Here is a 136216-nt window from a genome sequence, read left to right as displayed (position 1 = left end):
TGTGTGTGTGTGTGTGTGTGTGTGTGTGTGTGTGTGTGTGTGTATATATAAAAACTAATAGTAAATTTAAAAATATGTAAATTTTATTGGTTATTGATATTGTGAAAGTGTTAAGTTAAATAATACACACCTACTACTTCGTATTAATATTTTTAAAACCCTCTAAAACCAATTATTAATAGTTTTCAACTATGAAAATACCTTATTATAAAATATCTAGCTTTGCTACTTTGCTAATCGCTAAATATTAGATTTTATTAATATTTTTAAATTCACATAAATTTCTAATATTAAAAATAAACTCAATACTATATTATTTTTTTGTTAATATAACTTAATTAATATTCTATTTATATAAAATTCCAAGATTATTCTTTAGGAGTCCTTTTTAATACTTTTCTATATCTAACTCATTTATTTACCAGATCGCAATAGGCTATCATAAATACATTTTTAAACTATATAAAGTAATCATTTGTCAATTCTGTCAAAATTAAGTCATACGATATATAACAGCAGTTGACGATTGACAAGTAAATAAGTATAATACATGTACTTTAACATATTGTTTTATCGATATTAAATGAAGATATTATTTTTATTCGAACATATTATGATATATTGTATATCAGTTACTATAAATCAGTTAACCAGTATTTGTCAAAAATCATTCAGATATTTTTTCCATTTCAATAATATCAACTTAAATACAATTAGTATGTTTAGGCGATGAAACACTCATAAATAACGTATGAAAATTAATAGTAGAAATCTAAGGTGGCTTGTAAATCATACTTTTTTATTTTAAACTTAAATCCATCATAAATTTTTCTCCTTTTAATTAGAATTCATAATTTATAAATTAAAGGTTTCAATAATTATCCATTTGCAATAACAATAAAGTTATAACGCTTTAAATATTTTTATATGTAGTATTCTTTTATAATTAGTCCCCATGTTCATTTTATAATTTGAACACACGGGTAACCAATAAATCAAAAAATGTATACTTTTAAGTTCATTCTACCTACCTTATTAACGTCAAATTGTAGTTTTCTATAGATAATTTTACTTATTCGTTTTATATTATTTTCATTTATATATAATATATCTTATATTTATTTTGGTTTTGTGTATTTTATTTATCTTACATGAAAAATTTGAAAGTATTTTTCAATTATAGTCGTATGATTTTTAATTCATAACATATAATTCATTATTTATTTTCTAATACGATTCTAGCATTCATATTTTTTTTATTTTCATTAAAAATCCAATAATTTTATTAAGCCGTTTTTTCTCTAACCAATTTCAAATATAAATGAATAAAAAAATTATAATTTGATGTATTTGATTGATTTTAATCATGAAGATCGTGTTATGTTTGTTAAATTAAACAATGTTCTACGTTCCACATACTTTACCTTTTAATTGTTGAACAAGTTAATCTATACGACATATACATATTTCAACTCCCATTTTGCATTAAAAAAAAAAAGAGAAAGACTTAATCCTTTAATCCCTAATCTCGTTAAAAATTATAAAATATAAAATATCATTTAGAAAAAAAACTCAATATGTGTTTTATACAGTTAACAAAAAAAATAAAAATAAAATAAAATATAGCATCAATATTATATATAGAAAATAATTCTAAATTTTTTGCTTTTTTTTATCATGTATGATAGAAGTTTTAAAACATGTTAAAATTTGCCTCCTTATATGATTTAATCTAATAAATCCTAACATATTTTTTGTTAAATTTATTTATAGGTACTTATTTATTTGTTGAATAGCAAAACTTATGACTTTTAAACTACAATAGATTTTTATTTTATTGTCATAACACAATAGTTAATTGTGCTATATCTGTTTATTTTTTATATTTAACAATTCAATATTTAAATTGGATAAATTATTACTATAAAAATATCGCTAATTTTTTGTTAATAATAGACTTTAACTATAACATATTATACTTAACAGACTAATGATACTATGTAACCTAACCATTGAACATAAATTCTAGAAATTATTATCAACATTATTAATTATATGATAGATACATAAGATACATTATCATAGTTAGATTTATATTTTATTTTATTTTATGTCCTATTAAAACTGTTATTTCACTTTTTTAAGTAAACTACTTAAGTTTTTTTTTCATTAAAATGTTAATTCCACAACATCTAATTAAAATGCGTATAAATGTTACAAATCACAAACAAACTAAAAATATCTTTCAAGTGAGCTACTGGAGTATCTACCTAGTTAGTTAAGCTTCTGGATAAGGTTTTTTTTTTTAAATAACATTTGTAAGCAGAATAAGCAGATCATAGTTCATAATAAAAGCAATATTTTAATCAAAAGTTTTTATTTTGTAGTTTGTACATTATAAATATTAATTATATTGTAAAATACAAACTGTTAAAAATATATTTTGAAATAGTTTTAAAATATATTATATTACATTATTCGTATATTTTATTTTTAGTTCACATTTGACATTAGGTACTCCTTATTGATATATATTATAGAATAAACTATTTCATTTCAAATAAATCTAGTTATACATTACGGTTACTAAAATATCAGTACTTATATTCATTTTTGTTTTTATTTTTAGCATATTTTCTTAAAAGCTTTTACATGAATATAATTTCGTAAAATAATAAATTTTCATAATATTCAATTAATTAAATTTAATTCTGACATTAGAAAATTTCATTTACAATTAATAATATTTACTTATGTATAATGTACATTATATCTTAATTAAAGCTTTTATATTGAACAACATCTTAAATTTACAAAAATGATAATAACGTTTAATATCATATTTTAATATTTTATACTTTATTGCAATTATTTTATACTTAATATTTAATTATTTGACAATATTCACTTTAAAACAATGGAAATTTAAAAATAAATCACGTTCAACTTTTAAAACATTAATTAAGTTAATAATTTAAAAATACATACTTATTTATGACCTTCGTATGAAAACATTTACATAACATATTGTAAATTTTAAATAGAATAGTAAAATTAACAAAATAATTATAATTATTTTATACTTTATATTTTATATTTTAATAATAAAGTAGGTACCTACACAAATTAAATACGTGAAATAATAAATATTACCTAAAAAATATAAGTAGGCAATAAATAGCTTAAAAACATAGATATGTAATAAAAATTAGAAATAATTAAGATAATTTGAATAATAAATAAATAATAAATCATTTTAATTTTAATCTTCAAAATTCGCTTACAACAGTTGAAAATCAATACTTAAAATTTTAGATACATATTTTTATTTTTTAATATTCTAATAAACATTTATTATTTTATTATCGTTAACTCATATTGTGGCTTATGAATATTTTTTAGTGTTTTTGTTATTCTTATTAAAATAGTAAATTACATTGCAATTTATTATTAAATAAAAAATATACAAACAAATTGTTTAGTTTCAAGAGATAATTATAATTGTAACTTGATGTGTACTACTTATGTTTAATATTTTCAAAAGTTGTCTTTAATAAAAGCTATTCAATGAATTTGATACTCATTCCGTATTCTTAAATTTCAATTACAATGTGTCGTTTTTTATTATTAAATGTATTTCTTCTTCAAGTATTAACTATATTAAATATTTAATTTCATGATTACAAATTTTCAAAGCACATTTATTTTAAAAATGTACGACTTAATATTATGTTAAATTCACGTTTTTTTATTTTTATATTGCCTTTAATTTATTAAGAATTTATATTTATAATGTTTTATATTAAGAATAAAAAAACCTTTTTAAACATTATCATTTGAAATTTTACTAAATGTAATTCAAATTTCAAATGTTTTCATATAGTAACAAAATCACTAAGTATTAGGTTTTAAAATGTTATTCAATTTTACAATGGTAAACATTTGAATATACAAATAATTAATTTTGGTTTTAACCATAGTTTTCTATAAAAAATAAAGTTACATAAAATGCTGAATTTACATACAGTTATAGTTTTAGTTGACCATCAAAATAATTTACAGCAACTTTGTAACAAAATTTAAAAATTAATATCAAATCTTTAATATGTTAATTAATTATATATTAAGAATTAAATATCGTTATAATAATTTTTTTTTTACAATTTATAACATTTAAAATAAAATAAAATTAACACTTACTATAATATCTATCTTTAACAATAAGTTGATTTGATTGGTTCTTATTAAAAATATTTTTCTTTTTGTGTTTTAAAAGTTTAAGGTTTTAGACGTTAAATATATTATCAATACAATATTTTTAAACATGAAAATAATACACCTACAATATTATTTAAAATTTAAATTGTATTAAATAAAGTTGGAATCATGATTATAATAATATCATGGATATATACTAAAATGAGAGGGAAGATTTATTTTTTTAAATTATTTTATGATCATACCTCTCAGAAAAAAAATATACGCACACGATTTTGTTGCTTTTCTGTCGTAACCGTACTTTCACGATCAATCATCTAACCAATTTTCGACTGAAAGAAATTCCACCAACGTTCTTTACAATGTTATTTTTTTATTATTTATATCAAAACGAACAGACAAATTTAAATTATTTTGGTTATAATATAAATATAATATAATATTCACATATTAAAAAAATGTTATAAATTTATTCATAAAAAAAAACCCCAGGAGTAAATAATGTAACACACATTTGGTTTTATAATAGTAATTTTGTTTATTTAAATACGATAAAATTATTGTATTTATTTAAAAAAGCAGTGCATTGAGAAAACCGGGAAAATATCCAAATGATAAAAGATCTTGATTAAATGTATAATACATGATTATTTTTCCGAATTTCAAACATTTTTAATCATATAAGATTAATTTTTTTTTATTCAAATAAATTAAATGAAATTCAACTGTATAATTTTGGAGTTCAAGAAGAATAAAAAATTGTAATTTTCATAAATTACGTTGATTGTACAATTTTTATAAGCAATCATTTTGTCATTAATAGTCTGAAGAAGTCTCTTAATAGCACTATTTCAAAAGAAAGTAATTTAGGATAATTGCCAAGTATTTAATTTCCTATTAAATTAATACCTAGTTGGACATTATTTAAAAAGAAACGATATTATCGAATCGTGTAGCGAAGATTGTTCAGTTTATTTAAGGAATTGCATTATTAGAAAGTTCAACAATATTGTATATTGTAATAGGTATAGGTTGAATAATTGTTTTTCTTTTATTATTTATAAAACAATTGTAAAATCAATAATTTCATGATCAGCAATTTATTTAGTTACAATATCTCAAATTAAATTTTAAGTATAAAATATTAATTTTTTTTTTAAAAGTTAGAAATTATCAAATTTTAAATTTTAAGTGAAACGAAAATTATATATTGGTTTTAAAGTGAGTTTTTCATAATATTATTAATATTAACTAGTAATATTGTTTTCAGTAAATACTTGTTCATCTACAAACAGCTCTAAAAAAATATCATGTGATTATCGATTAATAACCTAATCTAGTGAGCTTTTTGAGAATAAACTATTTTAATTTCTTTAAATAGTTTATAAAGGCATGATTAAAAATACTAATAAAGCAACAACTAGAAATTGTTTGAAAACATTTTATCATGACATGTAGTTTAAACTGATTTATTGCTTTATGAATATTACACTATATATTTTATTATTGATTATTCTACATTCAACAATTATTATCTCAAACTATTGGAAAACGGTTATATCTCTATAATCTTTAACAACAATAATATTATTTAAGTCGGTTATCATTATAAAGTTTTTTTTTTATTATTTGTGATTTAATATCAAACACTTGGTAAAGTAATTAATACTTTTTTTTTATAAAAGAATATCTTGGTTTTTTTTTATTCAGTGAACTGCGTTAGAGAAATTTTAAATCAGTATCTTAGATGTATTTAAATGTGTACGTGTCTTTTCGATCAAAATATTTAGCACTCCAAATATTTTAAAGGAGTATTTTCCTTTATAATAATAATTCTATATTGACACCTACAGTACCTATTGTTCTTATAACTTTTGAGTTTATTTTAAAGATTGTTATCGTTATTTAGATTGTAAGAGCAAATTATGTTTTATTCAGTTTTTATACAAGAATTATAAATAATAACTGCCAAATAAATTATAATCTTCTAAATCAAATGCACTTTAATATTAAATTGTCTCACAGAAAACACATGGTTAATATAACAGCATACAGTCTAATTTTGAAAATAGCTAAATTAGACCTATAATATGAATTCTCAACCAATAAAATCGACCGCAAATTTAATCAAATACTATTACAAAGCATGAAGGAACCTATAGGGACTAGTGTGAATTCAATCTATGAGAGATACTATAAAAACTCATAATGAGGGTGAAGATCCAAAATATACGAGTAGATACTATAGATACCTATATTCCTTTATCTATAATTTATGGTTTTACTAATTTACTGAAAATACAAATAATCAGAAAGTATTAAAATAATGTTTAAAATATTATCTATAATAATACTAAAAATAAAATTTCAGCTATATATTTTTTTTTGTAAATATTATTTAAACAATTTTAAGCTCTTATATTTCTTATTCTTGTCAGTTATTATTAAGTTTTGAGTTTCTAATATCCTAATATTTTCAATCATTCACATGAAGCTTATAGGGATAATATAGAATACCTATAAAATAACACTTTTCACTAATCCTTAATGAAATTTATGGAACATATTATACAAAATACATTTTAAAACAAGATATATTTTCTAGTAGTTTTAACGTATTAATTTTGATAGTAATATTAATACCCAAGGGTATACTCAAGTATTATGATTCAAAACTAGCTCAATTAAAGTAATCAAATTAACCGTTATAAATACTCAATAAGAAAACATTTTTGTTATTTTACTACAGAACTCATAGATCTATTTTATATTACATTTTAATATCTGACGAATTTACTTAACTTCGAAATAGGTACATTTTTTTCTATATAGGTACAGTTGTAACTTTTCTCTCTCAAATACTGTATTTTTTTTTTTAATGTTGAATGGAAACTCTACAGTTTATCTAATTGTAACGGGATTTAAGGAATTATCAGTATAAAGAGCTTATGTGGGTACAGGATGTCAATATATCATATCGAAATGTGTAGAGGTTGAATTTATACATGTCACCACCATTGTCAGAACTCGGTAAATCAAACGTAAATGTTAAATCCTCTGACGACAAAAAATAAATGTCTATTTGGAAATATTGTCACCAATTTTATCTTTCTCCTCATAAAGTCTTAGTATAATGTATTAACTTGCTAAATTCACATTATCAAATAGTAGGTATAATGCATTTTAGTAAACACTTTTACATTTAAGGATAAAAATAGTAATATCACATAATGACCATAATTGTATAAAATAATAATTTAGTTATTTATTTATCACTTAAAAAAATATATTCAATTAATTTTAAAAAAAAACAAACAAACAACATTTATCTCAATATAAACTATAATCACGCATTTTAACTCTTAAATTAAACAATTGAAATTGAATCTAATTGTTTCTTAGAAAGATAAAAATTTTCCATATTTCTCTATTATATTTCATAATAATCGGAAAAAAATAAAAAAATAAATTTATAAAAGATTAAATATTTTCGAAAAAATCAAATTTTTAAATGAATTAACCAAATATAGAGATTTGAAATTTTCACCAAATACTTAAACTAGCATTTCCTAAACGTAATATAATTTTCAATTTTTTTTTACTATTTACGTAATATTGTTTATGAACATTTGAAATTTGAATTTTTTTTTTACTTATATACCAATCTATGATAAAATATTTGATTTTAAATCAAAAAGTTTGAAGATTAAGGACAAAATACTCAATAACTTCATCAGATAATCTAAAAAATACATCAAAAATATGAATAGGGACATTATGCTTATTTATTATATAATATATGTGATAAAAATAAAAAAGTAAAAATTAATTCGTCAAACTATATTACTAATAGTAATACAAATAAATTGTAAAATGCCCTTCGAAATAGAGGTTGATCAACTGGGGTGGTAGCTTAGTTCCTTTCGCCTAGAATTGCTTTTTCGTATATAGTAATTTATAGGTATCATCGAATTAAAATGAAACGCATCTATAATAGTTTTCTACTCATTGGCGAAAAATACTTGAAACCTACAACACAGCAATACAAGTTTTCCGATTTAGTTAATGATTTAACGAAACAATAATAAAATTAATAAAAACTATAGTAGTTTAGTTTTTTTTTTGAAAAATAATTATTTATTTTGACATTTATCAAAAATAATAAATACTCAACTTACATAAAAGAAGTAAAGATATTAATTTAATGTGACATATTATTATTGCGTGAAAGGACTAAGGATACGCAAATAAAAGATACAAGATTTAAATGTATAACCATCAAGTAAGATTATACCGAATACTCGTATATTAAATGTAATACATTATACTTAGTTTAAAAAATGAAAATAAAATTATTATGATAGTAAAAAATAACCCTTGACAGATATTAAAATATGGAAATTAGCATTATGAAAGTGACAAATAATTATTATTGCCTAATAAATATCATGTATCATAAACATAAACATATAAATACCGTCATGTTTCAAAAAGTGTTGCTTTGTATTATTTCAAGTTAATTAAACCATTTTATTAGACAGAATTTCATACAAAATTCACTATTAAAACAAATTATATTATTATAATTATAATAGAAAATAATTACTCCAGAACGCAAAAATTTTAATGATTTTAAAATTAGATACCGATTAGAATAAGATAAAATTAATAGCCCAAGAAATATTTTATAAGTATGTAATATTACACCATGTATGACTATTAATCATACTGATGACAGTAAAAATATAATCAATTCAAAATCTTCGTCGACGAAATATTATATCTATATGATTTGCGGAAAATGACAAACGCAAATTCGACTTGAATATATGTGTTACCGATGTCGAACAAATGATAGGTAACAAATAAAATACTGATTAGTGATTACCCACTTATAATATTGGTTTATTGGAGGTCAAATGGCCTACTACCATGTACGAATAACATAAACGACTCTGTTATAATATTATATTTGTCTACAGCAACAAACAAAATATGCAAAACGTATAGTTTTATAAATTATAGGTACACTATACGAGCAATGATTGTATTTCACTTATTTAACACAATACATTACGGAATTTAAGAATTTTTATGAAATTTATTAAAAAAAATTTTTTTTTTTTTTTTGTAGAAAAAAAAATGTCTACGTATCGAACAATGTTGACTAGCGTACTTGTGCTACTAGTTGTAGCCAGCGTGTGCGAGTGCCGAATAAACAACCTCCCCACGCGGTGTATGCCAGGGCTGCTGGAGGACGCACCGCCAAAGGTGCGAGAAGCATGTTTAACTTTGTCCACTATCCGTACACTTTCAAACGCCATCGAAACATTTATCCAAGACAAACAGTATCCAGTACCTATGCCTTGTGAGTAATTTTTCAAAGTGTATATATTCAAAACAATATATTTATATTTATATATATATAATAAATATGTACTTCACCATAAATGCAGTGATAACTAATAATAGTATATAATAAGTATAAGACTTATAGACATATAAAACAATCAAATATTAAGTAGTAAAGTATGTACCTAGGTTAAAAAACAATTAAAATATAAATAACTACAATTATTGTCAGTAATCGACAACCATAAGACTAAAAAGTATATAGGAAATGCACATTTTTTTGTGTTTTTTAAATTAGAATTTGCACAATCTGTAAATATTTTATTTTACAATCAACATAAATTATGTTTAAAGGTTAATAAAATAAGATAAAATAAATTATCCACATTTTATAGAGTAGAGACTAAGGACTTCAGAGAATACCTCTAATGGTGGAACTTTGTGGCACATTTTTTTAAATTTTATAAAATAATAATTATAATATTGCGAGTTCAACATGCGTAATTTAAAAACGCCACCAGATATTGTAAATAGCATTTTGTTTTTACTTGTTCTTTATTAAAAAAGTCTTATTTTCATTTATTGTTTTACATAGTTATTATGTATTACAACGTTAAATTATACATTTATATACATTATCTCACTTTTCAAAATAAACAATTCATGTATGGTACACTTAATATTATATAAACGTGAATAATTTTAAAACTAAACCGTAAAAAACCATGAGCGTCTTATAAACATATTATTGTTGTTTTATAAGATAAATAATTATTTTTCTATCTACAAGAGAGTTTACCTGATCTCTAAAAATATCCTTATCAAATTTACAATATCTATGTATATATATATAAATAATTTTACATCGACGGAAAAACTTCTCTTGGCAAATACCTTAATAGCCAACAATTCGAAAATTATCAGAAATCAAAATAAAAGATTTAATTTTATATGATTTTATATATATCCATAATATATTTATTTAGAAACATTTATGAGTTTATGATATAGATCTGATAAAAAAAAAAAAAAGAGTTATCTTAATATAATATGTTTTATAATTTTATACTTACATATGACAACATATCAATCAAACATAAATAGTATTTAAACATTAAATTTATTATTTTATAATAAAAAATACAGCAATTAGCAACCTATAAATAAGAACTATGCACAAACTAAAAATTTTCTATAAGTAACACGCATCAATAGATATATAACGCAGAAAAATAAATATATAAATTAATATCTCGTTTCTATATTATAATTAAGGCAAAATGCTAATTAAATTTTTGAAAAAATGTTGTAAAATAAATTATATTTATATATTATGCACATAAATAGCTAACAGATAAGTACAGCTTCTATAGCCTTTCATCTTATTTTTAATAATTTTAATTTAATTGAGAATTCATAGATTTCTAATTAAAAATATCTAAATAAAGATTTACATTACATTTCATTGAGCATTTACGGATTAATAAATAATGGTTTTAATTATATTTAAAATTTATCCAAATTATTTAAATATGCATGAAAGTGCTATAAAATATTTTAATTTAATTTGTTTACTAGAATTTTCATCTAAAATTAATATTTTATTAACTATTAGTATAGCTTAAAATCATTTGTATATTATATTTATATAGAAATGTTATCATACATATTACGTACATTGTTAACAATAATACTCAGGTGATTTTTTTTTTCACAGACACCAGAATGTCCGATGGATTGGTTGATACAGCAATGCAAAATGATAAACGTCAAGATCTGGACCACGTATTCCTTAGATTCGGTCGTAGAAGACGTTAAATGCAATACCTTTTTAAAATATACTTAAGATAACTTCCTTCTTCTTCTCTTAGATCCTAAACAACTTTATTATATTTGTGTGTCATATACTCATATTATATAATAAAAAATTATATAGTTATTGCAAATGAAAAAACGTAGACTACTATCTACATCACAAAAAAAGAAAACTATACTTTAAGGTTAACATTTCGATCATTTGTTTGTATTTATATTTTATTTATTACTCGCGTAAATTGTTTTGATTTACATAGCATACCCAGCAATGTAGAATTTTAGTACCTATATCGATAAGATCAAAATTATTGTGAACACATTTTTTAAGACTTAATTTATTTTTATTTTTAATGTATTATTTGTTTACCTACCTCGTTAGGATTGAATATCTGCTCATGTTTACTTAAAATAACATACTAGTCTGCTGTATTTTATTTATTTGTTTATTTATTTTAGTAAGAAAACATCTTAAAATGTTATATATATATTATTACTCTATAATTAATAATATTAATAGACCATATTTGGTACACTATTTAGATTGAATTACTGTTAACCATAATTATTATTACGATTATTATTATTATAAACTATACAAATATATTTAAATATAAATATAAATCAATAAAATTACTTAAAAAAAACTACACAAAATTACGTTTTTTTCTGCATTGTATTTTTTTTTCATTCCGTTAAAGTATAAAATTGTAAACATTCAATGTTTTACGCAAGCAAATACAAATCATCCTATTTTCCTTCATAAAATACTGTTCATGACAGATGGATTGAACTATTGTCTTGTAGACAATCCTAAAGAATAATTTTAATGTATATTGACTTTGGATATGAATACATTTTTATGATTAAAACATATTATTTGTGTTGTAGGTATTACTTTATAAAATATTTTAGAAGAATCAGAACAACAATAATTTCAAAATAGGTAATTTAAATTTAGAAGAATACAGTTTAATTATAATTATCAAATAGTATAAACATTTGAAAAAGAAATTATTATTTGTAGTTTATTTTAATAGAATAATTTTTTAATTGGATGAATATAAATGTAAATTTATAAAACAAATAAATCCAAACTTATAACGTAGGAATTATCCGCATCGAATCGCTCCGTTAACTTGAAGGTGGCCGTATATATCGGCTCCCAATCAACGAATTTGTCTTTCCCATTTAAAGTCCAAGAACTAGCTACAGTGAGAGGAAATTTCTCTGTAAGCATGGTTAAAAATGTTGTAGGTGTTAATAAAATAAAAAATTGTGTTAATTTTTAAAAAATAGTGTTGACTTAAAAAAAAGTTTAAAAATTAAAAAACTTGTGTTTTGAACTTGAATGAAACTTTTTTATATACTCCGCTCTATTCATTTTTCCTTGTTTAAATTGATATATACATTTCTGAAAAACACTACAATTAATGTTATGCTGAGTTTTAGTTTTTTTCCTAATATTCGTGTTGCAGAACTTAATATATGTGTCAGCCAATAAATGTTTCAAAATTTCCATGAAATTGAAAATTTTCGGATGAGCAGACGTTAACTCGGCGTTAAATTTTGCGTAGAAAGATTCACAGCAGTTCGTGGAGCGATCGCCTGTACTTGTCATATCATCCCACATTTCCGGAGGGACGGAATACGGCCACTTAATCGACGACAAGGAGTAACGACCCGGAGCCGATACGGACTCATTAACGTTTATCGGAAGCCAATACGGTATCGTCCGTTACATACTAATGCTTATTAAAATATTTCACAGCAATTTATAATATGATTAAAGTAATTAATCGCCAGTGTTTCACTTAAATAATCAAAAATATTCTACAACTTGTTTTGAAAAACTACATCGGTTAAATATTATATTTTCTTTACCCGAGTAACGTATATCTGTAACATATTAACATATATATAATACACATACATAATACATATTTACTCAATAATCAAAGATAAATACAGAGATTTTTTTTTTGTATAATAGGAAAGATTTTAGCTAGTTACTATTTTTATCTCAATGATTATGGCTAGGTAAGGCGTTACGTGTGTGTTTCTAAAATTCCCAGATAGTCACCCATCCTGGAACTAGTATCGGAACATAAATAGATATATTTATGCATATTGAGCGCAGATTTATTTAGTGACATAGGTATGTTAAAATTCTTTTTGAGTGAGTTAATGGTATAAATTAACATACCCTAAAACGAATAATTGAAATCTCTTTTATAATATTATAATTTAAAATCGACGTTAAACTAAAAAAATAATAACGATACTTATTTACAAGGAGATGAAGTATAATCCATCAACCAACCGTCCACCATCCTCATATCATGTCGATATAGATACAGATTTAAAAGAGGACTAAAGAATTAATAAAAGGTAGCATTCTACATTATCTATTTTACCTATAATTTAAATAGAATTCCTTAGTATTGGTAATAAATTTTATAATAATGATCATTAAAATTTCAATAAAAACATAATGCAATTGTAAACAGCTAAAAATTTTCTAAATAATTCCAAAAAATAGCATATTTAACTAAAATAAAATAAATTAATTATTTTAAAAATAGAGTTTTTAATGTAAAGATATTATAATATAGTTATAGTATCTACGTCATATTTTATTATAATATAGTTATATCGAAAACATTTAAACATCATCGAGAATTAGGGTGAAAAAATATTATAGGTATATATTCTGTAGTAAAAGCAGTAAATGGTTTTTCAATTCAATAGTACATATTGTATTGAACGTTTCACAACGTTAATCAATCCAAAATAATTGATTTTGTTATCATTTGTATACAGGTTTTTCGAGTTTACTGAATTCGTCGTGACATTATACCAAAAAATATAGTAGTATCCATAGGTGGTTGCATTGATACAAAATTGATTTGAAATATATTTTATTTTTAACTAATAAGTAAATATACTTCTGAAATTTAGATTATAAGTTATGGTAAACAACAGTATTATGCCCTATAAAATTATAAATAATACCTATTATTACAGTGATATCGACATAAAAAATGAAAGCTTAATTTTTATTTTTTATTTTGAAAATTCAGAATTTTGTATCTTTAGTTTATATTATATTAAATTGGCCTATAGTTAAACTAAAAGTTAATAATATTATCTATATTTATATATGTTGAACTTATTACGATACATAAGTATTTTTAAATTGTAAAATTTCACATATTAGGTACTCATTATTTATAAAATTATAACTTACACATTAATTAAAATATTGTTAAAACATAAATAACGTTACAAAAATTAAATTTGATAATGAGTTAGGTAATTTATTTTGATATTAATTATTAAAATTATCGTTAAAATATGTTGGCTAACACAACTTTGCTTCCTATGTTGTGCTTGTGCATGTGTTAAAGAAAGAAAATAAATAGTATGTTAACATACTCTATTTTAAATAAAATATAGCTAGATATCTACTTTAATAATGTTCAATTTTACAGGTACTTTGTTCAGTTTATTTTATACCCATCTATACACTCGTGTCATTACTTTTTGAAAAATTAAGTAAGCGTCTTATTTCATAAGTATATTAAGTAAATAGGTACCTTTGTATAGATATTAATAATTTTAATCTATAAAATTGTAATTTTTTTGTTTTATTATTGTTGGTATAGATATTAAAAGGAAAACGCACATGCGTAGCATACAATAATGCACCTAATTAGTAATAATTCTGGGCTGCCCTTACTGAGCGACTTCCGCGTTCATGCCTCCTGATTTCTTCCCTAAAATCTACTTATAGTACATATAGTATATTTTATACAGATTGTGAATTTTTGTATTTTATATAATTAAAAGAAAAAATAATGATAACTATTATCATGTAAAACCGATTTAAATACGAAGAGTGATATTTAAATGACATGTTGTAAAAAAAAAAATATATATATATATAAAATAATAATAATTAATAATGTATGTCACATTAAAATATGTAGAAGACCATAATATTCTTCTAGTAAATCTAATCCAAATTCATTTATTATGCGTTATAGCTTATAAGTGATTTTGATAATCTATAATATTCTCTAATACTAGGATTTATTAAACAATGAACATTTTTCCGGTTTTTTAAAAATAATTCATGTTATGTCTAAATGTATATAATATATTGCATAATATATTTTTGCTTCCAAAATTCGGCGTAGCGAATGTTTACATTATTCTCTACTACGCTCAAAAAACAATTTACCCCACGCTCGCGAACGTTTACTCTGGGTTTTTTTTTTAAACTGGCACGTAAATCAGTTAGCTTTCCAAATCTATATATTATAATGTATTCAATAGTTCGATAAAATTATTATTTTATTATCTTATCAGAACAAAGTTTTAAGTGAAATATTGTAAATATATTTTCTTCTTCGGAAAAATATCTTTAGCCCTCTTAGCGCTCGTGTGCTAAACTGCAAACCACAATTATCGAAAACTTTGTCTAGAGGCGCAATCTAAAACAAATTTCAAATACAACTACGTATTAATCCATTATGGTACCACGATGATACATAAAACATATTTTTTCTAGTATAGTATTAAATAATTTATTTACCTAAATGTAGGTAAGTATGCATCGCTAACCTAACCTATACGCGTTTATGTCGTATACCTTCCATAAAATAAAGAGTTGGTACTTACCTTATGACGTGTAATATTATAAAAACTTTACGATATTACATTGCATAAGTAATAAGTATATTTACTAAAATAAATATGAATGAAATTACCTGGTAAAAAAGAAAATATTTGTTTACTACACATATTGTTTTATACTTAGTTTACCTGTTTTTATTCTTGTATTATTACAATATTGTTTAAAAAATATATATAATGGTAATTTCATGTAACTTTCTACGGAATTGTTGCATATAAATATAAAATATGTTGTTAGAATATTTTTTTAAAACTAAAAAAATACCAACCTAGTATCCATTTAACTTGTTTATGCAGAAATTACATCGATTTTCAATACATTAAAGATAAACAGGGTATATAATACTAACCACACTTTTTTTTTAAAACCGTATAAATTCTCGTGAGTTATCCTGTTTATCGGTATCTATATGATAATTTTTTATTAAAATTTTGAACATTATTATTTTTATTAATTAATTATCAAAGATAAAAAAGAAGAAGAATTGTTGAAAATGTATATTATTAAATATCAATAATTCTTTTACTAGTTCTACCTACTTACTAAAATCAAAAACACGCAAATAATAAAAAATTAATAAATATATATTGATAACTCAATAATATATTTCATGTAAAAAACCCAAATACTATAAAAAATCACAGTATTTTTTTTACTTCATAATCTGTAACTGGTGAAGTAGTAATTATACCTACTCATATATTATTTAATTGATTAATTTGTATACAAGTAACGGTTTTGAAAGCTTAAAATTTAAAAACTATAATTTCTACATCAACAATATTCAATTATATTTACATTATTCATCATATTTAACATGTATCTTTACAAAAATAAAAGTATTTGACTAGGTACCCCCCAATAGCATCTGGTGGATACAATTTATTTAAATTTATGTTTTATTATTGTCTACCCAAGTATTTTATATTGTTAACCACATATCAATTCTCGATTTATTCCTTTAGCCTCTACAGTATTGTAAACAAAGAGAATTAATTAAAAATGAAATAAATTTAAAGTACTGTAATATTCTCACACTTACAAATAATAAGTGCTCTATTTCGATAAACATACTTAGAACTGACGGTTTAATAATATTTATTTGGCCAGCGATAATAATTGCCACAGGTTGACTACCACTCATGCACGTGCATAATATTTATACATAGACGTTTTATTTATATTATTTCAACATTCGACCATATATATCTAAGCGTCAAAGTATTGTCTCAGGAAAATGATTATCATCTCAAATAGATGGTATCAATTGTACAACATGCAATATTTGGAGGCTTACATTTTAGAAAATATAGGAATAGGTATTAAAAAATTTTAAAAAATTAAAATAGTGTCTACCATTATTTGAATAATACATATTCGTTTAATATATTTACATATATTTTATTATTAAATTTTTATTAGACATACAAACAACTAAACAATACTATTATATTCCACCAAATATTGTGAAATTTAAAATACTATTTAATACAATTTAAAATGTTATCACCGAACATGTAAATTCCCTAACCGTTTCACTGTAATTATACAGATAAAATGCTTGGAAATTTGAATGGTTAGGTTACACATTAGTTATTTATTTGTTTAATAAGTGATAATTTACTTTTATACTTGTAAGTGGCGTAATTGTAAGCCCCTCCTAGATAATACAAATATATAGGGGTTTTACCGTGGTAATTAAATTATTTCCTCCCTAGATTTTTTCCAAGTTACACCACTGCTTATTGAAATAAGTATATAATATTAATATTCATAAAATTTAAAATTACGAAGGTTTAAAATTTATAATACATTTAGTTTATCGTAAATTCATGAAATCTTAGCATGATCAATCGACCAAAATAGTTATAAGTAGGTACTCACATCTTGGTTTAATTATCTTAATGTAGATATTTAATATTTTAACTCTGTTTAAAAAAGAAAATTCAAGACGCATAATTATTAATCCACCTTTAATAATAATTGACATAACACAATTATTAATTTGTGTTCCAGTCTGACACTAGTCACACTACTAGTAAGCTATGATTGAACTATATTGTAAGAAATGATTTACATCGGTAAATAAATCATCAAACTTTAAAATGTCTTCATTCACAATACTTTGTACAAATGTAGCATACAATTTAAAGGTATACTTACCATAATAATGAATTAGGTAGGAATTATTTTTCATGTTGTATCCATCAGATATTAAATATTTATTAATTATGATTCACTGTGTACAGAAAACTTCCTATGTAGGATGACGTAGGTACTACTAATACGTCTGAGCCAGATCGAGAACGGATAACGGTTATCATTGTGATATTATTTGAAAACTTGTAGCTAAACACAAGACTTTTTTCTCGATCACTATTGTAGAGCACAATTATTAAGAAAGTACGAATTTAAATTAGTGCGCGTAAAGATCAAGATAAAATAAATGGCAAAAGTTCATTAGGATTGAAAAATGACTAAATCAATATTTTACAGGAAACCAAACTTCTAATAAAAATGCATCTTTCCGGGAATCTACTTTATATAAAATATAAAATTCAGAACCAATCAAAATGGGTTTCCTTCACGCAATAGTTATTGTTATTCAAAGCGAAAGAGTCGATGAGCAGAACTACAATAATTGCCAATTATTCAAAATACATCATACCTATACACTAGAATTGAATTTTTTTGTTTTTTCTTGTTACATATTTATTACTATGGATTTTAAAGACTCAATTTTACATTTTTTTTTATGTTCCGGTATTGTTGATTCCTGTTAATATATTTCTCAAAAGTTATTGTTCACAAACTCGTCTTTAATAAAAATTATGGGTAATTTTACTGAAACTGATGATTTCTCTAAAAAAATAATCAAACCCAAAGGTATTTTCGTAACTGTTTTTGATTTTCATGGTCTAAAATTTAAATAACCCTAAAACTTTAAACTCTGAAAATATTAACATTAATTTATTGTAGTACCTAGTATTGTTTTTTTTTCTTAGCAACAAGCACAAAAGATAAAAAAAATAGTTAATAAAAACAATGATAATTGAATAAATAGTTTATATATTACATGTATTTAAGCTTCGATTAATTCATACAATATAATATTAATTGTAACACTTATTTTAACAATTGTCAAATATTCAATAATCATAATAAAAAGCGTATTACATAATATTTATTATTCTGCTATAACTTCAATTGTTATAAAATCAATATTTATTATTTCATAATTTAATTAAATAAGTTATTGATTCGTTTTAAATAATATTGTCTATATTTATTAAAATACCTACTTGCAATTTAAAATAATTACTATTGTACTAATATATACTAATTAATTTGGCTTTACGATATTATTTTGTTTTCTAACAATGATTACAAATTAATAAACACAAATTTTGAAATACAAAAAAATTAATTATATCATTTATCAGACGAAACTAAAAATTATTTACCGAAATATATTGTTGATTGGAAAATAGCATGCTACCAAAGTGAAAGATATTAATTAATATTACCTATTAATTTTTATAAATAATACAAAGAGTGGTTTATAATTATACCTAACTCAAATAACTAGTTTATTGCTACTTATATAATTTTAAAACTGATCAGAGCGATAAATGTATTGATTTTAAAATGATTTGAATATATGTTTGTGTATAAATGTGTTTTTTTAGTCTTTAGACATTTTATAGCAAAAAAATGTTTCTATCTTCAAAAACTGTGGTTTTTGGTAGAAAATTGAAGTTAGTTGTACTACTGTTTAATTTAAAAATAAATAATTATAGAAACTAGATATTTTTCTAAATATTTATGTACGTATTTTCTAGATGTTTTAAAATTTACAGAATATTTGACTTTTTTGATATTATTTGAAGGCATTTTAAAATTTTGATTTAATTCAATTTACGATTTACCTTGAAAAAATAAACTTAACTCTCAAAAATATAATACAAGGTGTTTCTAAATTCTTATTATCATTAGAATTCATCGAAAATTCATATTATGCAAAATATTTTGACATCGTGGAAATTCAAATTTTGATAAAATTTAATAAATATAAAATAAAAATAAAAATTTTAGTTAGTTTATTGAAATTAAAAACATATTATTTGTAGGGATTTAAAATTGTTTTATAATTGTATGTAACATACGTCATGTACCATATTATAATAAATTATCTATTAAGATCGAAGAGAGAAGTAGAATGCTCAAAATAATTTTTTGTTTACCATAATTAATCATTGAATTCAAATTTTACACATCTGTTATATTAACGTACTATATTACAGATATTCTTAGAAATCTACTTATACAAGTACACAAAAAACAAACTTTCTCTTTTTTTTTTCGTTTCAAATAAATAATAAATTATGATCACACAACGTCCTGAATAGGCTATTTAATTACATCACTATCGTATTTTTAGTTGGGCACCCGTAGGTTTTTGCCATGCCCGGTTCACTATCGTATACTGCATAATACAAATATTTTTTATTTATTTGATGATACCGGCTGTGTATTTTACTAAAATAATCTAATGTATACTAATTGTACCAACTTTTCTAATAATCGAAAAAAATTTAAATATTCTGTTGACAATTAAATCTCTAAATTATTTTTTATTTAATTAAAAAAAATTTAAAAATTAATTAATTAATTAAAAAAAAAAAAAACCGAAACCAAATTGATCATTTAATAGCTGGTATATATAAATATTTCAGTTTTTACAATTTTTTTTAGTTAATTTCTCTCAATTACTCAATTATTAAAAAAAGTATTTAACTAAAAAAAATTTGAACAATTTTATTGTAAAAAAAAAAAAAATAATGGGTTTTCCATATTATTATTTTCCCAAAATACTATCTATGCATATCAAATGATGAGCAAATTAATATTATAAAAGTTTTAAAAAACCATATCATTTTAAAACCAATACTTATATCAATCTTTTCAGAAACTAAAACTATGGGTAACATCAAGATAAATAAATATTTTTTAAAAGTAGAGTATGGACCATAATTTAAGGTACATAACTCGATCCTTTTTTTAAACATATAATAAAATTGATTCAACATTAATAATTAAAATTATTTAGAGTGATATATAAAATAAATTACCAACATTATTACACATGTATCCATGTATCATATGTATATTGTATATCAAAACATCTATTCAATATTCAGATATTACTCAACTCATTCATTCTTAATTTTGCTTGATACCTAATAATACTTTTTATATAAGTCAAAATAATTTTAAGATTTAAATACATCAAAAAAATTAATATATACTTTACCTTATCCAAGAAATATTTTATAGTTTTAATATTCTTAAAATATGTTAAAAGAATATTTACAAAAATAATAATGGAAAATGAAGTATATATCAACAAATAATAAGTTATTACTATACAAGAGATTCTTTTTATTATTTCAAAAAGCTACAGTATTTTTTTTTAACATTTCTCTAAACTGGCAATACAAATGTAATTGACTAAAAATCAATTTTAAAAATATTAAGAGGTTTTTATTTAAGCAAATATCTCTTTTAAATTATTATTGCTAACTATATAAACATAAAGATGTTTAATAATTATTTGAAACAGATCTTTGTTAATTGAAAATATTTATAATACATAAAAATACATATACAAGTACACGGCCCTAATCTATTAACTAATAAATAATAACTAATCCTCATTAAAGTATGATACTTCAACAACATCACCTCCAACATTCAGAAGACACTGCCCCTAAAATTAAAATGTGTTAATAAGTACTATAAATTTGTTTTTTTTCTAGTAAAATTAGTAATAATAAAGTAATTCTAAAATATTAAGTTATAGTTATGTAAAAACCCAACAATAAGATTCTCCTTTTTTAGAAATAAGTACTTGAAACTGATATTGTAAAGTATTGGGTACATTATTCATATACAACTTACTTGATTTTTATGAGGATTATTAAGTAAAATACATTCATTCATAAAGTAAGCGACCATTGCATTTCCACCAAGTGCAGTTACATGAGCACGTACTATCGCCATTACTTCGGCAACAAAACAATGAACAAAACCACTTAGACCACCACTCTAAATTATAAATAAATTAGTTATAACAAATTAAATGACTTAATAGTGTATCTTTTCACCTCTCTAATGCATGTGCTTTCACGTATGAAAAAAAAATTTAAATTTCCTAAATATCGTTCGATCTTGGCACCAGGTATATAAGTCATTGGTGTAATGTCTACACCATATCTATCTTTTGGAGCAGCCTATAATTGTATTACATGTATAATTTATATTAAATTTAAATGTATAAAACTAATCAAAAAATAAATAGATTAGTGTATTATACACATTTTAAAACATCATAACTTACGTGTGTAGACAGTCTATTTGGACGAGGTGCTCGTTCAAATTTTCTTACTTTTTTTTCCCCATGACCTAATGAAACATCTTCTTCTAACTTAAATATAAGTTCTTCTATGCAAAACAATTGATAACATTAAAGTATAACTATAACTAACTGTATTATAAATGCTTTAATTAATTGCGAACATACCAGTTTTTTGCTCAAAATCTTTTAAAGGTAATTGTCTTCGTTTTAAAATTTGTTTGGCAGTTGTTTTATCAGATTCGCCAAGACCTAATGCCATACCTAAAATTAATATTCAATAAATATTTAATTAATATTTGATTTTTCTAATAGCGCTATTTTTAACTTCATTTTTTTTAAATATAATAGCCCAAAGAATTTAAATAAACCTAAGAACCTATTATCTAAGAACAACTTTTAATACAAAATGTTTTTCCTTCCTACTGATATGGTTGACATATTAGTCATTCCATGTATATACTGTTTAATTAAATCAAGCCACAATGTCTTTGGTTGGAAAAAAGAAAAGGAATAAATGGTCTCAAAAAAAAAAAAAAAAAAAAAAAAAAAAAAAAAAAAAAAAAAAAAAAAAAAATGAATATCAAAACCACCATTAAAATTAAAATTTATAATATAAGTGATAATAACAATGCAATTTATATTAATTAAGACAAATTATAAATCAACTAATACCAGAAAACTCCTAAAACTTTGATTATGATAGATATTATTTGCTATTCAATGACAAAATAAAGATAACTAACCAACAATTGATATTTGCAATTCATCTGGTTCTGGAATATCAATCTTAAATGATAGTTTTCCCAATCCACATGGCGTCATCCTCCTCAATTTGAAAAATAGTCCCTAAAAATTATAAATGTACATTATACAAATATTTTTCTATTGCTTTGCACAGTAAATATGGATTACTTGAAGCATTCGTTGAAGTTGTTTGTCAAAATTGCCATTGGTATAATGTGCTTTAGATCTCCAAACTTGAGTAAACATTTGGAGATTACACACTGGTTCCATAGGGAAAACTTCTGAACCAGTCCCTGGAAGAACATCAGTATTGGACAGTAAAAATGAACCTGGAGGAGTTGGCTCTAACAATTGAGATACTACATCTAAATCCTCTGCATCATCCATCTAAAAATAAAATTTAACAGAATTATTATTTGATATCTTAAAAAATATGGTCAAGATAATTTATACTTCTAAAATACAAGTGTCTCTATTTCCATAACTTAAGTTTATATCAGGTAAAGTAGTTTTTCCGGTACTGCTAGAAGACATATTTTCAGATTCATCTTCCTATGAATAAAATAATAATAATTACATTCTATTTTATCATAGTATATACCAATATTACTTTTTGAATAAGATGATAGTGTTGTCTATTATTAACCACAGCATCGTTTAGTAACTTTTGAGCACGTAACACTTGTTGTTGATCTGGGTGAGCCCAAGATTTACCAGCTTTTACTAGTGGTAATGGAGGTTCAGGCAAACAAGTAATGTACATAGCAGTACCAGTAGCATGCAAAGAAACCACTCGTTCCCCAAGACAAACTTGAATCTAAACAAATTAAGAATTATTAAACTACCAAAATGATTGCAACTTATTTACTTTAAGTCCAAAAATGGCATTCATTCCTTTCACTCGTAATTTATTCAATAACTGACTATGTAGTTCATATTCAAGAAATGGTAAACCATCTGATATTTCTTTAGCATTCATCTCTCCTTTTAGTTCACGTTTATTACGACAAACAAACGTTTGCAATAGAGTTCCAGTTCCTCGAATAGTAAGTCTTTCCATAGGTTCCAATGAAGATAAAAGTATATGTGGTACTTTAAATCGTCTATATATATACAAAACTAATTAAACAAAAAAAAAATTAAAAAATATCTTAATTTAAATATCTTACTTGCATGTAGAACAATACTTCATATTCATAGAAAATGGTACACTATGCTCATTATATGGTATATGACAGATAGAACATGGTGAAGAATCCAATTTTTCATGACTATTATTTGAGTGTTTATGAGTTCTACTGTTACATGACTAAAAAAAAAAAATTGAAGTTTATTGATTCGAATAAATAATTTAAAAACATAAAATTCTCAAGAGAACATCACACCCACATTTGTTGTCTCTGTCTTACATATATACAATATAGCAAATTTGCATTCAACAGAATCCATTTTATGTTGTTAGCTTTAATATTAGAGTAAATTTACCTTTTTTTTAAGCTTTTGTTAATATTATAATTTTAAAGTGATTTATAAGCATTTTAAAGTTATAATATTTTGAAATAATAATATTGATAAAAGCCTATGAAATACCCCAGATATTATTCTTACCTTTAAACTTGATAATAGGTAAATTTACTCTAATATTAAAGCTATCAACTTAAAATTAATTCTGCTGAATACAAATTCGCAATATTATATATATAAGATGAACATACCTAGGTATGATGTCCTCTTAAGAGCACTAAAAACAAGAAAAAAAAGAAAGTAAACAATGAGTTAGGTAAACTATTCAAACAAAGCTATTCATTAGATGTTGAATGGGTCACTATTATAAGTATATCAAATTTGAATACAATGAAGTACATTTTACACAAAAAGCAATTTAAAGCAGAGACAGTCTAACAAACTAAATTTCATGATTTATTTTTTTGATATACAGTGGAACCTCGATAACTTGAACTTCTATAAATTTAATTTTCAATAACTCGAAAGAATGTCTTGGCCCCTACTTTATAACATATCATATGTATAACCTCTGTAAGTCAAATTTTCGATAACTCGAATATTTTTTTCGCCCCAACAGATTCGAGTTATCAAGGTTCCACTGTATATAGCTATTAAAGTCATTTATTTTATTTTTAATATTACGGTAGATTGAAATAATTTTTTTCAACAATATTGTATTTATTAGATTATTAGTATTTAACTATAATAATAATAATGATGATATATATTTTTACTGTACTATATCAACTTATAAAACTCCACATTTAATAACATCTTTCTGTAAATACTAAAAGACAGTAAAAATAAGTTCATAATAAAAATAGATATCTTAGAAGAAATTAAAATGTCCTTACTTATAGTAAATTTCATGATAATATAATATATGTAATAGTTCTAAGTTCTCAGAAACAATGTTTTTAAATTATAACAAAATAATTAACACAGTTATTTATTGTTTAAATAAATTATTTTGTCTAAATTTGAACTTAAATGTCTACAAAATATAATTGCTTAATAAATTTATTAGATTTAATGGTTTCAGTATAAACTGTTAATTTTTATTATTTAACTGGTATAATACAAGTGAATAATTTAAAATTCTAAACTAAGTGATAAATGTATTGATTTTATAATGAAATATTTTTGTTTTGTGAGTATGTGTACACGATAAGTAGTTGATAAAATGTTTTGATTTTCAAAAAATGGGGGTAGAAAATTGAATTTAGTTTGTACTTTAGAGAGGTCAAAAAAAAAACAAAAATTATTATAGTTAGGAAAAACAAAAATAAAATTAAGAAAAAACAAGAATTTTTATGTAAATACATTTTTGACAAAATTGAATTTGTTATTTTAATGTAAATAGAGAAAAAATAACTGTAGATACTTAAAAATTTCAAATATAATTTGTCATCTATAGATATTAGAAATGTTAGTGGTTTTTTTTTTTTTATAAATGTCAATTAAAAATAATTCACTGGATAGGAGTGGTTGAAAAATTAGTACAAAACTACTTAAAAGTTGTGTTTATTTCTCAATTAAAAATATTAAAAACTATAAACAAAAAAATTTTATCAGTGTTTAAAGTTAAAATGTTGACGAACTTTATCAAAATCACAAAAAATTGTTAACTATTTAACAATTAAAAATTCATAAAAATTTGACTTTTCAATTGTTATTTATGTTTTAAAAAAGTAATACAAAATTCCAATAAGTAATTCGTGCTTATATCATAAAATCTAAAAAATATAGATTAACAATTATTTTTCATAAATATTTTAAGTTCAAAATTGGATGAAATTACTTATTTAAATAATAAACAGTGATATATTAATTATTTTATAATAATTTGAAAACATTATTCGTGAAAAATTAAAACTTTTATACAGTGTGATCACGATTTATGGTAACACTTAATATCTCAGGTGCATGACCTTGTATTGAACTGGGGTTTTCGGGAAGTGATAGGGAGCACTTAAATACATATTTTCAGACCAGTTTCAAATTTTTAGCTCACTAGGTACGCGCATGCGCAATACAACTTACTTTTTTTTAAATGGCAACCCCAGTTTTTTTTCTGCAGATTCAGGTAGAGTATTTTTTTTTTAAGCATTTTTTGTATCAACAGTTTTTTTCTATTTTCAAAATTGACCATGTTAGAGTAAGTCAAAATTTAGATTTATGCATAATTCGTATTTAATGAAATTTTTATTTATAACCACTGGAAATAATAAAATAAGTGCAAAATAAATGTTTAATTTACTTTATCTGTTTACAAATAATAATTTAATAATACTGTTGGTCAATATGTAGAGTATGTGATAATATTTGTTTAGTAAACTCCTATAATACGATTACAATTTTAACTATTTTTGTAGTGGAATTTTGTTTTATTTTACAATAGCTCAAATAACGATAAGACAATCAGATGATGTAACTATTAAGGTATTTAGTTTGATGAAAAATATAATTTTACTTTTATTCTGTAACTAGACCTGTACTAAAGTGTGAGCGTTACCTGTGTATGTCTAGTTATTAAGTACTCTTATAAATTATACGTTTTTAAATATGAATAACGCTGAAAAAGTTGAGTTGGTTTTAATTTATGGTGAATGTCAGCGTAATGTACGCCTAGCCGCTGCGACATATGCCGAACGATACCCAGAAAGATACCATCCACCATTTAATTATGTTTTACGACTTTTACAAGGGTTAAATCAGGAAGGAAGATTTTCTGGCAGACAAATGAACCAACAAAGGCGAAGAGCAAATATGTTTGATGACGATACAGAATTACAGGTACTAGCATACATAAGAACTAATCCACGTTCGTCAATTAGGCATGTTGCTCGCGAAATTGGAGTTTCATATGGTTATGTCCAAAAAATTCTAAAAAAACACAAAATGCACCCATATAAAATAGATTTTGTCCAACATTTGCGTGCAGGAGATTCTATTCGTAGATTGGAATTTATAGCTTGGTTCAATATTAAATTATATGATAATCCTATGATTGTTAATCATATTCTTTGGAGTGATGAGTCAAAATTCACTAACAATGGCATTATGAATAAACAAAACCATCGATACTGGGATGACACAAACCCACACTGGTCACGTGAAACTAATTTTCAAACGGTCTGGGGAATTAATGTATGGTGTGGGTTAGTTGGTGGAAAGCTAATAGGACCGTTCTTTTATGATGGTACACTTAATGGCAGACGATACCTTAATTTTTTAACCAATGAACTACCAAGACTGTTGGATGATGTTTCATTAGACACACGAGAACGTATGTTTTTCCAGCAAGATGGAGCACTAGCCCACAATGCAATTATTGTTAGACGACATTTAGATCAAATATTTCCGAATCGCTGGATTGGAATTTTTGGCGTCATTCCTTGGCCTGCGCGATCCCCAGATTTAACGCCATTGAATTTCTTCTTATGGGGTTATTTGAAGACTGTGGTTTATGCAGATCCACCTGTCAATCTTCAGGACTTAAAAAACAAAATACAAGCAGCATGTGATATTTTAAGTGAAGAACAAATCAAGGCGGCAACTTCGACTGAATTTTTGAGGCGACTTGAATCATGTTTAGAACATAATGGCGAAAATTTTGAACAATTCATAAGATAAATGTATTTAATACATTTTATTTTTTATTTAATATTAATATTAGGTACTATTAAATTGTAATCGTATTATAAGAGTTTACTAAACATATTGTAAAAATAAATTATTATTTGTAAACAGATAAAGTAAATTAAACATTTATTTGGCACTTATTTTATTATTTCCAGTGGTTATAAATAAAAATTTCATTAAATACGAATTATGCATAAATCTAAATTTTGACTTACTTTTGAAAATAGAAAAAAACTGTTGATACAAAAAATGCTTAAAAAAAAAATACTCTACCTGAATCTGCAGAAAAAAACTGGGGTTGCCATTTAAAAAAAAAGTAAGTTGTATTGCGCATGCGCGTACCGAGTGAGCTAAAAATTTGAAACTGGTCTGAAAATATGTATTTAAGTGCTCCCTATCACTTCCCGAAAACCCCAGTTCAATACAAGGTCATGCACCTGAGATATTTAGTGTTACCATAAATCGTGATCACACTGTATATATATTATAATATTATTATAAATAATAACATTTTTAATTAATTTTAAAATATTATATCTTTATAGGTATTATGGAACCTGTTTTCACAGAAAGATGTTAATAAAATAAATTACTTAAATAGTTATATCAAATAAATATTATCAATTAGTAATGAGAACTGATAGACTGTTTCCGCTAAGAATCGTTTTTCGTACACACTGAACAATGATACATCAATGAATTCAAATTAAATACAATTATAATAGTGACCCACTCGTCTTACTAGACTCTTAATATACAATAAAACAACATACACTTGCCTACCTTTTTTATTTCAACAATAAGTTTTAATTTAGTAGTTATATCTTAGAATTAGAAGTAAACTTTTATGAACTCACATATGCGCTTGAGATTGAAGGTTCTGGTATATCTGCAAGAGGTACATTAGGATAAATTCCAGAAAAATATCCACCTGGATTTACTGATGGCATAAGGTTTACAACTGCAGCTGTTCCCATTGCACTCAATACACAAACATCATCACTGTAAAAAATCATAAAAATATGTTTTAATAAATATATTTGTATAATCTTGTATAGTATATATAAATACCATATTGAAGTATGTTCTGAATAACCCAAAATTACATTACAAGACAAAGCTCTTGCATGGGATCTCATTTCAAGTCTTAATTCACTCCACCAAGAGTCTCTACTTTCTGGTTCTTCCATGTTAGACATGCGCTCAAGTAGTTTAACTGATTTGGCATTTACCATACCACCTAAATAATTTTTTTTTTTTATGTCAAATTAATGTATATTTATACAGAATTATTGTTCAGTGATTTAATTTAAAACTATTCATTAACCTAAATGAACAACAAAACCAGGAGGATATTTGGTCATTGTAAGAAATGGATATTCCATTGCATCTAATGTATCTTTGCTTAAAATTGAGCGATGAAACATTGTGTGTCCGTGTGATCGATGTGAACTAACTGTTGAACTTCCACTTCCCGCCAAACTGTTACCTATAAATGTATTAATTTATTTTTAATATACGTTGTACAAAATAAATGTGTATCATATTGTAAATAATGTTATTATATATGCTTCGTGTTTTTAACAAGTTTAACCATTCGGTATTTATTTATAAAGTTATTTACTAAATTTTTTAAAACTATAATAAATAAAAAAATTTTTAGATATACTACTGCTATATTAATAAAATACATGATTATTATGTATTATACTTTAAATTTTAAGATTTGTAAAATCATTTAATTTTATATTTTTAATTCTAAATGATAACATGAATACCTACTATTAATTTTTCAATATATTTGTATTAATGTTTAAATGTATAGTCATATTTATTTTGATAAAAGAAGAATTTTAAATATTATAACTGCAGAGGATGATGTAAAAAATGATATCAATAGCATGTTTATTTTATGCATGTATGTTGTGTATAATACAATTTATTAACTCTCTATCTCCATACACTAAATAAATTCTTTGCCAACTAAGCTTTTATGAAGTTAAGAATGTATAATTCACCATAATAAAGAGCATAGAACAGATTGCAGATTATGCAGAATGTAAATTAGGATACAATGTACTGATTTACTTTTACAAATTTTTTATAAAGACACAATAACTTAATTAAGATAGAAACTATTTTTTAATAATATGTTTAATACATTATTAAATAATTAACTGAGATATAATTAGAGGAGTAGCTATTATGTATATTATTATATTTTATACTTCAAATAAAAAAGTTATTAGCCATGATAACTAACGTTAAAGATTAACAATTACTTTAAGCACATTGAATTTAACTCGGATGATAATCCTACTAAATGGTATGAAGGAAAAGAATAAGAAATAATAACGTGAAAACATTCCCTAGAAATTTTTTTTAAATACGTCACTTATAAATAGTGCATAATGTAGAAATGTGCACACAACATGTTACTTTTCTTACCTGAATACTAAAAATGTACTCATGACTGAAAAAAAATTATTTTATATATTTATTATATTTTAATTTTAATAGTTATTAGTTAGTAAGTACCTATTATATTTGAATAATAAAATAATGAAAATTTAAGAAATTTATTTGGAATTATTTTAAAAGTATAAAATATAAACAATTGTAAATTACATACTACGGTTATCAAACATCATCTACATCTCAAGACAGTTTAAATAAATAAAAATATATTTATGACAAACAAATAACTTATCATAATAGATAAAAAAAATATATTAATAATTCATTATTTTTAAAAAAACGAATAGAATATAAATCATAGTAAATTAATAGCTATAAATCTAATTTAACACTTAACATTTTAAAAACATTGACAAAAAAATTCCAAAAATCATAAGGTTTTGTAAGAAACTAAAATAATTGCTAAAAAATAAAATTGTATTCATGGTTATAACTTATAACATATCTATGGAATATACATAAACCCATAAATTACCTTTTGGTGCATTATTGATTTCTGAATCTGATGACCTTCGATGCATTGGAAAGTGTGTGACTTTGCTAGGTGACTCGGCTGTTTCATTGTTCCTGTCATCACAGTTAAAAGCATGCGAAGAACACTCGGATGCAGTTATATTATCAGAGAAAACAGGACAAACATTTTCTTCGAGTTTTATTAAGCTGGGTTCTTTGTTAATTATACATTCTACTTCAGGATTAGAAACCATTGGCAAAGGCGGCGTATTGTGTAAAATTGTACTCTGTGAATTACTAAAACTACTAGAGTTATAAGGTGACACGCTTCTGGATGCACATACATTTGTTAAACGATTATTAAGTAAACTCGGTTTAATGTTGTTTAAATGAATGATTTTAGAAATCGGAGGCGTATTGGGTCTGTCTGTATATACTATTCTTGATAATGGAGGAGTATTTTGCTTTTGAAATATAGATTCTGAATTTGTGCTCACAATATCAACTGAATCTGAACCAATGGAGTCTGAAGAGTCTGAATAATAAGTAGGGTTATCAGATATACAAGGAGATGAATCTCGAACATTAAGTTTTGATACTTCAAATCCAATAGCCATTTCTGATTCTGCTGTAGAATCAGAAATTGAATTTAATGAACTAGAGGAAGGTAAAATTAAATCAGGTATTGCTTTTTTACCCCGATCATCAGAGTGAAACAAATATTCTAAAGATAATTTAGAACAATTTGTATCAATACTAGGTTGTCTGGTTAATTTACTTTGTGAATTGTAAGGTTGTGTTTCTTCAGACTCTGAAGGTAATTCAAACGATGAATTAAAATCCAAAGTAGCTTGTGCTAAGAATGCTAAAGCTGAATTACAAGTATTATAATGTCTATCATGATCTGATGATGAACTAGCAGATTCTACTGAAGCAGAGTACATTTGTTTTTTTTTATTTTTTTGTTGAGAATTTTGGAAAGTAATAGCTTTTAAAAATCTATTTTGTCTTTTAAATTTTGATGTACGCATATCTTCTTGGTCAAATAAGCTTTTCATGCTAGACAATTCAGCAAAATCCACAGTGTTTGATTTTAGAATTTGAGGAGACATTTTACGGATAGAATAGGTTTTTTTGTTTTTGTTATTTAATGAACTAGTATGGTTAGTATTATCAGTTTGTACAAATGAGTTATGAAAATCCAAACTTCAAACAAATAAAAACAAAAATTAAAATAGTTAATAGTTTTTTGAAAATATTTACTTACAATTACCTAATACTTATTTAGTATTATACTGTATTTTTTTCAGTTACATAAATGTACTTAAAAAATATATATTTTAATATTCTAACCGGTGTCATGGTGATAAAATCTCAGATCCTGGTGCAATTATGAAAACAAAACCTCCTACTGACTATCCTGACTCAATGTATATTTCAACTAAAATTATTTGTAGGGCTGACACAATTGCATGAATTAAACACTGATTCTAAATAAATATTGATGTTTTAACATATTCTAAGATTAATCATTTAGTTAAATTGTAATTGTCAATTTATTGAGAATCAGTAATATGTCAAAATTAATATATACATACTTATTTTGCTTTGAAAATATAATTGTAAACAGAAAAGCAATCATTATATTTTATAAGTATTAAAAATATAAAAGTTTAACTATATACTTTTGTAAAAATGTAATTTATTATTTAATTTATTTAAAAAAATATAAATAAACATAATAGTACTAAAAATTAAAAGGTACACAAGATTTGAATACTAATTATTTTTTAAATCACATATAAAATAAAATAATAAATACAACTAGATAGGAATATTGTAATATTGGAAGAAAATATTTTTTAAACAACAATTTAAAAATAATGTACTTACTCAACAATTGTTGGCTGTAAATTTAAATTTATTGATGGTAATGTTAAATGTCGCACTAATGTAACTGCAGTTCCAATACCGCGAACAACAATCCCAGATTCTCCTTCTAAATCAAAATATTGATGATAGCTAAAACAAAAAAATTATTAAATTATTTTATACATTTTGTAAGATATATATTATGTTTACACAAATGTACACTATAAACATGTATTAATAGTTGGCAAGGGTGTTTATTTTTATTTTTAATTAATAATAACATTTTAAAAGAACCACATTATCTTTGTACAATAGACAATAAAACTATTGTTTTGAGTAAAAATTGGAGATAGTTGCATTTTGCAAAAATTAAATAAGGGTAAAAAACACCCATGAGTTCAGTCTAAATGTTAAAAACTAAAACAGTAATAACTATTAACATAAATTAAATAATGTTATAATCAACGTCAATGCAATAATTTAATGCACATTATTTTAACTTGGATTTGATTCACTAGTGGCAAACAACAACAGGAGATGGGAAATAAGTATCTCTCATCTCTTGTCTCAATGTAACATTAATGAGTCAAATCTAAGTTAAAATAATGAGCAATAAATAATAACATTGGTATGACATATCTATGGTGTTATTTAATCTATACAAATAATTATTAATTTTAATATTAAAATTGAATCACATAGGTGTTACTTTTTTTTAATTAACACAGAATAAAACCATTTTCAATTGTTACCCAAAATAATGAAATATTATTATGTACTGTACAAAGAAAATATATTCTTTTTAAAATTTTACAAACATTAAATAGGGAATTCTAAATATTAAACTACTTAGGTGTTGAAACATCCAACCAATTTATATTTAATGAGACTGACATTTTGAATATGCAATGTATTTTTAACATGGTACACAATAAAATAACTAACCCAATTACAGCATTTGCTCCAAGCTCTAAAACCTTTAAGCCTATACGTCTCTGTACTTCATTAGAAAGCTTTAGAAATATAGTTTGTCGTGCTTCATTAGTAGCACGAGGTGTACGAATTTTATCAAGCCACTGATATTCAGGATCATCTTCAACCACTAATTCTTCAACAAAGCCATGCACCCATTCTGTATGAGCTGTTATTCCTGCTCCAGCTGTTAAATAAAAAAAAAAATCAATTAAAAAGCATTGCACACATTTATTATTTATCAATATGTACTTACAGTAAAAGAATTGAATTCCACATGAAGATTGACGAAATCTATTAAAATCTGAAAATAGTTCTACTTTTATAATAATATGTACTTCACCTCGAATACCATGCATTGTATCAAAAACAGGAAACCATCCAGATACCACAGATCCTCCTAAAACAACACAGTATGTTTAGGAAAAATGTTGTATACACTATAGATATCAGGTATATGTATAATTTATACCTACCTGTAGTCTGACTCTGGTTTGAAATCAATGTATCTGCTAAAATTTGTTGACCTGATAATTGTACAACTGTTGGCTGTGGTAAAAGTAAAGGATTCAAATTGAAGTATACTTTTCCAATAGCATCATTAGCTGAATAAGTATCATGATCCATAATTCTAATTTGAAGAGGCTCATCTTGAAGTTCTATATCATCTAACTGATTTCATAAATGTACTTTCATGTTAATGTATTTTTTGAACTATAAATTTATAATTATTTATAACTCACTTCAAATTTATACCAGTCAGAATTCCATTGAGGATTTAATGATTTCCTACAAACATCAGTCTTGTATGTTGTACTTCCAAGCTTTACTTCAACATAAGCATCAGTAGTATCACTTGACCGATCCATGACTGGTAAATTTCGGCCAGCTAATACACGTACCTTCACTTTTCCTGGCATCTTTTAAATACTAGTAAGAACTTATAGCATATCACTAATGAACAATGGCATAATAAACAAAAAATGTTTTATTAATTAAATTAAATGTAACCTAACATTTAAAATAACCAGTAAGAAAAATTTTATCAAATTAGAAATTTTAATGAGAAGTTAATTGTTAAGAGTACCTTAATGATTTTAGTTATAAAAGGTTAAAAATTGTTGGCACCAAAGTTTTTAAATCACAAAGGTAAAAAACATTTTAATCCACTTATGAAGTTATGAAATAGATGTACATGATTATATAGTTAAGTATATAATATCCTATAAAAACTACTAGGATATTTATAAGAACTCTTTAACATGTATATTTGAAACTACTGTTAAGAATTATGAGAATGTGATAGTAGATTTTAGATGAGATATCAATAAAACACTTACAATGGATAATGTTTAGGGGTTAAAGTTTTATGAAATAGTCAATAAAATACTAAGATTTGTTATCATTGATATATTAAACATGACTAAAATGTTTGATTATTCAATTTCTAAGCTAGGAGTTATGCTACAGAGTATATTTTTTAAATTTATTCATTCAACATAACAATTAATCAAAATTATAATCTCCTAAACAGTACCTTTATTAAATAACCTGGGAATCTTTTTTTTTATTGTTGTAAAATCATAACTTTTACAATAGTCAGAAAATATTATTTCTAAAATCTTGGTAGTATACACAGTAGATTACTCTTAAAATGTAAATCAAATAATCATTACCTTCTTAAAGTTATTAACGACAAGGTTTACAGACTACAGTTGAGGTTAACTCTAGATGTAAATCAAGAATTGAAATTTTTATGTAAGTAAATTAGCCTAATACTATTGCACCTTAAAAATAACAATATTTAAAACATATAAATTTAAAAATCAAACATTAATAAATTAAACATTTTGAACCGGTTTAAACTTTAAAAAACAAACTGATAAAAGATAACAGAATAAACAGCTGTTTCTTAAAATTAAATTATTTCAATTATTCTATTCAATCAAAAACCAGTATAAAAATATTTATTAAATTACAATCACGATTCAATTTAGTATTTACTATTTAATCAATCCACAGAAATTCAAAAGATAATTGATGACAGTTATTAATTTATTATAGTATTTACTATTTCTTTTACGTGTAGACGTGTAGTTGTCACTCGTCCACTCGTCGATTCGTAATATATTACTATATTTTATAATATTTTGTTTCTAACAACCTATCATTAAGTATAAATTAAGATAATACATTTTAGTTCTTAAACTTTTGGTTTCTAGTCTAATTTATTTTTAAATTTAATATTATTTATGACTCACCGAGTTCACACTTAAAATAGTTTTCTATAATCGTATATATTTGTAATACTATCTTAAGGTTAAGACTTAAATCGTGGCTGACTGGTCTGATCTGAGTTTATTAAACTAGGTATAAATTTAAAAAATAAAATAATTCATTTTTGACATTTATATAAGTACATAAATATTTTGATATTTTAAGAACTGTATTCAATAAATATAAACTATAAATTTTTGAAGTTTCAAGTTAATGATAATTAAAAACTGTGAATTAATCTCTTCGATTCCCATCGTTTTAAGAAGTTCAATATAGGCAATTTTGAATTTTTAAGTTGGAGTTCGCAGGTTGTGCAAATATGTGTAATTTTATGCCATAAATATTTAATGCGTGACTATATATAGTTGAGAATTTGAGACGTTAATTACTGACGAATCGACGAGTGGATGAATGACAACTAGGTACTTACTACTTACTACACGTCTACATTCTACGCGTAAAAGAAATATCAAAATTCGGAGCACTCCCGCATCACACTTTTCAATAACTACCCATTAAAAAACTTTTTAATTATTTAGTTTCTCTAACTAGCTTTTTCAAATTAAATATATTAACCTACATAGCATAAATAACTAATTTTAATATTTACAAATTTTAAAATGGTCAAACTCAAACATTAAATAAATACAATATATTTTTCGATACTTATTAAAATTTACTATTGTAATCGTAAGATGGTATACGAAATACGAAATACGAATACGATTTAAAAAGTAAACATTTTGGCCTTTGGGAATACGAGGATTTTAAAACAATATGTTGAATATATTGTCGCAATGTCGTTATGTACTTCATATTTATAAAGTCATGGAATATCCCATTACTCATGATTCATGAAATAAAGTTATTAGATAGATACAACTGATACAAGTGATACAACCGGGAGAATATATATTTTACTATTTGAATCTAGTTAATTGTGTTTTGATATTTTTAATTCTTCCATAGTTACATTAATAATTAATAATTATTGTGTATTCTGTTTTCATGTTTTAACTTTCAAGCCTCATAAAGTCATAAGTCATAATTACATACTCGAGGTCACGTATTAATTTACGTTGCGTGATCTTATGTAATTTAATTATTATTCATTAAGTCATCAATATATTTGTAGAATAAAATCACATTAAATTTACTTCTTATTACCATTAAAAACGTTTTGCGAACTAAAAAATATTTTAGAACGTAGGTACTTACTGATAAAAATAATTTTTAAAGATGGTTAAAGCAGTTTGTGTCTTAAATGGTGAAAATGTTAAGGGTACAATTTTTTTCTCACAAACCGTAAGTACATGACTATAATATAGGTACTACAGTTATTTTATTATTTATTTATTTATTTTTATTTTTAGGATGAAAAATCTCCCGTCGAAATAACTGGTGAAGTAACTGGACTATCTAAAGGGCTACATGGATTTCATATACACGAATTTGGCGATAACACTAATGGTGAGTTAAATAGTATATTTGTTCAAGAATTGACTAAAGATTGTGCTAGATTTGTCCTAGATTGTGCTTAAGGAATGGGGGGGAGGAAGCAAATTCTATAGGGCATAGGCCTTAAAATGTGGATAATTTTGTGGGCATTAAATTAAGAGATGTATGTTTTTTATTATTTATTTGTCATTAAAAAAATCATGTATTCATATTGTTAATCACCACATCATTAAGTATACCTACAAATCAATTAAGATTTTCATGTTAGAGTTCTTGTAGTCTTAGAATTTTTAATCTATCAAGTTTAAACAATGGAATGTTATTAAACACAAAACAAAATCAATTAGAAATTAACAGAAAAATAAAATTATTTAAATTTTTTTTCTTTTTATCTTAAAAATACTTATTTAACAAAAGAAATCTTTACTCAATTATTGGTTTTTGATTTTTCATGTACCTATTTATGATGTTTGTATTTTTATTTTTAATATTTTGTGTAACAATTATACTATCGTTAACCTATGAATACAATTATAGTCCTACATCAGTTAAGAAAAAAAAAATACTTATTTATGTTTTTAAATAATAATTCTAATTTTCACTCATAATATTTAAAAACAATCTTAATAATTGATATAATAATATTATGTTGTTTTTTAGGTTGTATGAGCTCTGGTCCACATTTTAATCCTTTTGGAAAAACCCATGGAGCTCCTAATGATGAAGTGAGACATGTTGGTGACTTAGGTAATATTGAAGCTCCCGGTTCATCTGTGACAAAAGTAAATTTGAATGACTCATTCATATCACTTACAGGACCTCTCAACATTATAGGCCGTACTTTAGTGGTAAATATTTTTTTTAATATGTAGGTAAAGTTGTATGATAAGTATAAGAACTAGTTAAGTATTTAAATTGTTTATTGGTCCTAATAATAATTTATTTATTATAATAACGTTCTTTTTATAGGTACATGCTGACCAAGACGATTTAGGTAAAGGGGGTCATGAGTTAAGTGCTACTACAGGAAATGCTGGAGCCAGAATTGCTTGTGGAGTTATTGGAATCACTAAATAAATAATATCTATCTTTGTCTAGTATAAAATTTGTTTGATATTAAATGGATTTGTAGACTTATTATAGAAAACAGATATTTATGTATTTTTACCAATAATACATAAATAAAAATAAATAAGTATACATTTTTATTTATTATTAATAGCAATTAGATAATTTGTTATTTTTTTACTGAATTAACTTAAAAAATGGATTTCAAAAATTGTTTCTAGTAAAGATTTTGATTGTTTTTAATGTGGTTATTTGGCATTATGTTTTAGTATGGAAAGTTTGATCATTAATAAATCCTTATTATAAAAATTTAAGAAATTATTATTTATTTTATTATTTTACTAAAAATTTAGAATACCTATCAGGTGGATTAAGTGTCAAGCAGTTACTTTGAGCAGCAATTTTGGGTCAATATTTTATTTTATCTTAAGGTTTTAAATATTCCCTTTTTCTAGGAAAGTATCATATAATGATCTATAACATATCCTATACTCTGATTCTAAATATTTATCATTCCAGTACTTATAATATTATGCATATTAATTGTCATAAACCTATGTTTCAAGTTTAATGGTTCGCTTGATCCTCTGTCTCATATTAAAATGATTTGTTGCTGTAATTATAAAATACTACTATGCATTAATTTGTCTAATTCTTGATTATGGCTTGATTAATTAAAATCTACTAACTACTTATGACTTATTTAATAAAAAAAGTTCAACCTAGATTTTTTCGATTCATAAGTTTTTATTAAGTATTCCCATGCACTAATTACAGATCTTTTTAATCTTAACTCACTAATAGATTGCAGAGAAACGTTAAAACTTAAATTCAGTTATAGCTTATTAAGTGGTAATGTTACTTATCCTTACTTTTTATCTTTATTGAACTTAATAGTTCTTTTAAGCATCTCCATTATAGACTAACCATATTACACGGCATATAATCTGTTCTTAATTTCAACCTACATCACCAACTATCTATTCATAAATCAAATTTCAATGCAAACCTACTTTTTGTTTTTGCTTAAAGTATTTTTAGTTATCATTCTTTTATTCTGTAAATGTACTACCTACTTTTAAATTAAAATATTAAATTATTGTTTTGCATTTTAAAAATCTAAAATTTAATTTTACTTAATAAATATTTACAAAATATTGGTTAACTACAATTTACCATAATTTAACACAAATAAATATTATTTTCATTTATTCTAGTATGAAATGTTTAATCATTAAAATTTAATTATAAAATTATTACTAAAATTTCTTAGATAAATATATAAAAAAAAAATTGTGACAATAGTGTTAATATCTTTGACTATAAAATAGAGAGCCAGCCAAAAAATTATAGCAAATAAAACAACTATTTTCATACAAATTTAAGAAACTAAAATTTAAACTCTAGTTATTTTGATTGAAAGTGAAATGATAAATAAAATATGAAGACATAATATTATTTTTCACAAAAGAAAAAGCAAGGTAAATTAAATTATTATTTTATTTTTTTCATTAATGTATGTTATAATTTGTTTAACAGCAAGAACTAAGTTAGGTATTTAATTTGAATCCATAGTTATAGATCTATAATAAAAATAAATAAATTATTATTTACTAAATATTGAATTGGTACTTGGTATACTATTTTCTCGATTAAAACAATATAAGAGCTCAAACAATTATTGTTTAATATCTATAAATGTTTTTATTATTTTTTTTTGACAAAGTTTTTCAAAAAATACTTGAACAACCATTTTACTTATAGTTAATTTTATAGGTAAAAAAAACTTTCAAATTTAATGATTTTTACATCAATTAATTTAACAACAAAAATTCACTTCCTAATTGTTTTTTGAGAATTTATTACTTGATTTACTATTAGTAATTTTTTAATACATAAATGTGATTTAATAAATCATATCAAAGTTTATTATGTATTTGGTATTTTACTTCTTTCTACTTGTGACTAACCATAAATTAAATAAATAAACAAAAATGATTAATTGTCATACAAATATTTTATTACTTAAAAAAAAAAATGAATCAGATAATACACATTATATAAGATAATACATTTTCACTGGTAGATAACTAAACAAACAAAAATTTGTAAATGAGAAGTTAAAATAATTATAATTGATCAGTAAACGTTAATACAGTAAATAAAGAAAAAAATTGTTTATTTTTGTTTCTTTTAAACTTCCAAAATTAATTGTAAGTAGTTTTAACTTTTAAATAAGACATAAGTTTAAATAACTGCACAACTACTTTTCTCTCTGAATGGATTAGCTTTCTGCGATGAAAACCCAACCATAAGACAATCTTCCATTTCTCGTTCCCTGATATACTTTATAATGTCTTGTATAGCTTGTGAAACAGGAATACGTTTCACAGCTGCTTCTCGGCGAAGCTGTTCCGTTATCTGCCGCTGCTGTTGCAGATTGGAAATCATCATGTCCATGACTGCAGTATCGGATAGGCCTATTTTCGATGGGTGTGGTCACACTTACAAACAGAAATTAAAGTCCAATTTAAGGACTTGAAGTGACTTGAAGTGGGCAGATATTGATCAATATATAAGTAAGCAAATCAATTAAGATGTTTTGAATTACAAGAGTATTAACTGTAAACAAGATTAAGCTATACTTTATTATTTAAATAATAATTGAGATAAAATAGTTAACACTTCACAGTTCACATTCAACAGTAATCGCTAAAGCTTGTCAGTATCGGTAATCGCCTTGGAAAGATGGGAGTTGGTATAATAATATGGACTATAGAATATAAACAGATATACTGATAGTGTTGGTCGATTGAAAATGTTATCAGCAATTCATCAAAACACGGTTACGTACATAGAGCCCCGTACCATAGGTCATAATAAATTGTGGACCGTGGTATTCTGAATTTCTGATGTGATAACTTAAAATTTATTGACACATGTAAGCTTCTTAGATCTCTAAAATTTTGTGAATTCCCCTAAAAACATTTTACTACCGTATTGTCCGCATAACGCATTACACTTTTACACTTACGTAAATTCCTATTGCTGGGTAAAGGGTGGGGGCATAGGAGGCAGCTGCCTTGGGTGGCACGATTTTAAAGGCAAACAAAAGTTTTGAGATTGTCTAATGTAGATAATGGATATACTAGTTTTTACTGTTTTTAGGAACAGTTATTAATTTATTATTGAAAAATACGAATAATAATATTTCTATTTTCATTCGTATTATTTTCGAGTATAAATCGCATGTATTGATGTATACAAAACTCGGAACTGCACGTCTGCACACACTAGGTATCATATTAATATTTAAAATCGTATTTGTTGTATTCCTTATATCTACATGGCTCTATGTGTGTTGTATAATTTATTTATATATATCATAACCATCAGGTTATTAAATTCGGTGTTAATGGTTTTAAATAATTTAATTGTAGGTACACTAACAAGTAGTTTTTTTAATTTTAATTATACCTCTCGAGTCTTCGCAGTTCGCAGACATAGTAAAGAGTAAAGACTAAATTTGTCGAGTACAATGTGGACGATTTGTGCTTACTACTTAGTGCTTAGTGCTTACGTAATAAACGTTATCAAATCTATCAATGAATCCGTTGGATCTTGGATTCAAACATTCCAAACAAAAATTATTACAATTTACAATGCAATAATAATGCTTAACATTAATATTTTAGTTATATTTACTCGTTTTTTAAGCTGAATTGTTTAATTATATAAATTCTTAAGGTTTGTGTTTACTAATGCACTGTACATAGTTAGTTTAAACTGCTTGCAACCCTATTTTTGCTATGCTTTTCAGATTGCTCATTGTTTAATCGCCTATTTTTAAAATTGTATTACATAAATTATATGATTAATAGAAATTTTGCATTATATGTAGGTATACAGATACTATTGTTTAAATAGGGTTTTATGCTGGGTACTTGGTTGTTCTCATTATACAGAAAATAGTTCTTGTAGCTTTTATTGCTTAATGCTTTCCAAAAGAATTAAAATCAAGAAGATATTAAATAAAATTAATAAGGTGGCTTTGGTCACATGCTCATAGATACATTTTCAATAAAATAATTTTATTTGGTAGTGAAAGTATTAGTAAGAATAATGTTAAAACAAATTTAATTTGTATATAGTGGACAATTTTCAATTATCACTGTAAAGTTATAACTAAAATGTTTTGTGAAAATTCTTAAATTGATTTTTTCAATAAAAGTATGTACTTCAAATAGTTGTGTCTTACACTGCTTAATAATTATATTTTTATTATGATATAATTCTGCAACTTTTGCTACTAAATTCAATTCACCATCATTATTAATTGTTAAAACATCTAGCTTCAACATATTATTATATTATTGTCACAAATTTGCTTCATTCCAACTTGTTTGGATTTTGCCTATAAGCCTTAACTTATGTTTTATATTTTGTTCTATAGAATATGAATATTAAAAATAGTTAGGATTGTTTGAAATATTGTGGTATTTTTCATTATTTGACTATACAACTTTTGGGCTTATAGATGAAGAAAAATCATATTTATTATTCTAGAAGAAAAGATGAGCCTAAATCAAGTGCTTGTGTGAAACTCCTAAAGGTATTATTCATTTTTTGAATGTTAAGAGTTAATTTTATAATAAATTCATTTAATTTTAGTGTATCTGAAGTAATTAAGTCATCAACCTCACTGACTATACTTGAAACTGAAAACTATTTTCTGAAAAAACAAAATGAAGAATTGAAATTGAAACTAAATACAGTAGTCACTCGATAATTCGAAATTCAGGGGACCAAGTTAAAAATTTGGTTTATAGAGGTTTTCGATTTACCGAGTGTTTGAATAATTGAGGGAAAATAATTAGTTCGAATTAAAGAGAGGTGAAAAATTATTGTGTGTATTACATATTACATTTATTTTGATATCTATTAATTTATTATACAAAATATACATACATACATATTATTATATTTTATAATTATTAATTGGTGGCTTGGCGTGGCGCGTTGGCTACTTCCAGTTGCGGAATGCCACTGGGAGTAAGTAACGGCCACAGCTACTAGCTCTCGGATGGGTGACCATTCGGGATCATAGTGGTTAAAAACCTTGCCACACATACACGTGTTTGCTATCAACCGTATCAATCGTAAAAAATACAACCTACCGAACCAACCTTACTTAAAAAAACCCAATGGCCTTAGTAGCCGCGGGTCAACTAAATAAAAAAAAAAAAAAAATTATTAATTGATATTTATTTATTATATTTTACATATTAAAGAAATCTGTTATTTTTTTTATGATAAATTGCTGGCCAGTGGCCACAATTTGGTTCATACTGTCCATAGCGATGTCTAACTCATTGATAGCATTGAAAATTGTATCGCATCTTTTTTCGTTCATTTCAGATTACTCAAAAAATTGACGTAATCCTGACAAAAGTTTAGATTAGGTAAGTAAGGTACGATAACGTTTATCAACTACGATAATATTAAACCACCAATGTTATAACTTGTAAGTTTCATTACGATTATGTCAAATATATTGTACGTTATCTTCATATGTATGTACATTGTACATGCATATGAACTTACATATAATCGCGTTTAAGGAAATTCGAATTATAGAGGTTTATGGAATAAAAATTCAAATTGTAGAGTGTGTTCCACCGTCAAACATTTCGAATTATCGAGGGGACCGGAATACATGCATTTTCTTCTAATTATAGAGGTTTTCTCAGGGGACTTAGCGTTTAGTTCGATTTATGGAGTTTTTCGAATTATCGAGGTTCGAATTAACGAGTGACGACTGTATATTAAGCTTGTCGTTCACATTTGAAAATTTAGTTCAAAATCAGGAGTTATTAATTTCTTATACTAGCATACCATCAAAAGAAATATTTATAGCTCTTTACAATTTAGTGAAAAATGTAGAGATAAAATATCATTAAAGCTGGCGTATTGACATTTTCAGTAAAATTGATCAAATACTAATAACGTTAGTTAAATTGAGAAACAATATTCCACATTTTGATTTATCTGTAAAATTAACTGCAGTAGAACAACTGTAAGTAATGTTGTCATTACATGGTTTAATATTTTACATGGCGTACTATTTAAAAAGTTGATACAAAAAAAGTACATAATACTATATCATATAAAATTGAGATTGTTCCAACATTTTATAAAGTGAACGCAGGAATGATGTCACGGTAGCATAGGAAAAACGGGTTTGGGGAATTGTACAAATATCGTTTTACTTGTACAAAATTATACAAAAAAAGTAAACAATACTGTCAAGGTTTGATATTAAACTTCAAAAGTGGCAGTCCTGGCGTGACGGGCGTATTTGAAACCGTATTTTCTCATGATTTTTTTTTCTTTTTTTATTTCAACGTTTTTAATTTTCCTGTGAAAATATTTAGGGTTTTATATAACCTAGCCCTTTGTATGATTTCAAATTAAGACACCCTTGGGCCTACTTGGCTTATACGTTAATCTGCAACTAATCATTAGAAATGATTAATTACACAACAATAAATAAAAACTATAGTCCATAATGAATTCAATATTTTATTGATTAACTTATAGGTACCTATAAAACAAAAGAGAATATGGATAAATATAAGTAGGTAGGTATTGCTATAGCATAAATGAAAATAAACCTATATAGCATAAAAAATATATTACATATTTGAATTAGTTACTATTATGATTGTGGTGTCTAGAAGATAATTTACAAAATATGATGAGACAGGAAAACAGTTAAGGATTTGAAAAATTATAGCCAGTAAAGTAATAAAAGTAATTGTTCACATTTTATTATACAAGATATTTAATAATAATAATCATATAAAATAAAAAAGGCAACATAATTTAATATTTGGTTAGGTTACAATGATTAACAATAATGTTTGTGGATTGGCGTAGATCAATGACCTAGTAAGTAAGCTAAGTAGAAAAATTATAAAATATGCCACAAAATAAAGTAATAGAAAAAGTTTTAAATGGAATTTTCTAAGTTAAAGATTTAAAAAAATGTATAAAAACAAATTAACTAATATTTAATTGTTCACAAGCGTAACAACTACAATATAATTTATAGTAAACATAATATCTATTATTTTAACAATAAATATTAGATTGTTTTGTTTAATACATCATTAGTACACAACATTAAAATACAAACTACATAACTTTTTTAATATAAATGTCAACGAGTGAAATAACATTAAAAAAAATGAAAATGATTTTTTTAAGCATGCTCAGTAAAAAGTAAAATAAAAATGGAATATAAATTATTATAAATAATTTTATAGTTATTTTACCAAAGTCCTAAAAATGTAATGTTAAACTGGCAATTTAATTATGTTTAAAAACAACTTAAGAAACATGAGTAAAGAGATCTCTGAAACTGATACTATATAATATTATTCAACAGCCATATGGTTAGGTTACTAAAACCAGTTTTCATGAAATATAGTAAAAAAAATGTCAATAATTTATTAAGTTTAAAATGGAATAAAAGTTATAATAAGTAATATGTCTAATAGTAGTGGTTTGAGCAGTATAAAAATATAAACTTAGGGGTAAAATTATAAAAAAGGAAAAATATTATTTAGAAGCAGATTAAATTTGATACAATAGACAAATTATCAAAGAAATGTATATTTTGTTCGCTAACTTTGATCTTCTTGGTAATGTAATTTACGCAATGCAGATAATTTCATTCTTTCTTTTTCTAATGATGATTCTAACTCTAATACACGGACTTGGCACTCGATTTCTAAACGTTTGGTTTGGTGTTCATTCAGGACACCTAAGTCTAGGTCTTCTGAAAAATCAAAAAAAAAGAACAATTATATAAGTAAATTCTAGATAAAAAAATTATTTACTTTATATTAAATATAATAATCTGTTGTTTTTTTACCTGTTTGTTGAACTAATTGGGCACAAGATTTGGCAGTTGCTACCACTGTAGCAGTAGCATTAGTAACATTACGTGACGCTTGTGATAACTCAGCTAAGTTATCGCTGTTTTGTGAAGCTTTTACGCGACTGGCGACTACAAGCTGTGCTGTTCCAGCAGCCACACAATGAGAAGCCACAATTAATCTTTCTAACTTTCCTTCGCCACTTACAGCCTCATTTGCTGCATCTCTGATTAAAACATATTTAATTTTTAATCAAATAATTTTATTTATGTACAATATATTCTTAGAATATGATTAAACATAAATTTTAATTTATCAGAAGTTTTAATTTTAAACAAGTCTTCACATATTGAATTAAAAATATATTTTTAATTTTACCTGTTTATTAAGAGAAAAATAAAACAGAATTTTTGAAATTTAAAAAATAAATAAACCTAAGCATTCTAAAAATGAATAATATCTAAATAAAATTAATTACTCAATAAAAAACAATAATTAGTAATAAGAAAATGATAGTACATCGTTTAATATTTAATGATGGCTAATAATAATGAAAAATTAAGTAATTAGCATTATATTGGTACTTACAACAATCCTTTAGCACCCAACCCAATAGATTTGGCTGCAGATATTAGTCCTTCAGTCCACTGATGGTTACGCTTGTAGAATTCTTTAGCTGACCCATTAGAACCTTGATTAGCTACAATTTCAGCTTGAAGTTTACGCGATTTATGCACCAACACTCTAATAGCAGCCATGAGGGAAGTACATGAATCCAAAATTTGTTCATTGACTTCCAGTTTAATTCCAGAATGCGCAGCTCTAGACTCAGTGATCATTTCCTAATATTTTAAATGTAAGATATTATTTTAAAGAATATTTTTTATTTTAACTTTCAATGTATACTTGAATGCGTTTAGCCGCTTCTTCAATTGCTCTATCCATTATACTAAGTTCATCTTCAACCAAATCTCCTAATGATTCGTTTGCTTGTGTAGAAAATGCCATAGATTCTACATCATTCAATGTACTAATAAGACCGTTGCAACATTCGTCAATTTTTACACCAGTCTGCCAAGCTGTTAAGAGTTTTACACTATCTTTTCCTACTTGTTTGCATTTATCCAACAATTCTAGATGTTATACAAAAAAAAAAAAAAACAAAAATATATGCAAAATCTACTTTAAATAATACAGAAGAGTATGAACAAATTTACTTTGAGCATCATTTAGATCGGATTTTGTGTTTGATACAGCTTTTCCAAAAACAATATACATGGCAACATAATGGGCAAATCCTGCAACCTCATCTTTTCCTTTTTCAATGAAACCGACGAGTTTTTCTTTGATTAAAGATACGCATGCTAAATTTACCAAAAAAAAAAAAAATAAGTATTAGAAAGTAATAAAATTATAATATAGTTGCATAGCATACCCGGGGAACAAGTAGATGAAGACATAGAAGGATCATCTAACATTTCACTTGTATGCTCAATTATTTTACGACAGCATTCTAATAAAAATAAAATATTAAATAAATATTAAATAAGAATATTTAATATGACATGCACTAACCAAACCAAAGAGCATTGATAGAAAACCGTAATTCCTCAGATTCTGAAAGTTTTAATTCTAAATCAGATTTTAAATTTACGGCATCAGTCAATTTTTGCTTTATTTCACAAACTTCAGTCTTTAATAGTTCAGTTTCCATCAAAAGTTCCTAATAAAAAAATTATAAGTTAATATAAATATATGATTTGTACATTATTATTTATACATCATTTTGACGAGTAGTCGAATCCACAGTACTTTGAAGAGCTATTAATTCTTCTTCAAACTTTATTCTTTGAGGTGCCATATTAAATTCAACAGTACGCATGTTTGACAACTGCTTGTCCACGTCAGATTTCTAAAATAACCATATTTATTTAAAAATATAATATTTTTTTGAATTAAAATACATACTAATTTACATCAATAATTTACAACATTTATCTACTAAATAAATACTAATTAATATATAGATAAAATATTTTACAGCACATTTAAATTACATTTATAGCTTAAAGTATTCTGCAAAAAAAAAAAAAAAAAGTCATTTTTTTTGACACCTTGGACATCAATACTTTGTACCAAACCACTCTTTTGGATTTATCAATATATATATCTTATGAATGTTTACATTAATTAGTAGATATATTTTTTTAATTTGTAAGATATTTAAGTTTTTTTATGCTTGAAAGTTACATAATAAGAAAATAAATTATATTTTAATAGAAGGTCAACTATTAAAAGTAATAAATTAATAAAGATTAAATTAACTCAAAAACTAATATTGTTATATTATAATGTTTACATGATATTTTTAACACATTTCGTGATAAAACTATTACCCATTGGTCATTACATTAAATTTCACATAACTGTCTTTAAATATCAACATTCACTTATAATATAAGTATTTGATCAATTAATTTACATTTGTAATACTGAATAGTATATTTTATCTGATATAAATTATAATGAATAGCATAAAATTACCTCAAACATTTTATTATACTAGAGCAAATTTTAATAGTGACTATAATAGATATAATTAATATATTAGATACATTATTAATATTCATCAGAAACAAAAATATTATCCCATTATTAAATATTAATAGTTTTATTTCTAATTTTAACATTCTCATTATAACATAAATATTACCAAACAAGGAATTTCAGCTATTAAATTCAATTTTTTAAATATTGCTAATAATATGATGGTAAATATTTACAAAATAAAATAATTATTTAGAAATATGCCATCATTATTAAGTTTTTTATTTTTATCTTTTATACATATTTAATTTCATGTTTCAAATCAAAATATTTTTCTAAATACAGTCAACTCTTGATAATTCGAAATTTTCAATAGTTTAAATTAAAACTCGTTCTTTTAAAAATTTTGCAGTAATTGGAATATACTCAGTAATTCAAAATTAAATTTTGGGAAAACTGACCACTAACACATGACAATTTGAAATTTTATTCGTTCAAAGTTCGGTAATTTGAAGTATATTCACCAAATGTATTTTTAATAATATTTCCGTTGATACTTTATAATACAACCATGTAGAAATTTAGCTGATTATTTTCAATAACTATAGAATTATCACCGTAAGCATTTTATTTCTTGTCTGTTGATAATAATAATAAAATTTACATAGTATAATTATATACATAGTTTAATTTACATTTTAAAAACAATAAATAACTGTAATACCATCTAATTACCTGAAATATTCAATTATGTATGTACAGTAATAAAAAAACAAAATATTTTTCTTAACTCTCAGTTATTCAAATGTTTTTTGCTCTCTCGATATTTCAAACTACTCAGAAATTCAAAATGTTTCAAAAGTCCCACCGACTTTAAATAATCGAGTAGACTGTACTCGATTTGAAATAGAAAATTTAAATTACTAAGGTGTAGTTAATTAGTATGTTAAATTGAATGAGCAGAACAATAGCAAAGGCCCCGAATGATATATAGACCACCTATATAAATTTCAAATGCTTAATAATTCATTTAAACCCTTTTTTTGACCTTGAGATCCTCCAAAAAATAATCTAATTGAAAATATAAAATAAAAAACTCATATCTGTTCATTCAAAATATCAAAAAACTATAACTATGTAAATATAAAAATTATTTCTTTTCAATATCGTTATCTTGTTAAGATTACAAATTATGGAAAAATAAAATATTTAAAAATACATTTAGATTTTTAAATTATGAGTTTTTTACATTAAAAAATTACTTCATGATAAAATAAATTAATTTAATAAAGCACTACACCCTTGACCAACTAACCACTATCATAATATTCAGCTATAAACTAAAAATTATATTTCTATAACTCAATCAATTTGTAAAGAGAACCATAATTTGTACAACTAATCATTCAATAATTGACCTACACCTTCCCAATACCTTGCCCATCACGTAAAACACAACTATAGCTTACAATGGACAGTAACAAGGAATTGGCAGTCTGGGCAAATCTAGTCATTTTTTCTGATCCTTTCAGTGACTTATCGACGGCAGCTTTCTAAAAATTAGTTATTTAGCGCAACAAACTAAAAACATAATATTATAATGTAAACAATGATTTGATAACAAAATAATTACCTGTCTTAACAATGTAATGTGTTCTTCTCTTAATTTAGTATACACTTCTTTTAACTTGTTAAACTTTTCTTCAAGCAATTTATATTTTTCTGAAAAAGATAATTATAATTTCAAAATGATTATTAAACAAACAATCACTACCATTATGATTATCATTTATTAATTAAAATAAGCTATAACTGGAAATCATATGTGTGATTCAGTTGGTTGTCAAATTAGTATTTATTTCAGGGGTATTTCCCCCTTAACAGATAAAAAATGTATGATATTACTACACATATTTTATGTGATTTGATAGGCAAAATGAGCTATCGCCTGATTTTGATTTTTGAGTAATTTTGTGTATAATGATTGAAAATGAAATTAATTTAATATGATAATTTGTTGGATAGAAGAAAATGTAAACATATTTACTGTCATACATTTATAAAACAAATATTGGGTATGCAAATTTAAAAAAACTGACTAAATGCATACTGTGTGTACCAGTTTTAATAGGCACTAAAGAGTGTTTTATCGGTATGATTAGTATTATGAATCAAATAAGAAATTGAATGATAGAAACATTGCAACTCTGCATGACAATTAATACAGAAAGACTTTCAAAACTCAATAAAGATACTGTGAATGAAGGAATTGATTTATATACACATTAAAATCAATATCAAATTTATTTAATTTAATGTTAATTATATATTTTTAGAACTAGACCAAGAACTTTTAAGAATTTATGTATTAGTAGATATTTATCTAATAGCAATAAATTAAATTATAAACAATATTTTTACTTTTCTTCATTATTTGCTCCTATTGCACACCTCCCTTGAAAATTTACTATACTCCCCTCCCCTTGAAATAAACACTGTTGTCAAATAATTTCATAAATCACTATCATTTTTAATGTAAAATATTTTTTAGTGAACATCTAGTAGAATAACTGGATGTTTTTTTTTATGAAATTCCATAAAAATGTAGATAATACAATATTACAAAATACTGAAATGCCTATTGATGACACATAATTCTACAGAACAGTAATAATTAGGGCTCGGAATTTGATGACCTAAATTTTTTTTTTAAATGCATTCAAAAAAATTATTAAAATTACTTATATACATTAAAAAATTACCTAATAAATACCAAAAAATAACATAACACTTAAAAAAATTATGGTTTTTTTTTTTTAATAACAAATCATTATTTTTTAATTAATATTTTTTTATTTATCTGAATTAAAACAATGCTAATATTTTTGTACATTAAATATGTTTTTTTTTTTACAGACACAGGGCCTAAAATAAATCAGTATTTTTACACAAATAATTAAAGGATTGGGCTGCAAAACATGTTAGTTTTTTTCAAATATTTATTTTATTAAAATAATATAAAAGATTTATTGAATTTTATATAAGCCACATTTCTGTAAAGACAAGCCTCGTATAAACGCATTAGAAAAAAAAGATGCAAATACATCAGTTCCGGGCCCTAGTAATGATTATGACATTTTATCTTATGGTATATTATATAATAACTTACTATCCAATTCATCAAAATTGTCCATAGAATTTACTTGATGTAATAAATCATCTCTGATAAGCCTTTCTTGAGTTAATTCACTGTCTTAAGAAATTTAATTAGTAAATAAAAAGTTATTTATTTGATACAACGACTATAAGACTAGAATAAATGATTTCTTTTTAATGTATAAAAACTAATAGAGCTTCAAAAAAAGAATAATTTGTTGGCCTAACCTAACCTTGCTGTTAAAATTGTTGTATATAATTATGTCCACTTTTGAATATGTCACTTTAGGTTAAGTTAGAGAAAACTATAATTTTTTTTACATAATATGCTATAAATTATATTAATTAAACAAAACAGAAAAAAAAATCATGTTGAAAACCACTTTAACAATTTTTAATATTTTTTTAAAAGAAAATAACCTTTAGAAATTTTAAGAACTATGAATTTTGAAAATCAATATTTTATAATCTGTCCTATTAATTTATTCAATTCTATTTATTTTTATACATTTTATTGTGATTTTATATATATATATATATATTTATATTAGTCTTTACATTATAAATAATAATAATGCATTAATTTAAACTTTAAATCACTAAGTATATAATTTATCTTGTTATTTTGTATATTTATAATTTTAATCATTTCTATAAACTATCCTGAAACAATTTTAATGTTATAAAAATAATACTAATACATCTGGAAAAATGAAAATGTTTAGAAATATACTTTTATAAAATACGGAGCAAATCATTATTTTAATTGTACTAAGTAAATACCACATATGCATTTTTAATACAGTTTATTTTGCAGTGTTATTTTATGAAGTAAAATGTATCTATATTTTTTTGGAAACAATTGCCAGACTACTATAGTTTAGAGATTTTTTTGAAGCACAATTTTTTCACATAGTAAACAAATTAAGTTTTAATAATTATATTATATTTTTAACAAAATTCATACTTTTTTTGCTAATTCCATCTCTAACGTAGAAACTTGTTGTTTCAATTGAATTATTAATGACTGATGAGCGTTTATTTCTCCATGTAAATGTTGAATCATGTTATCTCTGCAATGCATATTCATAATTGTATTTATTATATCTTGTATGATAGAAACAAAAATTTTAATTGTTGCATATTATTTATTAATAAATATAAAAATAATACTGTATAATATAATAATATTATTTAAAGCAAACAAATCATTTTTAAACTAATTTAATTTGTATGAAGTCACCAATAAAATTTTAAGTAGGTACTAAAAAAATAAAATGATATACCTTTGGGTTAAAAGATCAGGTGACAAAGATCTTTGACTTGTTTCACTGCTGGTGACGCTATTCCCAATTCCTAGATCAACAAGTTCGCCAATCATACTATTATTCTCTGATGGATCTTCATCTGGCAATACAATGGCAGCTTGAGTAACATAGGTCGATAATTCAGCTTGTATCAAAAAATTTGGAGGATTCTGATATATATAATAAAATAATAATTATAATAATAATAATAATAATCAAAATTAAAGTCATTCATTATCTTAGTTATTTTACCTCTGGTAAAAGAGGTATCTGTATAAGTGTTTTAAAATACTGGAGATTAGATGACCCCAAATAAAATTGACGTAATATTGTAAATTGCCTTAGGAAACGTTTTCTATGGCCAGATAATAGATCCGGTGGTAGAGTAGCATGCATTTTAAAGAGAATTTTCACACATAAATCATATAACTGTGCAGAATCTAAAATGCAAGGCAATAAAGGAGCCAATCGACACTGACCATGGCTAGTCATTGAATTTGAACGGGACATATCCAATGAACCAAAGACTATATGAAAAAATAAATAAATACACATAATTAAAAGAATATAAATTATAAATTGCCCTAATTAAACCCACTTGCAGACTGAAGTCCCAAAATTTCATCAATATAATCAAACATTTCCACACACATTTGAAAATAATTATTAACATCATTGTCTCCAATTTTACAAAGATCTTCTTCAGATAAAACTAAATTTCCAGGAAATCCAGGATTACGTCGATGAAAATCTAATTTTGTAAGTAGTAATTGACAATACTGTTGGATGAGTTTTCCATAACCATCTTTTAAATGCACCTTCAAAAATGCATGTATAATAAAATTATAATCAATAAACTGAAATCTACTTTTTTATTTAAATATTGAAAATTTTTTTTTAAAAGTTGATGTTAAGAAAAAATTTAACTTTACCCATAATTTTCCTAAGTCCTGTAAAAGTGTTTTATGTCTTTGTGATGATGCCAAAACATTTGGATGGCCTTCCCGTAAAACTTTGTGTAACACATGGCAAAATTTCCAGGCCACAATACGGTGTTCTTGTAATGGTAATTTAGTGACACAACGCCAAAAAGTCTCAGCACTTTTTTCTTGAAATGTACCTATAATAGCATCTGAAGTAATTTATTATAAGGAAATAATTTTATGGATTCATTAAAATTAAGAAATAAAATAATATAGGTATTTTATATAATTTATTAACTATCAAGAAAAGGATACTTCTAGCATGTTTTTCTTTTACTGGATTTTCCAATGTATTAATTGCTTTACTAATGCTTGCAGCCTGAAATAATAAATATAATACATAATAATATTATAATAAGAAATTTAGTTCTCACAGTTTTTGGTAGTTTATGTTTTACATTTGAATAATTTTTTATTAAAGGTAAGCACAATATACATTCTAAATACCATTATGATGATTGCCATAATAATTAGAAATAGTTTTAATACAAATATCCACATTTAAAAAAAAGTATCTGTGAAAACTTATTTGAGTACTTACAGTAACTTATTATTCAAACTAAAGAAATAATTCATCATAATAATGTAGTAACTAATTGAAACAGATATAAAAAATAATAAAGTATAAAAAAAATAAGTAAATGTAAACTAATAAATATAAAATATGTAAATATGTATTCAAATTCTTACATGCAATTCTTCCATTATTACAATGGAAAATTGGGTACAATTTTTTGTCACACCTTTAAGCCTTAAGGAACATAAATGAAGATACAAATTATATCTACTTGATTCTTCTACTACAATAAAATTTTATCATGAGATATTTATTATTCAGTTCAATAAAAAAATAAAACAAAAATTATTGTAAAATTTATGACAATATTAGTTATAAATGTTATAATCCTTTATAATCAATATTAATTATTAATCGCCACTTAAAATATAATAATGATATATTTCAAGTGTAAAAATTTAAAATCCTTATCTCATATTGTTTAAAATATAAACATGTTTAATTGAAACAAGTGGTCATGATATAGAGCCAAGACTTTGGTTTCAAGTGTTTATTATCTATTACACTTTGCATAGGTTTATAAATATACATATATGTATATATAATATGTGTACACTAATTTTCAATAGCAAAGACAACACACCACAGAGACGAGGTAGGTTAACAAAGAGAATTCAACGTAACTTATTGATTGTCTTACTTGAATCTTTTCAAAATGTTCACGTTCCTGGTCTAGACTGGTCTTTCGATTTTGCAGTACCCTTGGCAATGATAAGGACGACATGACGCGATAGTTGATTGAATGATTCACCACTGCTGCTTCTGCTGCAACACACGGACAAACGGATAGAAGATGACGTGCCGATATTAATAAGACTGCTGCATCGGGCTTTCCGTTCGTGTGGTGTCGCTGTCGATCCGATCCCGACTTGACCACCGGAAACGCGGTAACATATTGAACGGAAGGCGACGATATAATATTATGACAAAACACAAAACGGAACGACGACGACCGGAGATATCGAAACTCGAAATACAGCGAATTCAAATCACTCGAAGACGTTTAGCCCGTTTAGGTAAATTATATTAATAATATTACGATACTTACCCAGAGAAGATTGGACGGGAAAGGGTAAACGGAGGAAAAAAACACTGGACCGACGTGCACAGAGCCACGGACACGGTGCCCCAGCAACAAACTCAATTTACTACGTTTCACTTGGATTCATTCATAATAACATTAATGCCCGCACTACTATCACTGACGACGTCTATCTGCACTCCGCACACCCATAACCCGTACTCCAACACAATTTCATTGATACGCCTCCTCTGCTACCACCACCACCGGATGTAATAATAATAAGAATAAATAGCTATTTATGTTTTGTGTCTGTAAATATTGTACGGGGAACAACAAGAGAACTGCGAGCGCCTTAGTGCAGCCAACTGATCCTGTCCCCCCGCGGTTTACGTGAGAGGGGCGACACTGCGGACATATTTACCGTCGGGCACAGACGATTACGCGGCGACCGGCTGTTGAATGTTGATGGTTGTCATCGTCGTTGCTGTTTATATTATCATTATTATCAATAACATAATATTGTTTGTTATTAGAAATAACGCGTTGGCTGTTTACGTCGGATTTCGAAAGAAGAAGTTACATTGTTTTAAGACGGACAAACGTCAACGAATGACTGAGTGATGACTGGATAGTGGATCGGTCGAGCGCCAAGTGGCACGGCAGCTGTAGGCGTGTAAATATACTAAGAACTGCGCTTCAATGCAAACAATCCCACGCCGACGAATAATTTTGTACAGCGTAATTCATCACGCGTGCTAATTCATTTTTCCTTTAATAATTCAGTCATTCAAAATCTGATTTTCTCTATTTTCAAATATACTCAAAGATTTTATTTTCAAATGATCGTGATTTTTTGCTCCATGTACTTAAGGAGTGTTTTGTAAAGATATAAACATTTATTGTTCAAATAAAAACCTCCCCTTTTTGACTGTAAATTATTTAGTGGATAGTTTTTCTGAAAGTGTATCAGGATCGAAATTTGAATTGGTGATTTTCGAATTTTTAACTTTGTGTACCATAAAAAATAGCACAAAATAAAATATTAGTTCAATTACAATTAGGTTGAAAAATAAGGATGCTATACTGCTGTCTGCTATGGCCTATGGACTGTAGGCGAATTTAAGAGGATGGGAGACCCCCTTCCCTCTTTTGACCATGTTTATAGTTTATTTATACACATTAATATCAGAATAGTTATATTTTAATCATTAAAATTAAAATTCAATGAATACGGAATAGTTAAATTATTTAAAAAATACAAACGGTAGTTTACAAATATATACCTAGTTATGCATTCTTTTACGATGACAAATTTATAAACATCGAATAATTCCACAATTCCTTCAATATATCAGGGCAAAAGATAAAATCGATAAAGATGTTTTTCTTATACATGTCAAATTGTGTAGTAATTGTCGAACATATTTTTTCAACTACAATAGAACCTTGATTATCTGAACTAATTGAGATCGCACCTAGTTTGGATACGCAAAAGTTCGGGTGTTGAAAATTAAAAAAAAACTCAATTTATAAATTTTTAAAACACAGTTAAATATTTTATATTACATATTTATTATTATTATTATTATTAATATTTTATTACATAAATTACATTATTAGAAATAGGTACATTACATACATGGAAACATATTACGTTTATTATATTTTTTGACAAAATTATCAATACGAATGCTTCAACGAGTTTTAAAATTCGGATAACAGAACGTTTGGATACACTAATTGTAGTTCAGATAATCGGGTTCTACTGTATAATAAATAGCAATAATTGTATTTTATCAATATTATTCTAGTAGTATATAGGTAGGTACATACTACTCGTCTACACTTACAGTTTATTCGTTGATTGTGTTGAGACTTGAGACACGCTGAGAAGTACGAGTATGTAATATAAAGTTATATAATATACCTATGTTTTAAATTTTTACAAAGTAAACAATAAGAAATATTATTTAATATTGTCGACTGTCATAGACAAACTAAACGTGTTAATGGTAGATCCAATAATTCAGAAGAATATTTTAAAATATCTATATACCATTTATCCATAATTTAATACACATTATAAAGTTTAAATTACATTATAGATTTGAAGAAAGGTTAAAACTTAGAACAAGTATTACCGCTTCAATTCTTAATTCTAAGTAATTTTTATCTATATAATGATGAATGATGATTCAATTTTATCAACTGCAATGACATATGAAAATGATTTTCCTTATGAAATATTCAACTGAATTACATAGGTAAGTATATATGCAAGAATCAATGAAAGGACTCAAAAATGTATCACAAACTTAAATAGAAACAATGCAAAATTGCATAGATCTTTTACCAAATATTAATTATAAATGAATAACCTTAGATTCTTGAAAGTTTTGCCAAAGGTATTAAATTTTCTAAAATATTCTAACGATTTTGAGCTATGTTCAGTATATATAGATAATTAACATTTAAAATTTTTTATCTATAAAAAAAAAATCATTGTGTCGGAAACCTTGAAAAATGATTACAAGGATACCTTTTAAAAACAAGTTGTCTGTATGTCAATCAAAAATGTCGAAAATATAATATAAGCACAGTATTTTTTTTTTTAAAAAAAGCATTTAAGTAAAAACTTTCATGAAATTCGTTAAATTTTTGAATAATTGTAAAGTATAGCTTGTAGTAAATATGATTTATTTAATTTTTTATTATTTAAAAATATTACTTGTGTATATTTGAAACTTTTAACATACCTATATTATTATATTTTATATACATACTGCAATAGCATTTTCAAAAGCAATGTTTTAGGCAAAAATTAATTAAATCTAACCTATTCCTATTCGTGTCTTACGAATACGAAAATACTTAACTTTAATAGCAGTATAAGTTACAAAAATATCATAAAATTAAAAATAGGTATATTTAATGATTTAGTAATACAGGCTGGTTGACTGTCTTTGCTTACTATCTTTTTTTGTTTATTACACTATATTATTATGCAATATGATTTATCATTTAATTCAAATTTAATATAATTATAATAGTAACTTATTTCTTAATGCAAGATTCACTTTTGTTTTTTATAAATACTATATAGCATAAGCATGACAGTTACCATTTTACTTTTTTTATTTTATAGTTAAAAGTGTTTATAATTATTTAATATAATGAAATATTTTAAAATCTTATTAATTGATAATTTATCAATCCTAAATTTTGTTTATAAGAATACACATAAAAAACTAATATATAGAACTTAAATTAGTTAAATTTGGGCTTTTTCATTAAAAGCTGAATTGACTATAGTTTCGCTACTGCGTATTTATATGTATTCGTAAATCGTGGTATTCTTGGTAATTTAAAATTAATCCAAAAAAAAAAAAAATGAAAAATTGCATTATGCATGTAGTAAATAAAAATTATCTTTATAACAAAAAGTTTAAACTAAACAAAAATTAACAATTAATGTTAAACTCCTGACTAATCCATAAGCGACCGTATCCATGTCTTCTGATTTAATTGACTCAGCATAATTAATATTCACGAATATGACCAACAGTTTTTCGTAAATTAAATTAAAATATAATATTGAAACAATAGTAAATTATGCTTATAATAATGAATACCTATACTTAACATTCCATTAAATACTGCACTATACGTTCAAATATGTGAAAAAATCCTACCATATATCAATTTCTGATTATAAATTATTTGCATCCTGCAAAAATCAATCTACTTAAAATAAAAAAATTTAAAACTCATCTCAAACCAACTATAGGTTGTGATTATTTATTTTACTTAAACCGTGACAAATATTTTTTGTGTAAACTGTAAGCGGAAAAATTGTATATTCCATTCCTCCACGGTCAATTACCAGTCTTCTTAACACACTATTTTATCGTAACTAGAATACACGATGATCAGTATTCTTACGGGCTACGGCATACGATTTTAAGGCAACAACTTACATAATGTTTCAAATTAAAATGAGTAATCGAAAACTTTGTCAATTATTAGCGTCTAGCGATATTAGCGATAATAATTTTAAATGTATTTCGTCAACCAATCAAATAATTAACTCGATTATTATATCATTTATCAGAATAAAATTATTTTTATATTATAGAAATGTTTGAATACAAAAAAAAAATATTAACATAAAATTTTGAAGTTTGATTCTAGGACAATTGGTCGTTCCAAAAAATGTTGTCGAGACTTGGGATGTATATAACAACCATAATATACGCTTAATTAATATAATTAGGTATGTGAGGTATATCAACAAAACTCTCAACATTTTAAACGTTTAAATAAAAATACTTAAGCTAAAAGTTTTATAGAGACAACATCTAATAGTATTTCCTAAAGTAAACAATTCTAGTAGGTACTAAATCTTCTCTCCGCGAAAAATGGACATCTCAAACCATCAATCCGACACTAATTTTATAAACTGAACATACTTTTCAGGGAAACTCGATTTTACAAATTACTACGATATATACATAATTTATACGCAATTTAAAATAATTAAACATTATACTAATTATTTAGTGTAGGTTTATTATTCAAAATAATATAAGATTTAAACATAATAATATTACATGTGTGGGCGTGTGGCATAAATATATTAAATATAGAAATTAGGAATACTTTAAATGTCTATAGGGTATAGTTTGATTGTATTATACTTCGTATTTTAATTTTGCATATGAAGTAATCAACGAAAATTAAAAGAAGAAAACAGTTATTACGAGTAGGCAATTTTTAGCTGAAGCAAAACCTTGACGACTACAATAATAATATTATTTTGTGCAAGTATGTACAATATACATATAGGTACATACATACCACACACTGGCCTTTCTTTCTGCTCTACTGGGCTACGACAACGGCAAATGATGCTGTGGCATGCTCCATTTTTTTTTTTTTTTTTTTTTTTTTTTGTTGACCAGCCAACTAGGTTTGTTTATATACAATTATAAAACTAGGTATTAAAACAGATAAATATAGTATACATAAATACATACAAATTATAAACTATAAGACTGTAGGATTATAGTTAAATATTAATCCAAACGAGGATAAAATGTGTGTATTTTTTTTTATATTATAAAATTATACAATCGTATAATAATTAATAACACACTCCCGTAATTATTGTTATCTGTACAGGATACTAACTGCAATAACACAGTGTTTAATGTTATTATTTATCGTGCTTTGCGTCTTTGCGAACAACCTCTCAGACCAGAATAAAAATATTATCATTGTACCGACTGAGAAAACTGAATTATATATTAAAATTTGTATGATACTATGATGTAGGCACCTATGTCTTAGTAATTAATTTTTGGTGAATAAACGCTACGGGACTGGGAGGCAGTATTGTGCAAAACAGTACCCACCCGTTTGCGGTTTTTGAACGGAAAAAAAAGGTATGTCTTTTTGTAGAACATAGTGGTATAACTATTTATCAGCAGTATGTAGTATTATAGTAATATAAGTGCAATGCAAATGCAATATTGTCTGTATTAGGGTAAAGCAACTATTATTGGTTCATGCAGTGGTAAACTAATAATTATTCTGTTATAATTAGGATATCATGTATAATGTTTTACAACTCATCACTTGGAACCGTCAAGTGGTCACTAATTGTATTTTTCAATGAACCTATTCTAAAAAAGTTTACTTTTATTTTACAGAATATTGTATTATTATTTGTATTTGAACTTTTTAATAGACCTATTTTCTAACAGAATTTTTCAAAAAACTTTATGAATAATATTTTTATGATTATTTTATGATTTATGAGCTTAAATAACAAAAATCGCGTATATTTATGTTTATATATATTATAAATGTATATCAATTACATAGTTATAGATATCTGATTTCTGAGAAAATCGAATAGTCGATGAAAATATTTGTATACATTCTACTTATATTCAAAACATTATAAGACGTTTGAAAATATATTAAACAGTGCTTGTTGTAAATTTTTCATAAGCACTAATCGTATTATACATGTTTTTTAAATATATTATAGGTGTACATATTGTGTATGCGAAGAGAAAGTGTGTGAACTATAATGTAATAAAACGTTCTTTTGATGTGTAGTTAAGTCACGAATGTAATACCACGAAAAAACCATAATAATTATAATAATAATAATAATAAATGATTAGTTTGGTATTACGATTAATGCATAATATAAAAAATGAATTTCCAACTTGCTTAAACATTATAGATCTGACAGATTGATATACACATAAAGTTTAATAATAACTCCTAATAATCCTATAGCTGATATATTATTATTATATATTATAATAATAATATATAATATAATATAATATTATAATATATTATTATTATTATTTATTATTGTTTATTTTAAATAATGACTTATGATATTTCGTGTCCGTTGTTATCAGTTAATCGTATTCGTATATATAATATAAAGTATCTACGCTCAGTTGTGTATAAGTGGAGTGCATTGGGAAACTGTCATTAAAATAATCCCAGACTGGAGTGTAATGATTCACGCTACATATTTTTATGATGTACATCAGTACATGTAATACATTGAAGTACTGACGTGTGTGCTCGTGCAAAGCAATTCGCATTTCATACATTTTAGTTTTTACACGAATTATCTATTTTATAGAGGTTTTTTTATACACTTATTTCGCTTCTTACATTATAAATTATAGTAATATTTGTACATTAGCTTAAACTTTAAATTACAAAATATAATACAATTTATTTTTAGTATTTACTATTTAGTATATTTTTATTTTTAATCGATCTTATAAACTACACTTAAATAATACGAACATATGAAGAAATAGATAAAAATTTTAGAAATTAACTTTTATAGCTTACAAAATAAATTAAATAATTAGTATTTTATAATTATTTTAATAGTACGAATTACAAAGTAAATACCATACACGTATTTTAGATAAGGTCCATCAGACGGTGTGATTTTATGACGTCACTTGAAAACGCGACGCTTTAATATTTAAACACAATAATTATAGCTAACATGCTAACAAGTAATTTATTGTTCGAAACCCAAGAGAAAAAGGAGTTATTTTTCGAATTTCTATATTTACACAAAAAAAAAAAATCAGATATTTCTAGTAATGTAGTCCTTTAAACTAATATAAACGTCTCATTTTATCTCAGCAAGAATATTCATCATATCCAGGATACAATAATAAAACTATATACCTACATCAATACATTATTCTACATTATAATGGAAACAATTAAAATATAACAGACCTAATAATAATTAAAATTGTATATTTGTTTACTATACAAAATTGCATAAAATAGATTAATTTTATACTAAGTGATATATTTTTTAAAGTAAATGCTAATTTTTTTAAAAGTATTAGCGTTATTGGCTACCAGCTCTATCAATATACTATCTAACATAAGTATTTTATCTACTGTAATTTTATATTGATTTCATGTACTATCAATAATTGAAAATTGTCTTACCTTTATAATGTAATATTTTTTATTTTATGAATTTTTATTTTTTATTAATGAATATATTATAGGTTATATACTTATATGTATTATTTCTTACAGCTCCTAGGACTGATTTAAATATAACATTTTTTTTTTTTTATTTTAGTACATTATTTTGTTACGTAACAACTACGTAAGTTATTAACAAAAAAAAATAAAAAAATATTTTAAATTAAATTTACATTTTACTAATAGTTACCGGTTGGCGGTTAATGGCTATACCTAAATTTTTAATTACATATTATTTTATATTAAGTATTTGAGTTTAGATACGAGTTCTGCTGAGGAATAAAATATGTACATACTGCAATCTAATTATTAAAAAAAAAAAAACTTATTTTAATTAATTTTTTTCTTTAAAAATTTTGTTTTATTATGAATTAAAACAATTTAAAAAATGAATCTTGCATACAGCAAAAATCCTTAAATATTATACAAAGCTGTAGCCTTGTAAGGATCACCGATTATCTATAGCAAGAGTTTTTAATTAATATATTTTTTTTTTTTGAAAAATGCAATATTGAATTTTGAGGTCATCATTTTATAAAAAGGTTGATAATTGCTGCAGTGGTATATATATATATATATATATATATATATATATATATATATATATATACAATATAGATATAGGTTTAATGTATATATGTATGCGTATATTTTTATATGTTTTAAATATTAAATTAATATAAAATCATAAAAAGTTATAAGTATATAAATTTATCAAAAATCAATTATACACACATATTTTTAAACATGCTTGTTTATAATATTATCAAAAAAAGAGGGAAATTGTATAAAAACGGCCATTTTTTATTAATTTTATTTATTTATGACAAATTGAAAAATAATAAAATATATGTTAAATAATATGAACATATTATATATCTATAGAGTATAATTTGTCAATATACATATTATGATTTAGTACTATTAAAATAGTACGGAACTCAAATTTACAATTAACTTTCTTACAAGTATTGTATTAGTCCTGTCAAATTGTATGCAATCATATGATCATATTTTTTTTAAGAGCAATCATACTATATTTTGGAGAATTTTAAAACGTTGAGAATAAATAAGTCGAAATAGTTTTAAATAATATTGATTTCTAAACTAGGACAATTTTTAACTTTGACTCAGCTAAGACTATAAAATGTAATATTACCTATAACTTATAACATTGCATAATATATATTATATACCTTTATAAGTCTTGATTTAAACTTATATAGTTATATACTTTAGGTGTTGATAGAATACTATCTCATAGATAAAATGTACATATATAGGTATATATGAAACATAATTAATAAATAGTTAATTGTAAAGTGTTTCAAAAAACGAAAGTAAAATACATAACACGAATATATTTAATATTAAAGTTTAATTACAATTTAGTCAGAAAGAGATATTGTATTTAATCTAATTTAATTTTAATTTTAATTTAATCTTCCTTCATCAGTTAGGTACTTGCTATTTACCAGGTTTATGAGTATTATTGTATCATACTCATGTAAGACAAAATATTAATGTATCCTTAATATAATCTTTTATTTTTTTAATATTAAAAAAAAATAATTGATTTGCTGTAATAGTTTTTAAAATATTTACAAACAATATTAGTAAATAAATAGGCCACATAATAACGTTATACTAAAAGAGAATAACTGTCATGTAATAATTAAATGATAATAAATCCTAAATTTTTTTTTAAGAGTCAGAAGGTACCTATAAGACTATAACTATGTCTTATATAATGTGAAAGTGTTTACCTAGCTTAACAGAGAAATCTAATACACAATTATATATTATATTCTATATTAATTAACATTAAAATTATAATATTTTGCGTAGTTAATACCTAAGCATTGTTAATTATATTAATTTTAAATCTGATATGGATCATGTAAAAATGTATAAAGGACTTTTATGCTGTTAGAAATTAAAAAGAAAAATATTGTAATTAAATAATTAAAACACAAGTTATTAATTAAATATAATTTTATTTGTTAGATACTATAAAATAAAATAAAATATTCAATGAAGTATATAACACCTACCTGAAGATTAGATAAATGTTAATATAATATTAAAAGTACCTATATAATATAATAAATGATAATATACTGTATATTATTTAAATATCTTAACACTACAGTGTATAGTACCTATATATGTCAAAATGTTTAAGATTTGATGAAATAATAATAAATTACTAACTATATGTATTTATGTAGAACTATAATTTTAGTGATCTGTAGAATATAATATACACTCGAATCGCACTACACAGATTAGATACAAGCGATTTTCAATAACGTATACATTTTCTGCATTTTCAATTGCATTGGCTTAGTAAATAATAATTAATAAATAACAATGGTTATCATTCTATTATGCAAAAGATAGTTACTGGTGTATTGCAATAAACTAATTCGAAAAACATACGATGTGAATACGAATTAATGATAAAAGATTTAAGTATAGATACTAATGGAGTAAATGTCTAACCTCGCGATTTATGATGGCGGTTACAACGGACACAAGTGACACTGTGCGGGGTCAATTAATAATACAATAATTTCTATGAAAATAATAAAAATTAATAATATTTGTGTAACTGTATTTGTTACACTACCCATAATATTATACATCGATGAATGTTGAGACTTACCTGATTGCTGTAATAAGATTGATGCGATCGAGCAGATGCTGCTGTATGCAGAATACGCGGGCAATATATCTGGGTGCGATTATAACACTTACTGCAGTGATTCACAGACTTGTGCTATGATCCATATTATAAATAATAATAATCATATGATTATTATTATTATTACAACAGCATGCTGTTTAAATTACTGCGACTGCGGACTAGTCTACACGACTGTTTTATCAACAAAATAAAAACCTAATAAATCTCTTTTCAATTAAAAATCGCGTGATTACGACTATGGGTCAGGAACATATTATATTATGTTCCTATATTTATAATATTGTATAATTAAAACTTAAGGGTTTTTTTAAACCGAGATAAATATATAAGAGTGAATTAAAAATATATTATTTGTATGTAATTATGATTATTTATTTAATTAACGAATGATTTTAATCAGTTAAACAAAACGAAATGCAAATATTAGAAAAATACTCATTTTTTTCCAGAAAACCAATCGTAAATCATGATATGTGATAAACTATGGTACATAACAACTTATCAGTAATATTCAATAAAGGCCAATATAAAAAATTACTTTGAACTATGCAATTTTTGATTTGTCGATTCATTTGAAAAGTATTGATATAGATTAATCATTATTAATGTAATTTAATTTCCGTATATAAGTGTCTATATTAATGGCAATTTTAGTTGCAAAATTTTCCATAATTTTAACGCATGTATAATAAATTTTAATATAATTATCTTTAGCCATAGAAGCTGAGAATTCAATGTATTTTTGTAATTTCATTTTGAAATCTGAATTAAAAATATATGAGATACAAATTTGATTTAAGACATATTATTATCATTCAAATATAGGTGACAGTTTTTTATGTTTTCACGTGATATTATGTAAATGTTTTAGACGTTATAAAGTGAACATAACTATATTTTTTATGTTTTGATCATAAATATTTGAGAAAAAAGTATAAATTTATGCAAATTTTATATAACATATATATATATATATATTTATTATTTGAATTTTGATTAAATATTTTGAAATGTATATTTTTTTTGTTATCGGTATATAAATACAGGTCTATTTAGTAATCCTTTCACCAAATCTAAATTACATTTTTTATTAATAGAACATAGCTAACATATTTTAATATTTAATGTACATTGTTAATTATTTTTTAGCAGTGCTACTTAATCTATAAAATATTCAAAATTTTAAATTTATTTTACATTATTTCTTACTTGATTAGGTACATATAATACATTATACAGTTTTAATGCATATTTTCCTACTTTTGAATTCATAGACTTAATTAATTCCTTATTTATATTTAATAAATAATAAGTTTTAATGCATTGAATAAACAGTTTTGAATTCATCATCAGCTGCTATTGGTTAATTTTCTCGAGTAGGCTCTCCGAAATTTTTGTTCATCATATATATAATATAGGTAAGCTTACCTATCTTATATAAGTAATGTGAACCATTTTATTCATTTTAGATCTTTTCAAACAGATGCCATATTTTCATATAATTTATTTTCCCTTCCTCAAATTAATGCTGGTTATCAAAGTTTATAGGTACAATACCTATAGGCTATAATGCTGGCAAACATACGAAACGGAAACGAATTATTAAATAACTTAACCCCTGCCATAGACTACAGTTTTTAGTACCTACATAATAATAATAAAATAAGTATAATGGTATAAGTACTATTTCAGTTTGAACTCTGAAAAATTAAAATTAGCCAAGGATGAGTATCAATTATTTGATTTTATTTCAGTAATTTACTTTTACTTATTATTATTTTACTATAATATTTTTCTGATATCTACCGATCACTTATTATATTCACCTTTGTAATTAGTAAGTTTATTGTTTTCGTGTGAATGTGTGATATGCCGACATACAATGTATATATTTTAAATATTTACGTACCAATTAGATATAAATATTGAATACCTACATGATGGTGTTTATTTTATTACTAGATTTAAATCCGTTTATTATATTTATACAACTCAATAGTTAATTCATTAATTGTATTCACGCGTATCGCCGGAAATAAGTGATAAAACCAACCCACGAGAGTACGAGACATTCAAAATCACCTCTCACAACATTGTTAAATAGTGGGTATAATAATAGTATTATTAACGGCAGCTCGATACAGTTAGTTAATATTGTCGTACCGCGGTGGTTGTAAAGGGAGACCTTTATCACAAAACAGTTATTTTCTCAGTAAATTTGGGGTTAAATAATTTAGGTTCACGATAATTTATTTACATTTTGAAAGTGGTAAATTGAGTAGGTATCGTAAAAAAAAGTAGTCGATAAATTGGGTCCATTTTTATCTTTTATTAATATATGGCATATATTTTTATTTTTATATTTAATTATATTATAAACTAGAAAGTATGTGGGACTAATCTTGATTAGTTAATTAAATTTTGATTTTACTGTAATAATAAAAATTGGTTTTTTACAATTTATACAATAATATAATAAAATATTATTATTATTATTCATTTATTCGACTTCTAAAATAGATTATTAGATATTAAAAGTATAATTTGTTTTTTCTAGGATTTATTTTACCTATTAGCTTTTTATTTCCGAGATCAATTAATTGAGAAAAGGTAAAACAGGAATCAATATACCAATACTAGTAAATTGATGTTTTTACTTTTTAAATACATTTTTTTAAGTAATCACATGATAATACATTAAAAAAAAAAAATGTTTTCAAAAATATAATTTTTATTAACCGTGAATGTAACTATACAGTGATAATAAGCAATAAATATTTCGTATGTATATACCTACAAAGTACAAGGTACAACTTTGAACTGAACTTATAAAATTGGGGATTAAAATTAGTGTTAATGAGTGGTGTTTAATGTCATAATTACATCTAGGTACCTACCTACTACCTACAATTATTGAATTGAGAATTATTGTGAAAATACGAAAACATACAATCTATAATATTTAAAACCTAATGAAAATGGAAAATTATTCTAACATTCAGGGTGATTCATCAAGATTATTATTTTTTTTCTTTAATAGCGCAGTTATTCAAATCTAATGAATAATGCTAATAAATAAAATCACAACTAAGTATTTTAAGTATTTTTATTATTCCATGCGGGTAAAGAAACTGATATAATAAACAATAGATCAAGGGCATTATTTAGGGAAGGGATCAAGGTGTATGATTGCACTCTTTACTTTTAAAATAGTACTAATTGGTTTGTGCCCCGCTGAGATAATGTTCAAAATGATATCTTCTTAAGGTTAAATATACGTTTATCTATAGGTATATTATTTTTATTAAATCCCTATGAATACACAATAATTGAATTAATATCAGATATTATACTATGTACATAAAAATACAATATTTTAGGTTTAATTATAAATTATGATAATATTCATGCCTGAATTTATTTATAAATCGTTTTAGTACCTATTGTAAAAACTTCAACGTTCAAATAAAACTCATTAATATTAAGTGTATAAAGCACCAATTGTTTTTTGATCTGAGAAATTGGCTTAGATATTAATATTTGTTTTATTAGTTAAAATAATAATAACTTAAATGTTTTGAGTCTTGGCCCTTTAGTTTTTTACAACAGATGCTTATATATTAATGGCTGCACAGTATGAACACCATCAATTAACTAATGCCAGTAGTTTTATGCTGTCTTAAACTCCTTAAAATGTAAATTACACATATTTTTAACATATTCATCTAGGTGGTTTTGAACACATAAAGTACAGGTCTAAAATGATATCCAATTATAGCTATTTTATTTTTTGTAAACATAGTAACTCTATACAAGCAAAAGAAATATTAGATTTTCATGGGCCAACAAATTTATGTTAGTCTCTTTTAAAATGCAAAATTTTAAAACTGATTTGAGATGTATATCTTTGGGAATAGAATGATAGATACTTTTAAATACTATTTTAGAATAACCAGCGCAATAAACTTGACTATGGAATATGGATCTCTTTACATACACACATACATGACCTTTTATCTATATAGATTAGTTATTAAAAATGTACATTGTATTAATAAACACACATTTTATTTAAAATGTTATGCATGACAATTATTATCAATAATTATTTTTACACAAATTGAATACAAATTTAAATATATAGTAAATAAAGAATAAATGTTAGAAACATCAAATGTTTTATATTAAATATACATTTAAAATTGCTTTACCAAGAGTTATTTGAAAGAAATCCGTTACTTCACTATAGTTTTGTGTCTACATAATATAGCATATTATAGTAAAATGTAGGTAACATAAATACATTAAATTATTATCATCTGACAAACCAAAGATATATCCTCAAATATTAATACTAATGCTATGATTTATCTCTGTTGATAATAATTATCATACAAAAAAATATGAGTACATTTAATTTAGAATAGGTACAATAAACATTAAAACAATATTGGCTGAATTTGATAAAATATACATATCTATCAGATTAAGTTAAAACAAAATATATATTTTAACAAAAAGTAATAGTTATATTTTATTTATATGTATAATGGTAGGTATACAATAGATTTTTATTAAAGTAGAAGAGAATTAAAATATTTTTTATCCTAAAATAATAACATAAAGAAGTTGACAATTATATAATAGAATTAGTCAAATAAATAATTTTGGGCTAATAGGTATATTATAATTATACATAATCATTAATCTTAACTATTTAAATACATTGTATATGTGATTTATTATCAATTATTTTTTTTAATTAACTAATTAATAATAAACATAGTATTATAGTATTCATAATCAGATATATGCATGCAAATTGTGAAAAACACTACTTATTTATACTTAAATGCATACATTTCTTAAGTACTAAGTTTTCTACAAAATAAATAACATTAATAACAATCTTAAAAATAAAATAAAAATATAATCAGAAAATCTTAAGTTGTATTATGAGTTATGTTGAAAATGATTTAGGAATCCACCAAGAGTCCATTATCATTTTCATAATACCAAATGGTACTAATGGATTCTTACTAGAGTCAAAAGCTTGCAAACAATAAAATTGCAGGTTTACTGGTAATGAACGACAGTATTTTATTGTGAAATTAGTTCTGCATGCAGTGGAGCACACCATAGGGTAAAGATTTACATTATCCAGTTTTTCAAAAGCCACACCTAAAGATTATTAATTATAATAAGTTATTTGATTAGCAGTGTAATTTAGTGGTATCACTCACCTAATGGAACTCTATTAAGGAAAAATTCCAAAGTCCCTCTGGACATGTCTAATCGAACTCCAATCAATGCATCACCCTGATCATATTTCTGACCATAGATCAAAGTTTCTCCATCATGGTGTTTGACCCCTATGAAAAAAAAAAAATGCATTATTAAAATAGCAAGAAAAAAATAAATCATAAAATAACTGAATACAACTTACCTTTATATGAATATCCCCATGATTTTTTATCTGATCCTATGAGACTGGTAAATTCGTTTTTAGAGCTTTCCAAGTCGAAATCTTTTGTACCAACACCAACTATCTACGAGTACAGACATTATTTATTAATATTATAATATTATAATTATAAGTATTTATTAGATATCCCTGATAAAAATAAAAAACTGTTTGTTATAGTATTACCATGTCGGTGGCCATCGGTGAGCCATCCACTTTGATTTCCCAATAGTAGATATGACCAGGCACAAATGGCTTATCACCACGAACTGCTCCAGTACCCCGGCTAGAGTTTGGATGGATCAAAACATTAAAAGTGTCGTCTGATATATTTGCATCAGCAGTTGATTCTAAGGTGTCCCATCCCCATTCCATGTCTGGCCAATATAATATTAATTATATCATAACAGGTTATATTGCTATACTATATAGTCTGATTTAATCAGTTTAATAAACACATTGGTGTTAAACTTACCGTCATTAGTATTTAGACGCTGGTAGTTTGCCGAATTTTTAAGATTTTGCAACAGTTTATAACTCGATAGGGCCATATTAGAAAGTGATTTCTTTTTTAATTTAAAACATTTGTCGTACAATAAATACACATTACAAGCCTGGGAAATTAATTTTAACTACTCTTAATTAAGAGTGTTAAGTTATTTCGTAGTTACTAGTTAGTACTTAGTAGTTACTACTCACTAGTTAGTAGTTATTACTTATTTCACAGTCTCAGCGCCTCACAGTCCACAGACAAGAAATTACAAAGACTGTATTCGAACAGCAGATGTTGAATGTTGATGTAATGCTATCTATATTCTATACCTTTGTATATATATATTATATTACAGTGTTTATAATATTAACTACGAATAAACACAGCCATACAGCGCAACCTGCTGTTTCTAGAACATTCTATAATTTGCACGAATTCTGTACATGTGTGTCCGCTAGATGACGCTGTCACTATACGCGCGTGAATTTGAGCTTTTCTTTCGATTTTAATAATGTCAGAGAACATCCGATTCATACTATAATAAATAATATTGCTATAATTTATTATTCTAAACTAATTGTTATAAGTTTATCACCAACGAAATTTATTCCATCAAACATATTATTCGCCGCCCAAATATGAATCGATTAAAAACAGCAAAAAAAAAAAGTAATAATTAAGAAAATAAATAAATACTGTAGATATTGATAACGCTCCATAAGACCATAAACATTATATAACTATTTTTTTGTATTGTTATTTTCATTATGCTTTTTTTACTGTTAACAATATTTATATTTGATTAATGGTAGTTACAATGCCTTTATAATAAGTTTATATGCATTATATATACATAACATTTTTCCTTAATAACGGTATCTTTAAGTAATTTTAATTGTATATTATGTAGAATAATTCATTCAAGTATGTCTAGACTCATAATTTTGAAAAGTTCTAATTTTTTTAAAATATTTGTTTCATATCATTTGATATAACTTTAAAACAACGTTTTAAAAAATAAATAATATTTTTCACAACGTTTTATTATTATCATTTTTTTAGTCTTACTTTTTGAATGATAATATAAATTTTTAATTTCATATTTCGAATATACCAGGTACCCTCAAAAATTTTGGTTCACTTTACAATTCATCTGAACTTTAATTAACTAATAAACTTTACTTAACTAAAATTTGATTGTTATATTAGATTGGTGAAATATTTTAAATATTATTTTACTTTGGAAAATGAAATAAAAAATTAATAGTCGTATTAGTCAAAAAAAAAAAAAAAAATTTAAAAAAATAATATTTTGATAGATGACATAAATTATATAAGAAAATATTTAGAAATAATGAGTGTAGACACTTAAATGAATCACTTTACTGGCTATTATATTTAAATATTTTTAAGATTTTTAATACAGTTTATACTTGTAATGATATTCACATTAGGTATTACGCTACAAAGCTTTAAAATTAAATAGCATAATAATATTATTCATCATTCATCCTAATGTTTAGTAAATAATAATCATATCCATAAACAATATTATAACAATCAAAATTATATCATTAACACTTTATTCTTAATTATACTATATTATATTACAATATCTAACAAATTACCAATAATACCCAATAAACATATGTATTTACAAACTACTATAACATATGAAATAATTACCGAACAATTAGTAATAATATAATTTTCATTTGTTTAGTACTTAAATATTATAAAAAACATGTTTTATAATACAAATGTACTTATACAAAATAAACAATAACAAATTAAAATGGAACAACAAGTAAAATATCAAGTTTATAAGTAGAACCCCCATTCTGACATTAAAGTTAGTTATGTCTCTATCAAGGATTCTGTCTCCACCGAGTAGTCTACATCCAATCACTAGCCTTTCCTCACAGAAGCTCACCATCGTTATTCTCAAAAGCAAGAGAGTATTAATTCAATAATCCAAATTGATCTTTCACTCGTTGTAAAGTTTAAATTAATGTTATAAATCTTATTCAAACTATTATTCTTATTTTATTCATCTAATGCATGTTAAATTTACATCTTAATATTATTGACATCTGGGATTTAACACCCATCACTCATTAGGTAAGAAAATATATTTATATTCTTATACTTCAGTACGTCAAATACAGAAAGAATATCATCATTAATAGTAAAAATAACACACGTAGACTCTGGTATTCCAAGGAAGGTAAATATAATTTGTATTTATAAATCTATATCTGCGATCCCGAATAAATCATAATAATATATAGGTTTTAACAAATAATAGAGTTAATAGACGAAAAGGTAAAAGAACGTCGACACTCTTAGCTTCATCGTTTATGTTTAAAGAAACCTAACTATAACATCTAAAAAGTTAGTATATTATTATAAGGTAAAGTTTCATCAATAATTTTAGCCAAGCTTATTTTTGATTCATTACACACTAAACTTTAATAAATCTTTAATAATAATCATTAATTATTATTGTATCAATATACCTTCACTTTTTATTATATTTAATTTTATAGTTTAAAATAATTGAAAACAAAAGATATTTTAGAGTATTTATTTGTGATTTTAATTGCTACTTGAATACACATTTTGATCATTTTTACTTTTAATGCACAAATCCTGAATCCAGCTAATTATAGCAAAAATATGTTGGTGAACTTTGTTTATTTGCTTACTATTGTAGAATTGATATGTATTTTATAAGGCAAGTAGCACAATACCACAACCACCGATTTCGTATATTGGTCAAAAATGTAACTTGGCATAAAATTGTATAGTTATCGTTTATAAATACGTGACTATATTATAATTATAGACTATAGTCAATATTGTACATGAATAGCCTATTCATAACGCCGTAATATAATGATGTAGTATTGAAATAATTAGGAAAATAAAACATGTGTCTTTAGCCTTTTGAGAAAGAAAAAAATGAACCGATAATGATGGTGATACAAATACGTTGGGATAAAAAAGGAAAAATTTAGTTTAAAGTGTGTACTAAAATGTTATAGTAACTATGATAATGTATACAATAATTTAAATGCATTTTTTTCATATTATCATGAAAATTAATGATACTTAGTACTTACTAATTATATGAAATCTTTGTACTACATTTATTCTCACTATCTTCTAAAATGTATATGGATTCTTGGCTCTTGTATTTTGAAAAAACAATCATCAATATAATTATAAAGTGGATTGGGATTGTACTTGACATAATATCACCCATATCGGCCATATCTATTTCAATAATACATAAGCCTTCTGGCATAGAGAATAAAAATAGAAAATGTGGTTGATCGTCTCGATTTTCATGATTTTACATCCAATTAGTATAAAAATTAATTTTTTTCCAAATCAGATCTAATTTTGAAGCGATATTGTTAATTATTTAACAACTGATAATATGTGAGTATTTTCTTAATTTTATTTTAAATATAGTTTTAAATTATTTGTGTATTAACAGATTTTGCTTAAATATAATAAAATGTAAACCATGTTTTAGTATGCCATTAGTATATTATTAAGAGAAGAATATTTTTAGTTTCCACGTTTCATTACCTTTATTCATCCTAAATTTAACTTAATATTTTAATAGGTATTAATAAAAATTATTAGGTTAAAAATTATTTATTATAATTAAATTATTTCTATAAGAATTTGATTTTGTTGATTTTACTTTTTCTATACAGTCGAACTCTCCGGTTAACACTAAAAATGAGATATATTTTCACGTTGGGTTAACCTAAATGCTAATCGTCGAGATTATATAGCTAATTTGTCCAACATGTAGATATAATAATATATTTAATATATGTATAGGTATAAATGAAAAATTCTGTGATTTAGGAAATAGTTTATAGACTTTTTATGACTACTAAACATGGATTATAATACTAAACCGAGTCTGTAATAACACGTATTATTCTTACGAAATTGTGTAACAAAATAATTGAAACAAAAAAATAACCCTAATGGCTTGTATATACTTAATAGTGAGAGCTTTACTATTATTATCTAGCTAGAATGGTACCTCGGTGTATACACGTAACTCGTAGTGTCACATATTTTGATTCGAAGATGTTTTCAAGAGCTATTATAATTTTACTCTTCATAATTGGATAATTATAGGATAAGGAATAAATTATGGATCACAATTGCGGCAATGAAGTCAAAAAAGACTATTTTATTTTATTTATTGTAATATTTCATAAATTCATGATAAACATTTACTAAATTGTTACTATTGTAAGAGTAATAATGAATTGATTTTTTTCAATCATATCACCGTGGACGATAGTCCGCATAATATACAATGCATGTTCATTTATTTTCCGCAAATTTTATTATACCAAATATTTTTATTTTACTACTTATAATAAACAATTTGGAATATTCAGACCTTTATACATATATAATATAAATAATTTGATTGAAAAATATAAAGCAGCTGGATATATATAAATATGTATGTAAAAATAGTTAAATAAATCAAAATGATTGTGTATCATTGTGTTGAATTTATTGTACACAGTTGGGAGTTGCGACAGTGAACGACTTGGGTGATTGAATAGAAAAATAAATTTGTCACGACTATGATTGTTCCGAATTTATAATGTTTTCTGTATGTTAAATACATTAAGTTCTAGTCGCTTACTTTTTTAGTAACTGAATTAATATAAATATATTACGGTCATTATTTATTTAATGCTTTCGGATTTCGCAAAAAAAAAAAAAAATAATCAACTAGTAAATCACTAAGTGAAAGACAACAAATGCTAGATAATTTTATGAATAGAAAATGGTTGGACAATAGTATAGCCTATGCCGGTGTAGTATTGTACCTATTATTCATTTAGCACAGAAAATAAAATCCAATATGATGTACGGTTTTTTGATTATCTGAATAGATTTTATGAAGATAACAATAAAGAGAAAAAATAATCAAACCGATCATAATTTTAAATTGTAATAGTAAATATTTTCAATTTTGGTTTTAAAATAGATAATATTCATTCATTTGAATAGTATGTTTTTGCATTAGACACACGTCGCGTTATTCAGATTTGCCTAAATAAAATTTCACATTATTTATTGTGTGTTTTTACATCGAGTTCATAAAATGAAAAATTGTTAAAGAGATAAAAGCTTAAAAAAATAAAACCATTTGATTAGCGTTCTAGGAAGAAAGAAGGCTTTAGAAGGGACTGATTGTTTTATTAAGTATTTCTTGTCTTAATAATAAAAATAAATATTTTAGTCATTATAAAATATCAATTAAACAAACACAATACATTACGGATAAATATTTTATAGTTATTTTGTCATTTGCCTATGCTTAGAGTAGAAGGTATACAATCATAAAGACTTAGTAGTGTTACCAAAATGACTCCCAGAGAAAGACAAATTATTAAGTTTATTTAAAATGTATTGATTTAAGTTATTTATACATGAATTCTTTAGTTTGGTAAGAGAGTAGAAATTCCAGATCTCTACCTGATGAACTAATATAATACTATTTAGTTATTTTTATGAAAAAATGCATGTTACTTATATCACAAATTATTTATTTTAAATTAATGACGACAAATATAGTTACATTGATATTATTATTAATATTACGGTTTCCATTGGCATGAATATATACATTTTTATTATAACTAATAACTACCAATATTTTATTACAATTATTATTTTTAATACTGTTGATATAAGTTATGAGTACGATTTAAAATTTAATCAACAACAAAACCGCTTTGTTGTACAGTAAAAGTATACTCTACCTTGTAATGAGTAGTATGTCATTGTAATGAATGTGTTAAATTTGAATTTAATAATTTTAGTTTTAAATTATAATATAAAAAAAATGATTTCGAGCAAAGATGACCTGTCATTTTATATTAACTTAAATATTTTGAAAAACGTTATTGTGCACATTATGCATCTTTGGTATTTTTAAATGATTTTAATAAAAACTTATGAGGAACCTTGTATTCAATATTTGAAAATTTTATTTATCGATATCTGGAGGAAAACATTTAAAAAAATAGTTTAAATATTTTGAAAATTATACCGTTTGAAAAAAATGATAATATGAAAATGTACAACAGAAATTCAACAGGAAATCCGGTTAAAATATACATAACTAGTATGATGCGCATTAAGTTCATTTTCGAAAAAAAAGTATGACAATAGTACAGGTATGATTATAAAGCTAATGTTAGCGAGGTTAAAGACATTTTCATGAATTTTCTTAGGAAAAAACGCACGCGTAATCATCACGAGTTTTTCTGTTTTTAAACACGGCGCAAAAGAAAGTAATATAATCATGATTTTTCCATAAAATTATATACACAAATACAATATATACATATTATATATATGTTAAATAGCATCACGAAGTAACAGTGTAAACACTTAGAAATGGCGGTAGACGGCAGTGAAAAAAAATACCTGCGGACGTTTAACAAATTGTTCTTCAAAAATCTTTAAACAAACATAATATATGTTTTTTAGCAAAACATTGCAATTAACCGTTAATGAATATTTTTTGGCATACACAATTGACTGCGCGCACGGTAGGTATTGTTGTCTGTATTTACACGTGTATAATAGTATTGGTTACGTTTTTTACAAAGTAATTTTTCGCAGATTGTATAACTATATGATAATATTCTTTCATTCAATGTTTGTAATTTTAAAATAAACGAATTTAAAATGATATTTGTTTAGCACATGTTACAGAGAATTTTATAATGCCTACTGTTACGAGATTTTCAAAATGGATAAAATTGCCAAATGGATGATGGATAAGAAAGCAAATCACTCTTCATATCTAGTTAGATTTTATAATAATACCTGTTATTTTAAATTAAAAATAATGGTTAAAAACTGTACGATATACAACTATTATTACGATAAAAAATAGTAAGCAATTTATTAGTTTGTGGTTGATGTAAAAACAAAAATCAAAATATATTATAATATTTATTTCGATTACGCTCGCTAAATTACCACTTCATAAACAATTTTTTATTAAAAACAAAAATTGATAGAGATAACAAACCTCTAATTAAAAAAAAATCATCCTATGTAGTTTAATATCTCAGTCACGTTTTCGTGGATTATTTACTCATGTACTTTACTATTATAATGTACTCTGGTACTTAATGTTTACTACAACTTTGATAATGTATATAATTTAAATAATAACAATAATGAAAAATATTACACATCCTGTTCAAAAAAATTAGAAATGGCACACTCATTAGTAAGAATATAAAACAAAACACGCTTTAGGCAACTTTTTGTTAGATTTATTATTTATATATATAGCATAAATTTATAAACACTATAAATACCTACGTACCTTTTTATCATTCAAGTTTAGACGCTTTTCTTCAAACATTAAACATACACACACAAACAATAAAACATGGACAATTTGTAACTTTTATATATTTGATATTATGTAAAAAATTGATTTGGCAAAGTTTTTAAATGATAGATTAATTTTTATTTTAGGTTAAACCCGATGATAATATGTATTACCGATAAATATACTTGTCGTTTTAAAAAAAACTCACATTTTGTCTGCTGAAGTAGCTTATAATTTATATGGCCGATATGTTACAAATTAAGTACATATATCATACATTATTTAAACATTAAACTTTTGTTTTATTTATTTTTTGATAATTTACATTGTTTTTAATATTTGTTTATGCACAAGTGCAAAACTAAAATATCTTTAAATAATTGTTATCCAACAGTTTTTATTATATATTTTAAATATTTAATTATTATTGTTATGTACTTATATATAATACTCAAGCCGTTGTAGTAAAAAGTAATAAAATTACTATTATATAAAGATTATTTTGTTTTATATCAATAGTGTGCACACTTTATGTTCATACTTAAATTTTCGTCACTTATCACTATTCAAGAGATATGATTGATTTGTAGGTATAATCTATGCACTTCTCATATTATGGAGTTGTATTAAGTTTTCACATATTGTGAATTGTGATGATACAATATATTTCAATTCATAAGTTGGTTCTAACATAACTATTAGGTTTTTCGGTTAATTGCGAAGTACCAATTTCTAATAATATTTATTAACTATACTTATAATTTTATAACCTAATAGAGTAAGAAACGCATGCAGCGTTTTTGAGTGTCATTATTTAGTTAGCCACTACACTGGTATTTAAACTTTGCCATGTATTATATAGGTATAATTTTAGTTAAATGCATATCTATTGTATATACGTTAGCCATATATCATATATTATATATTACATAATTCAGACATATGTTGCAGCTAAATAAATACGCGGTGTACTTGATGTATTTAAATTATCGTTTTTTTTATTATTATTTTTTTTTTTTTTAAAGAAAAAGAATAAAAGTACAACTAAATTGTGGTTTAACTGGTTTAAGTCGTTAAGAAAATTGCAGGTGCTCAACAGCAATATTATAATATATTATATAACGCTCAACTAGAAAAAATAATAGTAGGTTAGTAGGTACGTATAATAAATTTTTACGCGGCATTTGACCGTCAAAATAATGATAATAATGTTTTTTAAACGCAAATACTTAGATAAAAAAAATCGGGAAGTCTTTCTGATGTATGTAGTAAGATTGTATAACATTTTAAAATCTTTTTAATGGTTAAGTAGTTTAGTAAATAAATAAATTAAGTAAGTATAAATTGTTGTGGTTTTGATGAATTTTGCCAACATCAAAACTTTAGTCACTAATAAAAAAAAAAATGTAGCTTATTTCGATACATTTTAATTGCCAAAAAAACATTTATAAGAATTTAATCATACATAATCGTACTTACTTTGAAAATAAACGAATTAATTTATAATTTTTAATATCTATAAAGAACACAAAAATATCCGAACAATATATTTTGACAATTACGTATATTATATCTAATAAATATATACATCAAATTTTGATGAAAATTTCAAATTTTAACAGCCATTTGTTTATTAGTTTAAATTTTTCAACATATTATTTTGATGATCATTAATGATTAGGTAAGGTATTGGAAAAATGGAAATAATTCTATATTTTAAATTAAATCAATAATCATCAAAACGTCATATTTCTAGGGCCACTCAAGACTTATTTTTACTACCAAAAGAAAAAAAACCTAGTATTATAAAACAAATAATGATTCTTCTCATTTCTTTCCTATTGGAATCTGGAACAAATTATGTATTGAAAAAAATTGTATTCGTGTAGGGGCTCATCTGCATCAGTATGAGTGCACAGCCAAGAGTGCATCAACTAGGTATGTTTATAACGTTATTGACCTTGAAATCTTATCTCGACCTCCAACAAAACGTTGTTGTTATTATAGGTACTTACTTAATTGTAATACTACTGTCATACTTACGACTTCTATATAAAAGTATAATAATGTATATATTATTTATGTATAATATTATAGCTATTCTTTTCCAAGTTCCGGTCGTTGGCACAAAGTCGAACTAAAACAAGCTTGTTTTGGTTCGGGTTTGACAATGTCGGCCTTCATTGGATTTATTTCAACTAAAGGTACCCACAGTAATAATTATAATACTATAATGTTATAATATTATATACATCATAGCATTCACTTTGCCTGTAAAAGCGCTAGATACCATTAAACCATTAAAGGAGACAAGCTTTGTCATAATAATTCATTATGTTCTTACATATTATAAACTTTGATTAGCATAATGTGATAATTATACAATGTGTTATTAATTTTACATCGTATATAACATGTTTTTTTTAAGTAATTTGTGTAGACCTACAATAATTAAGCTTATTGTAGAATATTTATTTTTATTTGTTCTGCCTAATATATAATATATACAGCTTGACGGGGAAAAAACAATAATTTAAAACAAACGCAGTTATAAATAAATCATCGTTTGTCTTATTTATAGTTTAAGATTATATATTTTATCTAATTAGAATGGCGATATTTCATTTTATGTATTATTAAATAGGGAGTTTCACAAGTACGTCCCAGATTAACCATTATTTAATATTCTAAATATATATTGATCAAAGTATCACCTGAGAGCGTTCCAAGATAAAAAAATATAGTTTTTTGACGTAGTTAGAATGCGTTCCAATTAATTTAGAGTTTTAAATTTAGGGTGGTTGACTTACACCAGAAACAAATATTTTGAATTATTTTCAATAATTTTAGGTTTAGGTGAGTATACCTACTTAATTTTTTTATATATACACTTTATTTATTTTTAAATATATTGATGCCATTATTTTTACAAAATCCAATTTTGATAATTAAGAAAATATATTGATTAAAAAACAGGTATATTTGCAAAAATAACATCATTATAATATGGCCCAATACTTTTCCTTTACACTTAGTGAATGTAAATAAGTCGTTTGGTCGTTCTTAGATATTATTAAAAATAAAATAAAATGCAATTTTCACACTGTTTCAACAATTATTATTCTAAAAATTAAGTATAATATAATTATACGAGTACTATCATTGTGTCATAGTTGGTCGTTGGATCTGTCTCTCAAAAGTTTTACACGATTGTAGATCACTAAATTATATCAAAAATCTTTTGCTGCAGAGTGCGAATCGAAGTAAGAAAAAGATAAAAGTTAAAAAAAAACACTCATTCAAGATAATTCCATTTTATCTCTTGATTAAAAAATTGATTTACATTATGAAATAGGTAATTTGTTAGCTTAATTTTTTAATTAAAAAGTATATTATGATCATAAAATGTCAAGTTTGTATCAAAATAAATCACGATAAAACAAAAATTAATTAATTAACTCATTTGCACATGTATTATTTAATGGTCAAAAATAATTAGAAGCATAATTTTAATAGTGAGCTTTTATATTATACTGATGGCTAATTAAATTAATATTATGTATAGACAGAAGTATACAATTTAGTATTAAAAAGTAGGCACATTAAACAGTTAATTATTAATCCTTTTTAAAAATATGAATATTATTAGAAGTAAACACAACTATACATGCAATAATAATTAGATATTGAAAGATGTATTTCTTGAAACTAAAAATTTAAAATATTGAAGTCATATAAAATATTTATTTAAAAGTTTTTTAATTTTCATACATGCAGTCATATTATATAGAATACATATTATTTATTTCAATAGATAGAAAATAATTTATATAACAGTATTATAGAATTTAAAAAGCAATGCTAAGTGGCAAAAAGTTCCATGGGGATTTTTGCCACTAGATAATTTTAACTTTTACGAAATTATGTCAGACATATATAAAAATAATGATAAAAAGCAGATAAATAAAAAAGCATTTTTGGAAAATTATAACAAATAGTTTATATTTACTGATTACTGTAGATTTTTTAATATAGTAAAGCTATCTAGGCGATGAAAGAAACCGAAATACCACAGTTTTTAACAGTAGTAAAGTGATTATATACTTAACTAAATATTTTCTATAACATAAACCTAATAAATTAACTGAGGTCAAGTCATTTTAAGTTAGATTTAGGATTTTCAACGTACTAGAATGTCAAAGGTGATGCTTTCCGATTGATTTTAGCAGTAGGGGAATTCATTCTCTCTACATCTCCTTATTTTAAGTCCAATTTAAAAGTATTTATGGGCAATTAAACAAAACACGTATAAGGTGTTTAAACAAGGTTTTGTAAGATACTATAAGAATAAAAATGAATTTTTGTAATTTATCATGACAAATCAAATGCAGTAAGTTCCCTAAAATAAAAATATTATTATGGTCTGTGGTAAAATTTTAATTTTAAATTTGTACATAAATATACTTAGATATCTAACTCATACAAGCTTTCATTCATACGTACACAATATATAGTAATAATATATTTTTATTCTGAGTAATATTTTATATTAAAGTCCAACTACGTATCCTACGTAATAACAATATTTATGAAGGTATAGAGTAGTTAAACAACCGCGCGTTCAAAGTTTATTTAATTACCTATAAAAATAATTCTATTTTTTTTTTCTGTCGCTCTCTCACTAATTGTCTGACATCTGCTCTCAACCCGTCTTCATTACACTCATTATATCTGTGTAGTAAGGTATACATATATTAGAATATTAATAATAAATTAAGAGCACGCTAAGGTCGAATAATAAAATATTAATATAATAGTTCACTCGAAATTCATATAAGCCATTATACATTAAAGAGATTGTGCTTACTGATCATATTTTTATTCTCATAATATTTAAATAGTGTTTTATTTATTATATTAATATCATTGTATTAAAATATATATATTTCTTCAGTATCGTAGAGTATCAGAACGTAATAATTAAGTATACATTTAAATGTTAACATATTATATAGTATTACCTATACATTATTGTTCAGTATGAACGTATTTCTCGAATAATAGACGAAATAATATATAAATACAATAAATAATAAAAATAAAATATGGAATGTATATTCTTAATACAATAATTTTGAATTGATCAATTGTCTGATTGAGAATATTTTTATTTTTTTGATGGGAGGGGGGGGTATTAACTTCTAAAATAGATACAGGAAAAAAACTACACAAGATAAATTTACCAAAAACCCAGAGAAGTTATATTACCATTGCTAAATAGATATTTAAAGATGTTAATTATACTTTGGACACTGTCTAAAATCCACATTTTATGAATTTATTCTTTTGATACCTAAATATTTTAAACGGAGTGTTCATGTATATATTACACGATACATGATGTCTATGTTTTTCGACAGTAGCATAACAACATGTGTGTATTATATAATAATTAATAACCTTTAGAACCGTTTTAGGTTTTTTAATCCATTTGATTAGTATTATACTATTAATGAAAGATACGTTTCTCATGCTCGTGTACACTGCATAAATAGTAGCTGTACGTATTGTTTATTTAAAATAAACAAAAACATACATTTTGGGTATGGATAACATCAAAACGAAAATGAAAGTATAAACATAAATATACTTGCGTTCTTATAATCTAACGGATGAGGTGACTCACCATAATGTGGAATAATTCTGTATTATTGTATTAACTATACTTAATATATGAGCCAGCCTTTGCGTGATATAGTGGAGTATAAATGGTGGGTAATGAAGTTTACATTACATTTATACTATATAATATGAATCTATTTATTATAGTTTAAAATACCATTACATTATATAGGTATTCACCCTGTATATAGGTGTAAGACTTTTCGTTGGCAATACTAATACAAACTGATGCTATAATTTATAATTTATCAGCGACATGGTGTAAACGTGTTAGATTCATATTTATTGAGTGCGTTTATGTTATATAGACGTGCCACATCTTCAAAACCGATAATAATTATATATTATTTATATTTTTTTTTATATCCAATCGTATAATATACAGTCGTAATCTACATTATTAAAATATATAGGTGGTTCTATGGGGACGTAAAATGGATACAATTTCACGAGATAAAACAATTAAGAACTGCGAATCGGTCAAATATTAATATAAAAAGAGCAAATAAAATTGTATTAAAAAATAAAACTTGTTAAGAAAATTTAAAACAAAAATAGGGGTTAAAATAATGTGACTAAAATAATAAAATACAGTTTTAAGTAGATAAAATGTCTTAATAAATATTTCAAATCTCATTTGTATAAATTGAACGATTGTAGAATGCTGCTGGCTGCAGCATACTTCTATACCTACACTATTTATGGTTTGTACTTAATCATTATCATTGGCATTAAGACGAAAGGAATTACTATTGTTACAAGTATAGTCTTTAGTTTGTACTTGAAAAATATTATTATTTGACAACTTTATATTTTAGATTGACTTTAATATTGTTGCCGACATGTGTGTAAGATAAAATCTACATTTTTATCTTGAATAGCACACTTGAACATTTTATGAAACGACAAAAATGCATTCATTACATTATTTGTATACTAATATAGTAATATATTGGCAGTCAAACAATATAATATATTACTTTTTTAGCTATCACAGTTTGCGGTCGTTATTTTATTATACGTTATTTATTGTGGTTTGTGGGTATCATATCTAAAGTAAAATATGTGATATCTTATTACTTATAATGTTTTGAGCGCATTAAACATAAAAGTTTGATTATAAAACTTTACTTAGTTAGGTACAAAATATAATAACTCGAAATAAATTGTTTTTTCAAAAAATAAAATATAATTTTCATTGTAACTAACTATATCTACATACTACTGTGCAACTGTATAAGGTACCTACTCATTTTAAGAAAATATATTTATTAAACGTATATAAAAAATAATAACTATCATTACGAGGGTGAATAAAAATGCTGCAATGACTCTTACCTCAGGGCCTTATGCAACAAAGGACCTCGGAAGATATCATCAAACTAGATTTACGGTTTTCCTTATACACATGTCTATTACAATAAACGTATCTACTTCATGTTTATTGTGTAACCTTGCCCCGAGCTTCGCATATCTATTAGGGACGGCCCTGGCGAAAATGTTTATGTGTTTAAAATGTTTATTTTAAAGGTTTTTATCAAAATAAAAAAAGATTTGTCCTAACACTCCGCTGTTTTCCAAAACAGATTATGAATACTTACTTTATCTTCGTTAAAATTCGGTATTGCGGTAAACGGTAGTGTTATAATATTTCCACAAAAACATTGCTATTATTATAATGATAATATTAAAATTATATGTATTAATGATATTTTACAAATTATTCAATATAATAATAATTAATGTAAACGGACATAGATAACATTACTTTTATTTATAATAACTATGATTTTTCTTGCAAAAATATTAACCAATGTATAGTTATTCAATAGTGTTGATATCTTAACAACAAAGTATAGTCACTTAAACATTTAAAACAAATTAAATGACAACCATATGTTATAATATGGTGGAATATAATTTTTTCGAAATATTTAAGTACATTAAAACTTTCTTGCACACAATACGAATAAATACTAAATTATTTTTATCTTAGACACAAAACTGAAAATTTTATTACTTTTCTACACCTGAAGTTGCGAATTCCATTAAAGGAATAATCATTTACGAGTACATAATATATTATATATATATAAATCGTATATTTTATGAATTTGTTGAAATATTTGTTAATTGTTTTGTAACCAATATGCTAGAACAATATTTGAGTTCATTAGTGTCGATTTTTCTTATAAAATGCTTTCGAAACGCCGAATAACATTCATGTAGATACGCAATTACATTATTATCACTTAATGTCTATATGTACGTACATCCATATTATTTATACAATTTATCAAAAGTAAAATACGACGAAAGAATAATGTACACAAAGTTTTATAGTTAGGTATTAAATTATACATACTAAAGAAGTTATTATTATATATAAAATATAAATACACTATTAGAGATAAAACAACACTAAAATAATAATGATTTGTTAATTGTTTAAAAAAAATAATAATTGTTTAGCGAAAACCTTTTTATTGGGTTACAGTAACTTATTTATATTTGTTTATTTAACTTGAACTAATAATTTTATTATAATATCCATATATATATATATTAGCTATTTAGACATTATTAAAGTATTATGAGTGATATTTATGACTTGTAAATTTAGTTAGTCATAATACTATAATGTAATAGAATGAAATATTGTAAAGAATTATTTACAAATGATTCTAAAATCTAAAGTTGTTAAGGGGAAATCAACTTAATGAATATTCATAGTATAATATCATACTCGATGATAGAATAGATTATAATTTATAGAAAATATTATTACTTTATTTAAGCTTGCTCTTGATATCTGTTTATATTTAGTATTACGCAGTCCAGCTAATAAGTTACTTGAATAAGTAATCTTAAACTATCTACTGAATCAATTAAATGTTGAAAATAACTAAAACTCGCAGAAATTAAACTAAAATTCTATTAACAGCTAGGATAAATCCTGAATACTTTACAGTTCTAGTGAAAAATTAATATAGCTGCCCTCAACAAAACCCATTTCAAAAATTTAAGGTAAATATATTAAATAAATGTATATTGTATATAGTAAATTTACATTTATTATCAATGAAGGTGCACTATGTCATATTTAAGAAATATATTTTAAATTACAATGAAAATTTTAGGTGAAACAGTTGTAAAAAGTGTTATAATAATTTTTACTTATTCAATACATTTTTATCGCTGCTGGTGATGTGTGAAAATGTAGATAAGGCTATTTTGGCAAAAGCAATGGAGATGTAGCCAATTGTTTAAAACACAGCACTTATATGTTTACAACATATAATGTTTATAATATCGATTTTTTGCGTTTAATTATCAGTACGATATTTGTAGAATATATGTTAAAAAAAAACAAAATGTTCAAAAACATAAAACATTTACATGTTAAGTAATAATAATAGTAAATTAATTAATCACTATCAGATATTCGCTGTGAAGAAAGTTTGGTGAGAAGAAGCTATAAATATTTGAAACATCAATAAAATGTATAGCGTAGATAATAATATCAACCATCTGGCTGATAAAATATGTAAGAGCAAACATATGTTGTTTATGTTAGTTGATGTTAGCACCACAATGACATCGCTCTGCAAGTGTGTATCTGCGTCGACTTATAATTATAATAACAATATGCAATCGTAGATGTGTTATTATAAACTTAACAGTGTAAGTAATAAAATAAAAAATAAAATGTATTTCGTAGTATATGTATATCTGAGCATGATCATATAGTATATTATATGCATAACGATTAACAAATAATTAAATATTAAGATTTCATAACATTGAAATAAGCTTGTATTATATGTGTTACTGGGTTATTTTGAACGATTGATACGGTTATATTATTATGATTAATGACATGTCAGTTTTAATTTGTAGTATTTTGTATAAATTAGATTAATTTTATAATTGCATATGATAGTGACGAATCTAGAATTTAGATTAAAACTACGTAGGTTTTCGGGATGAAATTCAAAAGCAGTACACAATTCAATAAAATATTTAAGCCCAACCCCTCAGATACTGAGCAATAATTATAATCAATGAAAGATGTATATATAACGTACTCTGAAAATTTTACAAACGTGGCTTGTATATTTCTTATTTGAGCTTTAATATTAGTGCTTATAAATCACAATGATGTCTACGCAGTTTCATAGAATGTCAATAAAGCAATAGTGATGAAATTCGTGACCGTTTCTATATAATTTATTATTCATTGCACTTCTCATATACAAACAGACAAAGTTTCTAGAAACTTAGATTTTTATAACTTAAGACTAAAAATGTACCATCCTCTGAGGATTACTTTGACGTATATCAGAGCTAAAACTAAGTTTAGGGCTATCAAATGGTCAGTCAGTACGTCATATGCTAATTACAGCATTCTAGTTTATAGAATATATTATACTGACACATTATGTATAGTGTGCATATATATAATGTAAATATATTTAGCTTTATAACTACTAACTTAAATAAGATTTATTGCTAAAATATTAATAAGTGATACGAATTAATGTTCAATATTGATTTACTTACCTTGGACATAAAAACGATGTCGTTGACGAGTTTCATTCGAGTTTCGTATTTTAAACCATATTTTGCAAACAACTATATCCAACAATTATTAGTGATATCGTAAAAAGTACGCTTATGTTTATACAATTGATAGAGCAATACAATAGTCAATTGATTAGTTAGTTCATAGTTCATACCTATATTTATTTAAACTAACTCTGATAATAGTCAGTTTTTATGAATATTTTTTTTTCCTTGAAATATTAAGACTATAAATACTCGTACGTATACTAAACTTTAACCAGATATTAAATATGAATTCATAAAAATGTATTAATTAATAATATAAAAACATGTGGACTATTTCTTATACTTAAAAATAAGTACTATAAATTACTACACACGTAAATTATATTTTAAAGGAAAAAGATTGGGAAGTGAGTACTGGTGCATTATGTGTCAAGTGGGTCACTGTAATGGGTGTGTTAAATTTAAATTAAATGATAAGTTATATTATTTATCGTTAAAATACTTAATTTTGTTCAAATTTTAACTGCAAATTATACCACGTATAGAAAATAATAACGTAAAATGTTTTTTGAAAATTTCGAGTATTTATGGTTATTTATTTTTAAATTTAAAAAGAAACCGTTTGGAAAAAATAGTGGTTGCAATTATAATACAATTAATGAAAAAAAAAAATTGTACAAAATGCATTATTTAGTTTTAGTGGCACTGATGTAACGTTATCCTGGCACCTCAGCGAAAAATTTGTTTTTCCCGGGGAAATATTTAGGTACAAATTTTGAAATTGTTGGTACAAATTATAGTACAATTAATGGTTAAAAAAAAATAAATAAAAAATTCGAACATAGAGGTGTTAGGGTAACGCACCTAAAAATAGTTATTATAATATTGGTAAATAATATCTATTGTCATAAATATTTAACTTAAAAGGTTGCTAATTAGTTTGAATTTTCAGTAAAAATGTTTGTTAAATAAAAGTTGAAAAACTCTTAAATAACCTTATCTTAAATTTTAAATCTTAGATATAAATAGAAATAATTATTTTATGAATTTTTAACTACAAAAAAATTTGTTATTTCAAGATTTTAACTTTAATTACTAATATAAAAAAAATATTGTTATCATATATTGGCGATAATTTTTATTTGGGAAATAAGTAACTAATTAGAAAAATTATGTTACATTTTCAAGTAATTTTATCCATACATACATTTTTATTGGCATTTATAAAAAAAATAACTGAAAATTTCGGTTTTCTATAAATAATTCAAAAAGAAATAATTATAACAAGTTTTGCAATATCATTATAAATATTACTCGTTGCAAAAATAATATTCACCTTAGGGCGATAACCCTTTATGTATGTATATCCTAAATACGCTTTCTTCGGTCCTAGTATAAGTTACGTACACAGGGAAATTTTCAAAATACGCTCAACGTATTAATTAACAAAAAAAAAAAAATTGTGTTTATTCAAACTATGATTTTTGGAATTATTTTTTATATCATTTAAGAACTTACCATTGATCACACTGCAACATTATTAAAGTTTTATTTTATGAGGATTCTATAAACCTATATTGTATATTTGTATATGTATATGGTAAGGTCTAAAAATGGATATAGTGTACAATTTATATTAGTTCCCGGGAACATTATTTCTGCGGGTATCATTATAAACCTTATCCATACAAACAATGTGATGTATACAATATGTGCCTTAAATATATATAATGTATAATGTATACATTAACCAGTTATACATATTCCAGCTAGTTTATATATTAACCGATGGACTATGGATAAAGTATTAAGTCTTATTAATTTAGCACTTAGTTACTCTGTCAAACGTAAAGATACCTAAATAATGTATTCGTAAATTGATTATGTTGCTTTATAGTTTATACGACAAATATTTCATATAGTTCAATTATACAGTCATTCGAAAAATGTTTGTACACTGGGATTTTCACGATATTTCAATTTGAAAATAATTACAATCTAAAAACGCTCATATCTCACTTTAATATAGAAAGCTTATATTATAAACATAGATAATGTTCTAAATTTTAAGTTTGATTATAGGTCAATTCATTCTAACAATAAACCTAGCAGTACAAGGTTGATTCTGATGAACTAAAATTTTTCATAATTTTATGTTGCTCTTATTCCTCCAACGTAACATCATATTAAACTGTTCAACTGAAAGATATTTTTAAGTTCTAAAAAGAATTAAATTATTGTAAAATCCAAAATAATTGTAAAACGAAGAACGTTTCGTTATTCTTGTAGCAAAATCTATTGAATGCCTTATTGGATTGTTGTTATGTTATTAAATCATTAATCATTATTTTATTATCTATTTTATCTAGATAATAAATGTAAACTTCACCCTCTCAGCCGTAGATAATGTATGACTTACAAATATTTTTACTTTATCGAATAGCTGGTATAGGTATAGTTTTAATATTATCTATCTTTTGTACTTTATCTATTATATAAACATACCTATATGGTTATATGTGTACATTAAAATGATTAATCAATAATTATATTATAGTAAGTGAAACTATGAACATGTAATTAATACCTATAATCTATATACACGAGTAATTGATGTACTGATGAGCGTCTTAGCTTGTTTCACTTGCATTCTCAACTAATCCTCGGGAAATGAGCAATGCGTAGGTTGCCAGAAGCGATAATAGGTTCGCAAATATAAGTACAAAATATTCCAAACACTCGTTTTGCCGAGACTTTGTCGCTTTACTACACAATAATGCTTTAAGATCTCACAAACGGCAACACGACACGACGGTTTGATCTGACGGCAGGGCGGAAGCTGAACGATGAGTCCGACGACGAACGGATACTCGCATCCTCAGACTTACTAATCGACGAAATCTAGCAGATATTATCACGGTTACTCACCGGTAGATGTACGTATGAAAAGTAATAAATTCCATCGGGTCAGTAGAATCAGGTTAAAGGAATAATAAAATGAGAACCGGACAGACATGGTGAAAAATGTATCCGCGGACATCAATGTTTACCTTTTTTGAACAACCAGAGGAAAATATAGTTTTGTAGTCTGTCGTATCGGGCCCAAAAGTTGAGCTCGACCCAATTCTGGAATTTTTCGGTAGGTCATGGTTATACAGAACGATGTAACTATGATTACCATCACGGATAATCGAAATACGATAAAAGCTGTCACAAGACACGATAATAGACGTAGTATGTACCCAGGTTTACGCAGGTTATGAACGATAGTCGATAGATAATTATCGACTGTGGTATTTATCGTTGATTATGATAAACATCGTATAAACAAATTGTATATATAAATATATATTATTCATATCGCGTAATTGTACGTTTCGCGAAATGGAAACGCTTATTTTCCACTTTGCGTAATTCCGCTATGTGGACAACATTTCATGAAATGGATACCTAATCTATACGTCATAACAGAATTACTTCCGTCGTATAGAAAAACATTTAGCGTAATAATATTCATAATAATATTTTTATTATTTTGAACATAGTACACAATTATAATTATTGGTTATGATATTAATATATCATAATGAATTAATAATTATGAAAATTATAAATTATTATGAAAATGATTAACTCTAAATATAATGAGACATGAAAATTATGAATTTTGAACTATTTACAAAGTGAACATTTTGTAATGCAGACTCTGAATAAAACGGAAAACTATCCAATACGGAATTTTTTAATGGTCCCGGAATGTTCCTATAGTTTTATATAAATATTGAACCTCGATAAAACGGAACTTTCCTAACACGGAAAAGGAACGATTTTGTAGGTCTCATGTAAGTAAAAACCTTGCATAAGCCAGGAATATGACACGCGTCACATCACATTGATATAAGTATGTACTATGTAGGACGTAGGTATATCATAAAATGATAATTCAGATAAAATGTATAGCTAAGAAAGAGTTATGCATCAACATTCTTACACCGAATAATTTGCTTATACATAGAAAATGACGTTCATTCAAATACATATAATATTGGAAAAATAACAACAGTGACAAAATAAAAAATTCTATATGATTTTTGGAAAAACTAGATGTTTAAATTTTAATCCCAACCCTTATATTTTTGTAGTATATTTAAATCATTAATAATTGTGTAATACAATAAGTCAATAAATTATAATTAAACTAAAATAAGTTGTAAAAATTAAAGTAAAAAATTAAGTTTAAAATTAGTCTCTAATTCAAAAATAAAAATTATAAATGTTATTAATTTATTTCGTAATGTGAAAAATTGATATGAATTTATAATTTGGAATTTTTTCGTTTTATTTAAAAAAGCGGAAAACTGCTTAAAGCGGAACTTTTGGTTGGTCCCATGCTGTCCCGCATTATATAGTTTTCACTGTGTTAATATTTTTTTAAACATAGAATAGAATTATTATTACAACTGTAAGATAGGTAACAAAATAGTTTCTGTACTGGAGACACCAACGCTAGTTGGTCAGTTATTCGACGAGTATAGGTTAACATTAAGATTGGTACGGTGATCATTTTATATTATATCAGCTAATCATTTTGAGATCACTATAGTAGGTATAGTAGGTATTACCATAGTCTATAAAATCTAAAATACCGAAATTATACTATTATAATAATAGTTACTCTGATTTCAATATCTTATACAGGGTAATTCATTTCACATAGAACACAGTTTATAATATAGTTTTAATATACCTACATGTAATTATAAATATTGTTACGCTAAGTGTTTGTGCAGATGAGTGATGACTATAATATTTCGGTATTTTAAATTATATAGATTATAATAAAATAATTTCATAATGACTTGCTGATATAAAATAAAATTATCGCCGTACTTATTTTAACGTTAACCTGTACTTATCGAATAATTGGCTAACTCGCGTAGGTGTCTCTAGTACAGAAACTATTTAGTTACCTATCTTACAGTTGTTACCTAGTGTCCTAGTAGTTTGTTCATTTTAATATTACTCAATTATCTTAATTAAATGAAAACGTCTATCTATCTATATTTTCAAGTTGAAAGCTGTGTGATCATTCTAGTTCCCAAGGTGGCTTGAAATCCATCGGATCCAGCGAACATCATTAGAGTAATATGATTGATTAAAACCAATTATATGAATCAATTGGAAACTGGTCATGAAATTATTAAAATTTGGTATAATGCAGGAAGTTTTTAACCGGCTTATTCAAATTTTATCAAATTAAAGCAAGTAAAACATGAATTTGGGAAAACGTTAAAATAAACGGTTTTTTCATTAACGGGAGGACAAGGTTCTTTTTGTTGATATGTAATAGCAAATTCTAAACAGAAAAGTGTATTTGTTTTGATGCCAATTTAAAATTCCACTCTTTATATCATAATAATTCTATTCTATGTTTAAACAAATAATAAAAATAAATAGTTTAAAACTCATAATTTTCATATTTCGTTATATTTATAGTTAATCATTTTCATAATAATTCATAGTTTTTATAATTATTAATCATTATGATAAATAATAAAAAATATAATTATAGATATTATTACGCTAAGTGTTTGTCTATATGACGGAAGTAGTTCCGTTATGTGCAGATTAGGTATCCATTTCATGAAATGTGGTCCACATAGCGGAATTACGCGAAGTGGAGAAAAAGCGTTTACATTTCGCGAAATGGATATAAACTCTGTCCATTTTGCAAAACGTACAATTACGCGACATGGATGCGACATATATATATATATATATATATATATTATGGTGGATGACACAAAATTAACGAATGACTTCGTTCATAAAAATGATTAAGTCATATAATTAATGTGTAAAAACACATTTTAAACTCAAATGTATATTTTTCACCGGTCATTAACATAGTTTACAAAGATTGGTGGTCAATAATGATAGATCTCAAATAAAACATTGATTGTTATATTATTTGATTGATTGTATTACTACTTGATTTATTGAAAAGTTAGGTAATTAAAATTAATAAAATAGGTACACAGTATGAATCATTTTTTATTGATGTAGTTATGACTACTAAAACGTTTCGAACTGTTCAAAATTTCCGCTGCGTTGCAACTACATTTCTTAGTGTCATAACCAGTTTTGCAATTAAATCGATTGTATTCTTGATAATTAATTATTCCTTGTTCTGTGGCTTCAAGTTGAGTTATATTCCTATCTTTAATTTTTTCATGACTTCATCCAGTTTTATAAATTGTTTGTTACATAGAGAAATTTGTGCTTTTCTATACTTGTGTTTTAATGCAGCATATTCTGTACTTGGTTCAAATATTAGGGTAATTATTATTTAAAATTAAATAAATATTATTAAGTTAAATTTGGCTTATATCATTTATACAGGTTATTTTCACGTAAAATAATTAAATTATGTAGAGAACCTCGAACTTTATCCACAACTGGTATTGGAACACGAACAACTGTACTGACTTCGACCTTTGAGGATTTTTCGTTAATCAATTTTAATATTTTTGATGCTTGTTTTTTGAGACAAATAACCGATTTTTGTCGTTGGTCTTTTCTTTGTTCAATCTTTTTATCTTTTTTTTTTTTTAAAAAATAACAATTATTATTTTGTAAAATAAAGATAATTAATATTTAAAAATCATCTATATTTTTAGTACTTTTTATTTATTTTCAGTCTCCGAGTTAACTTCATTGTCAAGATTTTCAAAGGTCTGTAGTATGTACGCTGAAGAACGTCGTGAATATAATACTCGTTATGCTATTATTTTAGTACTTACTGGAGATTTCAAATGATGCTGTTCAGCGTAGTTTATTCAGTGAAAATGTAGAAACACGCGATTTTTGTCTGTTATTACTGCTGAACGTCAAATTTAAACGGTGCTGTGTGCCTGTGTCACCGGCGAATGCTTGCTGTACTCTCGTACACTCATTATGTCGGTACCCAAATTTCACGCCGTGCTGTGCGTAAATTAATTTTGTTATCACTTGAGCAACATCGCATCGTTTGAAATTAATTCCACAGCGACATCAGTAACTCGCGATCCATTATGTATTTCGCCCTCGGCACAGTGGTCTGAATATCGAGCTTGTAACTAAAAACTAATCATTGAAAAGCTGTATATTACATAATATGATATTAATTATCACGAATTTAATATGTAATAGAAATAAAATTGTCGTCACGGCTGAACAATATTGTTTAGAAGTCTTATTTTATAATTTTTAAATAACACACTCTGATCGCGTCTACGTGTCTGCTGGGTAAACGCCCAATTAATTAATTAATTAATAATAATAATAATAATTACTATTATTATTATTATGTACCATGGCCTCAAAACTGTGATTGCTGCAATCGGTAATATTTAATTATAATAATATTATGATAACACTCGGTTGCTGTAATGTACATGTAATATGTATTGTTTAGTGATTATCATTGTTACTATTACATATGTTTTAAAATTTGTTTGTCCCCGACGCATGTGGTGATGACATCTTCGTCGCGTATCCTAATACCAAAATTAATAACATCACTAATTCGAATGAGTCATTTTTTTTAACGATATTAATGTGTGTATAATAATATGAGACATTATATCGATGTAGAATCCAATTGTACCGAGCATTAATCATAATGCATTCGTAAATATTATATTATAATACACAATGTTTGTTAAAATGACTGAGTTTCGACAATAAAAAAAAAAAAAGGTTAGTCACTTTGTGTAATTTGTCATTGAGTATTTAAGGGTAACATTATAATTAGATCTGTTATTATGATTAAATGGTAAATTATTCTACAAAAAAAAAAACAAAAGTCAGCCTAAATACTTCTAAGGATACTTTAATATTCTATACTATAATTGTAATAACAGAACCAATTATGTATTTTTTTACTAGTAAGACAATAGATCGAACTAATTTTTGTTAAAAACATATAGGTAAACATATTACATAATATCATGTATACGTATAATATACTATATACATGTATGCATATAAGTATTTATAATAAAAACATACAATGAATATATGGTAATAAATAATAATTATTACAAATTACAATATTAATTTTCTTTATGTAATATAACAGTTATTTATTATAATCTATATATGTCAACACCAACCGTAGCGTAGAATGGTGTGGATAGGTTCGTAGTATAAAATATTCAATAACTAATTTAAATATTTTCATCAATGGGTGGCTCCTTTTATCAAACTATTTCATTTGAATGTACTTTTAGCATTTATATTCTTATTGTATTAATGATAAAGATTGTATATTAATTGTAAAAAAAAAAAATAAAAATATTTTTAAAATCTTGCCATGTAGATGTATTAGTAAATAATAATAAACGTATAGTTGTGAAAAAGTTTCAAGACCTTTCAAATAATATTTTTGAACTATATCAAAGTAAATAATATTATTTTGTTTTCGTTTTTTAATAAATATCAAATTTTGTAAAAATATTAACTGAAATAATTAAAAAATGCAAATATTTTTTTAAGTGTCTTGGGTTGATGTATTAATATAAATTATGAGAAATCTCGAATGTATATTTTTAAACCTCGGGGTCCTGAGTTATTAAATTGTCAAGATCTCTTAGTTTTTTTTTTTATATAATATTTTATCATACATAAATAAATAAAATAATTACAAAAATTAAAAATTTCAAACCTTAAAAAGATCTAATATTTTTAAAATGATATCATTTGGCTAAAAATTACCAGTATACATATTTAGAAAAAAATTAAAGTTTTTACAGTTATCCTTTATTCATTTTTGAATTACAAGATAATAAAATTGATTTAGTTAAAAATCAAGGTTTACGTAAAAATTCTCGTTTTACATGATTGTTTTAATTTTTCCTGATTATTTTGAAAAGTATTGAGAATATTTTATCTTTGAGTTTTAACATTCCAAAATACTAAACAGATCCAATCCATTACTAGAAACCAATTTCAAAGTTAAAAATTGAAATAGATAAAAGGTGATGAAATATATATATATAAAAAAAAAAATACATATACAATTGTAAAATAACATATTCATCGCTCAAATTAAAATATAAAAACTATTTCTACAATAGAAATAAGTGTATGTGTAGTAATATAGGATACCCACCTTAATATGAGACAATAAAAAATAGTTTTCGAAGGTCGTGATCCTGGACCTAACCCATTGCTACTCTACTTTTTATCTCGATAACGACAATATTACGATATATGCATGGACTGACATTGTCTGATGGTGATATTATAATAATATACATTAATATTAAATATCTGTTGTTATATTTTGTCACTGCATATTGTGGGCGAGGTATTCTTCGTAATTTCTGATTGTTCGTTTTTCAACGATTCACAGACGCTCTACACATATAATTTATACTCAGAGAAGCCATATACATACGTATTATGCATAATATACCTATTATACACATTATACAGTGATATTCTTCTTATCTGTAGTTTTTGTATTCGAAAAATTATTTATATAATTTTAAGAGTATTACAACAATTTTGAAAAAAATATACTTTTTACTATTTTGCAACACTATTGTCAACTAAAAAAATAAACAACTTAAAGAATACTTATGATATGATACAAAAAATATATAAAAGTCATTTTTTTTTTTCAAAAACATATTTTTAATGAGAAAATTACTGTTGAGGGATAGGAGAATTACCTTGTAGATTAGGTTAGATTAAACGCTTTAGGTAATTATGTATATTCGTACCCCAAGGATATATTATAAAAGTGTACGTATTATATAATATGACTAAAACATATTTATTCTATAATAATTTTAATAATTATTATTATTTTACATTGTATTATGTGTAACAGAGTTTTTGAAAAAACGTTAAGACTCACAAAAACATCAAAAGTGTATAATACGTGGTTCACTGCATATTTTGTGTATAATGATGTGCATGAATAAGGTGGCAAAGAACTGACGAGATTCATAGCATAAGTATTAACAACTGCAGCTTAATTTTTTTTGATAATCTATATAGAAATAAAAAATAAGGAAAAAAATGATATTATATATTATATTGGTGTTTTATTATAATATAATATTGGAGTATTATTAATATAATATCTATTATTTATTAACTATTAATATAACTACTAGTGTTTGTGTTTCTATTAATTTTGCTGATTTTTATTATTTGAAATTTTTTTATTTGTTTAAAATAAGATGAGATATTTTGGATTTTATAAAACTTGTAGTGCGATATATCACTTATCTCAACATTAAAATGACGTACATAATTTATATTGCTTCTACTTCCTTTGAACTTCTTATTGAAAAATATACATATAATACAAATATGTATGTATTGAAATTTAAAATAGGCGTATAGTAATGATAATAATAATAAACAATTTGTTCGTTTAATATTTAACGTATAGGTTGCTATTATAATAATGTTGAAATCGTATGCGTCTTAATTTACAATAAAAAAGTTTTTAAACAAAGTTTGGTTACTCTTTGGAATGATGAGAAAACAGTAAATTAACAATCATCCGACCGTTATTATAGATAATTACCTTGTATGCGTTTCGTCTGATCAGGATGAGTTTTGAGAGCAGTCTCTAGTAATTCCTCAGCAGCTTGGATATCGCCTAACCCCCATAATGCTTCAGCTTTGTAAAGGACAGCGTTCAGCGATCGTTTATTGAGACGCAACGCTCGATCACAATCTTCGATAACTTCGTCCATCAGACCCAAATTGATCTTTGCCAGCGCCCGGTTGGTAAATAGCACGCAGCTGTCTTTGCGCACATCGATAGCCTAAACAACAGCACGATGTAATAATAATATATTGGTAATAACAAATACGTTCAAATTTTAGTATGAAAATAGTGGCACGAAAATTATAATACTGTTTTAATAATCTAACCCATGGATTAGATTTTGGTTTTTGAAATAATTGCATTTATAGGCGTATGAGTAGTAGTAAAACAACAACAGAAATATAGATAAATAATAAATGATAACGTACACAAACCTTTTAAAGGTTAAGTTAACTACGTATTACTGTAAATTTAAGTATCGCTATAATACGTTCGCCTAGAGAATGTGGATAATTCGGGCATACGGCTGCGAGCAAGGTTTATTGATGCGATGAAATACAACGCGCTATGGTTTGTGCGTAACCACATTTTCTCATCTAACTGAATATATGGGTAATATTAATTAATCAATATTAAAATCTAAGAGCGAAAAAATTTAAAAGATATCCAAAATTTTAAACAAAAACACTGATAATATTATTAATAAATAATTATTATTATAATAAAATAATAATATCTGCTATCGTTTTAAATATATTTTTAATTTAATGGATATTTAAGTATGAATAATTATATATCATTAATAACCAAGTAAGTATTCAAGGTGAATTATATTGCTATCGGAAAATCAAACGATAATAATAATAACAATATTATTTCAAAACAATATAAAATCTTATTACCATAATATTATTTTAGTTATATTAAAAAAAATATTAAACGTTAAAGGTAATATAATGCGTGTTGTATTAACAATAATCTCAACTCATTACTTATATTTATACTACTTAGGGTACGTTTTGTGTGTTGTATATAATATTGCGTAATTTTTTAAAATTATTATGCAAAATCTATATTAGGTATTAATATTATATGCTATTTAGGGTTACAGTTTTATTCTTTTAACAGTGAATACTCATTGTATCACAAAGTATAAATGTTTTTAAACTTCGAAGTCACTGAGAAATAAAATATTTTTTTTACCATTTTCATCATTAGTATTTAATAAATAGTATCAATTATCAACTGTAAAACTTGAAAGTTGAAACATTCAAAACATATACATTTAACAAATCCATTACAATGATGAATGAGTAGGTACTCAATGACAAGAAACACTCAACACCTAGTAGCCACTTACTGAAGAACAAAACAACTTCCGCATTTTTAAGTTTTATTTTTCTAATAACAATAACACAAATATTATTTTCATCTTCCTAGGCAAACTATTTTCATAAAAATTTTGATAAAAAAGTAAGTTTTTAATATCCGTATATTATTACACCATTGTTATTTTACTCTGCAAAATTTTAGTCCACTACTTTATTCATTAAAATGATAAATACCTACTTATTACAAATTTACTAATATCTTTCAATATTTATGCTCTATACATCAAAATATTTGGAAAAATATTCCATTTCGAATTTTGAAATTAAAAATGTATAATTTTATTCAAAAAATTATAAGCATAAAAAACGAAACGGTAAAATTAGTAAAAAATGTAATTTATTTTCAAAGGTTTGGTTTTATTATATATCATTATAACAATTTATAAAAGAAAATTTAAAAACGTTATTACTTTTTTAGGATAGAGATTGTTTATTGTTAAAATAAATTATCAATTTACTTGTATATAGGTTCGTAATGACAAACATAGTGAAACAAACAAAAATCATTTTTTTTTTAAAATTATATCCTAAGAAGAATTTTTGCAACTAGATTTTATTTATTAATGCTAATATTTTCTGTAGAAATGATTGTTTTTTATTGCGCATTATGTGAATTATGCATCATAATATACGCATTATATATATTAAAGCTACCTATATTGTACATTGTTATCTATAACTCAAAGCCGTAAATTATTTAAACTCAAAGTTATGTTGTTATCATTAGAGATTATGTAAACTGTATATACAATAAGTATAATACGTAATAAAAATTAAAATCCGTCATTATAAAGAAATATACATAAAATATAATATGTCATATAAATTGTTATTAATTAATAATATTGTAATTATTGTTGTTTAGCAGTTTATTATTGTTTTTTTAATTTATTTAAAACTACGTCGAAGATTACTTCCACATCAAGCTACCACACCTATTAAAATTTACAATACCAAATATTATTGCAATCAAATCTTGGCCACAATCTCAATAGTTTATAGTTAATGATTTCCTCAGTGAATTTATGAAGACATAAATGCATAATTATAACAATTTGAAATGCTAAATATTTTATTTCGCCGAGGTTTAATGATTGCTTTAATAAATTACATATTCAAACAATAATAATAAATGGTATTTATATCGTGACTATATTTTAACGACTGTAGACATAACAGATTTATACTACATAAATAAGTACCACACTTTTTAGTTTTTTCAAACACAAAAAATTAATTTACTGTTTAAAGCTAATATAGAAAATTTGGAGTATGGTGTACAGGAAGCGGAAATAGGTTTATGCGGGTAATAATAATTATTAAAATAAATTCAAAAGCGTAATAATAAACCATCAAAGACAATTTTCAAAATTTTTCTAAACTGATCTTTATTACGTTTTTTCGCTATCCGAGGGATTGGTGATAAAATGGCTGTGTGATAGTAAAAGCGATGTAGACTAAATATTATTAAACAGTAGTGGAATTATCTCAAAGATCCCGTGAATATGTATAGCAATAATTCATACATTATAGCAATTGTAAACTTGTAAAAATCTATTATAAAAACATTTGTTGTCGGGTAACAAGAATATTCCTATAAGCAAACCTTTGTTCGGTGCGGTTAGATCAGAAAAAAAAGTAAACGCAAAGAAAATAAAAATAAATCTTGTTAGTTGTCAATAGGTATAGAATAATATACACCAGCCGTTTGTAAATGTTTTCTTTGTGCGTATGATTCAAGTAATGCATATTATACTCTTATTATTATCGACGCGAAGAAGCTGCAGGTTAGAAAACGAACATTTTCCATTGAAATGCACACAAAGCGTGCGAAACCTTTGATTCACCCTTGATATAAATTTGACACGTTTTCATGACGTTGACACGACGTATATTATATATTATGTTATTATACAGAGTAATTCATTTGTCGTGAATCGGGTAGTAAAAATATAAAAATTTTAAATTTTCCTGTTCATTTTAAAATATTACCTGTATAAAATAATAACATTACATAACATATTTTTATTTGTTATTACTTATTATTAACAACATTTTTCGTTTTGAGTAGGTATGCCTTTAAAGAATCCTATATGCAGTGTTGTGCAATTATTATTACAAAAGTGTTTCGATAAATATGGCAAGTTCTTTATTTTTTTAAGTTCGGTAGTCGATCTCCATTTTGTACGTCAAATATTCAATAACTATGATGGACGATGTTTACTTTATATATTAACTTATAATAAGTTTTTCGATGGTTATAATATCATCGTAGTAGATGGATGATTATTTTCAGGAGGTCACTACTCCTTCTCTAATGCTAACTTGAACATTCAAATCGTAATAACAACAGTTTAATCAGCTTAATGATTGTCGAAATGTATATAGAACATAACGTGTGTGGCTATACGTATTTATATAATATTGTTATTTATTTGCTTGATTAGCACATTTATCTCAATGCACTATTAAAATTAATATTAAAATCGAACTTCGAAGCATTTTATAACGCATTATAATATGGTCAATGCCTATTAAAATTAAATTATCTTTAGCTTTATTTTTTGAAAGAAGTTTTAGATAATATTAGCGTTTTGAAAAAAATCTAGAATAAAGTAAATGTTCTCCCAGGCCTAGGGTATATAACATGAATGTGTATAATAAATACTATTATATGAAATTTTTATAAGATCATATATAATATTAATATTTATGTATCTTACAAATAGTTTTCTAATATAATATTAATTTAATGTTAAAATATAAGTATATGTATAATATAATATATACGGTATTTACAATGTAAGTATAAAAATACTATTAAGTATACAAAAATCTATTTTTATTGCATTATATATTCATGTAACTGTTTATAAAATAATTAACTTTGATGATCTATAAATAAATTGTTCAAATAAAAAAAAAAATAAGGGTAAATTTTAACTTATTTTGGCCAATAACCTTAAATATTTATTAATGTTGCCTAATTTTATTTTTATTTGTAAAATACTTGTACGTTTCTATAGTTTATTATTGTAGTATATATTTATATAATAAATATATAGCGAGAAGCATGATAATATATCAGTTTTTCGCTTTTAAATTACTCATATCTTGTATACATATATGCGATAAAGCTGTCCAAATTTTGGAACTAGTATAGGTACAAATAGTTATAAACGCCAACAATCCAATAAATAATATGATTTATTTAAACTGTTATGTTGAATATAATATACTTATCCTAATCGATTATCATTAATGTGTGTATCCTTTTGGTCATGAAGACAAGGAATTATACGCGAAATTCGTTTGTAAGTAATAATAAAGTACGAAAAATGTAATGAAATACGATAAACCCTTAGTGAAATATGATTTCTTACTTGATTGTAGTAGATGAGAGCTTTTTCATAGTTCCCCTTACGGTACTCACAATTTCCCATCGTCTTCAAATAGTCTGAACGTTTTATTTCCTTTTTCTTAGCTTCGGACCTCTGTTTTGCATCTCTCTCCACGTGTGCCATAAATCCAGCTTAAAACAAACAAAAATATTATAAATATTTAATAATATATAGATATCACACACAACTTCATATTAAATAATATTATAATAAAGACAACGAAATTAAATAAAGGAATAATTATTATTTACATAAAATAAACATATATTTTATAAAATCAGTGCTCAGTCAATACATCAAATTTTCGCTGCTTAAGAAAATTACTTGGCCATATTTACACAATTTTAGCATCTCTCATTTGATCACTTAACTAAAAAGTACATTTGCTGCACAAATGTTGACGCAAATAATTATTTCCATTTTTTTTCCATATATATATTATTATTATTATTTTTGTAGATTCTGATTATAATTATTTATTTATTTTTACATGTGACTCATAATAAGTATATATTGTATAAGTGGGTAGCTGATCATTTCTTGTTATCACTGTTGAAACCTACACAATATTTATACAAGTAGAATAAAGTACATACAATACGTTTTGAATACCACAGATATATATATATATATATATATATATGATTGGTAGTCAGGTAGATACTTAGAAAAAAGATTGTCGTTAACCAGGAATTCGTTCGATAGACAAACTTTATATTTTAAGAAAATCGGTAAATATTATAGCGAGCACTACTAGTAATACTATAGTATACCTAGTATATTATCTATATTTTTTAAGTACGAGTATATCAACTGTACTAGGTATACGAATTGGTACTATGATGTTCCACTATTATAATATTAAAGTGAAATTATTTCTAAGATTTCTGATGTAAACTAATTTTTAATAATTTATACACAATATAGTATATTATACTATAGTAACTACTAGTAGACTCATCCGCGTTGGTTTTAAATCGCGTTCAATCGTATTCTCATCAATAAGTAATGGTATAGGAATAGGTTTATTGGTATAAGATTTGCGATAATACTAACGCGTTGCAGTGCAGTGTGTATTTAATACAGAGAACGACACCGGTTCTTACCTTAATCGATCTACGATGAAACCCCGGAAGTTCGTGATGTTGCATTTTCCATTCAACCGACCGCGACGACCATATCACTACGCATAGCGTATACACACAAATACACAATATACCTATATTTACTATTTTGTAAGACACGCGCAAACGTCAGCGTATTTGTTGCCCGTATGAAATCATTTTGAGATTTGCATGATACCAATAATACGTATATACATTGTATAGTTTACATAAAAGCGTTTTTTTCCTGTATATTTTATTGCCCGCTTATATGTAATTTTTATCAATTCGTTTTATATACATGCTATACAACGCTGTTTCCGGGTTTCACGACTGTGTTAGGTATGTTTATATTAGTATATAATATATAAATAATATATTACGTTTTATATCTCCGCATTGCACGTTCTTTGAAATCTAATCGATTATTAACGATTGAAAAAATCGATTTTTACGTGAATCATTTTACAATTCTATTTTAATTTAATGATTATTATTTTTTTCAGAATGATTTCAGTTATGGGATGTATAATCTGTGTATATTCTTGTAGTAATACAGGATATCTCATACCTACCTATATCAGTATCTAAAAATATTGTGTGCACTATATGATACATATGTACAGAATTATAACCTATAGGGTGCCTACGAAATTTAATTAAGTTAATGAAATTTAATAATTTTAGGTTTGATAAAGACCATAACTAGGGATATTTTAGTGAAGTGTTGTAAATCTTTAACAAGTCATATGACCTTAAAACCAATCTTTACTAATTTTTCTTTTAAAATATTTGGAAATTGAATGTGATGTAACGTAATTTTTCAAGATTACAACGAGAACAACGTACGTGTATAACGGGTTTTCTTGTTTGATTTGATACGTATGGAAATTGATCTTTTCAGTTTTGAATTATTGAAAATTTTTTTTTGAAGATATCTGGTGCATTAAATTGAAAATTTAAATCCCAAGAAATTATTTATACAATATATTAGATTGTATAGTTTGTTTATATATTCATAACATTTTAGGTAATCAATATTGTACTTGATTTTTAGTTTGTTTGATTTGTTTCCGTGATATATTCATAGTAATTCGATTTGTATAAAAGATTTATCATTTTAGTGATGCATGTATAAAAAGATTTTTCTTTTTCTTTTTGAAAAGCATTTTAAATATTCTCATTTTCAATAACATCATAATAGCTTCAGTTAAATCAATTTAACTTTTAGTAACCTTTACAAAAACAATTTAAAATCAACTTATCTTATGTTCTGAGAAGAGTGATACATTTTTGTTAGCGAGTAAAAAAACTTAAAGTGTAATAAGATAAAAGCTACACTTTTCACCATTAAAAAAACATCGAGAATACAAATTATTTTTGGAATACTCAATGACAAGATATTTTCGACATACTATACAAAATATAGGACTTTAGGAATCTCAGTTTTTTTCCTATATTATATAATTATATATTTTAGATGGATTTGTAATTTACTGCTTATTATTTTGAACATAAAATATATTGAAGCTATACCTTCGGATTCACTATAAATAAGTATTGACCTTTCCACGACAAATATAAAATCTTACTTTTAATTATTTATAAAATATGTAATAATGAAGTATAATTGTACATTGAGAAATTTCAAATATTTATTTTATTTAAATAGCGGTATAAATAAACGTAAAAAATAAACTATGATAACGGTGATATAGCTTGTATACTATGAACATGAATCGTACATAATATTTCTCAAGTATTTACACGAAATGTAAATTTAAATATATATATATGTATTGCATTACTTAACTGTAAATAAATATGATCTTACACACAGGTATTTAAATTTTAAATATCAGATGTATAAATAAATAAAACAAATATTTATAACATGATATCAAACGATTGGATAAGAAAAAATATTTATAAAACGACAATTAAAAATAATTGAAAATTGTAAAAATTTTTGTAGTTGCTCGTTGACGTAGGAGTTGCTAGATTTAAGAGAGGAGAAGGAAAACAAATAATTTTAATAAAAAAAAAAAAATAAATATTTACGGAAACCGTTCATATTGGTAGTACCTATAATACTACTAAAATATATGCGTACCTAAAGTACAATATAATATTTCTCAGTATTTCAAATAATATTATAATATCATAGCTCATATATAAATAAAAATAAATTTTCATACCGGCATCTGCGGGTATTTCATCTGCGGGTTTTCCTAAGTCTTCGAAAGCCTTATGGTTTATCTTCGTACCATTGAGCACAGTTTTCAGTGAGCTCTCATCCCATACCTTTTCATCGTTACCCAATAGCTCTTCAGCCCGGAGCATACCTACTTTGGATTTGACTTCATCCTTCGAACTCAAATCCTTAATAATTCCACCTGCAGAATAATATATGTTACAAAAACTGTTATCAACTATCTAATATCATTTGTGTGGCTTTGATAATGATTTCGGACTAAAAGAAAAAACCTAAGACAATAATTCTTCTAAAAACTAATTATAACATAAGCAATATTTACGTTAGTATTTGTAACTTAGTTGCGGAATTTATTGTCATAAATTATTCAAACTTTAATGTGTTAAAAAAAAAAAAATTTATATTTTCTTGTAATTTGAATTAAATATAAAACAAACAAATTACAAAAATAACCACCGATGTCTTAGCATGTTTACTGCAGATAATATTAATTTACCAAAAATTTATTAAATTTTGTATTTCGCTTATAATTAATTTATTATTACTAAAACAAAACTATTTATGGTATAAAACTGTATATTAAAATTAAATTAAATGTTTAAATAGTATAACGTTCTACACTTAAACCTACGATTTTTAAGGCCTTCCCTTTCTAAATTCCATATATATGTAGTAGTAGTGGTATATTACGGTCTAAAGTATAATTTAAATACACTTGTTGTGTTTTTTCGCTATTCTGTAAAATAAATAAAGTTCAAACAGCATATGCTTAAGCATAGTATTAATTAATACTATTACAAATAGAATTGTTTATAAAAGTTGTAATCTCTGAAGGAATTATTTAAAAAGTATTGAAATAATTATTTTTTTGTGAATTACTATCTATAATTCCGTGACAATTTAATTAAAAATCACACGAATTACAGTAATAAGTTAAAAGCGTGGGTTGGTGAGCTGAAGCCCCCCCCCCAGTTTTCAATAACGTTTTATTCCGAAAACGCATTCATTGCTCTGTTTGATATTAAGTCAGAAGTTATACAGCGTATTCTACATTAATTTTAAATTGAAAAGTGCATGCTCAAATTATTGCTAAGAATTTATGTGTAGTATCTAAGTATATCAAATTCCTTGCACCAGTGACCCGCTATAGTACATTGTGTATCAAATGTGAATAGCTTTGCTATTATTTGTCCGTATAACTAGTGCGATATTATACTTATGCAAATGCAACTGCTATATATAACGGTGTGTTGTATGTACGGCGTGCACCTACCTATGAGATTTACTTTGCGCATGGATTCTTCAAACTCTTCGTCGTCCATTGTCGGATCGTGAGACTTCAAAGCGTATTCGGGTAGTTCAGTATCTATATATATATATATACACACACAACTATGTTACAATGTACAACGACACTGTGCTCGCTGCAGTTGCAGCTGCGTTGGCGAACACGCGATTTGTCTATAAATGGCCGAGTGCCAAATGACGAGTGAAAAACAGCGCACAGCGTTATTCGATGATAATATTATAAGCCACTGCGTATACGCGTATTGTTGTTATAATAAAATGTGCATAGTTTCCCCGCGCACTTCTGCAGTTGCCATAGCAAAATCAGCTATTGATAACGCTCTGCGGCCAGGAACGTGCCGCTGTCGTCGCAAACCTCGTGCGATAGGTATATTATGTGTGCTTTACAGTAATAATATTGCTGTGAAACGCGGGCATTTAATGTGTAATACAATACATCTTATTGAGTCTATAGGGTCTACTGTATAGAGGTTTTAGCGAACTACATAGAGACAGTATTACAGAAATAGAATCTACAACTTGAGAGTGTATGTAAAATTAAAAATAATTTTAAAGTATGTCGTCGATTAATAGAATAAAAAAAAAACCTTATTTGTTTTCGCAAAATATTAAAAAAGTTCCGATAGAATAACATTTTTTGTATCAAGATGTTGGTACTTCAAATCAACACATTTTACATAATTGATTATATTTGTACAAGAACAAATGTTTGTTTAAATAATACGATTTTATAAATATTTATAAAATCTGTGTATAAGTCATGTTAGGAGTCATTGTTATGCTTGTAAGCAACAATCGTTTTGAGTTCTTGTTTTTATAAATTATTTTATTTTATTGATGGATATGGAAATGAGGAAATGTAATACAATGTAGGTTTAAGTTAATTAATCTATTTGTTCTGTTTATTAAAACATTCTAATACTTTATAATCAATGAAAAGTAAAGTAAATATGAATTTAATTATTATCATACATGTATTATATATTATATTGTATGAATATTTTGTAGTTTATTTATTGTTATCGTCACTTGAGACAATAACATATGCTCTTATACTAGTCTACTGTCGTACTAAAAAGAAGTTGTTGGAACCTTTGCTTATTATGGGTATTTATAATTATTATTATTATTTTTTTATTGGTATTAAAAATAAGTTGTGTATAGCCACAGTTATATACAACTACGGATATTTACAACAGATTTTTAATTTTTTTAACATGATAATAATTAATAGGTAGTTATTAAAACCAATCAAATTTAAAATTTAAAATTATATATTAAATGACTGAGTTGAATTTGGAGTGAGATGATTTTCAATAAAATTCTGTTTCTTTAAAAAAATCCATCGAATTAAGAGAAATCGAATTTCTTAGAAGAAAAAAAAACTTTTCTTGAGAATTATAATACAAAACGTGTGACCAATTTTACTTTTTTTTGAAAAATGACCAAACGTTACTGAATCAACTTACGTCATCGATAGATGGTAAAAAATAGACATAAGTATATTGCATTTCACGCATTTGTAAGTGGAACTATTATTCCTAATGGGCCAAACAGTATAATAATTAAAAATTACCAATGTTAACATAATGTTCTGTTCAATGAATTTCCAATATTATAAATACATGTATGTATTGCTTATTACAATAATAAGTGCACCTCTATAACTGTAAGTACCAGTTCAAAAATCATTATCGTGTAGGTAAACAACCTGTAACTTAGTTCATGGCGTGATTGTGTACAGTTAACATTATACTTAATGTATTATATTAATGCTGCGTTTTTTTGAGTATTGACATTTCAGTATTTCACACAGTACAACACTAAACGTGGTTATCGCTTATCGTAATTTTGATTAAATTATGAATCCTTGCAGTAAGCGCATTTCTTAATTTCAAAATTAATTATTTTAAATTCTAAATGGAGTGGTGAATGTATTGGTTTGATAATTATGCGTGCTTTTTACAATTTTTATTTTTTATTTTTTTTTTGTACTTCAAAAGACTTTTTTAGTAGTAAAAATGAACTGATCTTTAACTTTAAACAGAATAGCATGAAAAAATAATACAGGGTTCTTCAAAACATTTTCTTTTAAACAGTTGAGCGAGTATCTATATTTATTTTATAGGAGAATGCGCTAACTTACCTATAAGTAAATAACAGTAATGACTAAACTTTCCTAGAAATGTTATATAAAATAATTAGAATAATATTTATTTGATTTGTTGGTTTTCAAAATTAAAATTCGAAATTAAATCAATAAACTTACCGTATTACTAATATAGAAAAATAAATTACTTAATGCAATAAAAATACAAGTGTAATAAATAAAAAAATATTTAGAAGTATTTAGGCTGACTGCAAGACCGTCTCTGTTTATTTATTTTTTTTTTATTCTGTTTCGACCTTAACAACAAAAATGTATGTAATCATAATTTATTATTATTATTTTTATATTTATATAATATTTTGTGAATATGCGTGCAGCAGTCCTTCGGTTTATGTTCAATCTATTAAAATAAAATGTTAGTATAATAATAATTATTTGAATTAATGAGAACATTACAGTGTGAAGTGAGCGTGAGTTATTATACTAACCTACGTTATGCCTTTTAAGAACGCTAAGTGAAAGGCACACAGTACACGAATCGTGTGGTTATAACAGCGGTGATGCATACTATAAAGCACTTGCACAAAATAGGAGTGCATTAAAATAATTATTTTTGTTAGTTATAACAACAATGATATTAAAAATCTTATGTCTACGAACAATCAAATACTATGGGTCTGTTGAAACTGTGAACTATATATATTGATGAACGCTATAAAAATATATAACACAAACCAGAATATTAGTCTATAAAAAATAGTTATGTGAAATTCTTGATCTAATATAACTTTTTAGGAAAAACTCTGGAGAAAATTTAATATTTATACTAATGCTCAAGTCTCGCATGGTTAGACATAAGATCATCTTTACTACACCTGTCGCATCTATTATAGACGTAAGTATATATTATGTAATATTTTTAAAAGTTTTGGTTCTTCTAGATTTTTGTTTCAATAGATTGTGATTAAAAATAAAATAAAATATTCAATTAAGATACTATTAATCATTATAATAAAACATACATATCTGCTTTTGGCAGCTAACAATTTATTATAATAGTATCACGTATTTCCAATCTCCTTAATTAAGTAATTCATTCGACGGGTTTAAGAGGTTAATGCGGATGACCTTGCATTTGGACTGATTTTTGTATTATGATTTAGAAATAAAAATAATATAATATAACATTTAGTTCAAATATACCAATATGACTTCACACTGAATATTTATTACGGTTATACCTACATACTTGTACTTATACATTATATTACAATTATCAAATATCTAACTTTAATATACACGCAGCGTATTTATATGTTGTTGTACACATGGTTTATGTAATGATATCATGGATTGATAATAAAAAATTTCCATTAAAATGAAAAGAATTTTTTTTTAAATTTTAATTGGCAACTTTTTACGATAATTTACATATTTAACCATCAGAAACCATAACAACAGCATAATCAACTTTATTTGTTTAAATATTAACAGTTATACTTTTGACGAATTATTGCAGGTAAAATGTTAATCAACTATATTCCACTACTTTATTAATTACACTTTTTTGAATTAAGTAAATTTATATAAGTCTTTAATTAAAATAATTAAAATTTTAAATTAATTTAAATTCTGTATTTTTTATCCTTATTTTTTTCATAAAAGTTAATGGTTTCTATACATTTTTTTTTTTATGAACAATACAGTATATGCATAAATGAAAAATAAATTTTCCATTAAAAACGCTCGTCTTATAAACAATTTATTTTATGGCGGACGTAAACAACCATCCACAGCCATTTATTATTATTCTTGATAAAAGTTCAGTCAACTGCGGTGTATATATATCAACATCGACGTTGGTAACTTGCGCGCACATTGTATATCATTGTGATCATATGTAATATTATGGCTTATAAACGAATTCGACGAACGTGTCACGAGGTTTGACGTGAGGTCAACAAGCCGAGATAAAAAAAAAAAAATATGAATAAAAAAAAATGTACACGAATAAAATACCATACGGTATTAATCGTTTAAAATTTTACGAACGCCTGAACCGTGCATAGTGGACGCGTGCTCAGCCACGCCGGCTTGTGGCCAGCTGCAGTACCGACTGTGGACCACGGGACGGCGTTCGGATGCTGTCGGCACGCCACGGGACATCGTCCGCGTCGGCCGCGGCCGCTCGGAGACACGTCGTCCGACGCAACCGACCACAGCGTCCACCGTCACTGTTCGCCTGGCCACGGTACTCACGCGCGGGACGATCGCTAGTGCAACTCGCACTCGCTCGGGCCCGAAGGCCAATACCGCGTTGAGTATCGCTCGAGCGGCGGTCGGTTGTCCGGGTCGCTACCGGTCGAGCGGCGGTCGGTTGTCCGCGTCGCTACCGGTCGGGCCGCGGTCGCCGACCAGAGCGGTTATGCTGGTAAGCGTGCGTAACGACGACGGCCCAGAACGAGTTAGCGTCCCGAACATCACTTCGCGCGCCGGAGCGACGTCATGTACGCGAAGCGCGATCGAAGCGGCATCGCTCCGGTTTGTCCGCGAGACTGTGACGCACGTGTCGCTGCACAGCCAGCAGCGGTGGCGGCCAAGAAACATTTCTCCGCCCGAGCGACGACGTGACGTGTAGTACGGTCGACCTACAGCTGTGCACCAAATCCTCGCCGGTCAGCGACACGAGTAGTGCGTGCAGAGTCGCGTGCAGCTCGGTCGATCTGACGTCATTCGTCCACGACGATCCGATCGCACGTCGAAACGCATCAGGTCCCGTCAATACTCGTCGTGTGTGTGTGTGTGTGTGTGTGTGTGAGTAAACCAGTGGCGGCGGGATATAGGATTATTTGAAGCGATTGCTTCATGTCTGAAAGCCCTTGGCCACTGCTACTTATGGGGGGTGGTGGTAAAAATATTTAAAAATATACAATGTGCTTCAAAGCCTCCACAATTTCGCATCGCCACTGGAGTAAACTCATAAATAAAATATTATGAGGTGGGTGGTACGCGGTATCCACGTGTACCCTCTACTAAACCCACTGCGATGGGTATACTATTCGCTGGCTTTATCGCGATTCGTAAGTATACCTACTGTTTTGGGCGTGAATAATAATAATAATAATAATATGAATTATTGCGTTAACTGCAGTTGCGATTAATAATCACTACTCACATAGACATAGATGTCTTTAACGCCTTTATAATTTTAAGGATTACGACAGCTTAACTGCAGGGGACATTTTCAATTCGTCGAGTAAACACAGATGTGGGGCGCCGAACGATCGAGTCTCACCATCGGATTTTCGGATTGGCATAAAAATAAAACATATTTGCGACATTATTTTGATATTACATTTTGAAAACTTACCATCGTTATGGGTGGATGATTTAAATGTTTTCCTGGTAGTTTGATTATAACGGTAAAGTACTGTGATAGTGTATGTGTGCTATTGATTATCATATTATTTTATGATATCGGTGGGTCAAATACCTCGAATACAAGCGGAGATATAGGAATATTTGCATAACTATATTTGTGTATACATTTAAATGCCAAACATTAAAACATTTCACTCAAACGTAATGAAAGTTTTTGATTCAAAATTATTAAAAATGAATTATAATTTCCGATTACAAAAAATAAAAATAAACCATAATAATTTTTACTTATAAAGTTTATAAAGCTAAGCGTGCGTATTAACACATGGTTGAGTTAAGTTCATATGGAACATATTATAATAATTAATATGTACGCAAATGGAAATTACAAATAGGCAACTAAATTTGTCAAGATATAAAATTGAAGGGTTACATTAAGCGTTTCGAAAATGAACTCATTATTCTAAAATAAAACATTACCATCACATTAAACATTCTTTATAAATTATGGTATTTATTTTACAACTAATTTGGTAATTTGTTCTTTATTATTACTAATGAATGAAGTTAATTGGAGTAGAATGGCATTCCACCTTGTGATGGTTAGTATATTACATTTTGGATATAAAATGTTTATGTCGACGAAAGCGATTACAATCTACCTAATGACATCGACAATAATACAATTATAAACTAATTTTTGCTTATATAGTTACGAATGTAAACAATTTCACACGCATTTTGCAATTTTATTGCTAATAGACGATTTCCGTTAAATATATGATACCAAATTGTACAGAGTGCATCTTCCGGACGATGGCGATTAACGTATCATAAAATGCAATCGTTGTTGGTCGAATAATGATAATCATATTTTTATCTACTTTAAATAACCATAATCATGCTGGCTATGTACTTAATATCACCAACGATATTATTTGCAGTGTTAATAATTAATTATGAAGAGTGCAATAAAATAGTATATCTACAGTTTTTGATGACGATATAAATATTATTAAATATACATGATTGGTTTTCGATAGTTATAAACTAATAATTCAACAGTTATAAAGATTAATCGTCGTTATTATGATTACATACTCCGATCGTCCGATAAATTCGATTTGATCGTAAAGTGCACAGTGCACACTTTGCAACAAAATAGCATACGTCACATATGTTATATTATACTGTATAGGTTAACAAATACTAGATTAGACTTAAATTATGTATTTACAGAGGCATCATAAAAAGTAATTTCAAAAATAAATGCCTTAAAGATTTTTTAACTTTCTGAGAATGGGTTTTTTCAATGTATTTGTAAAAATAATAAATGCAATAAAAATATTATAAAATAGAGTATAAATATTATTTTAAGTTAATTAAGATTTATTAATTTTTGTAAAGTTTAGACTGTTATGTGCAGATATGTTAGTTAAATTGTAAAAAGTTAGGTGCAATGTGGAATAAAAAAACGGTTAATAACTTTTTAGTGAATGGTAGATAAATTAACCGCTTAATAACTTTGAGTTATTTACGCAACTATACATATATATTTATCTGCAGGTAATCTTAGAAGAAAACTCATAAGGTATGCATAACAACTTTAAAAACTTTAAATTCATTAGTATTTTTATGATTATATTTGATAAAAGGATTTCTTACACCCGAAAGATGCAGAGATTATATTAAATAATTCTATATTAACCCTACAATGCATGATTTTTTTTTTTTTTATTATTATTTTTTTTTTTTTTTGTTTCTTCATGTAACTCTTAATTAGAGAAAAAAAATTTTTTTTGACATTTTAATTATTTGAAGATATGAAAAATTATTTTTTTGGATCTTATTAAAACTAATAAGCCATCTTCAAAGTTAAAAATTAAAAATTTATCATTGAATAATTAATACATTTCTCACTCCTGCTCAGAATCTAAAATAAATAATAAGTAAACAAAATAAAAACTTAAAAATATTCATTTTCGATGTAATGAAAACACACTTTTAAAGTTTTCAATCATACCGTTTAACCGATTATTTAAAAATGTATATTATCATAAATAATAATGTTGATTGAAAATACAACAGGAAAAACTTATTTTCACACTAATTACATAATACATCTAATTGACTGAGAAAAATTATGCGTAGAAACGGAACATACATATAATTTTATAATATTACATGTGCAATTTCATAATAATCCACTAAATTACTAGTGTTTGATATGTTTATTATCTATGTAGCAAATATATTATATGTACAAGAAGAATGACATTTAAATGTATTTAAATCGAATTTCAAATTAAATTAATAAATAAGATTAAAACAACCATAATATTTACAGTAAAAATATTAATAATTATAGGTATTTGTGTATTATAATATTATAATGATAAAGATCTCTAAATTTTAATTAATTCTAATTCTCAATTAATATCTGTTTAATGTTAATTTCGTTCATTTTTGTATTATTAAAATAAGTACAGTTAATTTTATTTTTTTCATATATTTTATTTACCTTAGTTTTTGGTATAATATATCATGTTTTAATTCCACATTTATTTGTCTATTCATTCAATTTAACGCGAAACAAAATTAAACAGGTGCATAAACTTTCAAGCACATGATTTGGATGTTAAAAATAACTATGTTTATTATAATTACTATTCAAAAATTCTGGTTGCAGAAAAATCATACTGTGTTAATTTTTGATATCTATTTCATTGTAAGTGGAATAGGCATTCAAACAACGGACAACTATGGACTAATTACGTATAATTGTAATGACTTTTGAATGTGACAATAAGAGCTAGTGCAATAGGATTTTCTTTATGTCATTTGTTTCTTGATTCAAAAAAAATATATTAGATTTTATAATTATATGATATAAACTTGAACTTAATTCAACGGCAATATAAGTGAATACGTAAACAAGCGCATAGTATTAACTGTTATAATAACATGTATGAGGTATACAAACGATTAACAATAGACAAAAATACAGTAATGCAATATTACTCTTTATTAGCAAATAATGTGAACAAATGCTGTATCTTAGGTTTATATTAAGAGAAAACACTATAATTTTAAAATGTATACCTAATTTATACGTCAATCACAAGACATAAGAGTATTTTTATTATTAATTATATAATAACTTGGTCTTTCCCACAGTTAATCTATATATATATATATAGGTGTAATATTTATTTTATAATGAATTATTTATAAATATTGCAATTAACTAATTAAAAAAAAAAAATGTTCTGGGAAACAAAAATTGAAAAAAACTATAAGAGCACAAACAACCTGAATATAAGTGTAAATATTGTTCATCCTAATATTTCTCATACAAAACAATTCAAACTCAATTTATTCAAAATATATTCTCATGAAATAACAATTGGACAAAAGACAAAAAAAAAATTATCAAACTTGACAATCATCACCTCTACAATAGTAATGACTATAGTTTCAAGTGAAAATTATTAATAAGGTGCAATAGGTGTAAATGGATATGTGAAAAAAAACTTATCGCCTGTTCATGTTTTATATATATACTCGTATTATACATATACTACCTAGCTAATCCTACTCACTGTTTCCTATGCCAAATTAAATGGCCTTGATTTAAGCTCCGTTAAATTTAAATTTCATAGATTTTTAATACAGTAATTTAGGTTTTTTTGACCAAGTATAAAATATAGGTCTAACATTCTATTTAATCATATTAACTATTTTATTTTCTGTAATTAATAGTAACAGCATTATATAAATAAAATATAGCTTTTTGTGAGTCCGTTATATTCAACATTTTTATGTTGGAAAATAAAAAATGAGTATTATAAAGTATTATAATATTACGAATCTTACTAAATCTAAGGAAGAACAATTTATAAAAATTGTACGATAACAATACATTTTCATAAGGGTCATCCGTTTTAACTGTTTTAGGCCTTTAATTTTATATAGTGAATATATTTATTAATTAAATTTTATTACTGACCCTGTAAGGCGTCACCCACGATAAATTTAATAATTCCAAGAGATTTACTCTATCCTAAACTTTATTAAATATAAATTACACATATTTTTAACATATTAATTTGGGGAGATTTTATCAAGTATAAAATATAGGTCTAAAATGTTATGTAATTATAATAAATATTTTATTTATGTGACCAATGTAACTAATGGAAACCCTAGTAAGACAAAAAAATATTCATTTTTCGTGAACCAATAAGTTTCTATGTGAGTTTGTTTATAAAATGCATAATTTAAGTACTTATTGACTTCATGGTGTACCAAATTTCAGATCCATGAGTGCGATAAACTTAGCTGTGGATCGCTTATAAATATACACAGATATTGTGTTTAAGTTATATAGATAGATTTATGGCACGTTTCTTTAAGATAGATAATTGTATGAATACAATGCATAAACATATAATCTAACTTTATTTATAATAATTTAAGAACAATCTATAAAGATTACATAGCCTATATGAATTATATAGATCCGTACTTGATAAGGCATTACCGGTTTTAAAACTTTAAATTTAAAATAATATCACCTTTAATAAATTACCTTTTATTTAAAAAAAAAATGTTTTTAATTTATTGTAAGAATTTTATTAAAAAAATTCTTGGTATTCTAGTAGTCTATTCTCTTAAATGGTATTTTAATTTATTTTATGGAAATACTTTGATTATTTTCAATAGGTAGTCTACTTTTTTTGACATAGAAATAAAATAAAAACATTTGAAAAAAGTAAAAAATAATGTATTACCCGATATAGTTAGTTATACAATCCAATGTTTTTATATTAAGAATTTTCGACTTCAGGGTTATAAGTGATTTCTCCTGAAAGTGGCTTAGTTGACAGTTAACGGGCCATGTATTTGGCGTCCATTTTTCCACAGTATGATAAAAAATGAATTTAGATTTAAAATTACCATTTGTTAGACTGGATATGGAAGATTGAAGTCGACTACTAGATATTTGACATACTTATTGAGTTTTGAAAATAGCATTATTGGTACTAACATTGGAAGATGCAGTAGGTGCATTTTTAATTGAATAAAATAATTGATACTTGTGTGGATATTGCGTGCTTGCATTCTGATAGGTATCCGTTAGAAGCAAGATCAACCGAACTACATATACTGTCAGTTATTTTTTTTAATCTTGTTTATATGCTGTGTAATAAAATAATTTAATGTTTAGATCAAAAATTATATATAACGTATCTGTTGGTGTCTAGTTATATCAAAATATTTTCGATTTTTGTTTTGAATGTGTTATACTATAAAATATCTGTAGTGATTATTTTTCTCAGTATTTTTTTTTTTATATTTTTTGTATGCTTATATTAAAATTATTGCAAATTAAATATAATTTTGTTACAACCGACTATTACAACAATTTTAAAAGTTGTTTTATTGTCTATTTTAACCATGTCAATTTATATATTGACGCCCTTAGCAAGTGAATCATTACTAGACAAAATTATGCGCCAAAAAATGAAATAATAATAATTATTTGACCTAAAATATAATATTAATATAGTTTAATTTTGAATTTAACTTTTTAAGCTTAAACTTAAACGAATTATTTTAAATCATAATTTGCAAACTATTAAGTTTTCTTTTCGCTTAACAATATAATAAGTAATATCTACAATTAAAATTATTCATTTAATTTCTTTATGACAGCCTTCTCGAGATCAATAATCATAATATTATTTATATATTTATATTTTATTGTACTAATTTATTATTTTACACTATTTATTGAGGAGAAATGAAATTGGATTCTACACGTGAATTTAATAAAATGGACTTCACTGTACCTACTCATAATATAACTATTAAAACTGATATTTGAATAGTTAGTATATAAATATACATAATACTGAAATACTAGTTAGCTAACTATATAAAATAAACACAGATGTTTAAGCTAATAGGCAATATTATAGATTACCAATAGCGATATTGGTATTATTTTATTTCCTACTTAAATACTTAATACACATTGTTATACATAATAATGATTTTTACTAAAAACGATAAGAATAAATCAGCTAGCCAATAGATCTCGCGAACATTAAACACACACTTTTATAACACCTGGTCAAATAGGTAAAGGTAGGTTGTTAGGTATAATATGTATCCATAACGTCCTTAAAGGGCATTATCTAATAACGCAAGTTTTTTCTCAATTTGATAGAATTTATAACAGCAATGACGCATATGTGTAGCGTATACTCATCAAACGTGAGTTGTTTAAAACACCATTTAAGTCCACGTGATTAAATATGTATATATACATAGGCGTATTTGATTGTATCTGTTGCAGTAACACGCATAATTGCAATATTTCTTCCACCGCAGGTTTATATATTAATTTTAATTATTTATATTGTGTTTTCAAATACTTATTTAATACAAAACATTTCGTATAATATATACAGTCCGACTGAAAAACCGTAAAATAATTTTACGCTTATATACAATTAATAATAGAAAAAAATCACCACACCCTAAACGCCGTATTTTACTTGAAACTGCGTGTCTTATTTGTTTTTATATTTCGTAGATAAATTATTCGTGCTAACTAAATCGCATAAAAGTTTTTTAAACATAAACAATAATAAATTATACCACAGATTTCCCAAAAATGTTATTTCAGTAAAAAAGAAAAAAAATAATAATAAATAAATTGACGTTTATAAAACACATACTATCATATCACTATAATACCTATTGAACCCTCTCGATTAAAATGTACTCACCGTTTAAGAATACATACATAATTTTATTTTAATTTAACTTTTCGATCGTATACAAGGCAATATACGTATATAGAATATTTACAATGTTTTCCATTATTATTTTTATACATTAATCGGGTATATCCTAAAATTGTGCAGTAGACTGTCATCCAGGGATTATAAATAAATTATTCGATTTTTTTAAAAGTTTAATAAGATGAGTATGTGAAAATAAAAAACCCACTATAAATCAATATAAATTCAACTTCCATGTTAAATATTTTAATTTTTGGTTTAAAATCCATTGTCTTAAATACACATGAAAAATTATATTCTTATTTTTTATCACCACATATTGAACGTACGTTGGCAATCTTTAATCTAAATATTCAAAATGTATGATCGACGTTATCTATATCTCAGTATATTAGGGCTAGATATATCTATCTATTACGCGATCTACTTACAGAAAAAAGGAAAATATTTTTTACTTAAAGTTAAAATGTTAAATAGCATTTTATTATGTTAACATATTAGTATATATTGTTGATAATACTGCAGTGCAATATAGAGTATCTATATATTTGTATAGTATATACAAGGTAAGTATTTCTAAATAACTTTAAAAATTAATTTTGATTAGTTATTCATAATTAGGTGCTAAAAATACTGACATAACATTTTTTAAATATAAACAATAAACAAATTTATTTATTTATTTATTAACGACTGAAAGCTAGTATTACAAAATTATATTAAATAAATAATAAAACATAGTATTATCAAGTTTTGTTTTAAGCATAATACGACATTTTGTGTGACAATGTTCAAAACAATGACGATTAAAAGATTTTTAGGAAATCATCTATTTTATTGTGTTTACTTATGTGTAGAATGTGTACAATTATGACATTTTAATTGCATTTTAATTAGTTATAACCAATATATTATTATTATTATTCGTTTATATTTGAAAGTTTGGTTATGGTACATAAAAAAATGTCTGTGTACACTGTACAACCGTCGGAAGGTTGCCTAGTGGCGAGGCAATTTATTGTGTATACGGCTCAATGCGATGGCGAGACGATAACAAAGAGTCACATAAATAAATACATTGTATCATAAATATCGGTGTGCTTTAACTGAATATTTACACAACGGGATAATTGTATGCAATATAATAATGTAAAAGTAACCATCATGATTTTACGATGTTCGGTCTATTTGCTGAAACGAACAAAAACATACTATAAATATACCATATAGAACGTTTCATAAATATCTGTTAATTTTATTGTTGGAATAAAATTTAAATATTATCTCAGATCGTGGTGATATACTTTATATGATATTATTTTGCTGTGTTTTATGATGTTAACTATACCAACATACACACATCAAACTTACCTTGATACTTGATGTATACGGTCGTCGATCCGCTTTTTTGTTTATTGTTATATATTAATGTAATGACGAATAATATCGAAGAAAGTTCAAAATTATTTCGGAGAAATCGTTCGTAAAAAAAAATATGTATTATGCTCTCTGCACCAGTGGTGTATCCAGGATTTTTTTTAGGGGGGGGGCACACACTGTCTAAAATTTTACCATATATACTACCTACTACCAAAAACAAAAAAAATAAAATAAACCAAATATTTAATGTTTATAGTGCAAATAATTTGTTTATATTTTCAGTCAGTCATTAAGTTAATATATATACATAATAATAAATAGTAATAGTAATTTAATAATAAAAACGGATTAATCCCAACAAAATTATAAGTGTATGTAATGCTGGCATAAGAGTATTATTGTAGTATGTGTTCATGCATACAAATAAATTTAAATCTTTAAAACAAAATCTAGTAAATAAGGCCAACGATGGGGGCCCATGGCCCCGTGCCCCCCCCCCCCAATGGATACGCCACTGCTCTGCACGATATAGTCTATATACTGGTCATGTAGTATAATATGCAACAGTAAATCATCATCATCATCATTCGTCGTTGCGACAATCATAATCACATTTTATAAAAATGTTAAAATATTAATTTTTTTTGATCATAAAAATTAAAGTACGAAGTTTTTTTCGTTTCAAATCGCAGGTGTGACGATTTCGATGTGTAGCGATGAACGATTTTTATTATTATCGATTTGACCGTGAAGAACTGTAAATTTTTTTTCTTCAGGAAGTATAATATGATGGCCATATGTTACGAATTCTATGCGAGTAAAGATGATTATTTTTAACACTCGGGCCTTTGTAATGCCATAGCGAAAACAGTGATTATGTTATTTGAACAAATATATGCATTCAAGTTTTAAAAATAACTAAATCTCAACGTTAAACTCTTTCTATATAGTTTTTAACTCATACTTGCGTATGGTTTACACGAACGAGTACCTACTATCAATTCAATGAATCAATAAATAATATCAATGATATATAGCATGTTATGTACAAGCAAAGCGTTGCGCAGAAACGTACAGATTGTATATTTTTTTTTTTTATCAAACAAACTAGAATATAAAAATATAATATATTTTAAGATTTTGAGAAAATATTTACTATAATTTTACACGGCAATGATAAAGTCGCATGTGCAGTATACATTTTAAGCGAACGAAACGCATAAAACCTATTTATACCATTTACGTATACTAAAAACTATAAACGTCTTATACATGCACGAGTATAATAAATAATATTATTTTCTACTTAAAATAAAAATTATTTGTTTCGCCGTTACACGTGTAGAACATTATTAAAACAAAAATTTAAAGTATATAGTATTGTATATATTTTACGTGACACCCGTTACAAAACATTGACCCGTGGTTCGTCGAATTTGCTACCTATTGTAAAACCAACAAAAATTAATAACTATATGCACCTTCACATAGATTTATTTTTCTATGTAATACGTAGAAACGTGATGTAATATTTTTATGGCACATTAGTTTTACTTTCAAGATATCTTAATTATATCAATTATTATTTTACCAACCTTATAAAGCCCACTATTCTGCCTCGTTCAGTTTTGAGCAGGATTGCATACGTTATAGAACTAAAATAATAAATACCTATAGAGAATTGAGACCAAAAGAGAAATCTAAAGGTGGCAGAATGTATCGTTTAATAGTTGTAAATTAATAATTTTAATATTATATTATATTATATTATTATATAGCCATCAATTGTGACACTTTAAAATATGATAACATTTCCTATGAATTTTGAATAGACTGAAAGAAAAATAATAAGGTTGGCAATAGTTTAATAATTTAAAATTAAAACAAGGACGTTTAAGATTTTATGTAAATATTATTAAATTCTTGCATACTGTACTTAACATAACCCTTCGTTATGTTGAACAGTATACTATAACAAAATATATAGTTACAATTTTATCATATTATTTGTGAATAGAACTTAATATAATTTATACGAACCAATCTGACTTATCTATAATTTGTACACGTTTAAATATTTAATTAAATACATTGATAGTTGATTAAGTCAATGTTAGTTATTGCACAGTAAAATATTTACATGTGGTCAATATTTTTTATTTTTTATTCGAAAAAATTTACAATCTATATTTATTAACAGAAAAAATAAAAGCAATAGCTGTACATAAACATATAAATATTAATAAAAAATACAAAACACACGAAGCACATGATGAGAAAATTCATCCAGCGATGGAACCTTTTAGTGGATAATATCACATTATTTATTTAATATTATTGCGTCAAAACTTTAAATACGCATTTAAATAAACCTATACTATTTACTGGCAAATATTGTACGCCATACAGCTATTGTTGAAACCCATAGGCGCCAAATCCTTTAATGAGCAATTCAATATAATTAGATTATTTTATTAAAATGAGTTATGACTTGTGAACATTATTTTTATGATTTCTTAGAATATTAAACAAAACAAAGTTAATATTAAGATATGTATTGATCTTGCCTGTTTCAGTTAAAATATTAAATATAATATTTTTACGGATATTTTAAAAACTATAACGTTTTTGATACGTTGATGTAAATGTTAAAACTATAAAAAATAATTATAGTTAAATAATTTGATTTTTAAGTTATTATGGCATACATAAAATAGCTTAAAATGACATAAATTCGACGTGTATGATAATAATAATAAATTATTTGTAAGAATGAAAATACATTAGAAGTTCATTAGAGTTTATGTGTGTATTTTACAATTTTTTCTAATATCACCTTTTAGTGTAGTATTTTTTTTATTATAATTCAAAAATTAATACCCTGTAAATATTCGAAATCTCCATTTAATTTTTGTATAAGCATTAACTAGCCATAAAATTATTTTCAACATATTTTGGCTCTGTGCTATTGATAGATATTTCAGACTTTTTAATTTTTTAGTTTGTATGATAGAATTTTGTTTTTAAATGCTTGAAAATGTTATACAAGCTTGTCTTTCATACATAAAAATTAAAATGCTATGCATTTGTATATTTATATTGAGTGTATGTGCAATTATAATGAGTTGAAATGTGGGCGTTTCAAATCAAACTGATTGTACAGTCCGAATTTTATTTTGCATATTGATGGATATATATTTGAAGGGTATTGGCATATTTTGTCATTAAAGCATAATATAATTTGCATATTTTATACACTTTTAATAAATAAATTAACTTTTTCTCTTTTCTCTAATTTTTTTTTTTTTACAATAAAAATGAGAATTATGTTGAACAACAATTAATTTTTAATAAATTAAAACCGGAAAAATTTGATTATTGTTTAATATTATAGTTTTATGTTTGAAATATCACAAAATTCTGTAATACCTACACTACTATATTATAGAAATGAATAATTACATTACTACTATCATGATTTATGATAGATTTCTGGTTGAACCTAGTTTACATGTCTAACCATACTTAATATATTTGTTAATTGATATCAAATATTAAAACTTGTATATTTTTAATTTTGTGTACAGTCCAAAAATTATAAATAGTATTATTTATAGCTTATAACTATTTTAATATTTTGAAACTTATTTAAATTTGATGTATTTTTTATTTTTTATTAAAATTCTAAGCACTTTCTTAAAGCTTATACTTATTTATTATGTAAATGATTTAAAAATACAAACCTGATTAAAAAAAAAAAAATTAATAAATAAATAAATAATACTGTAATTTAGGTTTAAAATAAAATTGTAATATTTTTTATTTATTTATTTATTTTTTTAATTTGGTATAAATTATCTATTATAATGCATATTTTGAAAGTTTCTATGTATATTAAAGTATATTTTGACATTTCGACATGTATATTTTAATCATTTTTACATAAATATTGTCTAATCAAATCATCCAAACAATTCTTTACTTCTGATCTTCTAACAGGTGCGTTTTCTATACGGCATCAATTCTAGCATTCGATCCGTTTGTGATTACCTTTTCATACAATCACAAATTGTTGACATCCTGTAAATGTTATCTTATAAAAAAGATGGGAGAAGACTACATAATCTAGTAGTGATAGTATGTTTTTAAGACTGTTTCTCATATTTAGTGAGCAGTCAAAAAAGGTATAAAATTGGTTTTAAAATTAATATCAAGATAAATCGATAAAAGATTAGTTATAGTTATCACTAGTAATTGATGAGCAACTTAAAATAAGCAATGGATGTCACGGTCAATATAATAAATTATCAAAAATATTTATAATTAATTTCTTTCTAATTTTTTAGAATATACAATATGGCTCTAATTAATGTATACTTATTATAAATTCTTCATCTTGGTAACTATACATAGCCTATAGGTATTAATTAGGTAGGTCAAGTAGATTTTTAAACTAAATTATACCAACTCTAATTCTAATATTTAAAATTTCAACTGAATTATAAGCTCAGTGATACGAATGAATGTTTAAATTGCATTTTTTTTAAAAATATCAATCAAAAATTATGATGAAACCAGTCAGCTTAAAAAGTGCCATTTAAGATAAAAATATTCAGTTAAAAAATAGCCTTTAAATTTCCGACAAAGATCTATAACATAGATACATTTATAAAAAGTTGATTTTGTCATTTTTTAAAAAAATTTAAAGAAACAGCGTATATTTTCACTCACAGTATTCTCACAGTTTTTTTTTGATTTTGTTAACTTAAAGTATACTTAGTCGAAAAAATTAGATCTCAGCAACATAAAATCTTAATTATCATTTTTGTTATGATGTCATATTTTAATATTTTATAAGTTTACACTTATAAAATAGCCACAAGAGTAGGAACGCTAAGTTATTAAGTACAAACTTTATTTTTAATAAAATAAAATATTAAGCATATGCTATATTATGAAGAAAAACAAATTTTAAAATGCATTATTGCATATACATTTACAAGTAGAAACAGAGAATAAATTAATGCGCATATAAATAATTCTTGAACGATAATGATATTATTATAAATATTTTGTACATAGATTAAAACCTAAATATACTAAGTACAGCTAAGAACAATTTATAATAATCGTAATAAAAATGATTATGACATAATATTAAATATCATAAAGTATTGCTAAATTATAACTATATATAATAAAATTATGTTTAATGAGTAATACAATGTTTCGATATTATAATATAATTATACAGTCCAATACCACCATAGGTGTTACTATATCGAGTTTAAATAACTATATAATCTAGCTATTATAAAATTCCAAATCAATTTATACCTACCATTACACGTACCATAAAAAAAAAAAAAAAATCATAACAACAAGATGATTATATTGGCCATATGAATTAAGTATATTATTTATTTCTAATGATATCCGTTATAAATGTCCAATGATTCGTTTTATTACAAACATATTTAGAAATACGTAATTTGAAATTAAAATTAAAATTTTAAATATTTTTCATTAATGTAGATCGAGTTTTGTAAATAATTAAAAAAAAATAATGTTACAATCTATTGGATGGTTGACGTACTTGAAAAAAAGTCTGCATTAATCTATTTAAATAAGAAAAGTCAAGAAGTTAAGTTAAAGTCATCGTTAAAAAAAAAAAACACAAGTTTTTAAAAAATAACAAAACAGCACAATGCAGGCTAAAATAACTTCTGGAAAGGCACATTTGGTTCTAGAAAATTTTTTCATCCGTAACAGTGAGCCTATATATAAACTCAAATTTACGAATTCACAAATCCGAAGTATAGCGTTGTGTAAAGACCAACAAAATAACTTGAAAAAATGTAGACATGCAGTATGTCTATATAGGAACGCCTGTTTATTATTAGTATACAGTGTATACATCTGAGTGATACAATATTTACATAATACCTTTATAGTAAATAATGAAAATTATCTAAGATATTGTTGACGAGTAAAAGAAACAGAGCAACCTATATAATATTTACTCAAAATGATAAATGAGAAAGTTCTAAAATCGGATATCTATGTTGTTAGTAGAAAAAAAACTTCTTCAATAGTAGAATACCTATTCAATAATATTATTAAATTTTTTCTCATTTCTATTTTTTTTTTTTTTGAGACAAAAATCTACTGACGTCAAAAATAATATTAAAGTAATTCAATTATTAATTTCTACGCAAAATCATAAAATATTAGTATACACGTATTATAATATACAATATATTTTTAACACTTTATCTCGGGTACCCTGTATATAATATAATATATCAAAAATCTTCAATTGGAATATTGAACTACTATATGAATGTAAGAGCGTTTTACAGAATAACCGATGACTTATGGTTTTACCTATTTTTCGAATTGATTTAATATCAAATATTTGAAGAAAAGTACATTATCTGTGTTTATTTATCTTGTCATTTATCATTGGTCGGTTTCTAAAATATTACTGCTTAACTTACAATCTCAAATAGTTGGTTTACCGTCTATGTTCTTTATCTCCAAGTTTTAAATTATAATTAGTCAGTTCACATATTTTATCAAAACTAAAAAATTTAAATAGCTACTGCAGTAAAACTTCAGAAATTTTTTGTGTAAATAATTTTGTTCAAAAAATTTGGAGACAAAAAAATATATGCTAGTCGTATAGCATCCTCTCATTAAATGTTTGCAAATATATACATTGTGTAATATTTGTGTTGTCAATTAATGAACATATACGTATTTCAACTGTGATATATATTATTATTTGGTTTATGCGTAGCAACTCAGTAAGAGTTTACCTACAATATATAAATTTATATTCTACAAGACGTTTTATATCTGCAGAATGTAAAGTAATTGATAGTTTTGTAAACAAATCACCACACATATTCAATTTATTTACCACTATAGTGTACTATATACATTATACTAGTGCTTTCACGAGTGATTACTCCCTAATTTTAGTTTTGAATTAATGTTTCACGTTGTATTGTCGAGCAAATTCAAGTGTTAATTTCAATTTGTAGATCGGAATAATTAAATTAAAAAAAAAATTAATTCGAATTTTTGGTTGAGATTCTGTAAAACAAATTGAACTATGTTTGCTTACTCGTGTTTATTGAACAAAGTTGTCACCGCAATGCATTGTTTTTACTTTAAACAAATGCAATTGTCTGACATTAATTAATTTGCTGCACATGTTGTTTTTGGCATTTTTTTAGCAGATGATCTACCATGGTATAATAATTTATGAGTTTAAAACCAGTGATGATCTACGTGAAAATTCAAATATTATCTATTTTAAATATTATGGAAATATATTATATTTTTATTCCATCATTTAGGTATATTAAATACTTCATCATTTATTTTCGTATTAATTAATATCATTTTTTAGTACAATAACCATTTTAGTATCTATCAAAATTTTAATAAATTATCTAGAGGTTTAATTGACTGCTACCATACTTCAATAATTTGAAGATGTAAAAATTTAGATTTAATTTCGTTATTTTTTAAAAGTATTTTCATTTAAAGATGTGACCAAGTGGCACATTCTATTGCCATTTGTCTGGGTATTGGCTCCTATTTATGGAGACTATAACTGTGATTTTTTAAAACTTGATATGATTTTCTATTGATCTGACTTAATAGTGGTTCCTAGAAATATTTTTCTTTCAATTATTAGAAATAAATTTTAGCTAACGTTCAACATCAAAAAATAAAATAAAAATATTATCATAACGCCAACATAGGTATTACAAAAACCAAAGGTCCTTCTACTCATGACATGCAAATTATATATTATATTATAGACCTATACCTTATGGGCTATGGGGGTTTGTTATATTATAATCATTATAATAATGAATCCATTGTTTGATAACCAGCTATATAAGTAATTAGCAATCCATAAATATTAAGCTATAAAGTTTAGTAGATATACGATGAACACAATAAAATAATTATAAATTACCAAATTCACTTTGTATAATATATAGAATCGGTAGATCACTTAAGCACAAAAAATTAATAGATTTCCTACTACCTGAATACATCACTTATTTATTTAATTAAATTTAATTAAAATTAGAAATTTTATTAGACAAGCTCAGGAGAGTCATTGTATCGATTGCAATTATTATTTCTGTGTTGCGTGGATACAACAGCAATCTTCCGTTACATCATTCAAATGCAATAATAATTCCATGACAATAACACACTTATCAATGAATAAAAAAATGTACTAATTATTATTTTTAAAGGGCGTCAAATAAACGTGGTCATTTTGACACATGTTAATTTAAAGCATAAAATTATGTTATATTTTAATATTTTATAGTATGGTTAGATTAAAAATACAAAATAATATTATTATTTACACATATAAAAAATATTATCAAAAACTGGTGAGGTCTAATTCATGGTATAACATGCTAAATTTATTTTGTCACTGAGCAAGTCACTGTAATGGATATATAAAATTTTTATTCAATGATAAATTATTCATTCGAAAAACAATTCTGAACATTGACAGCCTACCAATCTATATTTCAAAGGATATTTAATTATTAATATTTTATACTTTTATAAAAGTTATTTATGTTAATAATAGTCATATAATAGGTTGAATAAATTATTTCAGGTTAAAAATCGTTTATATCTTATAATAATAGCTATAATATAATTAAATATTAACATTATTAGTCGTTATTAATTTATAAGTCAGTACCAAATTACCATAGAACAGTGTGAATAATTCCATGGTAAAAATAGTTAAAAATAAATTGAAATATTTTGAAAATCTTAACTTTATTATATAATTTATTTATTTTCGGGATTTTGAGAATATATTATGTTAACATTTTTTTCTTTCACCACTTAAAAAAATAATTATGACCGATATACTTTTTATATTATTTAAATGCTGTTAGAATAACTTATACTACGTTTTCAAACTTTTTCTAACAAACAAATATTTTGTTTTACATAATTCGAAAAATAAAAATCAAATTTTTAGTAATAAAAGTAAAAAAAAATTTTAATATTTACAAATAGCATAATGAGGGACAAACATTTAGAAAATATTTTGATCAGACATAGTAAATGGTAATTTGGTAAAAAAAAAATATTTTCATGCAAGATTCTATTTTCTCTAATTTTTTTCTCAGATCGTTAAATTACAATAAAAATTTTACATTTCAGCTTCCTAAGTACCAACAAGGTCCAATTTTTATCAAAAAGTAATTTGAAATTAAAAAAAAAAAAAAGCAAACGTCTATATTATTCCAATACATTAATTGCAATATAAATTATAAAAACAAAATAATACTTAAATATTAAATATGTTAAGAATTAATGTATCTATGCATGATATATCTACATTACTATATTATATTTTATAATTTTATTTTTGAACATTCCCATTTCTCTTTCAATTAATTAGTATGCACATTTTTTGTTGCATTACAACTTTCTAGTTTTTGTATTAATAATAATAATTGCACTTTTACGAATTTTCTAATTATTTATTTTGTTATAATGTTCAAACGTGTTTTATTATATATTTATAAATACAGCAGGATTTGTCTAAAGGTTTTAAATGAAAAAGTAAAGCTTAAAAATATTATTCTTATTATAAAAGTAATGCATTCAAAACTAGTTCCAAACGAAGTCATTTTGCATTCATTTAGTTTGAATAACCAGTACAAAAATTGAAAACTGTATATTATTATTATATTTTAATATAATAAGCAAATAATATCCTGTTCATTCGTTACATTTTAATCACTAGTAGAGTTCTAAATATACATCGAGATAATTGTTTTTCATCAAACGAGTTTTATAGAACAATTTTAATACTGAAAACATTTTACATAACTTTGTTATAAATATATTTACCTATATTATACGTGCATTGACTATGCTTCCCCTTGATCTGAATTTTACAATTGTTTTAGTGAAAATAATTAGTGTTCAATTCTTGTGAATTCTTTACTGGCTTATTATAACTACTGCTTTATCCGTTTTATTTTCCGAGTAAAGAATTAACAAAAATTGAACACTAATTATTTATGTGAAAAAATTGCAAAAAGTTCAATATATAAGGTTGGCTGAGCTATCGTAAACTTACTCTGGCATTACACAAAGCACGTTAAACTTTCTGAGTAAACGAGTAGAGAAGAAATTTAAAAAAAATTGTTAAGAAATGCATACGAATTATACGTTAATTATTTGTGCAAAAAAAAAAAAAAAATTGCAAAATTCAGATTTAGAGAAGAGGTGTAGTTAACCAGAGGGTTGGAGTAAGCTTCTATTATCATATATCATTAAATATATGGTTACCTCGTTAAAATTATAATTTTTAAAGTTAATGAGTGTTTACCCATTTAAAAACTATTGAGTATCTAAGATGGATCACATGTATAGATATGAATGCATTTATTACCTAGCAGTTAAGGTCGTTAAATGTTTTCGGTGTAAAAATTGTTTTTTTCTATATTTTTGTATAAGTAGTTTTAACCATAAATTAATTTAAATTTTTGTTTTAAAACTCGAAGTAATTAAAATGATATAATATGCTTTAATAGTTGCCACAACTTGTTTTAAACATTTTGTAAAAATTAATTTATGTTTAATTGAAAAAAAACATTTAACAATAATATTATATATATTTTATTTTTCAGTCGATATCATTGAGTCAGCTATATTTTAAACGATTATATATACGAGATATATATTCCCCTAATATGTTTTAGGTGATTACTAATTAGCACAATATAACACAGTAATATAAATCGAGTATACAAATATATGGTATATTCCATGGATGGTGATTAGTTTGATAATTATTTCTTTAACGGATAATATTTATTTGTTTTTCATGCTAATTAGTAAATGCTTTACCTACATAAACAGTAAATACGATAAATCATGTATCACTTATTTGTCGGTTTAATTTTCCGTATCAAATATCACACTCATAATTTCTACAGCGATTATAATTTTTTACAAGCCATAGAGTTCTTAATTTAGACATTATATTATTATTTTATTTTGTAGAACAGTCCTAACTTAATATAAAAATATGTTATGAGTTTGAATCGACGAGTACAATTTTTCGCAATGATCATCAGTATTCAATAATCATATGTAATCAATAGTATGCGTATAAGTTTATGATATCAAAAATAATATTAATTTATAATGTAATAAATGATAATATATATTTATATAATATATTTTAGTTTTAGATTAGGTTAAGTTATTACAAATGCTATGCAAACACATTTTGTTATTTTTCAAATTATCACTTTATGACGATAATTATTTTACAATTAATTATACATTTTGTCTTATAAACATATTCTCTTCATCATAGTTCATATATTTAATGGTAATTGCAAATTCAATATAAACATTTTCTGATTAAGCATTCAAATGATCGTCAGTTATTCTGGACCTTAAATAAAATGTAATTATCTTCAATACAGAAAAATATTTTTTAACTTAACAATATTGTTGGACGTTGAACAAAAAGATACACTGTAATTCCTTAATTCTATGTTTACGTATGTGAAGATAGTTAATTTAGTTTTCAGTTATATTCATTTTACATGTATCCTTTATAGTTTTAGTTATTTTTTACTTATCGATAAATTACATATAATGTTATACTTAAATTTAGTTCAACATTGGACATCGAAATTTAAAAAATATATCACAGTACCTATATTATCCACACCTAGTTGTATATCATTGATCAACCGGATACTATTTTCAAAATAAACTATAAAAATAAAGTTTTTAATTTTAATTGTATTTTAATTTAATTTAAAAAGTATAATTTAATAATATATTTGTCCACAATTAAAAAATCTAATAAATATATGTACATTAGAATTATTACGAACATAGATTATTGAATCAAACATTTTCTGGACTAGGCCACGGTTACCAGCATATTAAATAACATTAAACATATAATAGGTAATGCTTATAAGTTATAATATATAAGTCCATACTATAATAACCAAAAACCATTTTATGCCTTCAAATTGA

General features: G+C 24.7%; 7 protein-coding genes across 16 annotated transcripts in view; 2 read left to right on the top strand and 5 right to left on the bottom strand.

Annotated features, from left to right (window-relative positions):
- LOC112595981 (myosuppressin) overlaps positions 1–11833 on the top strand; it is a 15649-nt gene extending 3816 nt beyond the window's left edge. The window contains exons 2-3 of the mRNA XM_025341414.1: positions 9353–9586; positions 11288–11833. Coding sequence (XP_025197199.1) covers positions 9361–9586; positions 11288–11388 — 327 coding nt within the window. The 5' untranslated portion in view covers positions 9353–9360 and the 3' untranslated portion in view covers positions 11389–11833. The remainder of the gene's footprint in view (positions 1–9352; positions 9587–11287) is intronic.
- Positions 11834–21722: 9889 nt separating this feature from the next.
- Positions 21723–36025, bottom strand: LOC112601258 (C2 domain-containing protein 5). 6 transcript variants are annotated; one of them, XM_025348801.1, is made up of 21 exons: positions 35849–36025; positions 34916–35126; positions 34649–34844; positions 34429–34572; positions 34146–34359; positions 33222–33350; positions 31351–32534; positions 29725–29886; positions 29469–29637; positions 29255–29399; positions 24416–24555; positions 24115–24349; positions 23857–24063; positions 23700–23798; positions 23415–23633; positions 23246–23348; positions 22668–22763; positions 22485–22588; positions 22252–22377; positions 22046–22192; positions 21723–21854 (listed from the first exon to the last, which is right to left on the bottom strand). In XM_025348801.1, exons 2-21 carry the CDS (start codon positions 35090–35092, stop codon positions 21792–21794), a joined length of 4059 nt encoding a protein of 1352 aa, XP_025204586.1. In that variant the 5' UTR covers positions 35093–35126; positions 35849–36025; the 3' UTR covers positions 21723–21791. The 6 variants fall into 6 exon arrangements, with proteins under 6 accessions (XP_025204586.1, XP_025204760.1, XP_025204841.1 ...); XM_025348975.1 differs by having other exon boundaries at positions 22485–22585; XM_025349056.1 differs by having other exon boundaries at positions 31351–31631.
- A 1587-nt stretch (positions 36026–37612) lies between these two features.
- LOC112596879 (superoxide dismutase [Cu-Zn]-like) lies at positions 37613–39119 on the top strand. The gene is made up of 4 exons (XM_025342702.1): positions 37613–37754; positions 37823–37919; positions 38568–38755; positions 38877–39119. The coding sequence occupies exons 1-4, from the start codon at positions 37689–37691 to the stop codon at positions 38982–38984; spliced, it is 459 nt and encodes a 152-aa protein (XP_025198487.1). The 5' UTR covers positions 37613–37688; the 3' UTR covers positions 38985–39119.
- Positions 39120–41154: 2035 nt separating this feature from the next.
- LOC112595932 (guanine nucleotide-binding protein subunit gamma-1-like) lies at positions 41155–41744 on the bottom strand. Its single transcript, XM_025341340.1, has one exon. The coding sequence runs from the start codon at positions 41433–41435 to the stop codon at positions 41223–41225; it is 213 nt and encodes a 70-aa protein (XP_025197125.1). The 5' UTR covers positions 41436–41744; the 3' UTR covers positions 41155–41222.
- Positions 41745–46324: 4580 nt separating this feature from the next.
- On the bottom strand, positions 46325–66812 carry LOC112603956 (huntingtin-interacting protein 1). Of its 5 annotated transcripts, none has more exons than XM_025352805.1 (19): positions 66744–66812; positions 56129–56253; positions 55167–55230; positions 54861–55060; positions 54527–54746; positions 54181–54455; positions 53908–54098; positions 53589–53694; positions 52635–52719; positions 51099–51187; positions 50935–51018; positions 48699–48830; positions 48494–48641; positions 48354–48431; positions 48136–48282; positions 47825–48051; positions 47507–47760; positions 46915–47144; positions 46325–46818 (listed from the first exon to the last, which is right to left on the bottom strand). In XM_025352805.1, exons 2-19 carry the CDS (start codon positions 56210–56212, stop codon positions 46664–46666), a joined length of 2769 nt encoding a protein of 922 aa, XP_025208590.1. In that variant the 5' UTR covers positions 56213–56253; positions 66744–66812; the 3' UTR covers positions 46325–46663. The 5 variants fall into 5 exon arrangements, with proteins under 5 accessions (XP_025208590.1, XP_025208586.1, XP_025208579.1 ...); XM_025352801.1 differs by lacking the exon at positions 66744–66812 and adding an exon at positions 56537–56676 and having other exon boundaries at positions 56129–56250; XM_025352794.1 differs by lacking the exon at positions 66744–66812 and adding an exon at positions 56537–56675.
- Positions 66813–71580: 4768 nt separating this feature from the next.
- On the bottom strand, positions 71581–73061 carry LOC112595222 (SPRY domain-containing SOCS box protein 3-like). The gene is made up of 5 exons (XM_025340360.1): positions 72725–73061; positions 72436–72626; positions 72232–72334; positions 72029–72157; positions 71581–71966 (listed from the first exon to the last, which is right to left on the bottom strand). The coding sequence occupies exons 1-5, from the start codon at positions 72798–72800 to the stop codon at positions 71746–71748; spliced, it is 720 nt and encodes a 239-aa protein (XP_025196145.1). The 5' UTR covers positions 72801–73061; the 3' UTR covers positions 71581–71745.
- Positions 73062–100275: 27214 nt separating this feature from the next.
- Positions 100276–110683, bottom strand: LOC112595174 (tetratricopeptide repeat protein 12-like). Its single transcript, XM_025340292.1, has 5 exons — positions 110412–110683; positions 109122–109319; positions 105803–105951; positions 101002–101245; positions 100276–100455 (listed from the first exon to the last, which is right to left on the bottom strand). Exons 1-5 carry the CDS (start codon positions 110458–110460, stop codon positions 100424–100426), a joined length of 672 nt encoding a protein of 223 aa, XP_025196077.1. The 5' UTR covers positions 110461–110683; the 3' UTR covers positions 100276–100423.
- Between the last annotated feature and the right edge of the window lie 25533 nt (positions 110684–136216).

The sequence above is a fragment of the Melanaphis sacchari genome, unplaced genomic scaffold (assembly GCF_002803265.2).
Source record: "Melanaphis sacchari strain LSU unplaced genomic scaffold, SCAv2.0 Contig0_pilon_pilon, whole genome shotgun sequence".
In the NCBI taxonomy this organism is placed as follows: Eukaryota; Metazoa; Arthropoda; class Insecta; order Hemiptera; family Aphididae; genus Melanaphis; species Melanaphis sacchari.
The sequence above is the reverse complement of the archived record's forward strand: the minus strand, read 5'-3'. Positions and strand labels throughout refer to the sequence as shown.

What these genes read in the sequence shown, in the direction of transcription:
- LOC112601258 (XM_025348801.1), bottom strand. Translation starts at nt 35,092, where the DNA reads ATGCCAGGAAAAGTGAAGGTACGTGTATTAGCTGGCCGAAATTTACCA. An exon ending in CTGACTGGTATAAATTTGAA is followed by an intron (nt 34,845 to 34,915) that starts GTGAGTTATAAA and finishes TTATGAAATCAG; the next exon opens with TTAGATGATATAGAACTTCA. An exon ending in TGGTTTTGTTGTTCATTTAG is followed by an intron (nt 29,638 to 29,724) that starts GTTAATGAATAG and finishes AAAATTATTTAG; the next exon opens with GTGGTATGGTAAATGCCAAA.
- LOC112596879 (XM_025342702.1), top strand. Translation starts at nt 37,689, where the DNA reads ATGGTTAAAGCAGTTTGTGTCTTAAATGGTGAAAATGTTAAGGGTACA. An exon ending in ATTTGGCGATAACACTAATG is followed by an intron (nt 37,920 to 38,567) that starts GTGAGTTAAATA and finishes GTTGTTTTTTAG; the next exon opens with GTTGTATGAGCTCTGGTCCA. An exon ending in TTATAGGCCGTACTTTAGTG is followed by an intron (nt 38,756 to 38,876) that starts GTAAATATTTTT and finishes TTCTTTTTATAG; the next exon opens with GTACATGCTGACCAAGACGA.
- LOC112595932 (XM_025341340.1), bottom strand. Translation starts at nt 41,435, where the DNA reads ATGGACATGATGATTTCCAATCTGCAACAGCAGCGGCAGATAACGGAA.
- LOC112603956 (XM_025352805.1), bottom strand. Translation starts at nt 56,212, where the DNA reads ATGTCGTCCTTATCATTGCCAAGGGTACTGCAAAATCGAAAGACCAGT. An exon ending in ACATTACATTGTTAAGACAG is followed by an intron (nt 51,019 to 51,098) that starts GTAATTATTTTG and finishes ACTAATTTTTAG; the next exon opens with AAAGCTGCCGTCGATAAGTC. An exon ending in CGACTACTCGTCAAAATGAT is followed by an intron (nt 48,642 to 48,698) that starts GTATAAATAATA and finishes TTTTTTTATTAG; the next exon opens with GAACTTTTGATGGAAACTGA.
- LOC112595222 (XM_025340360.1), bottom strand. Translation starts at nt 72,800, where the DNA reads ATGGCCCTATCGAGTTATAAACTGTTGCAAAATCTTAAAAATTCGGCA. An exon ending in GCGTCTAAATACTAATGACG is followed by an intron (nt 72,627 to 72,724) that starts GTAAGTTTAACA and finishes TATATTGGCCAG; the next exon opens with ACATGGAATGGGGATGGGAC. An exon ending in CACCGATGGCCACCGACATG is followed by an intron (nt 72,335 to 72,435) that starts GTAATACTATAA and finishes CTGTACTCGTAG; the next exon opens with ATAGTTGGTGTTGGTACAAA.
- LOC112595174 (XM_025340292.1), bottom strand. Translation starts at nt 110,460, where the DNA reads ATGGACGACGAAGAGTTTGAAGAATCCATGCGCAAAGTAAATCTCATA. An exon ending in GCGCAAAGTAAATCTCATAG is followed by an intron (nt 109,320 to 110,411) that starts GTAGGTGCACGC and finishes ATTATTCTGCAG; the next exon opens with GTGGAATTATTAAGGATTTG. An exon ending in TGAAATACCCGCAGATGCCG is followed by an intron (nt 105,952 to 109,121) that starts GTATGAAAATTT and finishes GTTTGTTTTAAG; the next exon opens with CTGGATTTATGGCACACGTG.